The sequence below is a fragment of the Zootoca vivipara genome, chromosome 6, assembly GCF_965207765.1.
Source record: "Zootoca vivipara chromosome 6, rZooViv2.hap1.1, whole genome shotgun sequence".
NCBI classification, from domain to species: Eukaryota; Metazoa; Chordata; class Lepidosauria; order Squamata; family Lacertidae; genus Zootoca; species Zootoca vivipara.
Window position 1 is genome coordinate 48490200 of NC_142589.1, and position 135696 is coordinate 48625895.

The following is a 135696-nucleotide window of genomic DNA, read 5'->3' on the forward strand; positions in this document are numbered from 1 at the left end:
AAGCACATCAAGTTCAAGTAGATAAATAGGTACCACTCCAGCAGGAAGGTAAACGGCATTTCCGTTTGCTGCTCTGGTTCGCCAGAAGCGGCTCAGTCATGCTGGCCACATGACCTGGAAGCTGTCTGCGGACAAACGCTGGCTCCCTCGGCCTATAGAGCGAGATGAGCGCGTAACCCCAGAGTTGTCCATGACTGGACCTACCTTTTACCTAATTGACAGATATGGCAACTGTTGTTTCTCTGTAATTCTCATGGGCATATCTTTCCAGGAGAGCTTTGTCCAAATGACACAGCAAAGCTAGGCGGGAAATAGGTGCTGAAGACATCATAACACCACCCATTTTCTTGGCTTCACTTCTTCATGATATGTAATTCTTTGGGTTTTTGGTACACGTGGATCTTTGACCATTTCTCAGTTGCTGGTTTGGTAACTATTCTCTTTCTCTAATCCTAACTTTCTGTTTCTTTCTCTCTGTTTCTCTCTCTCTCCCTCTTGTTCTTTGTCTTTCTTTCTTTCTTTTCTTTTCTTCCTATATGTGCCTTGCCATAGAACCGCATGCATGAGTCTCTAATGCTCTTCGATTCCATCTGTAACAACAAATTCTTCATTGACACCTCCATCATTCTCTTCCTCAACAAGAAAGACCTGTTTGGTGAGAAGATCAAGAAATCACCTCTGACCATCTGCTTCCCTGAATATACAGGTATGTGATGGCTGCGCCTGAGGTGCTAAAGATCCCAGCTTTGGAGCAAACGAAAAACAACAGACTGGCCCATGCAGAAGAGTCTGCGGGAACCCCAAGTGTAAACCAGGAGATATTTGATCCAGTCCTGCTTGTGAGATACTGTAACTCCCCTAGAAAACAGACTACATAGTCTGGCTGATTGCCTTCCTGTTTTCTGCCCAAGGCATCAGCTGAGCTGCCATGATGTCACAGAGAGTTGGCAGATTCTCATCAGTGGGAAGGGAAGGAAGTGTCCATCTATGAGCAGAGAAAAAGCATCAGACTAATCATGTAAGGCAGCTTCTGCCAGGCTGTGCCATTTCACAGGGCAAGTGGGGGGTTGCATGTTTAAAAGCCCCCCTCCCCAACATAAAGACACTCCCAGTATTATTAATATATATTTTAAAAAACTAGCATGTCAAGAAAATGAGTGATCATTGAGCCTCAATACATACTAGGGGTGTGTGTTTCAAATATGCATTCAGATTAAGGAGAAATGGTTCAGGTCCACCTAATTTAGTGGACTCACCTCAGATTGATCTGGAAGTGGATTTGGCAAACAAAGCTGGTTTCAGGAAAATAGCTCATTATATTCTGAGCCCAATTCCCAGATTAGCATCAGATCACATTTCCAATAACTTTATTTCCCACATCCTTACGAATCCTACTTCTAGAATACCAGTGAGGAGAGTGCTCACTCACAAGTTCCCTTAGGCATCCGGTCGACCACTATGAGAACAGGAAGATCTGACCTTTTTGAGGCCGTTTCCTAAGTTCTAAGAACCGTATGCACAGAGTATGTTTGGCTTGTATTAGTCATCGTTCCCGTGAATACATTTTGCTTGCAGTTCATTGAGAAGTCCCGCTTGCAGGCTTCCCATCTGGTTGGCCCCTGCGAGAAAAGGATGCTGGACTTGATAAGCATTTGACCTGATTGGGTTGTCAGGCTCTTCTCCTGTTCTTATTTTAGAGCTTAACTTGTGCTGAGTTTTTGTATTTTTATTTTTATAACGTTTTTATTTATTTTAATTTTTTAAATAAATAAAAAATCTGTCTCCTGCCCCTCCCTCCCTCCCTCTCTATGCAGGTCCCAACACATACGAAGATGCTGCAGCCTATATCCAAGCACAATTTGAAAGCAAAAACCGCTCGCCCAACAAGGAGATTTACTGTCACATGACATGTGCGACAGACACGGGTAACATCCAGGTGGTATTCGATGCCGTCACCGACATCATCATTGCCAACAACCTCCGAGGCTGCGGCTTATACTGACCCCTCTCCCTTTTCTCCATCCCATCCTGTATAGCAAGCAACTTATTTGGAAACAATCACAGCGAGAGGAAAATAAAATAAAATATTTGAAAAAAAAGGCAAAACAAAATATGAGTCTCTCTCACACACACACATGCAAACACAAACACAGTAATAATAATAATATTAATAATGATGATGATGAATCATGCAAGTTGGTAAATAAAAAGGCATAATGAAAATTTTTATATAAAAACATTTTTCCTTTTCCTTTTATTTTTTTATTTTAGTTTGCCTCAAAAGAGTAATGGGTAGCACTGACGCCCCTGACATCACCTTAAAATCCTTCCTTTCTGCTAAAGTAACGTCGCCTGCAAGCCTATACCTGTTGACTTGGGAGTAAGCCCCCATTGAACGCAGCAGGACTTACCTCTGAGTAGACATGCATCGGATTGCACTAAGTCATGGCAGGTAATTCATTGCAAAAGATGCTTTTGGAAAACAACAAGAAAGAAAAAGACCATACTCCGAATTTTTCTAAACTCGCCGTCCACATAGCATAAGATACTACGTGAGTTTTAAAAGGAATCAACTTTCTTAAAAAAAAAGAAAAGAAAAAAGTGGTAATGTTACTTTTTTTAAGACTCCTTTGTGCATAGGGTGCTTTAGGGTATGAGCGGGGAAGGATGGCTTCCCCTGCCCAGTTCCTGTGGATTTTTAAAAAAAAAAGATGTGCCACCATCTAAGTTGCTGTTGCACTGCATCATTTGCCACAGGGGCACTGGGCTTTCAGGGGTCCTCAGTTCCGTTCAGCTATGGAGTAGTTAAAACCTATTAAAAGGGGGGAAACTGGGGGGGGGGCTTACGGGGAGAAAGAAACAGAATAGGGTTAGAATAGAGGTGACAGGCCAGCACCCTTCATTGACCATGTTTATATATATATATAATCCTTCAGGAGTATAAAGAAAGGGGCCTGCTTCTGTCTCTGCTTCTTTAAACCAGCATGGGAGACTGGCAAAGGGAATTTCTATCAGCAATTTGAAAGTTGTATAGTTGTATCCCTCCCACCCCCCGCAGGTCAGGTTGTCTCTCACAAACAGTCCGTGCTCAAGCTCTTTATGAAGGAGAGATGGTGGGGAGAACATCCCCCCACCCTTTATCACGATTTAAGTACAACTTTTATTTGGCTCTCGTTTGGAGGATGACTCCATTTCTAATATATTTGTTTCTGGGTCTCCATGCTCCCACCCACCCCATATTTATGTTCAGACCAGGCCTCCTATGGGGCCCCCCTCCCCCCAACTCTCCATATCTGATTCTCCAGTGCAGATCCTCTTCACGAGTAGCATGAACTTTGAGCCTTTGTATAAAGACACGCAGCCTTCCATATCGCCTCGGTGTCTGATGTCCTGCATTTTTGGAATGGTGGCTGTGCAGTTCTGTAGGTTTGCTGTGTAAAACCTGGTTTTAGACTAGTCTTTACATTTAGAACCTAAGACAAACAAAAAGAGAATTTTGTATTGATGATGTTGATGATCGTGATCATGAAAGGGCAAAGAAGAGAAATTAAAGATTTGACTTCCTTGCGGATTTTGTTAAGAAAGAAAATAACAGAAAGGTCTCGCCCCACCCCTGATTCCTCTTTTGCTTTATTTAAAACACACACACACAAAACACAAAGATCTATAAACACACACACACAAACACACACACTGGCATTGTGAACCCATTCTAAGAGAGACATTTTCTATTGGGCTTGGTTCCAGTTGCTTGTTGGCGCTGGTAGGGTAAAAGCTTTGAGCAAGCAGAAGTCTGATCCATACAAACTGCCATCTTAGGTCTTGGCAGATTCTAATGGCCATTAAGACGCAGAACCCAACAACCTTTCATATAGTGGGTGGCCAGCTATCGGGGATCAGCCGAGAAAGTTCAGGAGCTGCTTGCCCAGCCAACAAGACACCCTACATCTATGGGGAATGCAGCAAAATAATAAAATAAAATAAAACGGAGGAGTTATGGGCCTCCCCGTTTCCCTCTCCCATTCTACTATTACAGGTGCTGCTTTTTGCTCAGGGGGGATTGGATAACACGGAGGCAAGTCCCTTCCTTTCCCCTTGCATCTTACTCACCTTAGCCATGACCTTGTAGGTGGTAACATTTAGGTGCAAAAAGATTGTCAGCAACAGAATCCCAGTGGGAATTGTTAGTGGCTCTTTGTATTTTAATCGTTGCTGTACTAATTGTTGCCCGCTCCAGGAAAACGTTCTCTCCCCAAAAGCCTCTTGTCTACACGATGATCCGACACACCTGCCTTCAGAGTGGGCCAGGCAAGCAGAGAGGGATGTCTCTTTAACTTTCTCGTTTAATAATGATTCACTGTTCTGAATTGTCTTGTTCACTCTCTGGATTTGTATTTTTAAAAATAATAATAATAAGCACAGCTGTCTTTGGCCTCCCTAAATGCTCTTGTCTTTGACTTTTTCCCCTCTGAATGACACTGTGTTATACATTACCAATGTCCTTTCCTTTTTCTGTTTAATTTTTTTAAAAAGTGGGTTAGTTTAAATTGGGAGGGCATTATTTTTGTTGTTCCATTCTCATTTTTAATCCCCCACCATACTTCCCTGTGAATACTTTTTTTTCATGATGCTTCCTCTTCCTCCCTCGCACCCTTGCCCTTATAATCCTTCCTTTTAGTGAATGGTGTTTTCTCTCTCTTTCTCTCATGTGGGGGTGTTTGTGCTGCAAAAACAAAAGGGGGAAAAATACAAAAAACAAAGAAAAAAATAAAATAATCTCTTTAAAAAAATAAAAAAATACACCAGAAAAAAACCACCAAAAAAAGTAAAACAAAAACAAAAATCGAATGTAGTGTTTACATCATTTTAAAAGCCACCATTTTCATGACCCTTTGTCATATCTACTTTTTGGTTAGCGATCAGATGTCTTCACGGTTTCACTTTTAAGAGGTACCTTTGCTGGAAAAAGCCAACTGCACCTGTCTAAAAAACAGAATAAAATAAAGAGAAATTCATATATATATATATATATATATATATATATATATATATATATATATATATATACACACACTCACACACATGCACACACACACACATATGCATATATATATATATATATATATATATATATATATATATATATATATATTCATTCATTCTAAAAGCGCCAGGTCTTTCTAAGCCTTTCTATTACCAATCGGTGAGGTTTCTGTGATCTTATTAGACACTGCCAATTTCTTTCTCTGACTAATGGAAAAAAATTCATGTGTAGCTTAATAAAGAGAATGTTTGTCTGTACCTCTGAGGCTCTTTCTCTCTCACCTTCTGATTCTACAGTCGTTTTATTGTAAATATATATATATTATGTTCCCTCACTGGTTTTCCTTTTGAGCAAGTATATGTGTATGATAGACATATCCTGGGATCTTTTATAGAGTCCTCAAACAAACCCCCCTCACACTGGCACCCCCGAGGATACCTAGGGTGGTCAGCCACTTTTAGTGAGTACCAATTGCCCTCTTCAAGCACCCAAGGGGGTGGGGGAGGCAGCAGAGACAAGTGCAATAACTCTCCCCCCCCCCCAGTTGTTATCTTCGCCCTCCACAAGTTGGAAGGTGACTTTCTGAAGTGAGGAGCCTCCTGTCCTTGTGGACCTCACCCTGCAAGGTAGTACTGTGACTTCACATGGAGAGGCACCTTCCAGGTTATGGAGGGTGACACGGGGTTAACTTAAGGTTGCATACACAACATTCATTTAAAGCACATTGCCCCTCCGAAAAGGCAGGAGGGGGCTTGGAATCATGGGAACTAGAGTTTGTTAAGGGTGCTGGAATTGTAGTTCTTTGAAGAATAAACACGGTTCCTAGAATTCTTTTTTTGGGGGGTGCGCTTTAAATGTATGGTGTGTACATTGTCCTAGTGCACTTCTCCGAGTGTCTGTTGAGCGGAGAGAAAACTGAAAAGGAGGTGAAACAGAATGGGGTACCTAGGAACAGGGCATGGCCAGATGACACAGTTCAAGCTCTCACTTCTTGAGGCTAAAACTGACACACAATTTATATATGTAAATCCTTTGATTTCAATGGGCCTCGATATGCCTGACTCTACAGTGGATTTCAACTATAATGTAGGCATCTAGCCCAGGACCGGCCCAAGAGGTTTTGCCGTCTGACTGAGGCAAAACAGAAAATGCCGCCATCCTCCCTCCCCGTCTTGCAACCTGACAAGGATCTTGAAAACTGGATTTCTTAAGTGCGCTAAGAAACTGTAATTGTGCAGTTGGACCCTGTGCATACTCGGCAGTAACCATGCTAAATTTCATGGGGTTTGCCTCCCAAGTATGTGTGCATAGGATTGCAGTTTAGGTATCATTCCATCCCGTGCCCCTGGCAGTCCCGGGAACAGTGATTTTACTATGCATTGTGATAATGGGATGGTGCACTTGATCGGCCACTGTCCTGATCTAGCAAGCTCTTCTTTGTGTGTTCGTCACTTGAAGAGTTCTGGTGCCGGTCCACCCCCACCCCCACGCACAGCCTTTATTTGAAGAGTGCTTTCAAGTCCTATTTTAGGAAGTGTGGCTCATAGAAGCTAACAGCAGTTGCAGGAGGCTTTACTCAGAAAATACCCCAAGTCCCAGACTTATTTGTCTGTGAAATGGACACAATACCTACTCCAGCCAGGCAAAAGAACTCAAGGAGGGGAGCTAGTGAAGGGTTTGACCTGGGGAGGGGTGGCTATTGAGGCCTGGAGGGCCCTATTTGGCCCTTAGCCCTGAGGTTCCACAACCCTATAAGATATGCAATGTATTGTGAAGGTCTTTGTATGCCTTCCTGGCAAGACTGGGGACTGGGACAGCTCTCCAGAAGAGACAGAGGTGCTCACTCTCCTTTGGCGAAGGGACAGGAATCCCCCAAGGGTGATAAGACTTTAAAAGACAATGGGCTTTAGCTGCTGGGTCTCACAGCAGTGACCTCAGCACCCTTTTGGTTTTAAGTGGAGAGGAAAAGGGGAAACAGAAAGACTTGGAGAGACCAAAGGCAAAGGAAGGCAAAACTATTTAACCATTAACACCAATATAGTTGCAGATGCCACACCTCCTTCCCTCTTACTCTTCTGCAAGAATTCTTTCTCCTTTACAGCTGATGAAGCAGTTTGAACATGCATACATATGGGGCCAAAGATTGAAAGTGTCATAGGATACAGTAAAAAAAGTGAGTCCTGGGCCTAAAAAGGCTGAAGATGTGTGCAGATGTATTTACACATGCATCTACATCCCTTGATTCATCTTCACTTGTATAGCAGCCGAAGGTAGGGGCCACTTTGAAAAGTCTTTGAGGTGGTGTGAAAACTCTCTTTTGGGAATTAATTAGTTACGGTCTTACTCAGACTTGGAATTCTCTTGATGCTGCAGCTTTCAAGTGTGATTCAGGGGGGTGACAATGGACCCGTTCAGTCCTCTGAAAATGGCAGGTGCAGGCATTTCCGTTCCCTAACAGAAACACAGTAAGAACTTTTGCTCTTAACTATCAAATCTATCCATATAGAACCCTAAGAGTCTGTGAACATCCGCCCTGTGCTTTTCCTTGTCCCTGGGATGATTCACCTCCTCCGACTCGTGAAAGAGTTTGTCTTTGCAAAGAACGAAGTGTCCATAAGCCCTAGCTGGTGTTTTGTGTTGCTGCTGGAGCCTTTGTATTATTACTAGGTGTAGATAAGCTTTATTGTACCAGTCAAAGGCCATGACAAAACCATATACAGTAAACACTATCAAAGAAATAAGTAAATATAAATCTAGATATCTAGATATAAAATCTATATTAAAAACAGAAAGATTATTACTAAGCATCACTGAATTCAGAGTTTTTTAAGTGTTGGTTTTCACAGGAGCTCATGAACCAGATTTTTTATGGGAGGCTCCAGTTGGATGACAGCTGCAACAGGCAAGTAGTAGAATCCCCTTCCAGCTCTCAGGGGAATCCTCAGCATTGCTTGGCTACTCTCTCTTTATGGCTAGGCCTTGTTTTTCAGGGAGTAGAGAAGGAACAAGGCAGTTGCACAGAGTGCAACACAAGACTTATGCTTCGTTTCCCCCCCACACACTCCCCTTCTCTTTTCAGAATCCACATACAACTTCCCACACTCGTTTCAATAATTTAAGCCAGAAAAGGTCTTCTTCCAGGATATCCCCGTGCAACCACCTGACAGCTGGTGACAGAAACCGAACAGCTTACACCTAAGTGGGTTGTGTGAATAGGTTACAAACCAGACTTGAGCTTTAGCTTCCAGCATACACTGGGGCATAAATGACAGAACGAGCACACCTATGTCCCTCCTGAAAGTGCAGCCAGAAAGTAAAAAAAAAAAAAAAAATGAAGCAAAAGAGCACAATACAAACCTCACTTTGCTTCATCCAAAAGAATTGATCTAAAGTTCAGGAAAATTCCCAATCCCTTTGTTTCCCTCTCATTTTCACCCTTCTGATAACTGAAGTGGGTCAGTCGGATGGAGAATCCAAATATAAAGACTGCCACCATGTGGGTAACTGAGGTGGCATTGATGGAAGAGAGTAAGCAGAAAACAGCTTTTTTACTTTGATGTCTTCAAATATATCCAGGAAATGTACTTCGCTTTCAAAGCAATTTGAGGAAGAGCTTTCAGATCAAGTGTCCAAATAGTGAACCCATAGGAGATCTACCACACACCGGCAACTTCAACTATAACATTACTTCTGGTAGGATGATACAGCCCCTCCTCCAGGGTAAGAGAGCTTGTAGTTTGACAAACTATCTGTATGGATTCACTGAGACTTGAGAGTGATGGGGAGAGAAGATGTGCAAAGTGTTCAAAAAAGAAGTTTGTTAAATATTTCCAACACTGATCAAGAATTTTATTTCCTTTTTAAAAAACAATAAAAACAAAGAGCTGCGCTCTAAGCAAAAATGAATGACAAGAATCTTTTCTTTCTTCTTCCATAGTTTACTAACAGCATTGCAAGGTAAGGCTTCCCAAAGGGGGTTACTGAAATAAGTTATCTTCACTTAACACTTACACAATTCAGTTTTCTTATAGTCACCTTCAAATATTCTAAAAATGGGCTGTGCACAGACTGCCCTCCATCTGCCCTATAGCTCCCAGATTGAGCCAATTCATCTGCACCGCTCACTCCACCCTGGATCTGTCCCCAAAGTAATAGGGATGGGGGGGTGGCTAAAGGTTTTTTAAACCTTACTTTTTTATAAAAAAAGGTCGAGAACAGGTGGTGGCAGGATCTTAACAGCTGTTGAGCTATTAAGGAGAATCTGATCCTGCATGGTGCTGCTCCTTCAAAAGCAGCTTCCCTGCATCGAATTGGAGCCACACACAAAGGAGCAGCATTGCACAAGATAGGATCCTCCTGCCTAAAAGTCATTACGCAGGGTTATCCAATCCTACACAATGTATTTCAGGTGGCAGAATGGAGAAGAGGCAGTGGTGAGAATTAGGAACAGCCTGGCAGGAAAGACCCCCCCACTATCTACTACAAAACAGGCCTTTCCTGTTTGCCGTTTCTCAGACTTCTTCTCACACGCGCTGCCCCTTCCTTCCTGCCTGATGCCCCACCCCACCAGTCCTGGGTGGGTGTGGGTCACACAACCCAACCTGTAGTGATCCAGTGCTATTTCAACCTGGCTTGAGTGAAGCCAGGATTCCTCCAAATAGGCTTGATTTGACTCGGGATTCAGACCTTGGCCAAATCTGGTACACAGCCCTACTAAAAACCTGCTGTAAAAAGATAATTTGCAATATATTTTTTAAAATACTGGGCGCCTTCTGAAGGATAGCGATACTCACCAAACACTTCAAAATTACTTGGCTGCCATCATAAAACCCATTTACGGACCTAAGACCAGAGATCTCTAATACAGCTACCAGAGTTTTACAATACTAAAGGGGAAAAAATGAGCACACCTAGCCTAAGATCTAGTAGCCCTCAATTCTCTCAATTCTGATTAAGCTAATGGGCATATGGGCCAGATGCAAGATTACAAAAATAAAGATATTTTGCGCGCTCCCTTGCCTCTCCAATAGCAGCCAACTTCCATTCCTGAATGGAGCCTTCTCTCCAGATGGCCTCTGACACCAAACTATGAGACCACCCCCGTTTGCCTGCTTACTGAAATGCTGAATCAAGATACCGAATATAGCTGGGGGCTCACGCCCCTTTTTCCGGTGCTTCTCCCTTGGCCACATGTCTGTTACTAGCAATGAAATGCATTAAAAACCAAACCAGCCTCCTGGTAGAAAAATAATCCAGGAATGTTCACACTGTCTGGGGGCCACCGCTCTAAAATTTAGCTCAACATTTTCCACTCTTTAAGATGTCTCCTCCTGTTGGTGCACTCCACTTCCATGCTCCAACACTTAGAAATGCCAGTTTTGACCAAAAGACTGCAAAAGCATCCAAAATGTGTTTCTTTTATTTTAAGCATGTCGTTCTCGAGACATGCAATGACTTGGCAGGGATGCTTGCTTACTTAGGAGAGTGCTTTTGTCATTCCTTGTTCAGTTTCCACTTTAAAGAGCTTAAATGGGACGTACCAGCAAGCTCAGTGCACAGAAGCAGCAAATGGACCTGGTGCTTCTCAGCCACTGTCCCTCTGCAACTCACATTAACAGCACACCAGGCCCAGGGCTTTAAAGACTGCATTTTTTGTTTGCAAAGGGGGTGGGGGAAAGGAAAATGTGTGTCACTCAAAAAAAGTACCCAAGAAAGGTTAATTTGTCAGCTGTCCAAACACTTATTAGATATCACATGCTTTATACAGTGAAGATGCAGCCAGATCAGTCATCCTCAGCACATTTGCGGAGTTCTGAAAAGACCCTCCTTGTGGGCAGGGAGAGTGTAGGATGACATAAACATTGCTTGTGTGGAAAAAGAACAGGAGGAGACAGGAAGTGTTAAGAGGGATCCTGCTTCTGAAGTCTTCGCTCTGCTGCAGCGGCCAACATCCTCCGGCGCAGGGTGATAGGGTCTGAAGTCGCTCCTTCGGCCTGCAAGTAGTCATTTGTGCTAGGATCATCAGAGGTTTTGTTGAGGTAACGCCTGGAGGGAGAAAAACTAAATGGCTGAAGGGAAAGTAACATAAAGTTCACTCTGAATATAGAGGTTGCCTGGTTTGCATTCAACCTTTCCAAGCAGGAGGGGAAAGGTCTTAACACACATTTTTTTTAAATGCACCAAGAAAAGCTGGATCTTGTGGCCTGTGTGAATTTTGCAAATTGTGAATATGTGCTTATGATGTTGACCACTTTATTCTGGTTTTGCTAGTTTGATTGAGGTCAGAAGCTCTGAAGCTTCATCCTGAACAACTGGAAATGTTGATCCACACCTCTGGCATCCAATACTTCAGGAGGTGATGCTAAGACATCTGAAAATGTTTCTTCTCAGCCATAAAAAGCTCTGTACATTTTATCATTAATGAAAGCTGATATTCTGATAGAATTGAATCCCGTGCTCAATATCATGTTCAGACCACTCATGTGCGTGCACACAAGAAATGGTGGCATAACACAGCCCTACATGAGCAGCTGATAAACCTACAGAATTATTGAATCCTATCCTATAATGCTCTGTTCCTACACAAAGACAGATTTGTTTTGTTGTTCTCAGATCCCCTTCTGTTCTCCAGTCCAGTTCCCACCTTCGGCCTCACCTGCTTGCTATGCCTGGGAGAGCCACCCAGCCGGCTCCTTTTGCCTTAGCGACTTGGCTTCAGATAGCATTCAAAAGGCCCTCCAGTCCAACTCCCATTCATATGGCCAGCACCATTCAGCTAGTCAGTGGCAGACTCTGGGGTCTCAAACTTCAGCAGTGCCCTTTCCGACATTAAAATTTGACACCACCCCCCACCTCTTGCACTCTGTTCTACAGCGTTGTTGTGCTGCCCCCTGCAGCACAGCGCCCAGTGCCGCCACACTGGTTGCACCACTCCAAAACTGCCTCTGAGCCACTAAGAGAGGGTGGGAGAATCTACGGCCCTCCACATGCTGCTTGACTGTAACTCTCCTCACCTGTGACCACTAGCCATGGTGGCGGGAACTAATGGAAGCTGTTGGACTTCGGAGAGTCGGTGTAACAGGTTCACCATCCCTGCCCTTGGGCAACACAAAACGGGCTACTGCATCATGATCAAGGAGAAGTTGCACCAGTGAGAGGTAGCCAGCTAGCTAGGCAAAAGATCTCTGAATGACTTTCCCTTAAACACCTCCTCAAATCTCCTCCTGGGCTATTCCAACATTTTGTAACTAGAACCCACAAAACATGCACACCTGCGAGCTTGTTGCAAAAGGTCTTCCTTCCGCTGTAATAACATCCTCTGTCTTTCGTCAGCTGACTTGGAAAACCGGCTCCCTCTCACTTCAAAGTCTTCTGTCTCAGTGGATTCTGCTTCTGCCTCATTGAACTCTGCCACGTCTTCCAACCATGAGTTCAGTTCCAGTGAGTCTCTCTCCGTCTTTCATACAAAAGGAAATTGGGGGAAGTGGATTAATACAGATCTCCATAATTTAATTCAACATTACCAGAAGAACTGGGGAGGTCCAAACTAAGTTCATCTTATTGAAGTGATATGGAATGCAAACACTGCCAAAGTAAATAGAAAGGCTGCCTCTCTCCCAAAAATATATGCTACAGTGTTGTTGTTTGGGAGGGGGGGGGAGGAAGTTGTCTTCACATAAGCCAGGGGCAGGGAACCTTTTTCAACCTAAGGACCACCTTCCACGATGGGCAACCTTCAGGGGCCACATGCCAGTGGTGAGTGGAGGCCAGAGGCAAAAAGCAGGCAGGGCAATAGATGTGACTCTTTTTATAGTAGCTTATGTTCCAGCCAAGAAAAAGTCAGTCAAACATACAGCTCCTTCCTCCATCCAGGTAAGCAGGAAGCACTGTCACAGTCTAAGGCTCCTGGGAGGCCCGGAACACTGCTGCTGCTGCTCTGCCAGGGAGTGTTTGGGAGGACTGCTCCCCCTGAAGCCCACTTCCACCTGGGACTTGGGGCGGGTCCCCCACTCCACCACAGCTTCTAAGGCTCCTGGGAGGCCCGGAACACTGCTGCTGCTGCTCTGCCAGGGAGTGTTTGGGAGGACTGCTCCCCCTGAAGCCCACTTCCACCTGGGGCTTGGGGCGGGTCCCCCACTCCACCACAGCTTCTAAGGCTCCTGGGAGGCCTGGAACACTGCTGCTGCTGCTCTGCCAGGGAGTGTTTGGGAGGACTGCTCCCCCTGAAGCCCACTTCCACCTGGGGCTTGGGGCAGGTCCCCCACTCCACCACAGCTTTTGAGGCTCCTGGGAGGCCTGGAACATCAGTGCTGCTGTGAGTACTGGAAGGACTGCTCCCCCTGAAGCCCACTTCCACCTTGGGCTTGGGGCGGGTCCCCCACTCCACCACAGCTTTTAAGGCTCCTGGGAGGCCTGGAACATTGCTGCTGCTGCTGCTGCTCTGCCAGGGAGTGTTTGGGAGGACTGCTCCCCCTGAAGCCCACTTCCACCTGGGGCTTGGGGCAGGTCCCCCACTCCACCACAGCTTTTGAGGCTCCTGGGAGGCCTGGAACATCACTGCTGCTGTGAGTACTGGAAGGACTGTTCCCCCTGAAGCCCACTTCCACCTGGGGCTTGGGGCGGGTCCCCCACTCCACCACAGCTTTTGAGGCTCCTGGGAGGCCTGGAACATCAGTGCTGCTGTGAGTACTGGAAGGACTGCTCCCCCTGAAGCCCACTTCCACCTTGGGCCCGGGGGTGGGACCCATACTCTACCACAGCTTTAAGGCTCCTAGGAGGCCTGAAACAGTGCCGCTGCTGCTTTTCTTGTAATTCTGATGTGTTTGTAACTTTTATTGTTTTTGGTTTTTGTTTATCGTTTAGTCTGTTAGTTTGTTTTCTGTATTGGTTTTAAATTCGATTTTAAGGGGAGGGGTTAATTTTAGTTTGTAATTTTGTCTTTGTTTGTATTGTTTTATTGTATTAGTTTGTTTTCTGTATTGGTTTTAAATTTGATTTTAAGGGGAGGGGTCAATTTTAGTTTGTAATTTTCTGTCTTTGTATTGTTTTACTGTATTTTTTGATTTACATAGGTTTTAGGGAGGGATTTTTAGTCGGGTGTGGGAATCTGTTAAATTGTAGTGTATTTGTAATTTTTATTGTTTTTGGTTTTATTGTGTTTTTGGTGTTTTTCTTTTGTTCTGTTCTTTGCTGTTTTTTACAGAGGTTTTATTTTGTTTTTAAGGGGAGGGGTCAGGGCTGCCCAGGAGGGGGTCCCAGCAAGCAAAATGGCTGGGGCAGATTCCACAGGGGGTGATGCACTGGGACAACCGATCTCAGTGGTCACGGGTAGGAGGAGGAGTTACGCTAAGACCAGACCATGTCATTACCGAGGAGGCAGACTTAGTCGTTGTCTGAGGACTATCCCTGCCTCCGGGTCTGGTCCTGACCGGATGGATATTGGAATCAGCAAGGGATACCCACATGACCTGAAGGTGCTGCTGTGCAATGCCAGGTCGATGATGAATAAGACCACTGCCATTCACGACCTGATTGTGGATGGAGGATTTGACCTGGCATGTGTGACAGAGACCTGGTTGGATGAAGCCGATGGGCCCGTTCTTGGCGCTGCTTGTCCACCAGGTTTCTCTTATGCACAGCAACCCAGGCCATCTGGGCGGGGAGGGGGGGTTGCAGTGATTTTTAGGAAGTCATTAGTTTGCACCAGGCGTCCTATTGGTAAGACGGAGTTTTCTGAGTGCATGTTCTGGAAGTTGGGCAATAGGGGCAGTACAGGATTCCTTTTGGTGTACCGACCTCCCCGCTGCACCAAGGATTCCCTGCCCGAGCTGCTTCAGGTCGTGTCGGATGTGCTCCTGGAGACACCTAGCTTGGTTGTCTTAGGGGATTTTAACATCCATGCCGACACGACCTTACAAGGAGCCGCTCAGGACTTCGTGGAAAGCATGGCCACCATGGGGCTGTCCCTGAATAAGTCTGGCCCAACTCATAGCCGCGGACATGCCTTGGACTTGGTGTTTACCTCTATGGATGTTGGTGATCTGACATTAAGTAAAAGCGAAACAAAAGAAGTGCCATGGTCAGATCACTTTCTGGTGCAACTGGACTTCTCCGCAACCCTTCCCCTCTGCAGGGAGGTGGGACCGATTCGGATGGTCCGCCCCCACTACTTAATGGATCCAATTGGCTTCCAGAGAGTGGTAGGGGATGTTTTATCCCATGTCGATGGCCTTTCAGCTGATTCCCTGGTGGCCCGCTGGAATGCGGAGTTAACCAGCGCTATTGACTGTCTGGCTCCGAAGCGCCCTCTCAGATTGCATGGAGCCCGGACAGCCCCGTGGTTTTCCCCGGCGCTGAGGGCGATGAAACAGTCGTTGAGACGGCTAGAGCGCCGGTGGCGGAAAACTCATTTTGAATCAGACCGGACACGGGCTAGAGCTCAACTTCGAGCCTACCAAGTGGCAATGGCGACGGCGAAGAGGACCTTCTTCGCCGTCTCCATCGCATCTGCAGAAAACAGCAGCAGGAGACTCTTCCAGGTGGTTCACAATTTAGCGGAACCACCTGCTCCATCCGGGCCCAGTACGGGCCACATGATCTCCTGCAATGATTTTGCAAAGTTTTTTGCAGATAAAGTCGCTCAGATTCGGGAAGAGGTAGACTCCACCGTGGGAGCAGGGCCGGGGCGGGGGAGTGCTAGAGTCCTGTCTAGTCAAGTTTTGTGGGATCAATTTCAATCTGTTACCTCCGAGGATGTGGACAGGCTGCTTCGACGAGTGAAACCAACCACCTGTCTCCTTGATCCTTGCCCATCCTGGCTTATAAAAGCTAGCCAGGAAGGGCTGGGCGATGGGCTTCGCGGGTTGGTAAATGCTTCTCTCCATGAAGGAGCCTTCCCAGACCCGCTGAAAGAGGCGGTTATTAAACCGCTTCTTAAAAAACCATGTTTAGATCCGGCCAATATGGCCAACTATCGCCCAGTCTCAAATCTTCCATTCTTGGGCAAGGTGATTGAGCGAGTGGTTGCTGAACAACTTCAGGCACGCCTGGAAGAAGCGGACCATTTGGATCCCTTCCAGTCAGGATTCAGGCCTCATCATGGGACTGAAACTGCCTTGGTCGCACTGGTCGATGATCTCCGGCGGGCTAGGGACAAAGGTAAGAGCTGTTTCCTTGTTCTGCTGGATCTCTCAGCGGCTTTTGACACCATCGACCATAACATCCTTCTGGATCGTCTAGAGGGTTTGGGAGCTGGGGGCACTGTCATGCAGTGGTTCCGCTCCTTCCTCCTGGGCCGTGTTCAGAAAGTGGTGGTGGGGGATGAGTGTTCAGACCCCTGGGCTCTCACTTGTGGGGTGCCTCAGGGTTCTGTCCTCTCCCCCATGCTTTTTAACATCTATATGCAGCCGCTGGGAGAGATCATCAGGGGGTTTGGGCTGGGTGTCCATCAGTATGCTGATGATACCCAGCTCTACCTCTCTTTTAAATCAGAACCAGTGAAGGCGGTGAAGGTCCTGTGTGAGTGCTTGGAGGCGGTTGGAGGATGGATGGCGGCTAACAGATTGAGATTGAATCCTGACAAGACAGAAGTACTGTTTGTGGGGGACAGGAGGCGGGCGGGTGTGGAGGACTCCCTGGTCCTGAATGGGGTAACTGTGCCCCTGAAAGACCAGGTGCGCAGCCTGGGAGTCATCTTAGACTCACAGCTGTCCATGGAGGCACAGGTCACCTCTGTGTCCAAGACAGCTGTTTATCAGCTCCATCTGGTACGCAGGCTGAGTCCCTACCTGCCCACTGACTGTCTCTCCAGAGTGGTGCATGCTCTAGTTATCTCTCGCTTGGACTACTGCAATGCGCTCTACCTTTGAAGGTGACCCGGAAACTACAACTAATCCAGAATGCGGCCGCTAGACTGGTGACTGAGAGCGGCCGCCGAGACCACATAACACCGGTCCTGAAAGACCTACATTGGCTCCCAGTACATTTCCGAGCACAATTCAAAGTGTTGGTGTTGACCTTTAAAGCCCTAAATGGCCTCGGTCCGGTATACCTGAAGGAGCGTCTCCACCCCCATCGTTCTGCCCGGACACTGAGGTCCAGCTCCGAGGGCCTTCTGGCGGTTCCCTCACTACGAGAAGCCAAGTTACAGGGAACCAGGCAGAGGGCCTTCTCGGTAGTGGCACCCACCCTGTGGAATGCCCTCCCACTAGAGGTCAAAGAGAACAACAATTACCAGACCTTTAGAAGGCATCTCAAGGCAGCCCTGTTTAGGGAAGCTTTTAATGTTTGATGGATTTCTGTATTTTAATGTTTGATGGATTTCTGTATTTTAGAATTTCTGTTTTGTTGGAAGCCGCCCAGAGTGGCTGGGGGAACCCGGCCAGATGGGCGGGGTATAAATAATAAATTATTATTATTATATTATTATTATAGAGACATTCCAGCCAGGCAAAAGTGCTAAAGGAAGGCATGGACGAGGGCCAGAAACAGGTGTGTCAGACTTAGGAAGGGGTGTGGCACAGATGAAGTCCCAAGGGCCAGAGAGGGCTGGAGGGCCTGGGGTTTCATACCCCTGAGATAGGTAACCCAAGACTGGATGGCTAGCGCCAAGGGGATACTTCTCATGCCCATGACTCATTGTCACTCAATCCTACAATGGAGGCAGCTATTCAGTTGGCCAAAGACTAACTTCAGCAACACACAAAATATTTTCCTATTAACTCCTGTTAGACAAGAAGCATCATGTACTGACAAGCTGGAACGTGTCCAGAGTAGGGCAACCAAAATGGTCAAAGGCCTGGAAACAATGCCTTATGAGGAACGGCTTAGGGAGCTGGGTATGTTTAGCCTGGAGAAGAGAAGGTTAGGGGGTGATATGATAGCCATGTTCAAATATATAAAAGGATGTCATATAAAAAAAAGGGAGGAGGGTGAAAGGTTGTTTTCTGCTGCTCCAGAGAAGCGGACACGGAGCAATGGATTCAAACTACAAGAAAGAATATTCCACCTAAACATTAGGAAGAACTTCCTGACAGTGAGAGCTGTTCGACAGTGGAATTTGCTGCCAAGAAGTGTGCTGGAGTCTCCTTCTTTGGAGGTCTTTAAGCAGAGGCTTGACAGCCATATGTCAAGAATGCTTTGATGGTGTTTCCTGCTTGGCAGGGGGTTGGACTGGATGGCCCTTGTGGTCTCTTCCAACTCTATGATTCTATTATTCTATGTACAACATGTGGAAGGGTAAGCATGCATTTAACACAGATGAAACCAGGGAGGCCTACAACAGAGCTTTCCAAACTGTGTGTCACAACACATTAGTGTGCTGGCTGCAGTTTGCAGGTGTGTCGCCCAAACGCTCCCCACACTACTCCCGGGGCTAGAAAGGGGTTGGTTTAACCTCCAGCTTGCTAGTAAAACTGAATTGCTGTGTTGCAAAATGATGCATGTCTAAAAAGTGTGTCACCAATGTGAAAAGTTTGGAAAGCTCTAGCCTACACCCAAAGACTCCGGGTCAAAGCCAATTCTTTTCTGTGCTGGAACATGGGTTTTCCAAGGCCAGACACACGTGAACAAATTACCCACATCATTGCTACCTGGGCTGGCTCTGCTATCCCAACTTTTGCATGTCTGACAGGAAGCGTTGAAGGGAGATATCTGATGATCATGTGGAGGTTGGGTTGGGTTGGGGTGGCAGAACCAGGAGAGCAATCAAGATGGGGCCAGAAAGTGCAGTCCTGCTCTCCCTGTCCCCATTTATGAATGTGTGGAAGGAAATAAGTGAAGGCACTATTCTTTAGCACATTTGGGGTAGACATTCAGGTGACAGCCAGGCAGAGACAGTTATCCTTTCACACGTTATTTTAATAATAAACCTTTGTCACTACACCACCTGTGTGCAGTGAAATTAAACGAGCCCCCCCTCCCCCCATACACTCAGTCTTGTTCGCACTCTATGTGCTTGTCAGAAGTCAATTGCACCACTATTTTTTTCCATACAGTAGCCCAACAGCCCACAAATAAAAATTGTTCTTTAACCTGTTGGTGCGGCTGATTTGAATAATACTGTGAAGAATGTGCACGGAAAACAAAAGCATAAACTACTAAAGATAAGGAACACTTCTCCCTCCACATAGACCTTTTCTAGAAACAACTGGACTAACAGATGATAACAGGACATCTGATAATATGGTTACATTATGATGATGTGGAAGGTTTTCTGAAAAGGACTGTAAACATTGATCTGGAGTTACTCATGGCCACTACATATGTATATTGTCCTATGGGAGAAAGCAAGAGAAACCAGAAGGTCTCTGGCAAATAACACTTGGGTAAAGATCATTTTACTTTATGAGGAATTGCACTGAACTACAAACACTCACACATTTACTTACAGGTATCTGTAATGGACTGGAACAATGTGTTCCAAAACAGTCTTGTCCTTATGTCTTCCCTATGTTAAAACTAATCTACATCTTACTATTTATCTATGTAAGATACTCCGGGGAGAGAGGGAAATTCCATTTTACAAGCAGAAGGTGTTGCACAAGTGTCATGACTTTGTTAGGTATAACTTCCTTCTGTGTCCTTTTAAACTTTTGTACTAAATTATTAATATTTTTTCAAAAATAAATGGGGGGAAAGGCAAAAGCTGGAGAAGCTCAAATCCTCCTTATGGTCAGTAAACCACTACTTGAGGAACAAAGACCTACATGTATCCTCTTTAATAGCCAGTAGCTTAACTCAGGAATAGCCAATGCAGTGCCCTCCAGATATTGCTGGACTACAATTTCCATCATTTGTTAGCATTGACCATGCTGGATGGGGAGCAGGAGAATTGCAGCTCAACTACATCTGAAGGCAGCACATTGGCTATCCCTGACTTAACTGCTTGAGGCGTTTGAATTACAAAAAATACTGTTCCCTTTTCTGTAGATCTCCAGATCCCTTCCCCATCAAAACAAGAGAAATGCAAGTAAGAATCCATAGTCAGACCCAGAACAATTATGCTTACAAATGGCAACCTACTTGCACCTTTAAGACAAAAGTTCTTTGCAATGAAGTCTCCAAATGCACTAGTGACAAAGCTACAGAAGGATATGTACCAGGAGTTCTTGTGAGGACTTCGTGCCAAGGTTTGTGGATATTTAACTATCAAATTTCCCTCTTTATGATGCACCTTTTTTCCCTTTGTCAAGTTTACCTGAGTAACCTCTTCTGTGTCCTCCTGATCAGTGTTGTGTCTTTCCAGGGGACTGTTCAATGCAGGTCTGATGCTATCTGAACGCTGTAAGCATAAATAAAACTGACAAAACTGATATGAATTGAAAAGAAAACCCCCACAAACCATCTTTCTGAAGAATTTATGCTGCAGGGCAAGTTGGTGGACCCATGTTCAAAACCTAGCTGTCACATGGGCTTACTGTGCAAGCCTCTTTCAGCCATATGCTGAAATTAAAAATGCAGCATAAAGCTCAAATAGGGTGAAATAAATATGATTTAATACACACATTTATGAAACACTAATGGGACGGTGTAACCTCAACATTTGTAAGATTTGTGGTCTTGTCCATGAATTCTGTAGTGCTCTATATGTATGTTGTGTTTATCTACTTTAAATAATAAATAACAAATACCAAATGAATTAACAATTTAACTACTTATTTTTATCATTGTGTTTCATGCTTTTAATAGTATGATTATGTTGTTCTAGCCAACCCTGGGACCTTACGGTGAAGTGCAGGTAATAAATGCCATAATAAAAATAAAATAAAGACACAAAAACCTACTAGTAAGAACTACACTTCATTTAAAATCCTATCAATAAAACTAAAATAGACCAATCCATAAAATCATCTTATTTTCAATAGACTCTCCTGCAGCAATCTTGCAACTAGGCTTCACCAGTCTATGTTTGACAGCACATCACTATCTGATTCCTTAAAATAAAAAAAATCCTTCAGTAGCACCTTAAAGACCAACTAAGTTTTTATTATGGTATGAGCTTTCGTGTGCATGCACACGAAAGCTCATACCATAATAAAAACTTAGTTGGTCTTTAAGGTGCTACTGAAGGAATTTTTTTATTTTGCTTCGACTCAGACCAACACGGCTACCTACCTGTAACTGATTCCTTAAAAACTGTGATCTCATGCATGAAATGGGAACAGGCAGGGCCGGCTCTAGGTAGAGTCCCAGTGGTGCGGGCGCCAGGGTGCCGGGCCGGTAGGCAGGGCTCTGCGCGGCAAAGCTGCGCAGAAGCCATGCTGTGCCCTGCGAGGGCGGGGCCCCGGAGCGATCTCCGCCCCTCAGCATCAGGGCGCGCGAGCTGCTCGAGACTGCCCTGGGAACAGGCTACTTTTTGCAGGGCTTTTAACTTGCATATGTGTTTGAGAAGGACTTTGCATATTAAAAGTGCTACAGAAAAGCTGTGGTCGTTTAAGATGGATGAGTTCATGAAATGACGACGAGATCACAACTCGAGTACAGAAGATACAGAGGTGCATTTTTATCCATTCATCCTCAGGGACAAAATAATTACCAACATGTAAACCCCAAATGTAACCAATATGCAGAGGCTGCCATATAAATGATTTCATGGTAGACAAAAGAATAATGAGGATGTTTGGGTTTTCTTATCCATTCCTTGTTGTTACTGCCAGAAGTTTGAAAACTAGACAAAGTAAACTTAAAAACAAAACCAAGACTTTTCTGGTGGCACCTTATAAAGTTGTGACATAAGCTTGTTAGTCTTTGAAGTACCACAAGAATTTCTGGGGGCCTTTTTTGCTATGATAGACCTCTTTGTTCATTTTTACAATGCAGCAAAAGCTATATAAAATCATTTTTTTCCATTTTCATGATCATTAGGTCCTTAAACTTAAGTGACTTAAACATATCACACACATTAAAAAACCTTAAACATCAGGATAACCATTTCACAATGTTAATGTTGCAAAATAAACACAGCAAGTCTGCTGCTGATGGATTGCTACTAGAAATATGCCTCAGTAATGTTTGACCAACCTGTGTTGGGAAAGGCACTTGAATACGCCCCTCTAAAATGTTGTCTGTTGTTATTTCTACAGAACGCGTCATCTGCAGATCCTGCAGTATGAGGTGGTAAGGAACCTGAGGAAACATCTCCTGAATCTGATGTGCCTAAAAAAGAAAATGTATCCACTGTGACCATCTGGGGACCCAACCGTGACACACTAAATATCTTATAAAACTTTAAAGTAAACCAAAGTATTTAAAATCTCAAAAGGTCAGGCTTTTGCTACTAGAGCACAAAAGAATCCAGAATGGTGGTTTCATTCCATTCATGTTCACTGATTTATCTTAATCACAGTTTATTAAGATAGACAGTGTATGTTTGAAACAGTGTGTGCTTCTTTTTTCAAATCTCTCTCCAAAACTCACTTCTTCCACAATGTCTTTGACTTAACACTTTGTTCTCCATTCTCAATGAAAATGGGTCTGAAGTACATGTAACTGCATTTGCTCACTTTTGTCCCTAGTTACCTTTTTTTCATCCTTTCCTTGTCTTCACCGCCACACTGATGAAGTCTTTTACGTTCCTTGGAACTGGGACTTACAGGTGAAACTCGGAAAATGAGAATATAGTCAAAAAGTGCATTTATTTCAGTAATGCAACTTAAAAGGTGAAACCAATATATGAGATAGATGCATGACACGGAAAGCAAGATATGTCAAGCCTTTATTTGTTGTAATTGTAATAATTTGTCGTTAGGCGGGTCAATTATAAATGGAATGTAATAGCGATGTTTATTTTTGTATTATTGTAACTATTTGTTTTATTACTGTGGAATTTCCAAAAGAAAGCATTTGTAAAAATTAAAAAAATTAAAAATAATAAGTTGCATTACCAAAATAAATGCACTTTTCGACGATATTCTAATTTTCCAAGTTTCACCTGTCTTTTTGCACTTACTCTCTAAAGCAGCACATACACTGGTGGTGACATATAAATGAATAAACAGAGCAGCGTGCAAAATAGTAATAGGAATTACCATGGCATTGAGCTGAGAGTTGCTTGCTTGCGCAATACCAAGAATACTGGTGGTATGCATCACCTCCACTGAGAAGCTGGGCAGCCAGCTAGCGATGCGAGAACCTGGGAAAGAGAAAGCAGCAGTTAAGGCGTGTGAAATGTGCTTCTGAGTTATTACCACAATCGCCTATGGTTCTGTCAATATTTTTAATGATTCCTCGGTTCTTAATTATTATTACAAGGTTCAATAGATGTCATGAGCATTTTAGATGCTCTTATCAATTCTCTCCTCCCCTTTATTTTCCTCTCTTGAAAAGCAACTGTTATATATGATTAAACATAATCTGCACTTATAGTATAAAAATCAAACTTTAAAAGTACTACAGGGATAGAGTGAGTGTTCTTGGCCACATTTCAGGTGCCCAGCACACAGAGCTGGCATGTGCTTCAAGCTTGTTCATTAAATCTCTCTATCTCTCTCACACACAGAAAGAGTTTCTCACTCTTACTCCTCCTCGTCACAGTAAGGCGGATTTCAAGAAGCCTGCTACTGGAGCCAATCTAAAGCTTTTTTTAAAAAAGGTGAAGTATGAGAGTATTTCAAGCAGGGGCGACAGTGTACAGGGAAGGATTAACTCTTTCCTGCATCTGTGACACATCCTTCTCATCAATGGAAGAGAAAACAATTATCCTGAAAGAAACCAAAAAGCCTGTTCCTGCTGCACATAGGGACTGTTTCATCTAGGTTTCATCTACTCATGGGGGAAGGTGCGGCTTCTCAAAAAAAAAAAGAATCCTACATTTCCAAAGATGTTCTGGCCAAGTCAACTAGTCAAAGGCAAATAAACCAACCATCAAAGTGGAAGAAGTGATTGTGTTGGTTCAGGTGAGGTCGGCCTTCAGCTACTGCCACAGGAGCCAAATTTTCATCCAGGTTCTCCCTTTGATGATCTTCCCTGGCACGGTGATTGTCAGTGATATTCAGGGACATTCTACAGGTAGGGCAGGAAGTGTCTTGTTCAAGCCAGGAGCGCAGGCATGAGCTACCAATAAATGAGAGGTTTAATTAAATTTCCTGGGAAGAAGTTACAGAATGTTCATCTGCTCTCAGAAGAAGAAAAAGAATATGCAGTAATTTAGAATAGAGTCATAGAATTGTAGAGTTGGCAGGGACCCCAAGGGTCATCTAGTCCAACTCCCTGCAATGCAGGAATCACAGCTAAAGCATCCCTGACAGATGGCCACCTGACCTCTGCTCAAAAACCACCTTCCGAGGGAGTCTGTTCCATTGCTGAACGGCTTTTACCCTCAGAAAGTTCTTCCTGATGTTGAAACAGAATCTCCTTTCTTGTAACTTGAAGCCATTGGGTTCAGGTCCTGCCCTCTGGAGCAGGAAAAAACAAGCTTGATCCCTCTTCCATGTGTCAGCCCTTTAGATATTTGAAGGTGGTCATAATATCACCTTTCAGTCTCCTCCAGGCTAAACATGATTATAATTATAATTATTATGGTACCCCTGGAAAGCCAACAAACTTAAGGTGGTGCAACCTTTTGGGGTAGTTGTATTTGAGACTTATTGCTGCACTAGTTGTTTCCCATTAATAACATTCTTAAAATTGACTTGCCACCTACAATGCAAATAATTGTTTAATAGGTTATTCTAGACTCCTATGCACTGTGCATTGCAGTCAAGATATGCTACCTACCACATTCTCGCAAAATAGGAGTAACCAAGGCCAAAATGTGTGGGCTCCCATGGGTAAGGAAAAGGGTTAACTGGCATTTTTCTCATATTATAACCAGCATGCTGGCCCACTCTCAAGGCATATTGTGACTTATGGCAACCAAAATCACTCGTTTCATTATACTAGAGCCCAATAATTCGAAGCATAAGCTGGCTTCATAGAAAAGCAATGCCACTTTTTCAGGTATGTGGAAAAGCAGCTCTGAAGGGGTGTGGCCCAAGTTTCTCAGAGGAGTAAATGTGTCTGCTGGTAGTGGGTAATTATCTTATTAGAGGCTCCTTGAAACATTGACAAATACCACTTTTGACACGGCTTGTAATGAATGACAACAAACTGGTCCCTGGTTTCTATTCTCCTCCAGTTTGTTACTGATGACATAAGTAGAAGCAACCGCCAAAAGATGCCAACCAAAATGACACACCTATTTAGGAATACTTCATATATTGCACAAGACAAGTCCTGTTGGATAAGACTCAATGTTTACCCAGTCCAGCAACCTGCCTCCAAGAGTGGCCAGACAAAGGCTTCCACAAAGCCCAGCAGCAAGGTATGATGGCAAGAGCCTGCCGTTAAATTTGCCCCTCCAGCAAGAGGCATTCAGCAGAACATGGCCAAGAACCACTATCCTTCATGAATGTGGCTAATAAATCAGTTTTTAAAAATCTAATACTGCAGTCCTAACTACACTTACCTGGAGGTAAGACCCACCTAATGCAATAGGAATTACTCCTGAACAGACATGGTTAAGATTGCACTGTAAACCAGTAGGGTGTGTGTATGTCCTTGGTAAATAGAGTTATTCCAGTATCCAAATGTATTTGGGGGGCATGAATACCAAATCAAGCAATATGCTCTCTCCTTACATGCAGACATAGAATGATCTGATATGAGGTCAGGTAATGTTTTAATCAGGCATCCCCAAACTTCGGCCCTCCAGATGTTTTGGACTACAATTCCCATCTTCCCCGACCACTGGTCCTGTTAGCTAGGGATCATGGGAATTGTAGGCTAAAACATCTGGAGGGCTGCAGTTTGGGGATGCCTGGTTTTAATCATTAATTTGCTGGCTTTGTTATTAAGTGTGGCTGGGCTGCTACATTGGTTGACTGCTGTAAACCACCTTGTGAGGGTTACAAGGTAGGATGGACTATGTGCAGCCTTCCAGAGTCTTTAAAACTGTATCTCTGACCTGAAGTCATTGACAATGTTGAAAATCTGGGCTGCAAGTATTTAGGTGCTGGAGATGTGCCATGTTGGAGACCACTTGTACTATGTAAGATGTAGAGAAAAAATGTGCATTTTTTAAAGTACTGAGAAGACTGCACTATCAATGTTGGCTTCTGTACATTGAACTAATTTTTGCAGTCCTGGATAAGTATATAAAAATTCTGTCCCACAAATTTTGTTATAAGACTACATTCCTATGTCACAGTCTACACTGGGTACAGCCAGAGCAGGACAGGCAACTCCTCCGTGTCTTTTAACAAAGAAAACCAGTATATATGTTGTTGAATTGGTTTTCTTAAAAAAAAAAAAGATGAAAATGACAAAATGAGTGTGTAGTGAGATTCAACCACTAACTACAGACAATTAGAGCACACTACTTGTTCTACCCTGGTTTGCTCCCCAGGTGCGTACTTATGGAAAAGATGCCCACAAGGGAGTTTACGTGCAGCTTGCATGGAATCCCAGCAGATGGCACAGTCGTCATTGTTGGTTGCCAGCTCTTCAGGTGTTGCCACCGCAAACCTAGAAGAGAAGTGAAGATTATGATTATGATTGATAATAATAATAATATTTCTAAACCACTTTGTATTTTTAATAAAAAATCTCGCAGCGGTTTACAAAACATTAAAACATCAGATAAAATATTACTGAAGAAAGTCAAATAAAAAGTATACATTCAAAGCAACATACCGGTAATTAACTGGAAACTAACGTATTATCATAAAGATTTCAAAATAAAAGGGCAACTACAGAACGCACATTTAACACAGCAAAGTTAAAATAATTATCTTTGATGTTTCATAAGTAGACATTACTAAAGGAAGTTAAATATAAAATGTGCATTTAAAACAGCATAATTAACAAGAAAATAAGATATTATCATAAGCATAGAACATTGCTTCTGCTGACCATCCTGCAAATGGTGGTTCATGACAGGTGGCGGTTCGATGAACTGGGTCTGGCACTAAGAGACAGCCAAGATGGTCACGCCACCATCAGCATACGGTATCTAGCTAGACCAAAATGCCACCTGAGCAAAGATATCCAGCTGCGACTCAAAGAGGATGCCATTTCAGTGCCTATTTATGCTGGAACTGGGAGACTCAAAATAGCTGCTCAGCTAGTTCACCAAGAGCCTCTTCAGAAATAACACCAGGTCATGGTTGGTCATTACAACAGACCCCGAGGTGCTTCAGGCTCCCACTCTGCCACGACCCAATTGATTTGAAAACAATTAAGACTCGTGAAATTAATAATCCAAGGTTAAGTTCATCCGGTGACAGCCTTAAAAGAAACACTGATAAGGAATAATAATAATAAGCCTATCCTCATTATCAACTACACAACTTTCTGAAGACATCTGAAGGCAGCCCTGTATTGGGAAGATTTTTAATGCTTGACATTATGCTATTCTTTTATTATGCTGGAAGCTGCCCAGAGTGGCTGGGGCAACCCAGTCAATTGGGCATGGTATAAGTAATAAATTACCATATCATCACTGGAACTGCGAAGATCAGCAAGTTTACTCCTCGCAAACCAGTTTTGTAACAGTCAGATGGCAAGGAAATTAAGGGTTGTCTCCAACTAAGTTTTACTCAGAACAGACCTACTGAAATTAATGGCCCTAAGTTAGTCATGCCCACTAGTTTCAATGCATCTACTCTGAGCATGACTAACACTGGGTACAATCCTAAAAGAGCAGACTGTGAGACTGGACTCTCTCCTACTCTTGTGCAGTTAAGAGTAACTTGCTCACCTCGCTTCCATATTTCCAACCACACGGAGATAGTTCTTGTGGCGGCGAAGTCTGCGTTGAACCTCATGGAACAGGTAACGCAGCTGCATAAAGATCACCAGGCTGGCCATTGACAACCAGATATTGCCAAACAGCTTCCAAACAAATATTTAAAAGAGCATTAAGTAATCCAGCAGCACATAAGAGAAGGTGTGGGTGGACAGGGAGAGAAAGAAGAGAATGACATGAATGGCATGCAAACACACCAGGCAAGAAAAAGACAATGCCGGAAATTAGCCTACTGTGCATATGGCTTTGAAGTCCCAATGCAGCCACATCCTAAAAGCTGCCACAGCACTCTCTCTGAGTTTACTAGAAACAAGCTGCTCATTGAGTTCTCATTCAGAGTGCTGCTTAGTTTGGGCTTCCAAACAGCAACAAACTTCCTCCCCCCCCTTCCCCCCGAATTAAGGAAGGAGGAGAAAGACCTGACTAGAGTGACAACAGCATAGAAACACGGAATTGTAGCGCTGAAAGTGATGCAAGGGGTCATTTAGATAGAAAGTAAAAATGGGCCCCATGTTTCAGGCTGGTTTTAAAGGTAGGCCCAAACAAAGATTACGGCCACTGCAGGCCCCCAGAGTTTACAGCAGGCATCCCCAAACTGCGGCCCTCCAGATGTTTTGGCCTACAACTCCCATAATCCCTAGCTAACAGGACCAGTGGCCAGGCATGATGAGAATTGTAGTCCAAAACATCTGGAGGGCCAAAGTTTGGGGGTGCCTGGTTTACAGAGAAAATATTTTTGAGCCAGTTATTGATTGTAAAATTTGAACCCTATTTCCATCCCTGGGCTATAACATTTAGCTGCTACTAAATGTTTTATGATATCAATTGTATGTCACTTTGGGAAAACTTTTAATTTTGAAAAGCAGCATAGTTATCCATAAATAAAGCTACACTTGCTGTTTTTACCACAGCAGGTCCCACAATCAAAGAGTCCAGAAGAGAAAGTGGCTCTTCTCTTCTACAGCAGGAAATACTGCAGCAAAAATAGCAATCAAAGCTGAAGTTCTCTCCCACACAGTTCTCTCCCCACATGCTCACAATCCTTCTTTAGTATGGCTTAAGGATGCAGGACGTAACAAGCCATAAATAGTAACAATAAAGGTGTTTTTAAACACTTCTATAAAAGCCAGTTCTATATTATTCCCATTCTATATAGGCCATGATTCATCAGTTAACAATGCATACCAGCATGTGAATGTGATGCATCAGATCCAGTGACAAAAGCATTAGCTCCATGATGAAGTCTGTGTAATAAACGTACGTTCCCTTGCTTTCCCAGGTACCTTCATGGTTGAGATCCCACAGATGAATGACATACCTAAGTGAGGGAAGGAGTGAACACTGTGCTATTTGAAAAGCATTTTGCCAGTTTTAGAAATATCAACATTAATGAAAGACTCATTCTTAACACAAACTAGTACATATCTGCTCACCTAAAGCACATCTGTAAAGAAGGGTTATACATCATGTGGGCTCTATTCTCCCCTTACTTGGCCAGGCTAGGAATGACAAAGGCAGGTGGAGTCAAAGCTCAGAGACCTGAATGTCCTTATTTGAGGTAAATAATGTGATTTCAGCATATTACACCAGTCCTGGTCTGGAAGGTGGCAACAGGAGAACACGCCTTTTCTGCAGTGGCTCCCCACTTGTGGAATGCTCTCCCCAAGGAGGCTCGACAGATGCCTTCATTACATATCATTAGGCACCAAGAGAAGACGTTTCTCTATAACTAGGCCTTTGATTGATTAAGCAATCTATGGCCTTTTAGATGTGCTTGTGGAAGTGGGGTTATTGGTTTGTTTTTGTTTTTATTATGTATCTGTGTTCTAATTTTGTGTTTTTATGTTGTGATCTTTGGATGATGGGCAATATACAAATTTAATAAAATAATTGTGGCTAACAATTTAAGTAAATATTTACAGCTCACACAAGAAGATATACAAGAATCTACTGTATCATGTGTGTAATGCCAGCCCACCATTCCTGAATTAGTCTTCTACATACCGTATATATATTTTAAACTCATGTGTTTCACAGAGATTCATATTGAGATGGAAGACATTATGAATGAATAGATAACAAGTTTATATTAAACATTTTGATTCAGATTTGATTTTAAACCATGGCACTTATTGAGTTTTTAAAATATGAATCTAAATTTTAAAACTTTCATTTAAATTAAAAAAAATCCATTTGGGGAAAAAAAGCCTCCAAAACACATACTGCACCAGAGATATGATCAAAGGAACCTACTGGTATATAAATTCCATAAACCACTCTGATTTAACTGCATATTTTTTCTACAGAAATTTGAAGTCAATAAAGTTACAAAGAAAAAATAGAAAATATTGAGGCAAACAATCTAACATGTTAAAGGAGAAGGGACTTAAGTGCATTATATTTTTCAACTTTAATGCTGATAAAATCAGACATCTTCTTAAGACTGACTCATTTAACTCATTTGCTGAATAAGTAAGAATATAAGAACAGGTGCACCAGCCAGAGTGAAGCAGTCACTATACCATTAAAAGAAGAAAGTACTAAAAAAATTTAAGTTTAATACGAAAATCAGATGTGGTCTTCTATCTCATGATAGTCACTCTGGTGTGGCCTTTGGTGTTGATCAATCTGTACATCCTAGTCCTACTGCATGCCTTTTTAAGTACCATAATTTAACCCGAAGTTTCAGAATAACACCATTATATTTTAATATACTAATGTTTTATTCTATGCCTTTTACATAAAACAAATCATACCATCCTGCAATTCAGAGGTAACCCAGATATTGGCCTCCAAGTCCCATCAGTCCCGGTCAATAGGGTCAAGGATCAGGAATGCTGGGAGTTGTAGTCCAGCTACTTCTGGAGGGCCAAAGGTCGCCCAATCCCATTAAATAATTTATTGAAAATAATTGCATGGATAAATATAAAACAGAAAAGGAAGAACAGTTGGGCAACTGAAGCATGCTCCTCACAACACACATGCTTTGTGTGTGAAATCAAACACATGCCCTTTGTTACCTACCTAAACCCCAATCTTTTACTTACCGTAAAATCACATGCACAGTTCTCACAGTAACAAGTAGGGACTGTAGGGAACAAAAAGAGGAAACAATTCACTGGAATTGTTTGAAACCTGATAAGAGAACTAGAAACCTGAGGCAGAGAACTAGAAAAACAAGAAAACTGCTTTTCCAGACAGGCAGGACAAAATGTGCTTCTTAAATTTCAGTATTAAACTTTTGCTAACAAGTCTATGCTGTCTTCCTATGGGAAGGAATAAGCTCCAGGAATTAGAAGGGCTCCTTTAGAAGGAAACAGAATGGTACCATACAATAGATGGTCTGTAAGCTCTCCCCCTTGGAAGACTGATCGGGGCAGGAAGGGAGCTTCTTGCAAGCAAATAGTTCTTATTGTTCTAGGGAGAAGCTTAAGAATGGTTAGAGATGGTAGTGAAAATTGATATAATCATTTGTCATAAGACATAAGAGGATTATATTTCCTTCAGATTTCCATTTATTTTTTTAAAAGGTCAGTGCCACAAGTAGTAGCTTGTTGTATAAGGAAATAATAAGCCATGTATAAAAAGAGATGTCCTTGATGGCTGAATTTGGTACAACTCTGGTGGTGTTGTTGTTGTTAATTAATTAAATTTTCATTTTAAAAACATTGTCTGGCATCTTTTTTCAGTAATTCCTCCTCTGCTCACCAAAACTGCTACTACAGGCAGTATTGGGCAACTTGCCTCCTCACAAGTTACGGGAGGAGACCATTTGCATGTGCTACCTTATGTTCAAATAAGCATAATTCCATTGGTTATGATGGTTGAGACTGATGGGAGTTGTAGTCCAAAACACCTGAAAGTGTTTTGTAGAAGGTTGTAGAAGGTTGCTCTTGCAACCATTATTTCCTTTTCTATACAACTGGTTATTCATTTAAATTTACATTTTATTTCTCTTTCCTTTCCTTCTCTTATACTCATTTAGTTTAGGGACTCCTGGAGATCAAAGGGCTCACAAACTCAATTATGAATGAATGCTGTAAACCATCCTGAAATAAAATATATTTTAGAACCATTAAGAGTATTAGCACTTAATACAGAGGGCAATTATTTCAAACAGGCTACATTCACCAATTCATACAGTGACTTGAGTTTTCCTAAGCCCAGACAACAGAATGTTAACTGCTCACACTGCTTTCTGCAAAAAATATTAATAATCTTGAGCATAAAATGCAGTATCCTATTCACTGGATACTCTGTGAATCAAAAATAAATTCTGATGTATTCTGCCTAGAGAATTAGAGCGTACACAAGCAAGGTTGCACAAATAAAACAAGGCTAACCAGAAAATGTTGAGCACATTAATCTCACACTAACAAGAAATCTCACCTCTGCTGCCATGAAAGATAATGTGTGCATTCCATGGGTATAGCCAATAATACCACACACAACTGCTAGTCCACAGCAGGAAAGAAGCATAGCTACTAGCAGGGTCAGGACTCTGATGTGGCTGTTCATTGGTGTGGTGGGTGAAAAGGAGAGCTGAAATATACAAATGAAGGCATTAGAAAACACCAATTGCTCCTATTTACTTCCAAAACACACTGAATTCCTGCAGAGCCAAAGCATGTTAAAGAACTTGAAAAGAAGCACAGAAAACTGGCACATAGACTGAAGTGCAACTTGAACAGGAGGTGTATGCTGAAAAGCGTTCCAGCATTTATTTGTTCTTTACCATAGAGGTGATCGACAAGCTCAAGCAAAAACAAACAACTCAAACTGATTTCCATCATTTATTCTACGTATCAACTTTAGATTTCTTTGGCAAGAGAATACATACACTCCTGTATAAAAGAACCCCCATCCTCAACTTTAAACCACCAGCCAAAAACTTACATATTCAAACCTATCCTTGCAGAGCTGAACCATAAGATGCAGAAACACGAGCCCGGAGAACCAAAGGCACCACATGACCACTTCTTCCACCGTCTGAACATTTAGTACACCAAAAATAAAGATGAACTTGTAGAAGATGAAGTTCCAAAATTTATCCTTGAGATGCTGAAATAGATTTGTACATGTAGTTAAAAAGAATTCTTCAAGAATTGGAGCTACAAGCACACACATGAAAACAGCTGTTACAAGTTATTATGCTGAGGGGTTATGCCCACATTCTTAGCTAAGAATCTACCTTAGATGTGGAGCGGTGTCATTAACCCGCAAAGACACTGATTCTTTAAAATGCAAGAGGTCCTTACTAGGAAGTAAGAGATAGAAAAATATGGTGCACAGGCTATACTCTTAAGACAGGGTTAGTCAAAGTGTTGCCTTCCAGATTGTGTGGACTACAACTCCCATCAACCCCAGACAACTTGGCCAATGGTCACAGATAATGATAGTTGTAAGCTACAGATTCTGGATGACACTACAAAAATGGTGGATAGTGTACAAGGAAGTAAGGATATTTGGCAGAATTTTTTGTTATTGCTTCTTAGGGAGGGTTTTAATCTGTGGGAAATCTTTTAAGTGAATATCTGGGGACAGGTACTTTGTTCAACATGGAGTACTAAATATATAATTAAAAACATAATTAATCTTGATGTCTGGTATACTAAAGTTTGGTAAATAGCTTTATGAGGGAAACTATCACATAAACTAAAAGTAGCCAGAGGACAAAGCAGACTTGATATAATAAAACCAAATTGCAAATAAATTATTTCTTATGCACAGCACAACCATCCTGTCCCTCCAGTGTATCAAGGTATTTGAGTACAAGTAAAGGTGAAGGATTCCTGGACGGTTAAGTCCAGTCAAAGGCAACTACAGGGTGGGGTGCTCATCCTGCTATTCAGCCCTAAGGGGCTGGCGTTTGTCCACAGACAACTTTCTGGGTCATGTAGCCAGCATGGCTAAACCACTACTGGCGCACGGAGGACCGTGATGAGTGCCAGAGTGCACAGAAATGCAATTTTGAGTACAATAAGCACACAATGATTGACCAATTTGTTAGGATTTGCCATCCTCATATTTCCGCTTTGAATTGTACAATGCTTTTCTGTTATTCACCATTTGTTTTATGCTTGATTAATATTGAAAATGCAATACAAATCTAGTATATAATACCGTGTGATGGAGTGAGCCACAAGTAACTTGCATCTTTACTTGCATATAAGCAACATAGCATCTTCTTTTCATAAGTCTATTGGATGCTATAGTTAGTGAATATACATCACTTATTTGAGGTTTATTCTAAAATTACAAGTGTCCTGACAAGATACTTGGATGCCTTTGAAACATTTTTTGAGTTTATTATTACACCATTTTTCCCCATTCTAGTAGGATTGTTCTGTTATGTTGTCAAACTTATCTGTGTAACTACAAGGACTCAAATAAAATTCACTGTAAAGTAGAATTATTATTTTTTAATTAGTCAACAGCCTGGTTTACACAAACCTCACAAGGCTATGCATTACTACTCAGATTTCACATGTACTGTATATGCTGCAAGCTCAAGAATACGTATTGAGAAATTGGGTGTTTTCCTCAGTAATCAGGATGTTGTTGCTTGTTAGGCTGCTTGAAAAAATCTAATCTATGGCTTAATGAGGGTGACCAAAGTCTCTTAGGTTTCATTTTCAAACCCAGAATTAATTTTAGAGTGCATAAGCATAACTCATCTTCCTTTATTAACATTATTTTTTTTAAAAAAAAGATTTATATACCGTCCTTCATCAAAATATCTCAGCCATAGCTGTCAAGTTCTCCCTCTTTTAAGGGAAATTCCCTTATGCTGAATAGGCTTCCTCGCGAGAAAAGGGAAAACTTCGACAGCTATGATCTCAGCAGCACTTTCTAATACAAGGATGGTGAGTCTGTGGTCCTCCAGATATTCTTAGATTACAACTCCCATCAGTCCCAACCAGTATGGATAATGGTCCGGGATGATGAGAACACTAGTGCAACAACATCTGGAGAGCCACAACAGCTGGAGAGCCACAGATTCCCCATCTGTTCTCTAATCTAGTATAATCAAAGACCTCTCAACTTTGGAGCTGAGCCAGTACCTCTCTAAGCAACACAGCCTAAGTTTTAAATTACTGTACTTTCTATAATTACCCGAATTGATCTGCATACCATGGTCAGATAAAGATGTACCTGTAAGCAAGACTTTATTTTCTATATATAGTGAATAAGGAGGAAGGTTACGTACAAACATATTCCTGGAGGTTAAATTTAATCCTGAGTAACACCAAATATTCCCAGATGAAAAATGAAAATCACTAATCCACCTATCACAAAGTTCTTTGTTAAGTCTACCCACCAGCAAGACCTACAGGACTTTCTTACCTGTCTTTCACTAACACGGAGGGGACCAAACACAACACCCTGTATTAGTTTAGCAATCAGCATCAAAATACAGCAAGCCGTATTCACGAGTACCTGGAACAAAAAATAAAATATATTTGTATGTTATGCTTATCCTGTCTTGAGTCTCAACATGAATTTTCTGCCATTAAAACTCATTGGTTTGGAACCCCCTGGCCAATTTGCCCAACTGATCAAGAACCATGTTTCTCCCAACTGTGATCAGCCTTTGCCTCCTTCAAGTGTTTAGCGGTGTAAAATGGTGATTATTAGGCTCTCTCCCTCCTAAGCAGATAATATTACCGGTAAAGGCTACATTGGAAGTTCCCTGGAAAAGAGGCCATCCTAGGATACAAGAAAATACCTCCAGAAACCCATGTTATTTTGTTTCATTTATACAAATATTTGTATCCTACAACACATTTCAACAAATCACAAGGTTGTTTACAATATTAAAATATATAACACAGTAACAAACAAAAACAATACTTCCCCCAGTTTAAAATTCCATACAGTCAGACCTCATGTTGCATCCGCTTCATGTCGCGTCTTTCCGCGTTATGTCCCACGGCAACCCGGAAGTTCCAGAACGGGTTACTTCCGGGTTTCACCGCTCGCGCCTGCGCAGAAGCGCTAAATTGCGCTTTGTGCCTGCGCAGAAGTACCAAATCGTGCCACACGTCTGCGCAGACACAGCGCTTTGAGTTAAAGGCATTTCACGTTACAGACGGGCCTCTGGAACGGATCCCGTCTGTAACACGGGGTGTTGTTGTTTAGTCATGTCCGACTCTTCGTGACCCCATGGACCATAGGACACCAGGCACTCCTGTCTTCCACTGCCTCCCGCAGTTTGGTCAAACTCATGTTCGTAGCTTCGAGAACACTGTCCAACCCTCTCATCCTCTGTCGTCCCCTTCTCCTAGTGCCCTCAATCTTTCCCAACATCAGGGTCTTTTCCAGGGAGGCTTCTCTTCTCATGAGGTGGCCAAAGTATTGGAGCCTCAGCTTCAGGATCTGTCCTTCCAGTGAGCACTCAGGGCTGATTTCCTTCAGAATGGATAGGTTTGATCTTCTTGCAGTCCATGGGACTCTCAAGAGTCTCCTCCAGCACCATAATTCAAAAGCATCAATTCTTCGGCGATCCGCCCTCTTTATGGTCCAGCTCTCACTTCCATACATCACTTTAATAAGTTGAATAAGAGCATGAACCAAACAACATAAAAATGTGGCCGAGCCAGTTTGCCTCTGCCTTTTTAAATGAAAATGAATGCTACTCAAAGTTCCCAGCTGAACAGACCTCAAGCCTCAGGTTTGTGGTTTGTAGCCCAGATAGCGCAATGTGAACAACAGTACAATGCATTTCCAAAATGTCCAATTCTGAAAGCAAAGAGCTATGTTTCTTTAAAACCGTGCGACCTAATTTCTAAATTTCTAAATTACAGTCTCACTTACCAGCAAGATGTGTATATAACTAAGTTTACTGCTTCATTCATAATAGCAGAATTAAACAAGATTTTAAATCAATTGAACAAGATTTTACAACAGCCTACAGCTTTCTCAGTCAGTCTCGGGGGGGGGGGGTTCATGGGGTAATGAAGCAAGCAGAGGAAAGGCTCCAACTCTCTCATCCACCTGCAATTTGACCTTTGCTCACTGACTGCATTCGCACATCATTATAAAAAGGGTTGCCAACTAATCATGTGTGCTCATGCACAATGGCCATTTGCTTCTGGCATGAGCAAGAGAAACAAGTCAGAAAGCTGCATTTAAGTTCTGCTTCCCATGACATCTAACTAGGGATTGTGGTCTGTTGCTCCCTAACAAACCGGGGTCACTAGCTGACCTCCAACCATGGTTTGTTGTCCTGGCTTGTTTTTAAGAAATAAACCATGATCCTGGGGAGTTTGAACATCATGGGAAGCCAAGCTGAATTACAGCTTATTGATTGGCTTCGCCAGTGGAGGAGCAAATGGGAGCAATCAGGCCATCTGCAGCAGATTTCTGCCTGTGCAAAATAAACCACAAAAATCCAGCAACCCTGGTTTGTCATAATGTATAAACATTACCAATTTCTACTGCAAAGATGAAACACAAGACTCCCTTTGCAAGACATAGTAGACATTGAGATATCTTTGTCAAAGTTATCCAACTATTGTTATTAATGTCACATACTGTAGATGACTATTCATATACACTGAAAAATGTTTAGGAGTCATAGTATTTAAAGTGAATGGTGAGAAAAAGAAAAACATTTTTGCTATAACTTTTTTAAAAAAGACTCTTGATACTGTTAATACTGGGGCAGCTCTCAGTTATAAACAAGTGATGAGAAATAAATAAGTGATGAAAACCTCACTGAACACTGCAGACTTCCCCAAAGGCTGTGAGAAAGGAAAGACTTTGAATGACACAATTGTAAGGGATGTGGGTACCAGTATTCCTGGTGAGTGGTTAATGTCTTCAATTAGCAATCATTTACAGAATCACCACTGTTCAAATGTCATACAATGATCACACGTGGCTCCTGCTGCACAATACATGCCATTGTTGAAGGCTGGCCAAATGCAACTGGCATTTCGGGTGTTCATATGGTAGAACTCTGCTGAAGAATATTGAAGACTAACAAGACTAAGTCACCTCCCCAGGATAATACATCTTGCATCTGAAATACCCCCCAAAAGACTCATGTGCAGGCTTGCCTTTCCACAATGGTTAACATCCTTTTAACTTGCTTATACAGTTTTTAAAATGATTTTGCGTTTTATTGCTGTAAACCACTATTATTTTAATTACATAGCAGTATATAAATAAATAAATAAATAAATAAATAAATAAATAAATAAAGTGCAGGATATTCAAGGCTTACAAACTCTGTTTCAAAAACTGAAATAACTGAAGCGCTCTATCTCTTTATTAGTTAAGTGATATTTTGGGTCAAGTGTGTAATTTCAATTCAGCGACCATTACAGCACAAAATAATCAGATTGAGATAGCTATACAACGTGAATGGGTCTTCAGTCCTAACCAAGGCAAAGCCAGAATGTTTTGTTACTAGACAGGGGCAGTGATGAGGTTACCTGAACCTAATAGTCATAGGCCCCCTCCTCTTAGATGGTAATGTAAAGGTAAAGGTAAAGGGACCCCTGACCATTAGGTCCAGTCATGACCGACTCTGGGGTTGCGCGCTCATCTCGCATTATTGGCCGAGGGAGCCGGCGTATAGCTTCCAGGTCATGTGGCCAGCATGACAAAGCCGCTTCTGGCAAACCAGAGCAGCACACGGAAACGCCGTTTACCTTCCCGCTGTAGCGGTTCCTATTTATTTACTTGCACTTTAACGTGCTTTCGAACTGCTAGGTTGGCAGGAGCTGGGACCGAGCAACGGGAGCTCACTCCGTCACAGGGATTCGAACCGCCGACCTTCTGATCAGCAAGCCCTAGGCTCAGTGGTTTAACCACAGCACCACCTGGGTCCCACAAGATGGTAATGTATATTACTTCAAATGTGGTCAGCCAGTCTTGCTGCATATTGTGGCCCTAGATTTCTGGCCCCAGATCCTGCCCTGGCACCACAAATGAACAGAGGACCCTAAGCAAAAGCAATGGAAACAACTCTTAACTTTATACAGCAAGGTGCATGCGCGCACACACAATTATCTCTCTATCTAGACAAGGAAGTGGCATTATCACAGTTCAAGGACACATTTCAGAAAGGAAAAATCACTTGAGAATGTCCAGAGTAGGCCTGGTGAGTGTGTGGCATAGAGAAAGTCCCAAGGGCCAGGCAGAGTGGCCTTGAGGACCACATTCAGACCCCGGCATGAGTTTCTCCACCTCTGATGTACAGAATTGAACTCTAGCTGAACTGAACTCTACCTGCTGTTTTGGCATGAGTTTTTATAGGCAATTATCAAATGCATCAAGTACACTGTCTTATTTCACTTACAAAATCAGGTAAAGCAGATGAGAACTGAGGTGCACACTTTTTGAATGTTAGCTTCAGAATGCAGCCAGCAAAATCTAGGTAACCCCTGTATATTTCTCCACACACTCTGGGCAAACATGAGATACATAGCTCAAGCATAATCTTAGCCTGTAGCCATGGGACTGAGGCCACTGATCAGGTTGCATAACCATTAACAACAACCCCAAGGCAATGACCTTGCTCTACAAGTTTAAAACTGGCCAGAGAATGTTCTGGAAGGCAGATCACTTCATTGACACCAAGGAACTATAATTCTAGCCTGCTCGTACCATGCCTGTGGTGTGTGTAACAAATTGCCAACACTGAACTTGTGTAAGAGCTGTGGGAGATTATGCCGGGGAGATCTATGAAGCACCGAGTAGGACAAAACTCTATGACCTATGACTCAGGGGCCAAAGTCATTTTATGCAGCTGCTGATGCCTCCTGAAGCGCACTTTGCTGCCTCCATTGCATCCTCACTGTGCCATCTGGCAGAGCTTTTGCAGGTGTGCAAATGAGGTGGGAGAATTGACAGTAGCTTGCTGTGACTTGTTTGCAAAGCATTTGAGGAAAAAATCACTTGCATCCACTGGGATCTTGACTCTGCTGTTACAGCAGATGAATCTCAAGGAATGTCCAGGGCACTGTCTAGTCCTCTTGTGTTGGATGTGTCTTGGTTATTAAGGCTCAAGGATGTGCACAAAATGCCTGAATCAGTCAGGGCAACCACGTTTGCTCTGGACACTTGTTCATCTTGGCTGATAACAATGACCATGATATTCTTCTAGAACAGCTGTCCGATTTAAGGGCTGGGTGGCACTGTTACATTGCAGTGGTTCCGGTTCAACTTGGATTATTTCCAGAGGGTGATACTTGGCGAGGCCCTGTAAAACATTCAATTTGGGGTTCTATTTTATCCCCTATGCTGTTTAATCCCCACTCAGTGGTTTCTACATGAAAGCACTGAGTGGGGTTATCCAGAGTTTTGAAGAATGTCATCAGCAATATGCTGGTGACACACAGCATTACTTCTCCTTTAGATCTACAAGTGTGGCAATTGATGTGCTGGACTGTTGCCTTGTCTCAGTAATGAACTGGATGAGACAAACAAACTGAAACTCAATCCAGGTAACACTAAGTAACTGTTAGTGGGTGGTTCCCTAGATTGACTGGAAGAGAGGTTGCATGCTCGTGATGGGGTTACACTCCCTCTGAAGGAGTGAGTACATAGCCTGGGGATTAGGTACCCTCAGTAGTGCAGAGTGTCTTCAATCAGCTTTGGTTGGGGGCCCAACTGCATCCCTATATGAACAGGTGTCGTGATATTACAAGCATCTCTATGCCTAACCCCGCAAAGTAAGCAGGGAAAGCTGCAAAGCATTGTGGGACCCTGGTTCAGCTTTAAACAGCCTGGGCCTGGGAAGTTCACCTTTTCAACTTAAGGGAGGGAATTCCAGTTGTCTCTTCCCAGCCTTTGATTTAAGTGTTAATTCTCACAGCTTGCAGCTGCTTTATCTCACATCCTCTTGATAAGAACTAAGGACTCTCATTTGTGTCTGAGAACAGGAAGGTTGGATTGCCCTGGAGTGATTGATGTGTAAACACCGAACATCTGCATAAGCTCTTAATTGATTGACAAGACAAACGCACTGTCCTCTATTGATAGGTTGATTTGAAAGTAAAGCTAATGTGGATTGGCTTGTTATCTGAAATCCCACGTGTGCTGTGTGTACGCCCTGAGGGGGTTTGGGGGGATTTAAGTCTGTAAAGAGAAAGTGTTTTTTATTCTGCAAATAAAAATTCTGCCTGCTGTCTTGCTGTTTCAAAGAGCCTGAGAAATGCCGAGCTTGCTGGGCTCTCCGCTGCAAGTTGCCAGGATGGAGAAATGCAGCTTTGTTCTCAACACCTTCTTAAGTTTGTATTCGTAAGTTAAGTTGTTTATTGTTTTATCTTTGTAATTCCTTTCCTGAGAACTGCTATATTCTGTCTGTTTAACTATCTTTCTATAATAAATAGTTAAGAGAGATTTCTGTGGGTTTTGGTCCTTTCTGGCTTCATATTGCTAAACCAGTCCTTGCTGCTTTGCCCTCTACCAGAGAAATATTTGTCCAAACAGCTTGGCTATAGCGTTTGGTGGTGGCAGACTACCAGTAACTTCAGTAGAGCGACGGGGTATAGCTTGGTGCTCCCCGGAAAGGGGGCAGCCCAGTGGTCTTCGGAGGAAGAGCTGGTGTGCCAAGGTGGGGGAGAGACAAAAGGTACCCTGTGCTCTACCACGACAACAGGGATAGCCTCAGGTCTGTCATCTATGCTCTGCTAACCTCTGTCTTAGATTACTGCAACATGTTATATGTAAGGTTGCCTCAGAAGACAGTTGGAAAATTCAGCTGGTGCAGAATTCAGCAGCCACGTTGCTAACTGGGGCAAGATGGTTTGAGCATATACCGTAACGCCAATCCTGGCCTGACTGCACTGGCTGCCAATTAGTTTCCGGACCCTATTCAAAGTGCTGCTTCTGATCTATAAAGACTCAAATGGCTCAAGACGGCAATACCTCAAGAACCATCTATCCCCATATGATCCCCTGCAATCATCATCTTAGGCCCTTGTGTGCTTCCTCCATGAAAGGTCTGGAGGGTAGCAACACAAGAATGGGCTTTCTCTGCAGTAGCTCCTCTTTGTGGAATGTTCTCCCTAGCAAAAATCTCCTGGTGCCTTCATTACATATCTTTAGGGGCCAGGCAAAAACATTTTTCTATAACCAGGCTTCTGACTGATTAACATTCTATGGTAGCATCATCATCATCGTTGTCGTCTTGGCCCAATTCCTTCCTGTGGAACATCCTCCTTTCAGATGTCAAGAATTACACAACTTTTAGAAGACATCTGAAAGCAACCCTGTATCAGGAAGTTTTTTATGCTTTATGTTTTTATTATGTTTTTAGATATGCTGTAAGCCACCTAGAGTGGCTGGGGAAACCCAGCTAGAAGGGTGGGGTATAAATAATAATAAATAATGAACCATTTAGGACCTGCAAAGTCCTAAATGGTTCAGGACTGTATCATCTAAACTGAAGCCTGCTCTCATATGATCCTACTTGTAAATTTAAGAACTGTGTCTGAGGTCTTCCTTGTGTGTCTGAGGTTTCTCCTTGTGGTGAAATTATATTATTATTATTATTAATTTATTAGCTTCCCAGCTGACTGGGGCTGGATCTAGACACATCAAAGAAGCGTTTCAGTTTAAAGTGTTGTAAATTTAAACAGGGAAAACACGTAGAGAAAAATGAGACTCTATGTCGCCATCTGGTGGTACAATGTTATATCGCACATACAATGCATATAAATCACTTTTTCTTTTCCAGTCTAGCTGAGTCCTAGGTTGCCCCAGCCACTCTGGGCAGGAAATCAATTAGGGTGCTGAGCGCACAGCACAGCATCTTTTCAATAGTAGTTCTGCAGTTGGAGAACTGTCTTCGACTTAACATTTGCTTTGGCCCCTTAAGTTCTGACATTCAGGAAAGCCATCAACTTATATTTTTACTACTGCCTTTCCTTAAGAGCACTTTGGTAATCTACTGATAGTTCAGTTATCTCCAATACATCTATTTGTCTACATCCTCTCAATGCTTCATATTCTGCCTGAAGTTTATTGTATTTCTTTCTCTCTGTCATTTTGTGAGGACTTGGTCCTGAAAAGCAACTAACAAATAGCCAAAATAAAATTATAGTCCTGCAGTCCTGCAAATCCCCTGAACCAGACAACTATGGCATCAAGATGCTTTGGAATAAGGGATACCCCTTCAGAACAAGGCAAGAAAGAGAATACAAGGTGACCAGACAACGTTGGAACCAACATTAAATGAACTCTTCATTAGCACCATTACATACTAGTTAGTACACTGTCCCCTTATTTTTCTAGGTGCTGTCTATTATGTATCCCCAAAACTCCTAGGCCAGCTTCCAGCAACTACTTTTTTCCACTAAATATCTCCTTAGGGACAATGAGTAACCCTTAGTACTCCCTATCTGCTACTCTGTCCCCACACTTTTTGACCCTTAACAATCTTTACATTTGCCTTTCAGATGCCTTCTCATTCTGTCAGCTATATCACTCTGCCAAAAAAATGCCCCCCCCCTACTCAGATGTGCAAATACGAACAGAATGTCAGGGAGCAGTGGGTGACTAGCAACCCTCTTCCCCAAACAAGCACATGTAATTCCTGCACTGATCCTTAGGCACACATACCCTATTCCCTGTCATTATACCCACACCATGCCATGCGGAGTTACTCTCATCACCCTGATGCTACCTTGAACATCCCCTACAACACACACATCCCATAATGTGGGGGAAAGAGAAGCCTATGCAGTATCCTCGTTCCTAATATTTTCACCAGTGTGTCCCACTATGTCTCTACACCTTGCAAGATCCAACCCTCTGACCCACTCTACAAGGACCACATTTCTTTGGGCCTCTTTGAGAGGGAGGAGTATACTGTATTGGCAAGGGAATTACTGCTGTGAATGGTGTCTATGAGGAATAAGATGGGAGATACACCCTACTCCAAGGGTAAACAAACTAAGGCCTGGGGGCCGGATCTGGCCCAATCACCTTCGGATGGTCCCGGAATCAGCGGGTTTTTACATGAGTAGAATGTGTCCTTTCATTTAAAATGCATCTCTGGGTTATTTGTGGGGCATAGGAATTCGTTCGTTTCCTCCCCCCCCCCAAAAAATAGTCTGCCCCCCCCCAAGGCCTGAGGGACAGTAGACCGGCCCCCTGCTGGAAAGGTTTGCTGGCCCCTGCCCTACTCCCTCCAAACATCAGGTGCCCACTCCCCACAATACTCTCCTCCTCTCCTCCAGGCACCTTCTCTTCCCTAAAAAAACAAAACACTCACCAGCGGGGCTGAATCCAGACTCAGACATGCTTAAGTGTTAGCGATTTCAGTGGGCCTAGTCCCTCAACCTTCCATGGAGGATTAGTCCAACCGGCACCCATTAATTTCACTAGGTCTACGGTCTACTCCGAGGACAACTTCGTGGGATCTAGCCCACCGGCCTGAGTGGGGTTGTTGGCTCCCACCCCACGTTGCCTAGAGGTCTTCCTCCTTTACAGGTGGGCCACTTGTGCCCCATGACTTCTCTCATTCTCCCCCAAATCAGGCGCCCACCCCTGCCCCGTCTCCTAATTCACCCTCAGCAGCCCCGTCCTCCTCACACCTTTCTTCGAAGTAATCCCCCTCGCACACCCCACCCGGGGCCTACCGTATTCCCCAGGCCGTCTATCTCCCACTGACCCCGGGGATCACGCCTCCCCACCTCGCCTTCTCTTCCCGGGCGACTCACCCAAACGCAGAGGCTGTCGGAGAGCAAATAATAGGCGACGTCCAGGGCAGCGGGCCCGGTCCGCGGCGACAGGTCGCCCTCCTCTCCTCCTCCGGTCTCCTGCTGCAGCCGCACCCCGGGGGGCTCTTCCGTGTGCTCGGCGGCCTGGCTGAGGGCGCGGTAGGCGCTGAGGCTGCTGCCCAGCAAGGCCAGGGCGCTGAGCGCCGTGTAAGTGCGCAGGCTGGGCCAAGGGAAGCGCTCCAAGAAGAGCAGCGGCATCGCGGAGGCCTGGCGGGCTCCAGCCCGGGCTCGCTAGCGCGGTCCGCGGGGTCTCCCGGCAACGGCCCAGCGCCCGCAGGGAGAGGCCTACTCCCGCCGACTCCGGCTCACACGCACGGAACTCGGGAGCGAAAACCGCGCAGTCGCCCGCTTGCCCGCCCGCTGCTGGCCGCCCCGGGGCCTCTTCCCGAGCGAATGAGCGCCTCCCTCAGGAGCCCGCCCGCTCCGTCGCGAATCCGGCCCACTGACTCGGCGGCGGAGGCGGCGGCCTCTCCGGCCTGGGGCGGGAGAAGGCGGCCGGCGCTGACTTTGGGGTGGAGGGACGGGACAAGCTGCCCAGCTGAGCCTTCCCCTGCCTGGCAGTGACCGGCGGGCGCGGAAATATGGAAGGGGAAATACAGAAAGGGGACGGACAGAGGGAAAGGTGGGTGGATTTTGGGGGAACAGGCCGCGCGGGGCGGGTTTCTTGTCGGGATATGCTCACACATCTAACACATCACACCCCCTACATATATTTTAGACACATGCAAACACGCATGTGCTGTGTGCATATATTACCCACACAAAATATTATGTTAGACACACACACTACGGACAAAATAAAAAAATTCTTTCCAGTAGCACCTTAGAGACCAACTAAGTATGTAATTGCATGCACAGGAAAGCTCATACCAATGACAAACTTAGTTGGTCTCTAAGGTGCTACTGGAAAGAATTTTTTTAATATTGTTTCTACTATGGCAGACCAACACGGCTGTAACTAATACTACGGACAGTACAGTATACGCACTCTTTATTATTATCATCAGGCATAATCTATGCCAAAAGTTATACTTCTAATTAAAGTGTATAAATTATATATTCAATGTAATGCATGATGGGTGTATAATGCTTAGTTTGTTTAAATGTTTAAAATACAGCTTTTGATTTTAACATTGTAACCTTGGTGGTGTCTTGTAAGCATGAAGAGCAAATTTAAATAAATATATTGTGTGAGACATGGGTTTGTATGTATATGACACAAAATATTCAAACACACACACACATTTCTTACAGTTCAGAATAGTCCAAGTGTTTCTGCGCATCTTATTAAAATATAGTGCATACCTGTTGACCAATAGTTAGGTTTTTAAATATTGAGGTTTCTTTCTTTCTATTGCCAACTAATCCCCTGCCTTGTAACACAATCCTTTACATTTCCAGTCCTTTGTAAAAAAAAAAAAAAACCTCCCCTGCAGATGAAACTATGGGTTTGTTTTTTTAAGTTTTTAGCAGACACAAAACACAATAGAGAGAAGGTGGTTGTCTAATATTAATTGGGAATGAGTTCCAAAGGGCTGATGCTTCCACCTTGAAGAAGCAATTCATTGCAAGTGCAGAACAATTGTAAAAGAGCCAGTTGTGCAGATCAAAGTAGTTGAGTGGATACAGTACTTATCTCCTGGAAGATACCGGTATCACCATGCAACTCTTCCATCTGTTGACATCAGGGTTGGAGCCTTCTGCAAGCTTTATGAATAATAAAATCCCCATAGCATGGACCCATTTTTCATATTTCAGTTCCACCCCCGCCCCCTCACATTTTTCAAAACTGTCTGACAAAAGAACTTGCATCAGTATGGACTATTTATTATTACACTCCCTCAAAAAAGCATCTAAAATAAATTTAAGAACTTCTGTAACCAATTCATGGTGTCTGGATTGTCCCGCCAAAACAGAAAGGTTTTCTGACCCCTCCTTCACAAGTCTTGTGTTGTAGGTCTGTATTTGTTTATAAACAGCAAATGGCAAACACTATCATAGGACCTAATTACGTCAGCCACAGTGTCATGAGTTTGTTTGCCTGCTCATCTCCCAATGTGGAGGCCAATCTCCTTGCAAATGAAAGAGGGGTTATTGTTTTTGTTTTGTTACTATGTTATGTATTCTGGTGTTTGTGTATTGTAAAATTTCCTGTGATCCTTGGATGAAAGGTAGTAGATAAATAAATCAAATCGATAAATTAAATTAATAAAATGGACACAGGGCAGAAATGACAATACTGTATCCAGAAACTAGCAGAGCAGGTGGGGCTAAACTTTGAGATGGTTGAGACCAGCACCCAGAGCATTTGCCAGCACCCAGAGCAGGTGCACACGTGCCAGGCGGGGGGGGGCACCCCAGCCCTCACCACAGATGCTGCTGGAGCGACCCCACCAGAGCAAAGCAGGGAGGGCTGTGCTGAGCCGCCTGCCCACATAGTGGGGAGCCCAGCCAGTCGATGCAGGTCTTAGTGGGTGGAGAGAAGCGCCAGGCTGTGCCAGGGTCGCCTGCATGGGGGCACCTGGTTCATGCCACCTCAAAAATTGTGCGCCTGGGGCCCTGGCACCCCTCACTACGCCCGTTTGAGACAACCGGCCTGTCAATCAGCTATTCTCAGTACAACCTCACATGACTGACTAGTGCAGAGCTTTCCAAAACAGAAGTTATTCCAAGAGTAGCAATCAAACAAAAACTGGGAGCCTTTATGTGGCAAGGCAGCATCACCTGAAACACTGTGTCCTTTTATTGTTCAGACACTTCCTTGCTAGCCTAGCTTAGTTCCCTCCTTCAGGCTGCGCTGAGTGATAGAACAAAAGTTATCAATTCCCCCCATCTGTTTCAAGACCTGCTGCCAGCCTGAGTCCCAACACCCTGCTATGTTTCCTGTGCACAAAAGACCTTGCTTTTAGTTAGTTAACAAGTAGCCTACATTTCCAAAGGTATATTTAGATGGATGCAGACAGTACTCTTTCATCCTCATTCTCATATGCAATGCTGTGGTATCAATCCCTGAGCAGAAATCTCTCATCAAGTCCCATTTGAAAAAGGAACACACAAAAACAGAAAGGAGATCATTTTGTTTTAATGTTATTTTTAAAAAAAGTCAAGTCAAGTGACTATTACAACATAGGTGATTAAAATGCAAATACACTCATCATTCCACTATCTAAACAGTCAAGATTCACTTTCCTATTCAGATGGTAGAGAGTTTGGGGAAGGGGGACACATAAAAAAACAAATCTTTGTGTCAGGTTCTCTCTTCTACATTTTAAAGCTGTTCTCACAGAGACGGCTTCTACCACGTACTTCAGGAAATTCAGTTGTAAATAAAATTGAACCTGGCAGAGGGGGAAAATAAGTAATGATTACTCACACTGAAGATCATGAACTACACACAGATATTCTTAATTGGCTGGATAACAGATCTGCTATTATGAATTGCAAAAGATGCACCAGTAGGTTATAGGTACATACTTGGATCACTAGCCAGAGGTCCTCCTGCAACGGTAGGCAACCTCTGGCCTATGGAATTTACTAGGCTTGCCAGGACTCCCCATTTGGACCCTGAGGTCATTTTGGTCAAATGACATCCACCTGTCCATCATGTGACATCAATCCCAGTTAACTTGGCAAATTCAGAGCAATTGGCTGGTATGCAAGCCACTGCTTGGGAATTGCTCTCTGACATGAGGCAGGCATTTTATTAAATAAAATGCTGACCTACTTTTGAATTTGCTATGATCTAGGAAGGAGGAAGCTGCTGTTGTGGTGTTGCATACGTTGGCCTGTTCCAGGAAGCAACAAGGAGTTGCTGCTTCTAAGAATGTTGCCAATAACCTGAAATTCCACCCACCTTTGACTCACAGCATGCAGAAGCTGTGCACCTGCTTCCAGCTCCTCCTTCACCTGGCTGAACAATCTCAAGGGGTGCAGAAAGGAACAGGAAGCCCACCTCCACACACCCTGCCACATCCGGTGGGGAACATGGTTTTCTGTTTGATCATAGCTTTGTTGAGGTGCTGGTGGCTGTGTGTGTGCTTTGCTTCCCCCCCCAAACCTTTTCCCACTGTGTTGATTTCCAATATGTTTAAAGCAGGAATGGATGACTAGGGGACAAGTGGTTTTGCTTTATTTGGGTTTTTGCCCCACCTACCATTGGAATGTGCACCCTGGAAGTTTGACTAGTTTTAATCCAACCCATGGGCTAATGGTTTTTTCCTTTTTCTACCCTACTGAGCCTAGCATTGCCCTACATAAGGGTAGCCAATGTGGTGCTCTCCAGACCACAAATCCCAGCCTCAGCTAACATGACTCCCATCAGGGATGAGAGGAATTATAGTCCAAAATCTGGGGACCATATTGACTACCCCTGCTCTATATGCACCCAGACAGTGCTTGCTAGAACTTTAGGTTTCTAAGAACACAGCTTGAAAAAACCAGACAGCCAGCACATAATACATCAATTGGAAGCCCAGCAAGCAAGCAAGGTTCAAGAAAGTACATCAAGGCTTAATCTCCTGAGGTAATGTACTCATACGGTAAGGCAGGCAATGACTATAGCAACAGAAGGCACTTTTTGTAGGGTGCCTTCTGTTGGCTTTTGATACGCAAGGAAAAGTGAAAGGGGACATACAAGGAATGTGAAGTACTGTTTGTAATTCAAAACTAATTTAATTTAAAGTACCGTACTGTACTCTGCTGAATGATATGAAGTAAATACAGTGGCTTGGATCCTAAGATAAATTAAGGAAGTTTGTAGAATTTCTAACCCCTCTTCCTCCTGGCACCCCAACATACATTTTCAGGAGGCCCAACCCATCAGGGGCTGTAGGGAGGGTAGAAACCTTCCTTTTGTGGTTTTCCTTAAGTCAATTTATCCTATGATCCAAGCCAATGTGGATACATAAGCACCACAATCCTCAGAGCACTCAAGTCAGCTACTCCCTACACAAGCAAGTGAAAGAGCTAAAGAAAGCTTTTCTGTAGCAGCTGCAGCAGTATGAAACCACAGCATGGAAACCCACAGCATACTCTACCTGCTCAAAAGCTGGGGGAGGCTTGAAATGATAGGCCCATAACCTGGTGCATTGTCATAGAGCTCAAACAATGGAGCAGCTACCAGCTTGTAATTTTTGGGGACGGCAAACAAAGCTAGAACAAATCAAGAGAGATCTAATCAAATAAAAATCTACTTCAAGCAAGGACAAGACAAATATTGAGCGAAGTTTAGTTTTCTTAATTCCTAGGTTGCATCATATGCAGAATAGTAATATTTAGAACTTTGGTTTGTACAGTCTGAATATACAGATAGCATGCCTGGCATGAGGACTCCTCAGGCTATTCTAAGTTATCCAGGCAAACCACGCAAATTGAAAGCAACTTGGAATGAGTCATAAAAACCTAAGGCAACATCCATCCAAACTTAAGCAATTTTAAGTGAAACTGTGTACAGAAAAGATGTGAAGAAATGCTACCTCCCACAATAAAATCCATCATACTGTAATGCAATAATAATAATAATAATAATAATAATAATAATAATAATAACAACTTTATTATTTATACCCTGCCCATCTGGGCTGGGTTTTTCCCCAGCCACTCTGGGCGGCTCACAGCATATATCAGAACATACTAAAACATCAAACATTTAAAAATTCCCCGATACAGGGCTGCCTTCAGATGTCTTCTAAAAGTCAGATAGTTGTTTATTCCATTGACATCTGATGGGAGCGCGTTCCACAGGGAGGGTGCCACTACCAAGAAGGCCCTCTGCCTGGTTCCCGGTAACCTCGCTTCTCACAACAACTCTAGCTTGTTTCATCCATGGCACAGGAGTGGGGGAGGAGCACCACTGGAGCTTTTGAGCAGCATATAAACCACTACAGTAGAAACAAGTTTTCAGAATTCTCTTTAAGTTTAGATAGTATAAACCACCTTGCCCAGGATTTTGTTGCCATCTCTCAATAAAACCTATATGGAAACCTATATGGAAAATAAAGATGTGACAGAATGCCTACCCTTTTCTTGAAGCTGAACCAAAAAGAGCTTCTTGTGCTCTTTTGGTTTCGTAATGTGAGCTGGAATATACGGATACTGTGGGAAACAATAAAAAATAATGATTAGTTCATGTCTGTATACAGCTTTCCTGAAATCGAAGTACTTAACATGTTATGAGAGTTCATGGGGCTGAAGCAGGACAGTTAGAATCTAGTTGCTTTGAATCATATCCACAGCCAGAGCACTTTAGGTATTTTCCAAATATATTTCAAATGCAAAATATACGGTAGGTACTGTAGATTCTAACACAGGCCAAGGGTCAAACTAGACATGATGCCAATCATGTCACTGGATCATGCACAATTGCTTTTTTAAAAAGTCAGATTCAAAACACTTGCTTTCAAATTCTAGGTTGCAAATTCTAAAAAATGTGCTTGTTTCTATACCACCTGTATATAAAACTAAATCATTTACAGCTAAAGAAAAATATATTACAAAAATATACACTAATAATACCAGTTACTAAAGACTGAAATAAACAGTACTGGTGCAATAAAGCATTACAATGTGCAAAACAACAGGCTCCATCTTTAACAAATTAGGTAAAGTCTAGGGGGGGGTTTGAGGTATTCAAAAGATTTCTAAAGCTAGTAAGCAGTGATGCTTCCTGTATGGCAGGGTGAAGACTGTTCTAGAGAACTGAGGTGACAGCAGAAAATGCACCTTTGTGGGTCCCCACCATGGTCTGCAATATGAGGTGCCACCGATATAAGTTCCCCAGATGATCTGCCAGGTCTCCATGGGGGCTAGCAGTCTTTCACAGGTTCAAAGCTGTTCAGGGTTTGGCATAGAAATTTCACATAGCTACAGTCTGATGTTTAAAAAAAGTCAAGCCTCTGTGGTAAAATAAGGGCCAGGACTAAAAGGCTGTAAGCGTGAACACGCACACAGCAGGTCATTTTCAGTCCATGTTCTGCAATAGAATCAGTTCATGTTCTGCAGAAAAAAGGAAGCATACAACATTGGCTGTTTGACTATCAATACCCTGAGGAGAGAACATCTGAGGCAGCCTCTTCTCCCACATTCCCTGGGGCTGCTTAAGAAAGGCCTGCATACCCTGAGGGAAGGCAAAAGAGAGGAAATTCAAGAGCAAATGCCATCTGCTTCTGAAAAGGCCATCAGTTGTTCTGGGAGGAGAATGCCATTGCTCCTTATTTAATGCACTTTTTATTTTCCAAAACCTTTCATCCTATTCAAAGAAACTATGCTGCTCTCCTCAGTGACTTAATTCTATTTCTCTGACTTACAGAGGCCTGAGCCTGCCAGTCTTCTACCAGCAATAGAGTCATGCAGTAGGATGGTTAATTAGTTCTTGGGAGGGGTTTTGTTGTAAGTCCAAAGAATAAATCAAATGAAAATGCTAGTGGCAACTTCAATTCTCACCTGTGGGGGCTCGAAATTTGGTCGCCACCAGTTACCAATGCAGTCATCAATGACCCAGTCTTGCTGCACTCCATCCTGGCGACCCAGGATCTGCCAAAATAGAAATGCAAGGAAAATCCTGATATGCGCTATGCCAGTGCTTCACAATAGCAGAATGTCATATATTAAGAATGCTAGCCCAAAATTATAGTCTAAATTCTTAAATTTCTTTAATCAATATAGAAGTGCAAACAAATACTGTCAATTGAATGACCTGATTCATATATAACACAAAGCCATGGCTTATTAAACTATGATTTAAGTCATAGTTTGTTTGATCATCCAAACCCTGCCCAACAGTTTAACTACTATTTGTTTTTTGTCAAATTGCTGTTTGCTTATGAACTTTGGTTTGTTTTAGCATTATGTGAGAACCCAGCCCCCTTCCTGAGCCATGGCTTCTTTGACCACCCCCACCCCAGACACTCATCAAGCTACAAAGGAACAAGGGTGGAAAACAAAACAAGCTTGGAGGAACAAGCTCTTAAAAAAAAATAGTCTGTGGGACAACTCAAGGTTAATCTATGGTTTCATTAAACAAACCATGATTTAGCATTACATGCAAACCAGGCCATTAATTTACAGTGTATCATTTACAGTATGACACTAAGAAAACACTGTTTATAAAGTGGTCTTTTTTAAAAAAAGTAATACGTTTTTATTAACTTTTTCACTAGTTCACAAAAGAGTACAGAAATATAAGCAATGGTGCTGCTACTTAAAAGATTGTTGGACTAAGGAAAAGTCTAATAAACCAAAAAAATAGATGTATTCTTTAGTGCTAGCCATACTTTGTTTACAGAACATTAAGCAAAAAAATTTCTCCCCAACAACTGGTATTCAAAGGTATAGTCCCTCTTTAAGTGGATATTCTCAAGAATTGTAGCTAAGAACAACCTTGCTCAGGCAGATTGCTCATATGGTAGAGTAGCCTGTTCGTAACAATGGCCAAGTATTGCTTTTGAGAAGCTCACTAGCTTAGCTTGACCTGTGTCCCTGCAACACTTGGCATTCCATCTACTTCTCTTTGTGTAATAGAATATGACATAGCTGCCAAGTTTTCCCTTTTCTTGTGAGGAAGCCTATTCAGCATAAGGGGAAATCCCTTTAAAAAAGGGATAACTTGGCAGCTATGGAATATGTGTGTATTACCCCATCAGAAATGACTTTTGGACCAGGGAGTGAGATGGGGAGAGAAGAGAAGGAAGTTAAGAAAGACAATGTGGCATTAAAGGAGCAAAGCTGCAGCTGCTGCCACGTTTTCCTGCATGCACCTTCCCAGCATTGGTCAATGCCAAGTACATGAGCTCCTGTCTCCTAACCCTCCCTCTCCCTTCCCAGTAGCAATTGATGCTGCTGAGTATGCAGATCTCCATCAAAGCAAATCTTCACTGTCCAATGCCACCCCTGCCCCATGAGAATATCAAGACAGTTTATTTGCTGTCTTTCCACTTCCAAAAAACAGATAATTTGCTTGCATAACTAAAATAATAAACAAGCTGAGCACCAGCTGTGCAGGAAAGGTGCAGGAGGCAGATGAAGCTCACACACAGTGAAGGGAAGAGAAAGCGGGAGCTGAATGAAAAGAATCCAAAACAAAATATAGCTAAGGAAAATGCAACTAGCGCACAACATTCCAAGGAGAAAGACAGTGAGTTGAGAGGAATGGAGCTGTCTTGACTCTCTTTTTCAGGAGGTGAAACTGATGACTTTTGAGTCAGAAGCGGAATTGCATGGAAGGTCAGACCCAGGAACAACTAGTGAGCACATTAGACTGAAGAATATTCCATTGTCATCCTCTGACTCAGAAGTCTCTATTACAGAAGCCCCAGAGCCTTCCATGCTTCACTTATGGAGAAGAGGCACTTTTCAGTAAACATTGAGTTTACAACTAAGATAGAATTAGCACTCCTATGTAAGGGTCAGTCAAAAGCAGCAACAGATGTTTGCACCTTACCCAAAGCCTAAACCCCACACAAGCCTCAGATGAGGCCAGCACCAAATACTGGGAAAGAGAGGCACCGGGGGCCAATTAGCTGGGTGCCTTACAAGCTTGCTGAAAAGAACAGAAATCGAAGTATTAATATGGCATGATGTTGTGCTTGGCAAGGTACCTGACAGGTGAGCAGCTCTGACTACCTGTCAAATTTGGCTCTCCATGGGTGAGGAGAGAAGGATCTTGCCAGCTAGCTAGGAAAGATTCGCCACAGCTGCCTTAGAGTGAGGGTTTGTTAGCTTTCATATGGAAAACCAGAAAAACTCAGAACTCAAATACAGTACATACTCACTGGACTTTTTCATGGATTGGCAAAACTTCAAACATACTTCCGCACCTAAGAGTTTATTAAAAATTAAGGTGTTTTAATTCCTGAATTTACCTTACAGGTGTGTTGAATGCTATTCACCTTGTTCATGTGAATGCAACCATAAAAGGCTTATTGTTATCCATCCTAAAGCCTCAGGATAAAAATGCAAATAATTGTGACATCTACCTCTGTCATTAAACGTTTGAGACCTTCTACCTCATCTTCTCCTGGATTAAGTTCACCACCTGGCCTGTGGAAAATAAAGTCATGATAAAGGATATGTTTTAGGTGCAGTCATAATTAAAATATTTTTTAAAGTAACACTGCAGTAAATGTCAAAAAAGCTGTTTTGAGAATGTTTTACTACCTCAGCCAAATGTTTTCCCCTGGTGCCTGAATATATGTAATGAAAGTGCCAGGCAAGCCTCCCTGGGGGGAGCATTCCACAAAAGAGGAGCCACTGCAGAAAAGGCCTGTTCTCGTGTTGCCACTATCCAGACCTCTTGTAGAAGAGCCATAGCTCTGCTCCGTTGCAGGGTCGGGGTCAGCTAATATGAGAGACAGTCTTTGAGGTACAATACTGCAGTTTACTGCTGTGCGGGTGACAATATCCTAGAAGAACTATGTTGTTGCTTTACTCCTGTGCAAATTCTGCAATCAAAAAATGGACCCAGGGATTTTGTTCCAGAATTAGTTGGCTGCGGGCATTAGAAATGGCTTATCTATTAACTTCAGAAACTTGTGAAACTATTCCCAAGAATTTAGACTAGCTAATGCTGCAAAGAGATTAGAAGAGTCATGTGTGGTGCAGTCAGATCACCATCACCTTTTAGTTTTCTAAGAGAAGCAGGAGGAAGGTGATGAGCAATATTCAGAAAGGATAGATGAAAAAACGCAGCATTTTTTTTATTTCAACCATTTATATACTGCTTTACATTGTAATTTGTAGAGGGAATAAAGCTGAAGTAACCCAAATTACCTGAGAGAAAGCCCCACTGGAGTTGACTATTGGACCAACAACAATCTATTTAAAATGGAAGGCCATGGTCTGTATCTAAGTATTACTCAGGCAGACCCACTGAAATCAATGGACCTCAGTTAGGTAGGATTTATCCTCTTCAGATTTCCCCAGTAGCCTGCAGTCTAAAGCTACTATTGTGGCCAGCTAAAAACACAGTTAGTTGCCTAAACTGTGTTTGAACTCACCAGAACTGGAACTAGAAGCCGCATGCTACAGCAAATACATAGGAATATTGGCTATGGTACATCCTTATATCAGGTTGGACTGTATTTGGCCATCCAGGCTAGTACTGTCTACTCTGACTGGCAGCTCTCCAGAGGGAGAGTGGCGCTTCCCTCCCCAGGCCCAGCTGCTTCTCCACTCCAAATTCCCCCTCCACAGTGATGGACCAGGGCTCTCAAATTGCAGTGGTGCTCTGCGCAATGCTACCCCCCCCCGTCTCTCACTCCGTTCTACAGCATTGTTATGGCGCTCGCTGCAGTGCAGCCACACTGGTTGAGCTACCCTAAAACCGCCTTTGCCCTCCATCCACAAGCCATTTACTTTCTCTGTGGAGCTTCAAACATGTATCATTATGCATTGCTAGGTTTGTTAAAGCTCACTTACAGTTTGAAGAAAGTTGTGCCCAACTGCAAAAGCAACACATGAGGCAGCCTGTGTTCATGCACAATAAGGACCCCCTCGACAGTCCGCCTCATTCCAATCTTGTCAAATTCCTCCCTCATGCGCTGGAACCGGGCAGCCACTGAACTGTCCTTTTCATATAGGGGTTCCTTGGTCCCAAAAGTGTAATTTGTGAGTGGATACCTAAAAGGAATTACACCTTAAATACAGTATTTCATGCATATTGACAATCTAGTTCAAAAATTGAACACAGAGCAGGGTATAGCCAGTGACTCTGAGCTGTGTTACACGATCCATTTTCACTGTACGCTTTGGAGCTGCAGTCCCACATGCACAAAGCAACAACGTGCAGAAAATATAGACAGTTGCCCTACACTAAACCAAGACAGTTGCTGCATCTAGCTCAGTCTAGTCTACAAAATGACCAGCAGCACCTCTTCAGGGTTTCAGACAGGGGATCTACTCCGGCTGGCAGTGGTTCTCCAGGGTTTCAGAGAAGAGTATTTCACAGCCCTACCTGGAGCCATACATTTAATATATTGCTGTTCCCCACACCTTTCTTATCGGCTGGGGGTCAAGACCTTTTTCCACCTGTCCTGCACTTGCTGAAATATATACAGTATTTAAATGACAATGCCACATATAGACTCGGTGTCAAAGGAAATCATTGGATCTGTTTTCTTACTCAGTTGCTTATATTTGTAATTTTGTGTTGCTAGAAGGGGATCCAGACTGCCCTTCCCCGCCCCATACGATTTTTCTACTGAAAATCCCCCAAGTGATACATGCAGAAAAGAAGTGCATCAGTAAACAGGTACACATCCTTTAAAAGGGGGGGGGATGTGGTCTGCAAGCTGCAAAACCCTTTGGGTGGAGGCAGATTAAGGTGCCCCCGAGAGCGGAAGTGTGGGCGACTGAGGAACCTAGGGAACCTTAAAGCAAAGTGAGACCCCCCATCTAGTTCACGGTCGCCTATATTGTTTGGCAGCGACTCTCCAGGGTTTCAGGCAGCAAGTATTCCCAGCCCGACATGCAACGGCAGGAAGCTACTCTACCGTTGAGCTACGACACATGCACAAAAGAACCAGGCGCCGATAATAATCAAGTGCAGGGAAGCCGCGCGAAATCATGCACGTGTGAATAGGACCTCGACTTTTTTATCGCGCGTGGAGGGGTGCAAGACAAAAGTGCTGGGACGTCGGCGGAAGGGAGAGGATGTTTGGGGGGGGGGAATCCTAGTACAGTATAGTAAAGACGCGGGAGAAAGAGGCGGAGGAGGCGTGGCGCTGTGGCTCTCCGCTGCTCATGGGAGGGGAAGGAGGAGGGGGGCACCGAGCGCCACTCACAGGTTGATGGTCCGCTCGAGCGTGAGGGGTTTGCTTTGCTGGATGTATTTGTTACCGAACTGGTTGACCCCACGGGGCCAGCCGGTCTGGGAGCGGTTGGGCGGCACGACGGACATGGCGAAAGCGGAAAGCGGCTCAGAAGGCCACAAGCATTCCCCGGCCGCGCTGAACCTCCGCTCCGTCCCGCACACCACTCGCCTCACACCCGCCGAATCCTACACCGGAACCAGTAGGCCACACTTCCGGGAACCATAGAGACGAAGGTTGAATGAAGCCGAGTCCGCCCATCTGTGTCAAACTATCCTGAGCAAACCGTACCATAGAGAAAGCACACATGACTCGAGAGGAAATGAGAAACGCCACAGCCAATGAAAGCAGCCCGCGGCAGCCCCGCCTCTCAACTAACCATCCTAGCAGTTGGTCGTTAGAAGACTCTAGGGTGCGTAAGAGTACGTATCCTATCTCTTTGTGGTTTCCTTCACCCTCTCTCGCTCGTTCGCGCTCATTCCCGCTCTCGCCTCGCGCCCACCGCTGCGATTGGCTAGATCAGGAATAAGGCCCGCCTTAAAGCGTGAAGTATGACGGGAGCCGTAGTTTCTTGCCTAGTGTGCACATGCGTGCGGGAAAGATGAGTGGAAAGCGCAGCAGGAGCCGCTCGGCTCGTGTGGAAAACTCTCGTTCGCCCGTCAACGGAGAAGCGGTCAAGAAGCGGGTCAAGCAAGAGGTTCGCGCGGAGTTTTCTGCAGCCCTGAGAGAGCCGGCCCTGAAGGAGAAGGTGACCGCGGCTTGGGCCTCCCAGAAAGCGCTCGACCACGGTAGGCTGTTACAAGGCTTTGCCGCGGAGGCGAGGGAGGCAAGCAGCGAGGGAGGCGGGACCGGGGCGGGGCCCTCCGTCTTAGGGCTCCTTTCCCATGGGCGACTCCAAGACTCTAGTCCTCACGGAAGTACAGTATGAAGCCAGTGTCTGCGTTGTACTGCCCCAGACTGGAAGTGCGGGAGCTGGGCGCGGCGACAGAACCGGTTTCGCGAGATGGTGTGGTGGGTTGGGGCAGAAAGTTGCGCTTGGACCCGAGTTCACACACCCCGCTCGGCCGTAGACCTCGCTAGGTGGATGTTGGGCTGGTACCTGTCTCAGCATAACATACCTTAAAGGGCTGTTGTGAGGATAAAATATCGGAGAACGGTCGAGAACTCTAAATTTGTAAAAGAACAGCCCTTTGTCTATCAGAAGCCAAATTATTGTGTTTATGCCTCGCTGTCGGTTGCCTAATAATAGCCAAATTGGGTTTAATAACTTTTTGTACGTTCTACATCAAGGGTCTCGAGCAGCTTCTTATGGGAAAGGCTGCAACACGTGGGATTTGTTAGTTTAGAAAAGGGGTGGGTAATGTGTACAGTATTTATAAAATTACACATGTGGAGCAAGGGAGACAGCAGGCTTTCTCCCTTCCTTATAATGCTAGAACTCAGGGCCAAGCTGAGATTCAGGACAGTCTATATACCTGTTCACGCAGCCCAGATTTAACTATGGATTTCACCACTACAAAATGTGATGGTGGCTGCCAACTTGGATGGCTTTAAAAGTGGATTGGATGGCTTTAAAAGTGGATTGGCTATCAATTGCTAGTGGTTGTGATGCCTGCATACTACTTTTTGGATCAGAGGTAGTGTGCAGTTGCTGGGAGTCATGACTGGGGGTGTTCTATGGGCGCATGGTTTTTTGTGGGCTTCCCATAGTTTGGCAGGTGTGGGAATAGAATGCAAAACTAGATGGGTCTTTGGCTTGATCCAGCAGGGACTTCCATATGTTCACAGATTGATATGGGAAGAGTCATCTGATGGTAGAGTGTTCAAAAACTGCTTGAGACTGCAGGGACAAATGCTGTCCTTGAAAGCAAGTTCTGGGACTCAGCCAGACTCTCATTAATCCCCTGAAGTTGTCAGTGTGAAAATAGTTGAGAAAACCCTACAAATTGACCCAAGGTCACCCAGTGATATTTATTTGCAAGCTAACTATAATCTAAATATGCTGTCCATAATTTGGTTTAAGTATCAGAATTGAAGATGAAAAGGCCAACTTTGTCAGGATTAAGAGTTGCATGTCTGCAGCTAGATAGCACAGTAAAATGTATACAGGACTGTGTTATATGCTTCAGGAAGCTGTTGTCTGTTTTGTTTTCTCCAGAGGCCATTGTCTTAGATCCTGTTCCTTTCCATCACTGTGTCATCCCAAACTTCTTCCAAAATGAGGACTTTTCAGAAGGTCTGCAAAAGGAACTTTTGAGCCTGGATTTCCATGAAAAGTGCAATGACTTGTACAAATTCAAGCAGGTGCTTTATTTGGCATATTTAGTTATTTGTTTGTTTTTTACTCTGCTCTAACTAAAGAAGGCTGCTAAAGTAGCTTAGAATGATCAACAATCCTTACCCTCCAAGCTTATGGTCTAGAATACATGACACAAAAAGAAAAGGGATTGGGAGAATGGAAGAAAAAGCAAACTCTGGCACTAGTTCTTTAGTTACAAAATTCACTACTTTGGATGGATTCTGATGGTGTTTTTCCTATAGGGTAGGGCATGACTATCGGATTCATTTTTCATTCACTGAACACAGAACATGATTCCCAGAAGAAACATATCTGCAAATAAAGCCAAGATAATCAATTTTGCTGATACAGGTGCAGTAAAGAAAAGCTAACACCACTGCTTCTCAACATAATTCTAACAACTTAAAGATAGTTTTTAATAAGCCTGTAGATGTGCATTTACCCTTTGCGAGGACAGGTACACATGAGCCCTATTGTGTTTGCTTCACACACAGTATTAAACCTTGAACATGCAGGGATTTAACACAGGTAAAGCTAGCTCCGCACTAGCTTCAGCTCAGTTGTTTGAAGTGCTGCAGGGTTATGCCATTTGGAATGTGACAGGGTGGGATCAAGAGTGCCCCGTTTCTGCCCACACAACTGGAATGATTACTGAACAGGACAACCTTTTGCAGCCTTGTCTTCCAGATGTTTTGGACTACACCTCTCACCAGCTCGTCTGGTTGTGTGGGGTAGTGATAGTTGCAGTGAATAGGGCCATGTTTTGCAGCAGAAGTCACTGGTGGAAAGGTTATTTGACAGCAAGACTGCAAAGACCCATTGAGCCTTTGGAATGGGACTGCCCTGGGTTCATTGGGATGAAAGGCAGAATATAAATAGAATAAATAATGATACTGAACGTCATGGGCTGACGTTCAGTATCCACAATGTACAGAAAATGGGGAAGGAGAAAACGTCTGGTAGTCCTATTTGGATTGTGAAGGAAGCAGCAGCTGTGTAAAGTCAGAAATGGTTGCCTTGCCACCAAAGAAATGAGTAGAAAAGAGTGCAGAGGTGTCTGTCATATTGTGGGGGCAGGAACTTAGCACAAATCCTGTCTCTCACTGAACCTTTGTTTTATATGAGGTAGAGTGTGGGGAAGACAACAGAGCTTTTAGTCTCACATCAGTGTCCCTCCTTCATACTGTTTATTGCTTATTATTTGTGTTTGAATGCCTCTGTTTTGCTTTTAATCATGTAAACTGTATGTATACAAAAGGCTATACAGGACAATCACAAAAACGGAATCATTGTGACACTTGCCTTGTAAAAATATCCTCCAGGCTTGTATCCAGCCCTTTCATCTACTTGTATGATGCTGCTCATTTGTGACCAAAAAGAAGGGAAGGGACATTTATATAGCATTTTCATTTTTGTTTAGAGGCAGTTTTTGTTTGCCATAGTAGACCTTGTGAGTGGCTGTTTCCAAGCCAGATCCAAGGGCAAACAAAGTGCATTGCTGGGAGTTTTGCTTTTTTTAAATGTGATAGTGATTTTCATGAAGGGAAAATGAAGGCTGATCAGGGTCAGTTGATGACAGGACATTGGATAGGGTGTACCTGTAAACTTCAAGCAGTTGCTTATGGTTCTTTGTCAAAAACAAAGTCTTGGGGTGTATCTAGAAGAATTGCACATTTTTTTCCTCATCAGTCTACCTCTGCTTCACATATCTTTGCATGATACCCAGTATTGCTCAATAGATTTGATAAAAGTGCAACACCTATTTTTCAGAAGTACCATCAGTGGTGGTAATGATCGAGAGCTCAGATCACTTTTATGCACAACCTGTCAGGCTGGTAGAACTTTCTTTACAGCAGCTGCAGCCACTGCCCAACCTCTCCACTAAGAATGTTGCTGGGAGACCAGGATGGCCTCAAGTTCTGTTCATGTGTTTGGGTTCTCCTTTCCATACTTTTCTGGGGAAAATCAGAAGGAAATATTACTAGCTATTGTATAGTTGTGGGGTTTTTTTGGAGTGACCATACTGAGGAGGGGAAAGCTTACTTGGTCAGCTCCCTCTTCACAGGGGACTCTTCACTCTCCTTGCACACCTTTTAGATGACATGCGGTGGGAGGTGGGGGTACCTGGGACTGGATTTGACCAGCTCTTTTAGGGAGATCATCCAGATATAAATGAGATTTGCTGTTACCATAAAAGCCATTTGGAGTGTAGGGTAAAAGTTGTAACTCTTGTTGCTTCTTGTTGCATATGCATAGTCTGATGACCTGAAGAACAGTGGAGGGCCTTACATCGCTGCTTTAAGGTAAAAATTGCTGCTTTGTAATGTGCCAAAGGCTACTGTGGATTATGATGGCCAAGGCAAAGATGCAGGGGTGTTCTTGTGTATGTTGAGAACAACAGCAACTGCTGCAACCTAATTTTCCAAGATACTTAAAGATACAGTAGTGGCAATTTGGCCTGCTTGCTTGTGTTATGCTAGTTATATCCCCTCAGTTGTAAAGCAATGCATACTTACTTGGAAGTAAGCCCATCTGATTTCTTTGGGACTTATTTCTGGGTCAGCGAGCATAAGCCACGCTTCAGTGTTGGATTTTGAGCACTAGGCATGTCCATCTTAATTGTTTTTCCTTTTAAATGTGAAGATAACTCCAGTATTGGAGGCAGTATGTCTCTGAATACCCATTGCTAAAGAGCACAAGAGAGGAGGGTTCTGTTGCTCTCATGTCCTGTTTATGAGCTTTATAGAGGCATCTGGTTGGCCACTGTGAGAGCAGAGTGCTGGATCAAATGGACCTTTGGTCTGATCTAACAGGTCTCTGTCCTTAAGACAAGATTTGGGGTGGGGGTGGACTGAAGAATGTGTGGGTTGACTGTGATATGTGCTGACTGGACTTCTACTGTATCTTTAATCATTGGCCCCCACACCCTACTCAACCTTTGCTTGCTTTTTAACATGGTGTCCTTTCAGGTGGATCGTGGTCTTTTTATCAGTAAAGATAGGTGCCAAGAGGTCAGGTTTTATTCCACATGCAACATACATGGTTGAGGTTTAGCAGCCTCACGTTCCATGTTGTTCCTCCTTTTAGAAAAGTTCTCTTTGAAGAGTTCCAGTCTTGGCTTTCTGATGTAACCCAAGTGGAGCTGGAGCCAACCATTGATCTGTCCTGTGCCAAATATGAATATACAGGTAAGCAACCCACCTGCAGGACCTGTTGCAGAGATGAGTTCGCTGTGCTGGTAGGAGGGTCTGGGAAAGTATCTCTGATGGATGTTGTTGAGCTAGGGTTGGGGCAAAAGACTGAAGCCTGGTAGTTTATCTGGCACATCCAGTACACTCCGCATTGATCTTGCTCAACTAAATCATGCTGTTGCAGATGCCTTGCTCTGCCACGATGACGAGTTGGAGGGACGGCGAATTGCTTTCATCCTTTACCTTGTACCACCGTGGGATAAAAGTGATGGAGGTACCCTGGATCTGTTCAGCACAGATGGTAGGTGCAATACAGTAATCCAGTTCCTCCTGCAGTATTTACTGTTGTAGATTTTAAGCAAGCAAGCAAGCTATAAAAGTAAAATCTCCATGCTACTTTTAGCTGGTTCTTTTGAATAGCAGTATTGCTATCTTAACTCTACATTAGAGTGCTGCCAAAATAGTGCTTGTAAGGTTTTCCTTTTCTGTGACAAACCATATTTTCTGTGAGAAACATCATTTTAATGCTCCTCACCTCTCCAGCGTTTTCCTGTAACCCCCTCCCCCATGTTTGGTATCCTGAGAACCACCTACCACTTCTCATGAATACCACACAATCCCGGTTAGCCTTAAGCACTCTGTGATTCCCCCCTCACTGCCACTCTAACTCAAGGGATCTGATTCCATCATAGCAGTTGCACCGATTCCCAACCCTGGTTGATCACAAATTAGAGTGTATGTATATTGCAGCATCTGGATAGCCAGCAGACTGCTCAAGGGACAAGCAGCCACAAGCAGCCATCTAGGCATTTTTAAAGCCTTGTAGTATTATTATTATTATTATTATTATTATTTCATTAGTATTATGTACTACTTGATTGCAGACAAAACCTCAAAGCGGTTTACAAAAAAAGATAAAATAATAAAATTATCACTAAAAATTCACAACCATAATTTAAAACATACAGAAAGTAAAAAACCACAATAGACTAAAACAAATTAACCCATACAAACCTTCTAAACATCTGGGTAGGCTTGTCTAAATAAGAATGTCTTCAGCAGGTGCCAAAAAGGATACAGTGAAGGCACCTGCCTGATATCAATAGGGAGTTGGTGCTGCCACACTAAACAATTGAGTCCTTAACAGATGTGGTGCGAATATTATGTGGTGCCTTTAAAAATACTGCAGTATCTCCTCGCCTGCTAAATACTGCCAGGCGAAACAGCCACCATGCTCTGGCCCTCTTACTGGTCCTGGCGATGTTTCGATACATCGCCCAGGCATAGTTGCTAATAGGTCATGGTATGTACCTTCAGGGCAACACTTGAGTCTTGTAAGCCTGATCATTCCATCTCTTTCAATACTTTGGATTGGATGCCATCTACCTCAGTGGGTCATGAATGCTGTCCATAGTGAGAGTCTGCACAAACGCAGGTGGTGGTTAATGGACTGTAGGAGCAGGAGGTAAAATATTGGTTCAAAACCGGCAATTTCTCCCTGGCTTTGTGGTTGATCTGGAGATGTCATGGTAGAAATGTGACTGCACTATGGTGCTAGAACTGCATACTCAATGGTGTACGTTGTATGATACTTTCCCCCCTGGCAGATAACTTCCAACCGTTGGAGATTGTCAAGTCTGTGGTCCCTTCATGGAACTCGCTCACTTTCTTTGAAGTATCACCAGTCTCTTTCCATCAGGCAAGGAACTTCTCTCTTTGTTCTTTACATCCTCTGTGTATGTGCCCATAATACTCCTCCACATTCTTCTCCTAGCCTCTGATATACCCTATGTTCCAGGAAACTCGGTCTTCCAGTTTACTTGAGGCCCGCCCTCTTCCTGTGATTTGTTAGCCTGGAGGTAGACCTTAAAGCCAAACTCATTGTGGGCCCAGCTTTTAGACTTCTCCAAACCTAAATTTTCAGCTCCTCATTCTGCTTTTGGCCTCGTTCTGCCTTTGGCCTAAGCCTTAGGTAACCTTCCCCCTGTGCTTTGGGGTAGGTTTGCCTTTCATCTAGAGCACCTGGGAGCAGGAAACAAATAGGAATACCAGACAGACTCAGTGCCCTAGCCAGATCCCCTAGTGCTAGGGGTCCTTAAGATCTCCACGGCCTCAGTTGCATATAATAGTTTGGCCACCCCACAGACATGTTTTATTTATTTGGTTCGGAACTTGAGTTAATCTGGCTTGGTGCAGCTTTAATCTGTGACATTTCATTTAGCTGATGCTTCATAATTGATACTAGATTTATTTTCAAATCCTGCTATGGCCCAGTCTTCAGGATGGTGTAAGACACAATTCTAAATCAGTAGAAGCCCCTTTGTGATTTCTGTTTGGTCCTTGTACCAAAGACAAAAGTGCTAATAGCATGTCCTTTTGATTTCTCCCATTCCAGGTGGCTGAAGTTGTTTCCAAAGGGAAGTGCCGCTTGTCTGTGAGCGGCTGGTTTCATGGTCCCTCGGTGGCAAGGCCAGTGCGCTATGTGGAACCGCTTTTGCCACGGAGCCCCCACCTCCCTCGTGATGTAGATAAATGTTGCTCTTTCTATGACCTAATTCAACAGTATATTCACCACTCAGTTGCTGTATGGGACGGAGGAGCACAAACACCTACTTTTCAGATTCCACACTGGTCTCTGCTTCTCTTCTGCCACTAGGCTGCCACACAAGAGAGAATCCTTTGGGGCTGAAGTTTAATTCCACTCAAGTGGGGGCAGGAAATTCTGTGCCTGTAACAGGCCAAATGAGGGGACACCAGTGTTATATGTTTCCTGGCATCCATGCCAAAACTTTCATCAAATTTTAGCTCAGAGTAAAAGGGAGGGCAAGTTTTTCAGATATAGAGTCCACACATTAAAATTACTCCAGATTCTTGACCTAAAGGGGATTCCTGGCGAGGGAGGTTTCTTCATAATGGATATTTTGTTGGATTTTTCTTTCTTAGTCTTTCCTTGTTTCATTTTTCCCTAGCATGAAATTTTATATGATTGGATCAATCCAGTTTATCTAGACATGGATTCTCAGGCCCAGATCCAAGAGGAGTTTGAAGATCGGTCTGAGACCCTGCTAAAGGATTTTCTCAAGGTGGGTTTTGGAAAGTCATTTCCCACCTTACAATGTTGAGTCCTTTGTAGATAATGGGGTGGGCAAAAGGACGGTTTAATAATGTGTCGGAGTTCCCAAAAGGAGGTGCTGCCACCCTGAAGGATCGATTCTTGCAAATGAGATACAAATACTGTGTTTCTCATATTATAAGACACGTCTTATATTTATTTTTTCCTCAAAAAAAACACACTATGGCTTATTTTCAAGGGATGTCTTATTTTTTTCCTCCTCCTCCTGCCACGGCCGGCATTGCTGCTGCGCCTATCACTATGTCTTATTTTCGGGGTATGGCTTATATTCCTTGAATGCTTAAAAATCCTGCTATGGCTTATTTTATGGGTATGTCTTAAAATATGAGAAACAGGGTATTACATGACACTTGTCAAAGTGCTAGTTCTGCAGATTGACATGGTCAAGTTGGGATATATAGAATAAGATCCTAATCTGTTAAGGGTGTGATATACTAATAGTAATGCCTTGAATTTGGCTTGGTGACAAATCACAGCCAGTGCACATCTGAGCAGAGATATACTCTGACAGGGTCTCACTCCTGTCAGTTATCATATTGCAGCACCTGTGTGTAAAAACCTTTGACTTTTGTGTGGCTGGAATGTAGCCTGTGGTATAAAGGTAGTGCAGGTCAATTTCTGTCCCCAATTTTGCTTCTTGCCCCACTACCACTAAGGCATGGTCCAGAAGGTTGCCCATAAGATGGTGCAGTCCTTGGGCTGAGTAAGGATCCTCACTGCTGGGAATGCCATTACTTTGGTGCAATTAATCAGATGGAGGCCTAAGGATCAGCTGCGTGAGGCATTCCCCTGCAAGAAAACGAAAAACCACGTGTGATTTAACTAAATCCAATTTGGACCAACTTGCTTTCTCTAGTTTTCTAAAGAAAGCCTGGTATGCAGCACTCAAATTAAAGCAGAAAGCTAGTACTACTTAGGCAGAAATGTGGGACTTGCTTCAAAAGCAGTTTGAATGTGCCTTGGTTCCTAGAGAGAGAAATTTCAGCTCGTCTGTGAGGCTCTGAAGAAGGAAGGACTCAAATGGAGCAGCAGGGGGCCCCCTAACAAAAGGTAGGGCCATTTCAGGCTGCTTCTGTCTCTTGCATCTTGCTTCTTATGGTCAACTGTGTTCATGCCAGCTCACCCATGCTGTGTGTTTTGAGCTCATTTTGTTCTGCGATTGTAATTTGGGTGTATCTCGTGGAATTTGATTTGCTGAGAACTTCAGTAAATCTATTTGGTAATCTTTACGTTTACAAGAGAGTGCCTTCTATGTTTAACGCTGCTTGAAATCCCTGAAGACAGATTGGGCTGAGCAGGGCTCCTTTAGATTTGATCTAGGGCTTCAGCATCCTGCCTTGTTTCATGTCCCTCACAACTGGTAATGTTGGAGGCAGGCACAGGACATAAAAGTGCACTCCAGTTGAACCGTTCTCCCACTCCTTCTCCCCCACCCCTTTATATATAATTCATGAAGGATGATGCTGTCAACAGCTACTAGCCACAATGACTGTGCTTTGCCTCCATTGTTGGAGGCAGTAATGCTTGTGGTTGCTGGTTGCTGGAAACCACAGGAAGGGAGACTGTTTTGTGCTCAGGTCGTGCGTGCAGGTTTCCCACAGGCTAGCCACTGAGAACAGGATGCTGGACTAGATGGGCCTTTGGCAACAGGCTCTTCATCTGTTCTTATCTGATGCTAGCTCCTCTCCAGTAAGGCTGCTTGTTTTGGTTTGGTTTGAGGGCATATAATTCTTGGTGAACCTTTTTATATATATATAAAAAGTTATTAGACATTCTGAGGACTCCAGTCAAAAAGTGGGATGGACATCTACAGATACAATAGTTTTGCTTTTCCCAGTGGGAGGATTACTGGGCTGGGGGGCAGAACTGAATGTTAAGTGCAGGCTGCTGCAAAAAAAGTCTTCCTGGACCCCACTCACTCTTTCCTGTGTTGTGATGTCATTGTGCAGGGAAAACTCACCCATGGCAGCCAGTGATGTGGAGCAGAGACAGGGGAAGCATACAAAGCAAAGATGTCCTGGCATAGGTAGCTTTGCCTACAGGTTACGGGCAGAGTCCCAAGAACACTGGTCTTTGTGGCAGATCCATGCCACACATAATGCATTATTCAGTTCTTTTGACCAGGAAGTTCTGCATTCAAATCCCTTCTGAGCCATGAAACATTCTGGGTGACCTTGAGCCAGTCACCTTTTCTGAGCACTAACAGACTTTCATAGGGTTACCAAGAGGATAAGTAGAACAGAAGCCCACATACTCCACCCTGAGCTTCTCAGAAATAGGGCAGGATACAAGTATGAAAGTCTCCTCTCCCCATGATCTGTGCTTTGAAAACCTGCATCTTAAATTGGAATCAACCTCACAAATGAGCCACCATGTGCTTTATTTGCATAATGTAATCTCTTTGTATAACTGGGGTTGCCTTTAGTTCAGAATTTGAACAGGCTATCTTTGAGGTGTGCAGAGTGATGTTGCCCCTCTTAAGAATGCTTGTTGTCATTTTTAGGTATTATGACAAAGCTGAAGAGGACAGCCTGCCAGACATCCTGAAAAATTGCATGGAGCTATTCCGCTCAGAAGCCTTCTTCCTGCTCCTTTCCAACTTCACAGGCTTGAAGCTGCACTTTCTAGCTCCTGGGGAAGAAGACGATGAAAAGGAAACGGAAGGAGAAATTGCTGCAGGCGGGGATTCTTCCAGATGCACACAAGGAGAAAGCAGCCAAGAGGAAACTGGCAGTCGGGAGTACACAGGGGCACATGGGAGCATCTCTGACAACAAGGTCAACAGAGAGTGTGGTGTGTAAATCATTGCTATCTAGTTGCAATGACACCTTATTTTTCAACATAGCCACTGCATGAAGTGCTCAGCAGAGCCGGCTCTAGGGGTAGGCTGGGTGGCGCAGGGCACTGGGGTCGGCAGGGAGGGGCGCTGCATGGAAAAGCCGCACGGAAACCACGCTGCGCCCGCCCACCCACCAGCCACGGGAAGAAACGGGGCGAGGGCGCCGGAGCGATCCGCGCGCCAGGGCGCCCGACCCGCTTAAGACGGCCCTGGTGCTCAGGGCCCAGTTCCTAGACGACTCAAACCACAGTTGTTACATTCTACTTTGGCTGGATTAATATTCTTGGGTTCATTTTTTGTCACAAGACTAGCATCTGCTGATCAGATATCATTTGACCTAAAATAAATCAATATTCTGAAAGTTGTGAGTTCCGAAGAGGAAACTTGGCCAAAAACTATCAAGTCCTGCATTTCTATATTAGAGGGTCTTTGTGGGAGTTGTTAAATATGTTACTATTAAGAGTAGACAAGCATATATGATTCATTGGAGTACAGGAGTACCTCAGTTTAAGTACACAATTTGTTCCGGAAGTCTGTACTTAACCTGAAGCGTACTTAACCTGAATTGAACTTTCCCATTGAAAGTAATGGAAAGTGGATTAATCCGTTCCAGACAGGTCCGCAGAGTACTTAAACTGAAAATACTCAAACCGAGGCTTACTTAAACTCAGGTATGACTGTACACAGATTTAATATTTATAACCTAGTTTGTATCCCTTAAAGTTGCCTGGGTATGTTTGAAGCTGCCTAGGCAACAGCTGCTGGAATCTCCAAAGACAGAAGTGTGACTGGATGCTGCAGATAACTTCCTGCCCCTCCTGGTGATTTGACTAGAAAAATCAGAAGGAACTGTGCAAAATAGGGAAGCTGTATAGATTGAGGAAATTTTGCACTTCATTGTGGAATTGAGCTTTCCTTGGTACCACAATTGAATTGCCTGGGCAAAAATAGTAGTTTGTGTTATTTTGGAGTATGTTGAAAGGGCCTCTCCAGAGCTTGCATCCATTTCTTTGTTGCCTTTGTGCATGTGGGGAGCAAAAGTGCACATAACTGCAGAGGTTTTTCCCCCAAAACCTCTTACTGTTCTTACTAGATCTGGAGAGGGTTAGAGAGTGTTTTGCCTCTCATTTAGCGTGGAGGTAAACTGGGGTCCACAGTTGAATGGGGCATCCTTGGGATCTGAAGCTATGCTAGGCTCTATATAGGAGACTTGTGGGGTCTTTCACCTGCTCACCAGTCATCTGTCCTATTGGCCATCTTCCTCCTCAGACTCAAGTGTCCCTCTGTGTACTGGAGAGCTGAGGCATTGGACCAAAGGTTGCTACACTCTAGTCCATGATGCTGAAACAACAGAGTTCTCCCTAGATCTGCTGCTCTTCTGTGGGTGTGAAGGTTAGTTTGGTTTTAAGCTGACAAAAGAAAAGCGGAAATATATCTCAAAGATGCCAATTTTTATTGTTCAATACGCCCAATGCATTTTGGCAAGAATGTCTTAAGGGCTTATGTGTAAAGATAATGCTGTAAAGATTCTAAGCTACATAGAATTAAACTTTTATAACTACTTTAAAATGTGACATTAGATAATACAAACTTCTATACAAGTCAAATGGCCAATAAGTTATAGCCCATATATAAACACATTCACTTGTATTTCTTAGTGAACCCAATCACAGAACCGTCTGTTATAACTTGGGCAAAATCTTTTGGGAAGCCCACCTCAGATTGCACAATTAAATAGGTGTCTTGGCTTCATGAAAAAAGAAAAGGGATCACCACTAAACTCTTTGGTATTTGATGCATTCAGGGAATGTTTCTAGAAGGCCACCTTTTTTCAGCTTCAAGATCCATGTATTTTCTAAGTAATTTTTTCCCCCTGCCTGATGAATTTTTTTCACTGTCCACTGTTCTGTAGTTATATCATTAAATTTAAGATAAGCCCTTCTTAAAGGCATTCTTCCTCAAATGCATTGGTGTGTTTTCCTTTGGTTTTAAGCTGCCTTGAGCATTTATGTGTGGCTGGGTAGAAACCCATAAATAGCACAAGATGGGTCTGTTCCAGACTTTCATCTCCCAGAGTGTTTCTTGACATATGCCCAGAGGAAGCAATCCAAGATGTCATAGCACACAACCTTCAGCACAACCCAGGTAGGGACAGGTGTCCTTTTCCTGTGGGTGCATCTGTGCTGAGCACAAAAGGTCAGCCAGCAAACAGCTAAGCTGAGCTAGTCTCATTCAGCCAACGTGTATCAGCAAGAGCATGGCAAAGGTTAGAGATCACTGCACATCTATGTTGTGGGTACTGGAAGCACGAATCGTCTATTGGCATTTCTCAGAACTCTGGTCCTCTTGCTTTGTCTCTTAGTAAACAGGGTTTTTTATATTAAAAGGAAGACAACGGATAAAAAATACTTGCTCAGCTGCCTGAGACAGAGTAATGAAACTTCCTTCAGACATCTAGGAAGCACCACCCCCTAAAGCAACCTTTGCCAACCAGATGTTCTCCAGATGTTTTGGACTACAACTATCAGCCAGAGCCAGGCTGTAGTCCAATACATTGGAAGGGCACATGGTTGGCAAGGCTGCCCTAAACATAATGAAAAGTTAAAGGCAAGCTGTAAAACCTTTGTTCCATCATTTTAATGCTAAGACTTGGGTTTGGGCTTTTTATATTGTTGCTTGCTTTATGTAGCCCATGAATATGAGTATTTGTGTTAAAAACCATAAGCTGCCCCTAGAAGGTTCTTTTGAGGTAAATTTGACAAAATCTACATCTAAAACAAGTCAATTGCTTGGCATAACTTTTCCTAAAAGTTCAGTGGGGGTGAGCAGTGATGTTGAAAAACTTTACAAAACAAATGACACTGCTCTTTTCTTTTCTTTTCAAGATTGGGACGCGGAGTGTGGTGGCTTTACTTCCTACCTTGCAAAAGATGAAGATGAAGAGGTAAGCAGTTGTCTATACACCTCTTGTGCTTCTTTCTTGAAGCAGCTTTATCAGACCATTTTGAAAGCAGTTTAGTCCCTGTGCTCCCCACGCCCCATACAGAAGTTTGGGGCTTGCACAGGGCAACTGAGTACTTTTTCCTGAAGTGTCAGCAATTCACATTGCCCGTTTCTTTTTTTTCTTATGGCAAAACATAGGTTGGCTTAAGCTTGGGGGGACAGTGCAGTGGTGTGGGGAGGGGAGGGGAGATCTTCTTGCACAGACATCCCATTTGGAGGGCTGTGTAATGTTGCAAGGAATCTGCATTGAAACCTTTCCCAATTTAACTGGAGCAGGAGTTTGATTCACTTATTCTACACATGTACAGAATAGGAAGTTCTTTAACCCTGACCCTGATGGAATGTCTCCTCTTTCTGTCTTCTGCAGAAGTAAGTTGTATCAGCTTGTTTCCTTAACACTTACTTTGTGTGTTTTTTTCCAAGCTGCTGCTGATCACTCCAGAGATGAACTGTTTGGCCTTGGTTTATAGAGACCCAGAGTCGCTGAAATTTGTGAAGTATATCAACCACCGTTGTTTGAAGCAAACAGCCAGAGAGACAGAGCAAACTGGATTCTGGGACATTTGCTTTGTTTACTATGAATGACAGTTGCCACATGGTCTCAAAGAGTTGTATAGTTGGGTCCTGAGGGTCATCTAGTCCAATCCCCTGCAATGCAGGAATCTCAACTTGATCTTATATGACAGATGGCCATCCAACCTCTGCTTAAAAGCCTCTAAGGAAGGAGGGTCCACCACCTCTCATGGGAGTCTGTTCCACTGTCAAACAGCTCTTTGAGTCAGAAAGATCTTCCTGAAGTTGCGTCGGAATCTCCTTTGAAGACATTGCTTCAGGTCCTAGCCTTTGGAGGAGAAAACAAGCTTGCTCCATGTGACAGCTCTTTAGATATGGCTATTGTATCATACCCACCTCCCTCAGCTGTTCCTCAGAAGGCCTGGCTTCATCACCCCTCCCTGTCTGCACATGTTCCAGCTTGTCAATATCCTTTGTAAATTGTGGCACCCAGAACTGGACACAGTACTCCTGGTGTATTTGTGCAGCTGGTTCTTCCTGCCCTAATGGACCAGAGACAGGTTGGGAATGCTGCTGGTCTACTTGCACTCTGTGAACAAATGTTGTGTTGGAGGAACCTAGCACAGTACCCTGAGCAACTTCAGCATTTACATTGAGGCTGCATCAAGTTCTCACCAGTCCAGTACATAGGATAGGGAGCAAAACCTGCAAGTGGAGAAGGTGGTCTGAGTGAGCTCTACTGTCAGAAATCAAATTTGCAAGCCGAAACCGTATAGGGAAGCCAATATTATGAAAAGAGAGCCTCATTTTCATCTAATAAGTGGCGATTTGGAATGTGTATTTTATTCCCTGTACAGTGGTGCCTCGCTAGACGAATTTAATTCGTTCCACGGGTCTTTTCTTAAACGAAAAATTCGTCTAGCGAATCCCATAGGAATGCATTTAATTTTTTTAGAATATATTTTTTTGCCCATAGGAACACATTAATTGAATTTCAATGAATTCCTATGGGAAACCGCAATTCGCTAGACAAATTTTTCATAAAACGAATTCGTCTAGCGAGGCACCACTGTACCATTATTTCATCCTATGAAAGGGCTGCAAAAACATTCTTCTCAGTGGTGGGCGTGGCAACGTGGTCCTCCTGTCATTGCTTACCACTATGTCATCCTTTTTCACAAGTTTGGTTACTGTTGTATGGAAGACACACTTTTTTCTGGGAAGAGGGTCAGCCATCATTGTGGGTTGTTGCATGGAAGGGCAATGCACAATTGTCACATCAGGCATGATAAGAGTGATTTTTAAAATAGAACCTAAGGACACATGTGACAAGAGGGTCACAATAAAAAGCTGTAATTTTAGGATTTTATTATATATAACCCACCGTTTGATTGAATGTGGGCCTCAAGGTAACTTTCAAAGGGATATTTGATTTTATACATGAAAATCAAATATACTTCCCTTTTTTGCTATTTACAAGGGTGGATTAGGGCTCAAGTATCATATCAACTAATGATATATTTAGTCATCACAAATTTCTCAACAGCACAGAGAAGAGGGAGCTTGAGGTCTGTTTGTTTTATTAAAATATTACCGATCTTAAGTGCTGCAACATATGATTGCTTTCATCAATAAAAATACTATACATGGCTATACAGTATAAGATTCATAAATAACCAACATTCCCTTTGGTCCTCTCTGACAGTATAGAGCAATCAGTTTTTCTCTGTTCTCTTCCCACTACTATAGACTTCAGCTCCTGCTAACAGTTTCATAGTAGTAGTTCTATACAGCAGCACTATATGCATCCTATTCTGCTGGACTTCCTTTACCCATCAGGCTCCAGGCTGTGTGGTACGTCAGCTGCTACACCACTTTGCCCATCTCACTGAGCTGACTGCCTTTTAAAACGATCATCCCACCGCAGTCTCTGTCAGTCTTTTCTTTAATAAAGAGGAAGTGACTCCCACACGCATTATCTTGATGAGTGCATTAACGTCGTTATGCTTAATAGCCTCACGGCATGCAGCAATCACCTGTGTCTTGGGCCTACCAACTGCAGGATGGAAAGAAAAATAATAATTAAAGACTGTTCTAAGCACTTGGTAGTACAGTACATAAGGAACTCTGCAACCTTAAGAATAATGTGAATAGGTTGAATGCGCATAATAGTTTCGATGCATCAGTCACCATTTCCTCAAAGCTCTGTTCTGCAGTATGGCCTAGTAATAGTCAAAGTCCTTTGATCAAAAGTGACGAAGGGAAACAATCATCACACTGCCATTTTGGCCTAACTCCTGATAAAATCAGATATTTTCTTTAGCACCTGAAAAAACTCAGTTCTTTCTCAAATTGCAAAGTGACTGCAACAAGTTCCAGAATCTCATTAACCAATTTCTACAGTACCACTAAAATGTGTCCAAGAACAGAGTCCATCCACTGACATTTTCCCATAAAGAACAGGGACAGCTTATTCAGAAAGATACCTGCTCTCATCCATCTTGCTACTTCATGATTTTTCTATAAATTCTAACTGCCCTCTTTGACCAATTCTATCTGGGAAGAATGCTGAACCAGCACTTGTTTGCCAGTATCCCCCCCCCCCCACACACACACAGAGGAGGAATCCAGGATGCTAGGAAAGGGCCACTGGTAATGCAGAAGAAAAGAGGTCAAGGATTAGGGGGTTTACATCATGCAACAGAAAACCAAAGCCCTGTCTAACAGCAAGGGAAACGACCCTCATGACTCCATAAAAAATAAATGTAGTAAAGGAGCATCTCGGTGTCATAGCATTTGCAACTCTAACAAATGTATCTCAGAACTAGACTAATATACTGTGCCAGTAACAATTTTTGTACCAGCTATATTCTATGTCCCTCCCACACATACACAATGGTTTAACCCCTGCAGAAAGCATACCCCCTTCAGCTGCCCAGGAGGAGGGGATAGCCCAACATTTGCCTCATAGTGCTATGTACAGGAATGCCAATCATTCTTGCACCAAGAGGGAAGATATAGAAGACACTGCGATCGGTAGCATGGTATGGGGAGCAAAATCAGATCGTCCCCTAACCTTTGCAACAGAAGGAGCCAGTAGGAAGGAAATGCCAGTATGCCCTTCCCTCAAGCAGCCCGGTGAGTAGCTGCTCTCCCTTTTTCCTTCCCACATCCTTTCAAGATACAGTGGTACCTCCGGTTACAAACTTAATTCATTCCGGAGGTCCGTTCTTAACCCAAAACCGTTCTTAACATGAGGCGTGCTTTCACTAATGAGGCCTCCCGCTGCCGCCGCACCCCAGCGCGCAACTTCCGCTCGCATTCCAGGGCAAAGTTCGCAACCAGGAGCATCTACTTCCAGGTTAGCGGCGCTCATTACCCAAAGCGTTTGTAAGGAAGGCGGTACATAACACGAGGTTCCCCTGTATTTCAAACTGCCATCCCATACTTTCTAATCCTCCTTTTTCACATTCATTTTGCATAATTTGGGAAACATCTCTGTGTTGGAAGAAGTGTGAGAAGTCTGTTTGAACTACAAATAAATATCTCTCTGGAAAAGAAGGCATGCAGTGGGGCAAGATGGTGGAACTTTGGCTATTTTCCCAACTGAGTATCCACTTCCAAAACCTGTGGCTTGCCAAACTCAGATTAAAAGTAGCCATTGCCTGAAAACACCCTCATTTTTTCATCTTTCCAGCAAGCAGGGCATGAGCACAAGGAAAGGGCTAGTTCACCCCACCCCTTCTCAAGCACATACCGCGCAAGCGTCCTGCTCTTTGGATAGCCTGGTTTACTGCCTTGAGGTTATTTAGAAGTTCTGCATGATTGCTGCAGCGAATACTGTATTGGGACTGCAAATCCCTGTTGAGATAATACAGGTCTTTGTATCGCTTCTTCATATTTCTCCTGTGGAAATAAACACAAAGCGTGTAACTTACAGGTCTTGGAAATCAATCTCTGCCCAGAACCAGTCCCATTCAGTTGTTACAGGGGATGTGACTAAGATGGCAAATATATGATGAAACAATAAAAAATGGGTTCCCAAATGCATGTTTGGGTTAAAAGTGGGTCCTGGCTCTGAGATGCGTGTGTTACAGTAACCATTTATTCACACTGGCCAGGATGCTCTTCAAGAGCAGCTTCTGCTGACCTAGGAATTACAGTACCAAAAACCTTGGCAGATTTCTAGGCTCCTCAATCTTCCCACCCACTTGATCTGTATCCACCTTCAGTCTTCCTGGAGGTAATAGGTTAGAGCTACGTCATCACCCTAGCCCTTGCATAGGTGTAGATGCCTGGCATACATAAAGGGTCTGCTAAGGAACAGAACAAGCAAACGAGCCAAGGCTGCATGAGGAGGAAATTCTTGTGTTTGTGTTTTCTGAAAAAGCTAAACAAGCAGGTGGGACAGCCAATAGCACTGGAAAATGCTTGGTACTCAAAGCACACTTGTTTCTTACGTTTATTAAGATTGTTGTTTTAAATTTTGCACCCTGCTTTAGTAAATTTTGTGCATTAGGTAAGTGAATTGTTTGCATAGTATTATTAATAATAAACAATAATGTGATTTATTACCTGCCCTTCACCAGAAAATCCCAGGGTGGCTCGCAACAATACAGTATTTAAAACAGTTTAAACAAGTTACAGTCACAAAAATAGGCTGTGTACCCTGGAGCCAGAAAAACAATAGCTAGTCAGAAATACTAATGCAGGGGAAATGACACAAAGCCAACTTACATGTCTCCCATGAGGCGTGAATCTTCTGCTCGAACCAACATGCTGCGAATGAGATTGGAGTGCTCTGCCATGTCAGCTGTGAGCTTCTGAGAGAATGTGTGAGAATTATCCACCTACGAAGGAGCATCAGTCACATGTTAGGGCAACTAAGGTACACATCAGGTAGACTCAAAAGATTCAAATGATTTTTGCAATAACAGGCAAAAATTGTCTTAGGCTGCAGGGATACTCTACTAGGACATTGGTCAAGACTTAGAAGCCAAACAGATTCTCAGTACCCATTATGTTGGAGCTCTCAGACATTTGGCCAGAGGGCTAGTTCTCTCCTCAGGACATGTAAGAGGACAGGGGCCCTCCCTGAGATTTCAGAGGGCCGCAGTACTTCTGCCCCATTGTCTCGCTTATCTGGCACCCAAGGTCATTAAGCTCCCAGTCCAGCCCAAGTTACCATAATGACAGAAAAAGGCTTTCACACTCTTGTGTAATGTGGGAATGGGTTGGGGGGGAAATGGTCTCATGAGCCAACAGGCCAGAGGTTCCTCAACCATGTTAGAAATTTGTTCTCTTGTTAAAAGTGGGTCTCAAATTAGACAGAAACTCTCCAAACAGAAGGCATGGATCTGAATAGCCTGGCTACTGTGAGAGAAGCAGTCAATTCCAAAACAGTGGGGAAAACTAGAGCATAGTGCTGTTTCAGCTACTATCTAGATCAGGCATCCCCAAACTGCGGCCCTCCAGATGTTTTGGCCTACAACTCCCATGATCTCTAGCTAACAGGATTAGTGGTCAGGGAAGATGGGAATTGTAGTCCAAAACATCTGAAGGGCCGAAGTCTGGGGATGCCTGATCTAGATAGACCAGTTCCCCATTTCAGATCACCCAGTTTTAGGCAAAAGGATAAACGGCATATTCTGCATGCAATTCCTCAAAAACATCCCTTGCACAAGGCCCACGGAAACCAAGGATGTGCTTATCCATTCCAACTCATGTAAGCTTATTTCCAGCGTATTTTATCCCTCAGCAGCATTTGAAAACTTTCTCACTTACAACAACTAGGGCCTTTCTCATCTCTTCAAAATATGCTGGGAAATCTGCTTCAACCTGCAAATCTTCAATTGCCCAAAAGGAGGCCATCGACTGAATAATGTCACCAGCCAAGTCAATGTTGTCGGTGTTAATGGAGATCTAACAGACCAGAAAAAGAACAAGAGACATGTCAGATTTGAACCACTCTCCAGCACTTCAAAGCATAGTATGCAAATAAATAATTCCGCTAGCACAAGAGTTACTGTTAGTACAAAAGGACTTCCACCACTACCCCCTGCTGCAAGCCCTATACTGGCCCATAATTTGCTCTGGAGATTTTGGGGGGAGGGGCAGAAGAGGGGGAGAACATTCTGTTGCACAAGGAAAAATTCTCACACCGACGGAGCCTTAGCACCATGCTGAATGCAACCCAAACACTTCACAACACTAGGGATAAGTGAATTCTCTTGATCCTGAGACTTCATCATTGCTGAGAGCTGGTATAGCGCTAAGAATTCAGTTGGATGGGAGTGTATTGACAGACCCATGTAACAGCAGCAGAGTTTAAAGGGAAGGAGGGAGTAAGGCAGTGGTTAAAGACCTTTTCATTCAGAAAGCACCATCCTTGTTTGGGACAAACCTCTTTGTCCACTTCAACCCTTATGTCTCTTAGTGTCTAGTTGTCCACTGTAAGGCTTCCAACACATTACTTAAGAATCAACACCAAATAGATGAAGAGGCAGCAGAAAGCCACTGCCTGGTCCATTTCAGCAGTTCTCCCCATCACTCTCTGTTGCCAACGCACCTGGGAATCTTGCCACATAGTTCCAATAATGCAGTATGGCAGAAAATCTTTTGGGGGAGGGCAGAATTTCCCTTACTCTGCAAGTAAGTCCACCAAACTAATCAACCAAAAATGTTTTTACTAGCCTACTTGTCATTTGTGGTACACAAAAGAAAAAAGAAAAGAGCTATATTTGCTTTAACTAACATTTCCCTGCTTGGGCACCTAAGGTGAGATTTTGCATTGCCCCAAGAGACTAAGCCAGTGCCTATTTACAAGACTAATTGCGACACCACAAAGCAAAATGTTACCTCCCCACTTGGCTTCATTTTGATGCACAGCTGCCCCGCATCACGCAGGGAGGTAAAGCAAACTTCAAAGGACTCATTGTGGATCACCATGTCCTCTGGTAACAGGAAATTTTGTTTCAGCCACATGATGACCTTGGAAACATAAATTCACAACATGAGTAATCTACAAAGGCTTCAAAGCTCTTTTGATGTGGTACGTATACACCACGCCTGGCACAAGGAGCCAGGATGTGCAGCTTTCCATGTCCTGCAAACTGTGAATGCCAGCCTAAGGCAGAGCATGCAGCTGCATTCATTCTAAACAGAGAGCATATCAGGAAACTCAAGCATTTTACCTACCAGGGCATCATTAGGGATCCAGGCTGTATTGCCCCTACCAACACCATCAATGCCTGGCCTTTTCTCAGATTACGCTGTGCTCTGGATACAGTGGGAGTGAGCCTTAGCTCCCAATGAGGGCCATAGCTGCCAAGTTTTCCCTTTTCTCACGAGGAAGCCTATTCAACATAAGGGAAAATCCCTTAAAATAAGGGATAACTTGGCAGCTATGATGAGGGCTCATGGAGTGGGTGGGGCTGCTGGAAAAGGGAGAGGAACAAGAGGAACAACGGCTCCTTTTATGTTGATGAGGAGCATCGGTGGCAGATGTGGCACCAGGATCAATGGATCCAGGACCAGCTCCTTGCACTCTCTCACCCCTGGCTACCAAGTGCCACACTCAGACTAAATATTTTATGTTTATCTAATAACCTGCTCTGAGTCTTGCAGGTCAATGACAGGAAGCTCCCAATGAAAATTTTGCAATTTAGGCAGCATTGCTGCAATGGTGGCAATGATCACCTGCTCCTCCAGACTGCCTTATACCTCGGGGGGCGGAGGATGCTAGGAATGAGCTTATGATACCAGGTTTCAGCTCTCAGTCTGACCTACCTAGATTGCTTTGTATTCCTGCTCCCAAAAGCTGCACCTGGTCACCCTGATACATCTCCAACCAGGTTTGCGTTACAAGGTGTGCACCTGACCTACACCAGTGTCCTGGGCACTCCCGTCTCTCTTTTAAATTATCCTCAATGGGCAAGAGTGCTGCTATCTGCTGCCACCCCTTTTTGCCTCTTTTATAAAAAAGGCTATGACCTCTCCTCAAGCAGGAGAAAGATAAACGGTAGAGCAGGAATGCCCTTGCCCAGAATGAAATCTTCCATTTGGTCCAGTGAAGGAGACTTCCCCATTCTCCCAATGTTTTCTCTTCCCCTGCAGCAAAGTATCAGCATCTACCAATCAGGTCCTTTTCCAGTACCACAAAGCAGGAGGCAAAATTAACAGGAAGACATTTAAAGAACCAGAGAAACAGTTACATTCATAACATTTGAATATCGCACTGAGTGAACAGATATGAACATATGAAGCTGCCTAACACTACTGGACTATTGTCTACTTGAGCTCGGTACTGTATCTTTTCCAGCCCTGCTACCCAAGAACTAAATGTAGCTTGAGATGCCAGGAACACCACATTCACACCATGCATTTAAAGCGCTATGATACCACATCAAACCAAAGAATTCTGGAAGCTGTAAGGGTGCTGAGAATTGTTAAAATAATCCTTTTTCCTCTCACAGAGCTAAAATTCTCAGAGTTCAACTGGGAATTGTAGCTCTGTGATGAGAACAGGGATCTAAATAAGATATTTATTCTTAAAAAAATAATAACCTAGCCTTGGATTGGAACTGATTTTATGTATGTGCTGTTGTTGTTTGAAAGTGTTCTAATATTTATAATTCTTTTTTAAACTGACTATATATGCAACTGTTTTAACTTTCCACATATGAAACTATATATATATATATATATGTATGTTATTGTAAATCACTTTGGGATGCTTGATGGGAAGTGATTCATAAAAGAAGTAAAATAATTAATACACATTTAAAGTTATAACTACATCGAGGTTGGAAAAAGAATTAAAGACTTACTGTTTGCACCCTCTCACTGATTGTGAATCGTACAAAGCTTAAAGGACCAGGAGCAGAGTCTGGACTACTCAGAATATACATTGAGAAGCGAGGGAGTTGCCTTGACAGCTCAAAGACATGGAATTGCATGCTGGAAAGACACCAAACAGAACAATCAAGAGGACGCAACTGGTATAACATGGTTTCTAGCATAAAAAGGCACCTAAATAATTCATGATCCCTGCTACAGAATTCTCCAAAGCCCCAGTCCCTACACTGGCTAACATCACAAAAAGTTGACCTGGAAATGAAAGCAACGAGCTCCAGCTTATTTTTCTTTTATTCTAAGTTATACAGCAGCAACTTGGCTTATATTACCCTCGGGTAACGTAAACTTCGGGTTGCGAACGCGACAAACCCGGAAGTGTTTCACCGCGAGCACATGCGCAGAAGCCCTCTACCGCGCCGCACACATGCACAGAAGCATCCAGAACAGATCCCATCCACAACCGGAGGTACCAATGTATTCATTTTCATGCTAGTATCCACTTTCATGTTAGTCTCCACAACAGTTTGCCCAATCATGCACTCTACAACAGAAGTATACAGAACTACTTAACAAAGCTGACCAGGGAGAATACAGAGTAATGATTTAATAGAAACTATTGCTAAAGTCTCTAATGTCCATCGAAGTCCTGGAAACCTGAGCTTCTGGTTTTGTTTTGTTTTTAAAGAGCAAGTTTCTAGACCTCAATGATACACAGATATATTTTAAGGGGTGATGGGAGTATGTGCTCAAGATTCTGAGGCAAGCAGGGGCTCCTATTGGTCAAAGAGAGAAATTTGTTTTGCTCTTTGCAACTCATTATCTCTTCCTTTTCCCCATGTGCCCCCAAACCGATCCCAACTTCTATAATCCTTACTGCTTCCTAATGTGTCATCATGTCCATTTGCTCCCTGTACTGCCACACCCAGGCAATGCAAAGCAGCAGCAGAACAGAGTGCTTTATTCCTCACAGATCTGACCTCTGTATCAAAGAAGGTAGGATTAAAGCCAATTTCCGTCAGTGTTAAAGATGCTGATATGTCAGTATCTCATATGAGATTGTTATGGTAGAGCATCCAAATGAGGGGGGGAGGGGTGCTGCAATTTATTGATGCACACATTATTTCCAAAACTTGTCATTTGGATTTGTACCAAATTTAGAATATTTTGGAAAAGACAAGGCAGACCAAGGGGCAAGGGAGAGATATGACACGAGGATGTTCAGGAGAGAAGCCTTCTAAGACTACTGTAGGCCATGACCAAAGCTTCCTTTGAATCCTAATTGTCAAACAAATAGATTCCACAAGATCATGAGCATGACTTTGCAGCAGGGGGAAGGGTTGCTTTGATTTCTTTCAACACCAAAAGAATGAACAGATCCAATATACATAATCCAGTTCTGTACTGATACAGGTATTTATTTAAAACCTCCTCCTGTAAAATATGCAGATAAACTGAAAATGCTGAAGCTGGTATTTGTGGGCTCACAGGACTAAGCAAAGACTATTAACCCACATGATTTAGACTGCACTGTTCCCCAAGCAGAGAGCACAAGTGAAGATGCACTCCATCCAAGTGATAGTGAACAGGCAGGTCAAGGAAATGTGTCAAACACACAGCTTAGATAAAGCCTCTTTTGTATCTACCTACCAGCATCACCCTTACCTATTCTTGTAGCCGACAAAGGCCTTGATGTTCAGCTCCACTGGAACATCTTTGGGAGGGGTGAGGGGAATTTTAATGCGGCTCGAGAGGTTCTGAAGACTAGGGTGGATCACATGACTCTCACCTTCAAATATTCCTTCAGCAAAGATCAGCACTGCTCGAATGATTGTGTCTTAAAGGGGAGAAAAGACCTGAGCAATTAGTGGCTTTTCTTTGGCATGGCTTTCAAAACTATGCAAGGGGGGAGGAAGGTACTATAATGTAGATTTAATGGTGCACCATATTGTGCCAAACTCTGCTGCATAGTTAAAGACAATGAAAGCAATGCAGAAACTGACAACTATGAAGGAATCCTATAAAAGTACAATAGGAGCCACTGTTATTGGAATCCTTCATAATTACAAATTATTTTCCCTTCTTTCTCCAATACCTTCCAATCTTTGGGCCTGCAATAAATAAATATACTAGTGCTTAGGTGATGAGGGTGTGTACGACCCAGATATTATCAACCTTCATAAAACAGACACCGTATGAACACACACCCCTTCAGGGTGCAATTCACAACATCTAAGATTCATTGAAACTCTCAAGTGAGTACCAGAAAGACAGCAATAGCTATTTATTTAGAATGCTGAGTGATTTTAAACATTCCTCTCCCAAGGCCCAAAGAGCTTCTCTAGGACAGGGCAAACAATTAAAGGGAACCAAGAGAAGCAGGGTCACCTTCTGCCTTTTTAGAGGGCTGCTGTCCAAACATTTGCAGAGAAAAGAAAAAAGCAGGGCTATTCCAAGCCTTATGCCATTTATGTCTTTTGCCTTATGGCATATATGACTTATGCCTTTTATGCCATATATGCCCCTTATGCCGCCTAGTGCTAACCATATATCTTTGCAGCGTGAGATGCCTCCCAAACAATCTTGTTTCTTGCCAAAGAGTCATTCAGTGTAATAATGTTTCAGAACCCTGTATCTTCAAACACAAAAGGATGCTAAAAGCTTAAAATAGTGAGCATTCTTCAGACCAAGTAGCCCAAATATATGTATATTCCATGCATGGATAGCTGAGAAAGCTTAATGGCTGAAAAGCTGCTCTTCCATGTATCATGGAGGCCTCCTGCATGCCAATCTGAGAAATGATCCAAACAAAAGGAAATATGCATCTCAGGACTGGAAAGAGCTGAAACAGGAGCTAGAAAGCATAGGTTAACCTATGGAAATAAGCTTTTGGACTAAGCCTTTCTCACCATTGGATGTGGAAATGCATAATTCAACATGAGCGGATTCACTATCTGAGCCCAGATTGACCGAGAGTGCTGTTTGGAGCTGGGTGTTTGCAGGAATCACACCCCTTTGTCCATCCATCTCATTCACTTGGGTGTTTAGTTCCACTTGCTGTAAAACATGATTCCAAATTCAACCATTTCAAAAACTGGATTATTTGCGAGTGTAATTTCAGAAGTGATTAAACAAAACTGGATTAGATGTCTTGAAAAGGCATTGAATTGCAACAGCTTTCTTTAGTATTCACAGAATATTTTAGCTATGCTTCTATTTCTTTTACTGAGGCATATAGCTCTGACATCAGGGCTGGATGGGGATTAAAGCTGCCTTCTGAAGTTCCCCAAAGGAAATGTGAACCCAGGAAATGTAAAGCCAGTCAATACTACCAAAAGTTGCTGCTTCTGATCTGCTGTTCTGCATCAACAACCCTTGTTTAGATGGCCAGAAATTCCACATTTCTTTTTGGTGTTGGTATACTGGTCAATTGACCACCTGTTTATCTGACTGCAGACAAATATTCCATGAAGTCACAAATTCCATGAAGTCACCCCCAACTCTCCATTGGGAGAGAGCACTCCTATTCTGCAACTGTCAGCAGAGAGCTTCTCCTGTCATCTCCTCTCCCCATTAAGCCATACAAACCAACTTCTTCTTCTGACCTGACTATATCTCTGAATAGAGACAAGACCAAAGAAAAGTTCAGGAGAAAGAAAGGACTACTATCATAGAGTTCACTGCATTTGAAGTGGAGAGGAAGGGCCTCCATGTGACCTGTAATAATGCTCTGTAATATTTATGGGAGCCACTGAGCAATGCCATTTTCTAGAAGATGCAATCATCAGATTATTTTTTTTAACTTTCTAAGAAAATAGTGCTAACATTCTATTATTTGACAACAGCCCTGTTCACATGTAGTGGTAAGCTACAGTTAAAAACAAACAATAGGTTACCCAGAACAACATGTACTGCTCAAATTGTGCCCATCCTGCTCCACTTTGTGGGGAGGAAACAAACCACAGCACTGACTTAACGTTATGTGCAAATGAGGGTTTGTGATTATTTGTTTCTGTCCACACATATGACCATGTGTTACTTTGCATTGAAATGCTAAGTCAAGTTTAAACTGCTTATAAACCCGTTTAGCACTGGACTTGGGAGGTCTTAATTCACCTCCCTGATCAGTTAAATTTATTCAGTTGTTCTCGACGTTTTATCACTCATTCTCCATTCCCTCGCTACAAAACGGGAAGAACATCTAAATAAAGGCAGAGTCGTCTCTAATGTTGGAATAGATGATTAGTTGGTTCTCTTTTAAGTCTTAAGTTGTATCCAACTGCTTGTGCTAAAGACATTCAGGTTTTACTCTGACTGAGATCAGAATCAGACTCTCCCACTCACTCAGTAATACCTTTGTGTTTTCTTCATAATTTCGTAACTCAAGCAGGAGATTTTGTTTCTTTTGACTAAGCTCTCGAATCAGGTCCTGGTCCACACTGGTGTCCATCACTTTCCCTTTCATCTCTTGACTAGCTGGGAGGTAGCCTCGCACTGCACAAAAGCAAAGCAAAAATATTTGCCGGGCCACCTAGAGGGGCTCTTGACAGAGAAAAGTTGTCACTACACAATAACAACTCATTAGAAAAAGAGGAAAACTAAAACAACTCCTTTTGAAGCACAGACTTCATGGAAAACAATGTATCAGTCCAAAGAACATCATCATAAAGCAAACCCCTTTTCCAAAAAGGTAGCAGGCTGCAGACTTCATTTCCAACCCATTATCTTCCTGCCCACTGCCACAATCACTCTGCAGTATGACAAGTCCTAGTCCAAGGCCTCCCTCCCACACATGCAGAAAGTGAGAGACTCCAGTTAAAGAGCAGAATCAAAGTAAATGACATACTTTGGTCATTTACATGCATGGTATCTCCGAGTATCTTATGTAAAATGTTTGCCTGCATAAACACAACTAGACTGTTAGCTGAATTTAGGTCCCAGAGGAACCAATGGGGAAAGTTAATGATGAGTTAATCCAGGCATCCCCAAACTGTGGCCCTCCAGATGTTTTGCCCTACAACTCCCATGATCCCTAGTTAACAGGACGAGTGGTCGGGGAAGATGGGAATTGTAGTCCAAAACATCTGGAGGGCCACAGTTTGGGGATGCCTAAGTTAATCTGTCCCATTGATTTCAATGGGAGCTAAGTGCAAGTGCATCCAACTTTTTTGGGGGGGTTCTCAACATGCTAAAGCATACAACTTGCAGCTCCGCTGCATGCTGCAAGATCCAGTGTAAATTCTATCCAATTTCATCCCAAGTCCTCTGTATTCCCTAAGACTAAGAAAGCCGGTTTTGGCAGGCTAGACAACATATCTGGTTGCTCTGGGAGCAACAAAACATTTCTAATTTAATACAAACAGTCACACAGTTCAACTCATATTAGACAAAAGGCCTTAAACCTGCATAGGGGATTGATGCTCTTACCTTCACCATCAACAGAACAGCAGATTAACTGTGTATTGCCATCCTTTCGATAATCACCCTGCACAATTCCTGCAATTGAGGAAGCAAAATTATCCTTGAAGATGACCTCTCCAGTTCTGTCACTACGTGCATCAACCTGTAACACAAAGCATTCCCCAAGTCAGCATTAATAGAAAATGAGGGGGTGAATTAACCATGTTAATTCTATCCAGAAGTAAGTCCTACCAGGTATAAATGAGGCTTACTTCCAGGGAGATGCTCATAAGGCTTAGGACTGGAGCCAAAACCCTTAATATCAAGGCTGCATGACTGCCACAAAACATTGCCTGTAACAAAGAGCCTGAGAATCCCAAGTTTTAATGTATTTTTTAAAAACCTCTCATTCACATTGTTATAGAGGAAAGGGTTTTTTTTAATGGGAAATTTCTATTTAAAACTACATGTTTTACAGGGTTTCTAGGTGTACTAAATTTCGATCAGTTCACATGAAAACCACTCCCAAGGGTCATTTGCCCTTCTGCATATCTATTTCAACAACTTTCCTTTTCATAATTTTTAACAAAAAATAGTCACTTTTTTGTAGGGGGGAAGCAGCCAAAAGAAAAAAATCCCTTTAAAAATTCTATGAAGATTTGCCTACTACATATTCTAACTGCAGGAGATGATTTATCTAGCTGCAAAATTCCAAAGAATGCCAGCAGTATCTTGTAGTGGTCTCTGGATAAGGCCTGGTGACATCTAGCTGGAAGGAAGTATCACACTCATAAAAGGGAGGGAGAATTGCATAAATGATAACTGTTGCATAAGCTCACCTTCCCACTGGACCAGCCAGTGATCAGCTCACACACGCCGTCAGAGTTGATATCGTATGCATGTATACTCATTGCCTGATTTTTAGACTGGAGGGAGGGGAAAATAAAACTGTAAGTCGGGCAATTTCCTGAAACTAACTTTAAGCTGTTCACACAACTAATGGTGGGGAGATGCTAATGTAGCATAGCAGCCAAGGCCAAGAGAAATCCCAGGTTCAAATTTCACCAACTACCACAAGCTCACTGGGTAGCTCCAGACAAGCAGCACACATGCACTCTCCTCCCCAACAACCAGACAGAGTGCTACTAACCTGCTCTTGAACATTCAGAAAGGACTATACAAATCCACTGATAAATTATACAGCACTTTTTAAGTGTTCAAGTGCTCCATATGCATCATTTCAGTCATCCCCGCTGCAACCCTGTGGGGTAGGTCAGAACTGCTGTCGTTACACTAACAGATATGCAAAGCTAAACTATTAATGTGTACAAGTTAGATGGTTTGTTTATTTACTTACTTCACAAGATTCATATACCACTTGATTGTAATAAAAATGTTATAATCCAACATAACATTTTCATGATGAACTTGACAAGCAGACCTCAATAGCATTCATTCAGAGCAACTGGATGCCCCTAAATGCCCCCCCCACACACACACACTTCTGACTTTACCCCTTCTTGTTTTCAGTTTGATCATACTAACTTTAATTCTCCAGTAGCGGGATGTCCGATTATAAATGCCAACTGTTCCATTAGAAAGGGCATAGCCAAAATGACTGCTGCACATCGGGGTTAGCGCAGTAACAGTCTGGAAAAGGAAGGGAACAGTTTAGCAACACCTGCTCCAGCAAAACAGTAAATAGTTGGAAAAGCCAAGCCACTTCTATCAAGCAGATACCCTTCAGCTAAATTTGTTGGATATTGGCGCTATTCACATTCATTAACTATACTGTTTTGACAAGCCTATCACAGAAAGATTCAGTTTACAAATGCCAACAGTACATTCAAAATGCATTCTGCTATGGCTAATTCTTCCAGGGGTGGGCAACCTTTTCTCTTCCTGTCAAGAGCCACAGGCCCTCAGAGGTAGGAAAATATACTGAGTCAAACCCCTGGGTCCACCTAGCTCAGCATTGTCTACACCAGGCATCCCCAAACTTCGGCCCTCCAGATGTTTTGGACTACGATTCCCATCTTCCCCGACCACTGGTCTTGTTAGCTAGGGATCATGGGAATTGTAGGCCAAAACATCTGGAGGGCTGCAGTTTGGGGATGCCTGGTCTACACTGACTGACAGAAGCTCTGCAGGATTTCAGGCAGGGAACATTCCCATCCTTACCTGGAGATGCCAGGAATCAAACCTGGGACCTTCTATTTGCAAAGCAGTTGCTCTACCACAGATCCACAGCCTCTCCCCATGTAATCTGTTGGGGGCCACATGCCAACTGTATGCAGGGCCCAAGCCAAAAGTGGACAGGAACATTCCGTTCCTCACCCGCTCTCCCCTCCTCCTCCCTTTCTCTCAATCTTCCCTCCATCTTTCTCCCTGCCTAGTTGGCTGCTGGGGAAGAGACAGACTGCTCTTGCCATAAGTCTGATGGCGTGCAGCTCTTGAAACTAGACCAGGGCTTGCAAGTGGCCCACCCCTTTTGTACTCTGCTGAGTTTGTTGTTGGTTTTTTCAATCCCCATTTTAAATTGTCCAAAAGCAATTGTATCAGAATCCTCTGATTCAGACTCCAAGGTGAGGGCCAACCCACTTGGGCTGCTTCTGAAAGAAAAGGCATATTGAATAAGGATCAGCTGCCAGTGGTTCCTGGGTCAAATCCAGCCCCTCGCTCCATCCTGATTACCAACTGAGATGCAAGGACAAGATTGTACCAAGGACAAGATTGTACCAAGCCACTTTGTAGTGCAATGTCTTCCTAGGATGAAAACTACATATCTAAACTCTCAAAGTAATACCTGCTCAGATCAGGCAAGTTTCCCACTTTGGTTCCCTCTCCCAAGGCTGGTAACAATCGAAGTAATGATGGGAATTTCCACCACAAATCCCTTATTACTTTCCTCAAATAAGACCTCAGGCAAAGCAACTACCTGAAGGAGCTAGCATCAAAGGAGCCTGTTGAGGCAGGAATGATTACCATGGAATAAATAAATAATACAGTATAAGAAATCATGAAACACTTCTCATCTGTTTGAAGAAACTGTTCTAGAGAGTCAAAAATTGTGTGGCCATCTTGTAGTACCACATGCACATATTTCTCTTATCTTCCTATTCATATTAAATCCTTTGGCACATTTTTTTTCCAATTTACTATTTCCCTTTACCTCAGTCTCTGACATTTCTGCCACAATCTCATCTTCTTTAAAAACCCTAATGTCAAAATCCTCAGATCCAACGAGCAGCTAAACAAAAAAAGAACAACAAACATTAATACATGGTATCACATGCCCACAAGAACCAGTCTCCCTGGCAAACCAACCCAGTCTTAGAAACCCAAGTCCAGAAATCTGAGCCCACTTTCTCTGCAACTTTAAGAGCCTGTGTGTGCTACTTCATTTTACTCACATTTTTACTCATATTTTACTCAAAAGGACTGTCTACTCACAGGGCTAATGTAATATGTGAGCTGGTATCTTCTCTAGATCATAGCTTCAGCAACTTCTTAAAACACTTAGGCTCTGAAATATATCCCTGATCTTGGTTGCAGCAACTTCTGGAAGTGGTCAGCTCAACATGAGGTTCATTGCATCCATGAATGAAAGTGCAGTGCAAAGTAACTCATGACCAGACCCTAAGGTATTTAGGGAACCAATTTCTGGACAGAGTTCTTCACTGACCCTGAACCTTAAGTATTACAACCAATTATTAAAATACATGTCAGATCAGGAATGTCAGTTCTAACTACCAAACTGCACAGCACAGGAATAAGTATAACTTAGTGCATGAAAAATGTGGCTTTAGATTACAAGGATACACTCCCTTTGCCTAAGGAGAGATCAGTGGGGTGCTCTGCCCTCACACGCATGGCTCTTCCAGCAAGTCTGCTTGCATTCCTGCCCTGGGAAGGGGATAGGGCTGGGAAAGTTGTTGAGACATACAGTTCAAGACATTTCCACTGGGGCGCCTCAGCAGGTCACATAAAGCAAGGGCCATAGATGCAAAATCTGCTACTTCAAGAAAAAGATATAAGCAAGTATCTGCAAAACACACACACACACACACCACTTACCTCTTTCTTTCCATCACCATCGAAGTCACACAATGCCAGTGATCGGACATTGTCACCAGTGACCTACAATCAAAAATTGTAAAATAGCAGTGTCTCTACTTACTTAGCCTCACACTAATTCTTGTATTAACAGCACATTTTAAATGCTGCTAGCTAGTATCTTGGACTGAGTAAGGGTTGAACATCCAGCAACAGTGTCTCTGCCCAGTGACTTCTTGTACAAGTATAGGGAAAGTCTTCCTCCCCAAAAGGGCTATAGGCAGAGCTTCCCTTTATTATACACAGCTACACACTCCAAGATACAGACAAAAGAGGTATTTTATCTCCACAAACCCTTTCTTTTTTCCGCTCTCTCTCTCTCTCTCTCTCACACACACACACACATTAACAGCCACAGAGACTCTGTGAAGGTTCCCCTCTTCAACATTTCAGCCAGCTAATTTTCATGAGCACGAAAATGCATGGTGAAGTTTCCAGAAGTCTCTAGTAGCTATTCTTGGAAGGAGGTGGAGAGAGTATAAAGAGCCCACTGTCAGTGTCTCTTCTACTTTATGGGTAAGCAAACTAAGGCCCGGGGGCCAGATCCAGCCCAATCACCTTCTAAATCCGGCCCATGGATGGTCCGGGAATCAGCGTGTTTTTACATGAGTAGAATGTGTCCTTTTATTTAAAATGAAAAAGTTTGCTGACCCCTGCTCTACATGGCCAGGTGAAAGTAGCTAAGATGCATAATAAGGGAGAGTGGGCCACTTGGGGGGAAAGGCTGGTGAAAAGCCCCAATGGGCTGGAAAAGCAGCCGCTAATGGAAAGGAGCTGCCATCTCCGTTCACAGATTCTCTTATTGACTGGGCTGAGATGGACTAAGGCCAGTCCCCCTCAAAGAGGCCTTCGGTTCCACCAGAGGCGGTTTTAGGGTAGTGTGAGTGGTTTGGCCACACTGGATGCTGTGCTGCATTAAGTGAAATATAAATATTGTCCAATATCAAAAACATAAAACTGCCCTCACCGTCCAGAAAAGGTCTTTTCCTTCATGATTAAAGCCTTGCAACGAACAGTTCCCACCAATAATAGCAAGAGGTGAGGAAATATCTCCTAAAGTTCCAAGCACTATTGTGTTTGCTCCATCAGGTACCTTCAAAGAAAAAAATATAGAAATATAGTAACTCTGCCCCCTCTGCAGACAATGCACAGAGAAGCATATTATGTAAACAAGAATGTTCAGAACCAGGCAATTTCAGGTTTCAAAACTAAACAGTAAAATCTATGTTATATTAAACTATACATGGTAAAAGGGGATTTTTTAGGTACCACAGCCTATGTCATGCCCATGTTCTTGGGCTTAAACTCTCTGACTCCAGAGGGCCAGCACAGCAATCCCAATTAAACTGTGTTTCAGAGGATTCCTGGGATTCCTTTGAAGTTTTTAGAGGGTTCCTAAGACAGACCATCAGTAAAAGCAGACATGCTTCCCTGAAAACCTTATGCCCATAATGGCTAATATTATTCTTCAATGTACAACTACAGGGAGTGTGCTGAATGTGTTGGGTGTGTGCTCAGTTCACACAGAGCAGCAGTGAGGCCCAAAAGGCCTGACTAGTGTTTTATTTGAATGTATGCCTTAGATCAATGGTAGGGGGACATTTCTGGAGACCACATAGTAGTGGTGGGCAGAGCAAAAGGCAAGAAGCAGGCAGAGGAAGAGGTACAACTCTTTCCTTTGTACTGTAGGCAACATCCCAGCCACACAAGAGGCTTCTACACACACCTTCCTCCATCCAGGCAAGCAAGAGGCATTGTAAAGGTTCAATAACACATTCCAGCCAAAAATACTCAAAGACGAAGCTCAGGACTGGTTAAGAGTGTGACCTTGAGAGAGTCTTGAGGGCTGGAGGGTCACAACTGACCCCTGGGCCTGAAATTCCTTACTCCTGCTTTAAACAATGTCCCTACAGTCTGTGCAACAAGTTGGAGTTTCTCAGCATACAAGTCAATGTGCAAAGTGTAGCCCAAAGACTGATTAAGTTTGAAAAACACTGGTCCAGTCCCACTGCATTCTATGAATAAATTCAAGTATTCAAACTGCTTAAACACTAAGGGAGGGAGGGCAGGGGGAGAAATGACAAACAAGAGGAATTAACTTACCCCTGCATAAAACAAGTCAGCATTGTTGTGCACATCATATGCCAGCAAACTGGTCCGTGTGCCAATGAGAAGGGAATCACAGCCAAGGTCGGGGTTCAGAGGTCCTGCAGTTAAACAGCTGACTGCCTCATTAATGTTCAGAAGAGAAATATCAGCATCCTGGGCACTGGGCACTAAACGGTTTGCACTAATACGCTGGCCACGTGCATGAGGATTATGAATAAAAACCTGGGGGTGGGGAGACAGAAATTTGAATAGTGTTACTTTTTCATGATGCAAGAAGAGCCCCTCTGGATCAGAACAAAGTCCAACATTCTGTTTTCCCACAAATGCCAAGCAGATACACTAATGGGAAGCCCACATGCTGGGAAATGAGGTAATAGCAATCTCCAGCTGTCACTCCCCAGCAAGTGGCTTTCAGAGACTTACCTGGAAACCACTTACAGACATCATTAGTTAATGGCAAAAATAAGGCTCTCTAAATGTGCTCAGTACCCACACCTTATAGAATCACTTCATTGGTGACAGAAATAACCCCAATAGAAAGTTCCTTCTTCAAAACTGAACTCCCTTCCTAGCATCTCTGGGGTAGGGATAGGGAACACGTGGTCCTCCAGATGCTGTTAAGACTCCATCAGTCTCAAGCAGCATGGTCAATGGTTTGGGATGGAAACTGTAGTTCAGCAATATCTGAAAGATCACAGCCTCTAGCATACATCTCTGTAAATGAATGTACATGAACACCAAGGCATAGTAGTACATAGCCTTAACACATTTGGCAAATTACAGCTGCTAAGGTGCATTTTGAAGTGCTTGGCAATTATGCTTTGGGGATGCATCTTTAACCTAAACAACATAAGATCTCATTGGTTTTTAAATCAGGGCCACACAGGTGATTGCTGAGTAAATAAAAACAGCAGCACCAGGGAGACTTTGACAATACAGTATGTAGCAGTTAAAAAGAGATGGCATTCCTAAGTTATCTATGGGGTGATGTCAAGGCACTGTAGAGTAGTGGTTATACAGTGCTGGTCTAAGACTGCGGAGAAGCAGTTTAAATTGGATTTTGTTCAGAAAGGGTAAACCCAAAATAATTTGAGGGTTGCGGGGGTGGGGGAATGACACAGATGTTTTGGGAAGGAACATAATTCAGTGGTAACACATCTATCTGACTTGCATGCAGAAAAGCCCAGATTCAACCCCAGGCATCTATAGGTAGGGAAAGGAACACTTTTGCCCGAAACCAAGAGTGACTGCCACTCAGCAGAGACAAGACTGAGTTAGATGGACACAAAAGGTCTGACTCACATAAGACTGCGTCCCACGTTTCTTTGTGGAAACTATAAAATAAATATAGAGAGGTATGCTTAAGGAGCACCGATCCCTTAATAAACACTTGCCTGAAGCCCAGGGACTCTAAATTCCATGACCTTAAAGCTACCCCACACTTGAAAACGGATAAGCCAGCCCTGCTGCATTTGGGACTCTCTTGCTCATCCTGCTGAGTGAGGCTCGTGACTTCTGCCTCTGGCCCAAGTCCTGCCCATGGCCACCTCACAGGGTTGTTGCAAGAGGAAAATGGAAGGGAGGAATAAGGGGTTAGAACCACCACCACCCCGCACGCTGCCTTGCATTCCTCGAAACGGCACACACAGGATGCACCATATATCACGTACACACTTTGCATTTTCTTCTGTGAAACAGACGTAAGGCGGGGGGGGGGCGTTTTTTGCAAAATATGCGCCCACTTCACAGGCTTTCCAAAGGAAAGGGGCCATCCGAAACGGAGGAGCAGGCAGAGGAGCCTCGGCCGGGGGAAGTTAAGCCCCGCAGCCCGCACCACCCACCAGGCGGGGCGGGGGCGCCGGTCCTCGCGTTACCTTGCCGGCCTGCGTGGCCGCCGTCAGACATGGGTGGGTGCCGTCGTACTTGCCCACCGCCACCATGCGCGGCAGGATCTTGTGGTTCAGCTTGAGCGTGAAGACGGGCACCAGCATGGCGGCAGCGAAGGCAGCCCGAGCCGACCCAGATATAGAAGAGGGACCGCCGCTAACGCCGCCGCTGACAGGCCCGGTCGCGCTTGGCCGTAGCGTCACGACGTCGACGTGGCGGCCATTTTGGGCTGTTGCTATGGAGACGGCGGCCGCGAGCGAGAAAGGTGTGGGCGAGGCCCAGCTTGCTCGTGGGTGGGGAGGGGGCGCGCCTGGGCAGAAGGGCGAGGAGGTGGGGCTCCTCCTGCCGAGATCACAAAACCCGTATACCGGTACTAATCCATGGCGTCATCGCATGTGGAATACCGTTTGCGGCCTCGAAAAGGATATTGTTCACAAGTGACGCTGGCACAAAACCCCACACATACACTAAATAGAAAAATAGATACAGGTAGGTATCCGTGTTGGTCTGATGCAGTCAAAACAAAATTAAAAAAATCCTTCCAGTAGCACCTTGGAGACCAACTAAGTTTGTCATAGGTATGAGCTTTCGTGTGCATGCACACTTCTTCAGATACGAAGAATAAAGTGGGTTCATAAAAGTCTTTCTCCATCTCTCCTAACAGTAGAGATCCTAGACATCCAATGAGGAGGAAGCCTAGGAAATTCAAGACAGAGGATAAAGTAGTTTTTCACACAGCACATAGTTAAAACTATCGAAATCTCTCCCACAGGCGGAAGTGCAGGCCACCAACTTAGTGGGCTTTGGAAGAGGATTATAGTTTACCCCTCGCAGAATGGCCTTTCTCAGCACCCTGGGAAACTACAGTTCCCAAAATTATTGTGGCATGGTAGTGGCAATGTGCAGGGCCGGATTTAGGTTTGATTAGGCCCTAAGCTACTGAAGTTAATAGGGCCCTTTATATGTCACATTCAACCTTTTCAACAGGCAATCTTCCTCATACTGTCTGCATTTGCTTAACTCAGTACATGCATAAGGTATTATCTTTATTTTTAATAGCGATTTCTCAGGAGACAAACAGGTAGCAACCTGAGTTTCCTCAGACTGGCAATAGCAGGTCTTCCTGTTCCTCTTGTCTGCAACAACTATTGCACTACAGTACTAATAACATCAGTTGTAGCTTCAAGGATTTATTCCACCTGCTCATTCTCCTCCCAGCGTGGTATGCTACCACCTGCCAACAGTGTCTGTCTGCTGTCTACGTAGGAAAAGACACTTCAGATTAAATGGGCATGAATCTGATATGAAAAATGGCACCATCCAAACACCCGTGGGAGAACATTTCAGTCTCCTAGGATACTTCAGCAGCTGAAAGTCAAAGTAACAATACTTCAACAAAAGGACTTTGAAAGGAAACTTATTCCAACAGAACTAACATTAGCAATTTTTCTTCTATTCAGTTCGGACTTAATCAGAACTCTGGGTTTCTTTTCCACGGTGTATTAAATTAATATAGCATAGCTAGAAATATAACTCCCGTTGGGGAATTACTCTTATATACATTTGAAGCCTGCACCGAAATGGCATTGACCTTCTATTGCCCCCTACATATCATATCTCTGGGATTCCCCCCCCCCAATGATGACCATGGGCGCCACTACACCCTCAGACACCCCCTTGACATTCACCAAAATTCCCTGCCCTCCTCAATTGTTTTTAATTGAGGTTTTTTTTCTTAACCTTGGGTAGGGGTTGTTTAATGAGAGTGACGCCTGAGGTTTGTTTCTTTATTGGCTTTTGTGGGTTGTTGCCAACTGTTTTGTCTCTGTTTTATTTGTTTTGGGGTGGGTAGAGTTGTTTTGCCCTTTTACGGTGGGGTTCCTCTGTGCACCACCAGTTTTTCTTTGATGAAATGGGTATTTTGTGGTGCTCACAGTTCCAAATATATCCTCAAGCCCAGAAAGGTTGGTGGGGCTGTCATAACCTTTTCTTTCTAGTTTTTATACACACACAACTTTCTGTATCATGTCCATGTGTCATGTTGAGGGCCACACTCCATGGATGAGAAACGACACCTTCAGGGACAAACAGAAGCCAGAAGTGTGGCAGGCAATTTTTGGCAGGAAACTGCCATAAGACGTGCTTTGGATTGGCATTATTTACCCCATTGCCAAGTAAATAAATAAACTAAAAGTGGCCAGTTTAATCAGGCTTTCATAAAAGCATGAACAGACCTACCCATAGCTCCATAATGTCCATAACCTGTCATTCCACAGGACTCATGAAGTACACACTTCCCCAGGCCAAGTACAATGCAGCAGAATAGCCACATCTCGTATTGCAGCAAAGCCCTTGTAAGCTCTATAAAGTTACAAAAGTGAGGCTACCGTACCTACATTTGTGTGAGCATGACAAGTAAACTGGCACTGAGATTCAATAACATACTGGCAAATTCAGGTTGCACAGTTAAAATGGATTTCACACTCTTGGGCAACAAACCCACTTTCAAATATCAAGCTTTTGTGGTAAGGAAAGGGACATAAGATTGTACTTGAAAAGGTGGTGTAACTTGACCCACCAACATACAAACAAATCAGAACAAATGCTTAATACACAGTAGATACCATATAAATTTCCTGCAAATTCTTACCCAAAACAAAACAGGATGAATTGTCCACTGGTGGGCGTTTCAGGATTCTAGGTGGGCGGTAGGGGGTTCTACGGCACAAGCTGAATCCTTCTTCCATCAAGCACTGGTGGGCGGTGAGGAAATTTTTATCATCAGGAAAGATGCACTAGTGGGCAGTAGGTATAAAAAGGTTGCCTACCCCTGCTGTAGACTCTGTAGCAGTGTGTGGTCAGACAAAGTTGCCCTCCTGACACCACTGTTGGTGCTGCTTACCTAGATGGGGCTGCAATGGGACACTGGCAAGGTCAGAGGCCACACAGTTACACCAGCGAGACCCCCCTCTGCCAATCCAGCGCTGGTGTCAGTGCAACCATGTGACTCCCAACCCCAGCAGCCTGCCACACCCATCTAAGCAGCAGTCATGGTAATGTCAGGAGTTCAGCTCTGTCCCACCACATGCACCAATACTGGTTGCAATCCAGCAACGTTAGCACAGATTAGCAACCTCTGAAATAAATGAAGGGTAGTGCAATTTTTTACAGTTAACTCAGGCAAAGGACTGATAGCCCTCCATACGCTTCAGGGCACCCTGGCAAGATTAAGACACAATATCTTAAACAAGTAATCATATCTTACCTACTTCCGTAGAATGAATTTTACTGATGTTATTCACATTTTTACTAGCATTCTGTTTCCCTTACTAAATAGATTTTCAAACGAAGCTAAAGAACCTATAAAAACAAATAACATATTTTAAAACCACTCAGTCTTGGGGAAAAGCAACTTCAAAGCTGTTTTTACGTACATGCAGCTTTTTGTGATGAACCTATTTGGTCAGTTTTTACAGAACTATTATTTCCCCCCAGATGTCAAGGGATGTGTTGCAACTCCATATGCATATCATATGAAGTAACACTGTTGAATGCTCCTACTGTGCATACTTGATTGAACCTGCCATCCGTCTACTGCAGCATTCATGTTCCATTCTTGCCAATGCCAGATGGTGCAGGGAACAGTTCTGTAAGAGAGCACTGCAGAATGGTTGTATTCTGCAGCATGCCATTTACACAAAAGCAGCACATTCGTAGTGGATCTATATTGCACCGCCCACCCGTCATTCTATCTTATTAGTTGTTCTGTGATGCTTCTGCAGTGTTAATGCATTGTTGCTATCTGAAGCGGTGCTCTTGTAGCCATAGTGCAACAGAAGCAGAAACATTTGTGCTGTGAAAAGTTACAGGGTTTTAGCAGGCAGGCAGTTATGTGCTTATCGCAAATGAAACAATATGACCACCTTGAAATGTTTGAAGGCAGAAATAGAATTGAAAGCATGATCACGCATAACAGCCCCAATAACATCATGGGTACTCATTGGACAGGAGTAGGAGGGTATAATCATAATCAATTATATCAGAGGTTGTCTTTCACATGCCTTCATTGGCACCCCCAGCAGGGGCCTCAGACTCTTAACCTTTCATTATTATTATTTTAAAAAGTAAGTCTCTAGTCTTCCTAGGAAAGAAGTTACAAAGCAAAATGTGCAGGCACCCTTCCAAGCAATCTATGTGACATTAGACAGCCCAGCTGCTCCCACCTATCAATATTTTCAGAAAATGTCAACCTATAGACTTATTTTTCATTTTCCTATATAGTTAACAAATGCTATATTATTACTGTATTTTCCAAAGTTTCATTATCTGCCAACAGAGATCTGCTGCATCCTAAGTTGCTCATCCTGGTGGATTTTTACATAGGTGTACCCCCAAAGCCAATTATTTGTACCATGCCACCAACCATAGCATCACAGAATTGTAGAGCTGGAAGGGACTCTGGGGATCATCTAGTTCTGCAATGCAGGAATATGCAGTTGTCTCTTATGGGGATCAAACCTGCAACCTTGGTGTTATCAAAACCATGCTCTAGCCAATTAATCTATCCAGGCCTCTATGTAGGGCATATTACAGAGTTTAACAGAAAGAGACAGGTGTCTGCCATCAAGAAGCTTACAGTCTGAAAGACAAATCAGACAAGGGGAATGGACATGTGTTATTGCTTTCAGAAGAAAGATTATATCATTATGTCTTCATATATTTAGTAATTAGATATGTTCCTTAGTTTAATTATCAGTAACTTCAACTCTGGTACAGTTTAGAAAAGTGGGTGAGAACAGTACAACCCTGTCAAAGGTTGAAGGCAGTTTTGAACAGAAAGTGTAAATGAATTCTAACATAATTTAAAGTAAAGACCATAAACACAGGGAATAATGTCCCTATGGGAAATGTGATTATCTTGAAAGAAAGTGCAGAAGCAGCCACTGAAGTTCAGTTGTAACTTGGCAACTTCATTTTTGTCGAATTTGAGACTGGGAAACATAAAAATTTGTTGGCCAGGTGATGCAATATTTTATTCATTAGTATGAAATCATTTTTTTAAAAAAAGCAGGAGTTCTGTGACATTTGTCTAACCTGCAAATGAAAAATCATTAGGGTGTTGCCAAAGTTAAGTAAAAAATCCCATGAGCATTGCAACAATCTGCAGGGACTTAATGTCAACCTGCAACTTATGACTGCATAGTAAAGTGTAATATGCTCAGGACCTTGCTTTGGAGGCATTTATTTGTGCATGTCTGTCAACGAATTGACACATATTACAATTATCATGTTAGATTGGTCACAGCTCATTTGCCAGAAAACCTTTCCCCCCAGTTTCTAATAAACATTACCATAAGTTTGACAGTTACTCATGAAACACAAGCTCCTTATATATATGGCCACAGGTGGGGGAAATGATTTATACTTTTAGAGAAAACATTTATTCAACTTACAAATTCTTGAAGTTGCAAAACTGTTACATTATACATGTATTTTGAAACACACTGCAGGGAGGAAGTATTCCAACTTACTGTGGTATATTTCTTGATTGATTTTGTAGGGAAGATCAATCCAGTTAACAAACAAATTGTTCAGTGTTAAATGGAGTTCAAATAATACTAACTAAAAGACAAAATATGTAAAGAAACTTACAAATGTTGCATTGGACACTATGGAATTATCCTGAAGTCAGAGCTGTAACTGTTAAGTGAGGTGTTTGGGCACTAGGCAGTAGGAATCCAATTCTCTCAAATCCAAGAATGCTTTAAGGTCTGAGAAATGGTGGGTGGGTGGGATGGAATCAAAGATTGATTGAACACAACCCTGCAAAGAGTTATCCCTGTTAGATAATGCACCATGTGTCATCCCATTAACTTCAGCACATGTTCTCCACAAGCAGAAAAACTTGTAGCTAGAGCTTTGTTGGGCCAGTCTGCAAACTCTACACCTACAAACTCAGTTAGATCAACTGCTGAGTAAGCATGCATAGGATTCAATTGTTTGTTATTTGGAGAACTGGAAAGACATAACAGTTATAAGCCTAATAAGATGAAGTGGCTTTCAGAAAAAGAAAAAGAAACTCATTCAGAAACAGTTATGAGGGGAGAGCTGTGTTTTGCTTAACACATGACAAGAATAATAAAATCTGTGCAGCATTGTACTGCAAGATTTGAATCAACAGAACCTTCACTGTTCAGAATTTCAATTATATGGTCTCAAAGGAAGTATTCAGAGAGAAGTTGGGGAGATGGGGTGAGCGGAAACAGAATAACAGGTTCAGTTTCAGTCCCCTGGCCTAATTAAGAATATCAGGATGCCAATGTTGACATAAAGGTGGATGGGAATTTTAAAAAATATAAATAATCACAAACTACCTTGATTTTGGCACCTCTTATATCTTTTAATAATGCTGTTTGGTGGTGGTGTTTTGTTGTGGGTAGATGCAAGTTTGGTCTGACAAGCCGTAACTGGGACTTCTCTTCACGTGGTTGAGGGAAGTCTTATGTAACAGAGTGCCTGGGCACAATGCCAGTCCACACATAAAAACATTGGCAAGTGGTTTCTAGAGTCAAGAAACTACTACAGGCTTCTCAGACATCAGCATAGCAAAATGATGAGCCCAAGACGTAGCAACTGGGAGTTCTGTTTTTCAGATTTGAAGCACACAGTGTGAGAGAAATGAAATCTATGGAAATGTGACACTCATAAAATTGTAAAACAGTGCCAAAGCTCACAGAAACAGAAAAATAATTATCTTCCTGAGACTCTGCTACCAATGTACCTCACTCATGTCTCCCACTTGCATGAGGTGGCCTCTTCTCAGATCACAACATTGCTTTTTCATCTCCTTTGCACCCAACACAAGCTCTTTGTCTTTGCCTTTGAAGTAAAGCTGTGTATAAATGACCTCTTGAAAATCTCCATTCTAGGGATAGCTAACCTCCAGTTTGGGGGCCTGATCTGGCTCACCCCCAAAATATTTTTTCTGCCCCTCTCCTGGCAATTTGCATGGTGCTGCGGTTGTCCAAATAAGTTAGCCGTGCTGTTCTTCCCCGTTTGTGGGCAGAGAATCGGTGTGGTGGGTGGGGACCATTTCACTGAACTTCTCTTGGGAGCAGGATAATCTCCAACAGTTTCTCAAGATGGGACTCACCATTAGCAGTGACAAGAGTTTATGGGTTTGGGGATTGCTGGGTTTGTTTGTTTGTTTGTTTACTACAGCAGCAACTTTTTTAGCAGCAGGGCTACCATTTTGCATCCTTTGCAATTCCCCAGATCTAGCACTGTGGGGGGAGAGGCAGGGAATAATGGCCACTGCAGGGATGGACGGATGGATGGTGGCAAAGAATATTATGATGCACACAGAAAATAGCAAGCATTCAATGGAAACGACAAAAAGAGAACCAATCTCAAGAAGCTTAAAAAAGATTAATGCATTTTAAAAAAATCAAATCATGCTCATTATATAGAAGAAAATGATGGTGGCATGCCCCTGAACACCAGTTGCTGAGAAACACAGGTAAGCAGAAGGTTTTTGCTGCAGGCATCAAGGAGCTTGAGAGTTTCCAACTGTGAGAAGAGGGGGGTGGACTAGATGGGCCATTGACCCAATGCAGTAGAGCTCTTCTTATGTTCTTAAAATGGTTCAAGGTGGCCTTCTTTTTCTAGCCTGTGTGAAAAAGAAGACTTCTCAGAAAATGTCTGAGAAATTCCAGCTCCCCCACCTCCCCAACCCAAAGGAAAACCATGAACGTCTTACAGTAAGGAATGTCATAGGAACAGTGCATAGCTAAACTATGGAACTTGTTCCTGCAGGAGGCAGTGATGGCCACCAACTTGGCCAAGAGGATTGGACAAATGGAGGACATGGCTATGCTCTGCTTCCACAGAGGCTGAAATAGTTCTGGATACTAGTTGGGGGAAGCCACAGGAGGGGAGAATGCACCTTTCTAATTTCCCACAGGCATCTGGTTGGACACTGTGAGTAACACCATGCTGGACTATACGAACCATTGGTCTGATCCAGCAGACTCTTATGTTCTTAGGAAAATGCACTGGACAATGCAGAACAATTGCTTGGCACAGCAATGCCTCCCCATAAACAAATGGGGATTGTTGCTCAATAAATAGGTTGTCTAGACGTTACCTAGGTGGCTTTCGTCAAACTGATCTCTCAAAGTTTAACATTCCTCAGAGGGTTGATGACTTGACACACCCAGAGCCGTTTAAAGGGAAAAGTGAGGCAAAAACAGATATATTAAACAGCTATCCCTAGGTAAATGTTTTGTGACAATTCCATTCCTTTTTTAAAATCTTTACCTAGCTTTTCTCATGATCAGTGCATTAAGAGATTACTGCAGATCTTGTAAATCGGGTGCCAATATATACGAAACACCAAAGTAGTTGGATGTTACAAGTCCAGACAAGCATCTCCTTAGCATCACGAAGTTTTATTTCACGGGCTTTCTTGAAAGCTTCCCTTTAATTCTGAAAATTAGTAAGCAACAAAAACTTAAATACCTTTCTCCAAGGCTTGACGATGCTTAGGGCCAATGTCAGCCAAGAGGAAGGTTTAATGGGTTTCTTTTTACTCGCCCTACTACGGTAGTAATGGAGTGAAAACTTGACAGCAAGGTCTCTAAGGAAATGATTTGAAAAATCACGAGACTGCTGAAGCTAGCAGGAGTGGTCAGCAGGCTAGCTTAAGGAGTGTAGGAGAGAGAAAGTGACACACATAGCCCTGTCCTCCAACATGTCACTGCCGCACCTCAGCATCTCCTGGCTGAGGGAGTGGCTTCACTTTGCCCAGTGGTAGTGCCAGGCTACCAAAGAATAGCAATACTGTTGCATGCCACTCCAATCTCCAAACCATGCAAGATTCAGGGCCTCCAGGTGCTTGCCCAGGGTTCAGTTTCCTTGGAATGAGGGACAGCGGAGACTGTGGCATCTTTAGGACATATGGTTTATTTACACCTGAGCCTACAATGGAGGGGCTCATAGCAGTAACACCCCAAGAGGGTCTGGCTTCTCTCATAGCCACAGTCTTGGATTCCAACAGAAATCAGGCATGGCTCTGTCTCCTAGCCTACAGCCCACCCATTTGTTATCTAGCACAGAGCCACTTCCTTTGTTACCTTAATGGCCTGTACTTAGAAGACCATTACCTAGCCAGAAAGCTAGCCTGACTATTCCAGGAATTGAATCCCTGCTGGATACATGAATTAGAAGGGGGCTCAGGCACACAGCCTGCCCCTCCAACTCATATCAACACCATTTTTTACTCAAAAGCACTTGTTGGTATTCATTTTGCATTTCCCAGCCTGAACTGAGAAGTCAGGGGAAGGGCACTTTCCCCATGTTGTTGGATATTAACCTGTTCTTATATGGAGGCTGATGGTTGTCCCGTCAGAATCCGTGCCTGCCAAGAACAGAAGTGCCAGGGGATTAGTGGGAACATGGTATACTTTGTCATCTCAAGCCCTTCCTAGCTCTGAGGTTCCTCCTTCCCAGATTACTCAGAGAAGCTGGGAGGGAGACAACGGTTGGCTCCCCCCCCCCCAATGTCTTATGATCATGTTGTACCTTCTATTAACATTTATAGAAGTTACTGATGTACATCAAAGGGAAACAAACTCCTTTCATCTTTCAGACAGGCCCAAACACACATCGGCACATTCAAAGACATACCAATTCCTACTAGGATTACAGCCAGAGGGCATCGCCCCACCAAATCCATCTTCGTGTGAGCTCAATAAAGGGCGAGCTAGCCCAGTTTGTTGGCCTTATGAGACGATAGGAGACCTATAGGCACCTAAAGTTTTGGGGTGGGGCAAGTTGTTTGTTTAAGTGAAACTGCATGTTCGAGTGCCAAATATCCAATTTCATAGTTCTTCAAAATGCCTAATTTCAAGGGTGGAGGCACTTAGGCTCTCACATATGTCAGTCTCTGACATGATGTGCCTGGACCACTCACTCCTGTCTCCTCTGAGCAATACTGGGTGCTTGCAGGCGCCTCTATGCTGGCATTTTAGGTTCCTGACACAATAACCATCCATCGATGGAAGATTCATTCTGCTTCCCGATTGCGAATGTATTATTACTGTCCAGGCAGGCTCTAGCACTAAAAAGCAGGGGGGGAAGGGGGGGAAACTATTGAAATTATCGAATAATTAAGAAATTATGGAATCATTAAGAAATTATGGCATGTCAGCAGGAAGCTACAGGGCATTACGCACTGACTGTAAGTGCAATAGTATGACTGCTCCAAAACTGTCGCAGGCACAAAAAATAATGAAAGAGCATCGCATATAACTGCCCCAAGAGCATCATGACCAAGAATCACCATGAATGTTTAATAATAATAATAAAATGAGACCGAAAGGTGCGCTGAATCTAGCTGCCATTTTAATTTCCCACAATCCTCTACAGTAGAGGTGGGGAACCTCAGGCCCTGAGGCCAAAAGGTGCCCTCCAGGCCTTTGTATCTGATGGCCCTTGGGATTTTCCTCAGGCCACACCCTTAACTAGTCGTACTCCTCCCACCTCAGTGTGTTTTTTGACATTAATATAATCAACAGTTGTGATCTGTTCGTGCTGGCTATTGTGTCGAAGGCACACACAGACATGCATACACACCACCTTGGGGCATAATGACACCTCTGGAGCAAGCTCAAATATTTCTGCTTTTACAGATGTAAACAGCACTAAGCAGGAAGTAATAATTTGGTCAGGGGGCTACTTGCTGGTGTTGCTTTGGATCTTATTTGAAGAAGATGGGTTATAAAAGGGGTGGTCTTGAGCTCCAGGGCAGGGAATTTCAAAATGTCTATGTAAGGGCAGGCACACCTTTGTTCTGGGTCTTCCTCCTTTCTCCTGCCTGTGAGGGGAGCACCCTGTTGCAACAGTTCAATAAAGATCAGGCTTACTAGCTGCTTTGCTTCTCAATATTCTCTGGTTGGCCTCTGTTATTTTCTCCTACCGATGGAGAACCTACAAAGGATTCTATAAGGGCTCTTGTGTACCCCATAAGGGAATGATTTTGTTTACAACACCAGGAAGGGCTGTCTGTCCAATCCCGTGGAGCTAGAAGCAAGCTGTCATGAAATCCCAATGTTAGCTCCCCAAAGTGGCTACCAAGCATCAGGAGGCCTAGAATAAAAAGAGAATATTTGATGTTTGTGATTTCAAATGTTCAAAGCAATGCGCACATACATAATCTGGTCATAAATTGGGGTGGGAAATGCAGTCTTCAGCCAAATTCATGCAGCGGGGAGCCTGGAGGGAGAGAAGGAAGGCATGGGAAAATGGGGAAAAGCCAAAACAGATTGGCTGAAGCAGAAAAAGAAAGGAAGCACCCTCCAAGCAATCAGGCCTGGCAAGAGGTATCTGTCCCTCTTCTGGCAATTCATAGAGTGGAAAGGATGAGGGAGAGAGGGAGGTGTGTTAGAAAGAGAGTGAGAAGGGGTGTGAGAAAGAAGGGATGGGAGAATAGGAGAAAAAGAAATGGGGGAGAAAGGGAAGCCAGTTTGCATCCCCCAAAAATGTATATAAAAGTGTATACATCAGGGAGAAGTGTGCATATATATGCATATAGTAGTGGAAATAACACAAAAATGTATTAGAAGAAGAATTCCTCACATAAATTTGTCCCGTAGTCAAAATTGCATACAAAAATGTTCATATCAAGAGCAATGTGTACTAAGATGCTGGTTTATTTTCATGAAGAGTTTTAACAAATGCAAACTGATGCAGAAATGCGGAGAACAGAACTTAAGGCTAGGAAAGTGAGAAACTTAAGAGAAGCCCAGATTTACAGATTCACCCATCCCTGCTAAAAAAAACCCCTGAATTATCACCAGCTAATTGCCCAGGTGGCGCTGTGGTTAAACCACTGAGCCTAGGGCTTGCTGATCAGAAGGTCAGTGGTTCGAATCCCTGTGACGGGGTGAGCTCCCGTTGCTTGGTTCCAGCTCCTGCCAACCTAGCAGTTCGAAAGCACATCAAAATGCAAGTAGATAAATAGGAACCGCTACAGCGGGAAGGTAAACGGCGTTTCCGTGCGCTGCTCTGGTTTGCCAGAAGCGGCTTTGTCATGCTGGCCACATGACCCGGAAGCTATACGCCGGCTCCCTCGGCCAATAATGCGAGATGAGCGCGCAACCCCAGAGTCGGTCACGACTGGACCTAATGGTCAGGGGTCCCTTTACCCTTTACCTTTAATTGCCCTACATACCGTAACAGTGTTGCCTTTTCTGGCAGTACCCAGGGTAGATGAGTCAGCAACTGGGATTGGTAATATAAATCTGAACATCAATCAGAAAATAATTTATTGGTGATATTGGAGTGAGGATGTGCCAACGATGCCTGCTTGTTGTTTATTAGTTTGTAGAGATAATATATACAGGTAGGCATGAGATCAGATGAATTCATGGAAATTGGCTATTCATAGTATGAGAAATACCTCACAGAAAATTTCCCTGTATGCAGTGTTCTGCAGAAATAGTAAATCTGGATTAAATCATGGTGGGGTGATACAGGATGTCATTTGAGGATAGTGCCTTGTGTGGATGTGGCACCAAACTTTCACACATGCACAGCACTAAGCCCACAATAGCCTGCTGTGCAGAAGCAACCAGCATCTAAGCATGAATTGTCTCACATTCATCTTCTACATGGTTGTGCAGCATTGGCCAAGCTGGCACCCTTCAGATGTTACTAGACTGAAATTCCCATTAGCCCCAGCCAGCACTCTATGACGGCTGGGGCTGATGGGAACTGTAGTCCTGAAACTTCTGGAGGGCACAGGAATGGAACACAGCCCCACCCATAGACTATTGTTTTCACTATCTAATCTGCTAGTTTCCAGAGCACACTGATGAAGTCAACAATATCTAATCTTCTGGGGCACCCAACCTAGGAATCAGGAGGATGTATTCCCATTGGGTGGAGGTGTTGTATGTTTTTTTTGTGAGGCACCCTCCCTAGCAGATAAGAAACTGGGAACTCAGCTACCGTAAAGCCTTGCCTCAGCCTTGCTCAGCATGGACTACAATGCTCATTAGCCTCAGCAGGGGGGACCTGCAGCCTGCAACTCCCATCACCCCCAACCATTTGTCATGTTGACTAGGCCTGATAAGAGTTGTAGTGCAAAACATCTGGAAGGTGCCAGGTCGGGGAGGGATGCTCAAGTAACAGAACTGGGAAGCATTTCCCGCCTACTCCCCGAGACTCCTGCTAAGCCATTTTGAGTCTGTCTATGGGGGACCCAGGTGGCGCTGTGGGTTAAACCACAGAGTCGGGGGCTTGCTGATCAGAAGGTCGGCGGTTCGAATCCCTGCAACGGGGTGAGCTCCCGTTGCTCGGTCCTAGCTCCTGCCCACCTAGCAGTTCGAAAGCACATCAAAGTGCAAGTAAATAGATAGGGACCGCTCCGGCGGGAAGGTAAACGGCGTTTCCGTGCGCTGCTCCGGTTCGTCAGAAGCAGCTTTGTCATGCTGGCCACATGACCCGGAAGCTGTCTGCGGACAAACGCCAGCTCCCTCGGCCTATAGAGCGAGATGAGCGCCACAACCCCAGAGTCGGACACGACTGGACCTGATGGTCAGGGGCCCCTTTACCTTTACCTATGTCATAAGGCAGCTTTGAACCCATAGTTTCTGTGAAGGAATTTCTCCCATCTTCATTTTTCTTCTCGTTTGGTGGCAGGCATGGGTAAGGAAAACAAAAGCACTTTCATCATTCTTCCAGCTTGCAAGAGAGTTACACATCTCCTTGCCCACTAGGTGCTAAATTATACGGCGTGCAAGTGCTAATGTGCAATTTTCAGGGATTGGCAATGAATGCAGGTGTCTTACCCACAGCCTGCCAGCTGAGCCACCACAAAGTGAAAGGTGTGCACTCTGCCTAATTTAGGTTTTACAAGGCACAGTGGTCTGGAAGCAACAGCTAGGGAAACAGAAAATACACATCACAGGTGCAGGTTTGACCACTCATTTGCTCTGTGGTTTGGGAAGACAAGTTGTTTAAATCACTACTTCCAAATTAGAGCAAGTGGTAAAGGCTAGGCTTCTACTTCTATACTTAGCTCTCTCTCTCTCTGACCTAATTTTAAAGTATGTTGAACACAAAGGCTTTACTTTAAATTGAAAAATTGCAAGCACTAACAGGCCTAGGCATGAAATCACTACGTTGCCTCTCCTTGCCTTGAGGTCTGCATCTGTAAAATGGGCATAGGGACAACTCCATTGGTTCTTTACGATTCATTAAAAATAAGATGTTGGGTAAATTTCAATTATTAGATTATGATTTAACAGATTTTTATCCTGACTTTCTTCCAAAAAGCTTAGGTTGGGATACAAGGTTCCTTCCACTCCTAGTGTTATCCTTACAACAACCCTGTGAGGTGAGTTAGGATGAGAGATAATTGCCCAGTGAATTTCATGGCTGAGCAAAGAATAAATTTTATATTTAAACTTTCATATGCAAGAATCCTCCAGGAGTTCATTCGACAGTTTAACCTTAATTTGTGGGCTTGTGAACATTTGTTGTTGTTTAGTCATTTAGTCATGTCCGACCCTTTGTGACCCCATGGACCATAGCACGCCAGGCACTCCTGTCTTCCACTGCCTCCCGCAGTTTGGTCAAACTCATGTTCGTAGCTTCGAGAACACTGTCCAACCATCTCGTCCTCTGTCGTCCCCTTCTCCTAGTGCCCTCAATCTTTCCCAACATCAGGGTCTTTTCCAGGGAGTCTTCTCTTCTCATGAGGTGGCCAAAGTATTGGAGCCTCAGCTTCACGATCTGTCCTTCCAGTGAGCACTCAGGGCTGATTTCCTTCAGAATGGATAGGTTTGATCTTCTTGCAGTCCATGGGACTCTCAAGAGTCTCCTCCAGCACCATAATTCAAAAGCATCAATTCTTCGGCGATCAGCCTTCTTTATGGTCCAGCTCTCACTTCCATACATCACTACTGGGAAAACCATAGCTTTAATTATATGGACCTTTGTCGGCAAGGTGATGTCTCTGCTTGGGAGAAAAGCAATGACAAACCTAGACAGCATCTTAAAAAGCAGAGACATCACCTTGCCGACAAAGGTCCGAACATTTGTTAGAGAGGGATAATTCAGGAAACCATTCCACCAGCACCCCTCACCCAAAGGGTTATAGGCACCACGCTGTGGGAATGAAGTAGAACTAAGTTGTCTGAAGGATGTTCAATATGCAAAGTTCTTGGCAGCCACACAATGCTCTGGACAAGCTAGCAAGCACTTTGACACTGTGGTGGTCCAGCATGGTACAGTTTGTACCACAAGTTGATAAGTGGCTCAGGAAAGAGGAAAAAAATGCTTCTCTGCATCTAGGCTGCTTTCAGACAGAGCTATTTCCAGGTGGGATTCAATAAAGTACAGTCAAATTCAGGGTGTGCAATTAAAGATGACCTGGCACTCTTGCAAAACCTACCTGCTCCCCCTTACATGCCAAAAGAACAATTTGAGGATGAAAAGGAGAGTGCAAAATAACAATTGCTTGGCATAACATCAGGGGCTCCCTTGCCTGTTTATTGAGCATTAATTATTATTTCTTTCCAGAGTGTTTAGACGACGTTGCATCAAGCAAACGTTGTTCCCCACTTTCCTGCGCACTTTGCCAACAGTCGGCGGGGCTGGGAAGGGGAGTGTGTCTGTTGCGCAAGATTGTCCAATTGCGCACTTTGCATTCGCTGACAATCTGGAAGCACTGGATGTCCTCCAAACTTTGGGTAAACAAATCACGATGGATGCTCAATTAAAAGGTCTTCTGGAAGACATATCACGGTGACAACAGCTTTTTAACACACACACCCCCTCCAGTAAATCCAAATTATATGCGGGGAGAGCCATTTTGATGCCTGGATACTTTTGCACGCATCATCAAGACACCCCCCCCCAAGCCGCTCTCTGCAAGCCTCCCACCGCTTTGGAGGATGGCCGCACCCCTCCCACCTGGGCTGCACACGGCCGTGAGAACCCGCCGGTGCGCAAAGGGAGGCGTGTCCGCGCCCGCCAGCCCACTGATCATCCCGCATCGGTCCGCTGCGCAGGCGAGCGCCCGACCAGCTGGTTTGTTGGCGGGGGGCGGAGCCGCAGGGAGAGCGCCGTGCGCACGGGACGCGGACAGAGGCGGAGCCCGGCCGCTTTGCACGCGGGGCCAGCGGGAAATAAAAAGCGGGTCGGATGGCACTGCGGAGCGCAGCTGCTAACCGATCACCCGAACGTCCTTTTAGCTGCTGTAGAGATCGAGCCCAGGAGAAATGGATTCTCAGGACTGTCCCTGTTGTAGTGGTGAGGAAACCTTCCTTCCTTCCTTCCTCTTTCTATTCATTCCGCTTGTTCATCCTTCTCTCCTTACATCTGGATCCCACCCGCTTTCCCTTCCGATCTGCCTCTCTCCCTCGGTGACTTTCTCCTGCTTCTGCTGCTTGGCAAGGCGCTAGTTCGGACCACGTGGAGCGCTGTTTTGACTTGGATTCTCTGCGTCCCTATCAACGAGGGACGCTCTTTCCTCTTTCTGACTGGAGGGCGAATCAGGCCGGTTGTGTTACAGGCGAGGGGACGAGACGGACCTCAGATGATGTCCGCTGTTGCCAGGATGAGTTTGGGTCAGCCTTGTTGTCCACCACCCTCACACACATGGCTTGGACTACAACTCCTATCAGGCGCCGATGGGGGTTGTAAGTCCAAAGCATCTGGAAGGGCATTAGAGAGAGGGTACCAACGTGGCGGCGGGAGGAGTATGTATTTTCCCTGCCTCCTCCTCCTCCTCTTATTATTTCTTATCTATTGAATTTATATACCGCCCTATACCGGAGGTCTTTTGTTGCTTCCTTTCTGCTATATCTCCACTCTGTGCTACAATAAAATCGTTGTCAAGTGTTTCAAGTTCCTGGAGGAATATTAAAGTCCTATAAAATGCTATATTGCCCCTTTTCGAGGTGTTTATTGGGGGGAAGGAGAAAGTAAATTGCTTCCTAAATTCTTCTAGGCTTCTGAAGGCTTCTTTGCTAAGTGTCAATGTAGATGTGTGCAGGAGAGGCTAAGTTTGTAATTGTAATGGGATTCCCCCCCCTTCCTCTTTTAGGTGGTGCATGCACCTGTGGCAACAACTGTCAGTGCAAAAACTGCAAGTGCAAGTCATGCAGAAAGAGTGAGTATGAACAGTTCCTTCCTTTCCTATGTATTTTGTTCCTGTCATCGTGCTGGGAGCAGCCCTTTTTTTAAGCACTGAAATGGTAAAAACCACAATCGGATGCAGCACATGGAAAAATTACCGTACAGTGGTGCCTCGCAAGACGAATTTAATTCGTTCTGTGAGTCAATTCGTTTTGCGAAAAATTCGTCTTGCGAATGCATTGATTTTTTTTTTGCCCATAGGAACGCATTAATTGAATTTCAATGCATTCCTATGGGAAACCGCAATTCGCTAGATGAATTTTTCACAAAATGAATTCGTCTTGCGAGGCAACCTCCGATCGCAAAACCCATTAGTCTAGCGAAAAATTCATTTAGCAGGACATTCGTCTAGTGAGGTACCACTGTATTTACTTGAATCCAATGGTCAGCTTTTTTGGCCAAATTACATTGCAAAAAATAAGGTGTGCATTAGATTTGATGGCACATTTACATTCACCAGCAAATACTTTTTTTGGTTTCAAGGTTCTGAAAACTGAAGTGTGCATTAGATTTGATGGAGCATTAGACTCGAGTAGATACTTGGGACAAGAGTAGGTAGGATGGGACTGGCCCTAACTTGCATGCTGTATTAGAGTAAATTTTGTGGGCATAACCCTGCATGTCTGACATTCAGCAAGTTGTTACTACCTGTGCATGAAGCACTGGTTGGCTAGTGTAACTGTGACTCCATGTATGGTAGCCATGGGTCAGTTTGCAGGTTTTATTTTTATTTATTGAGCAATAATTATAGTGCTTAATAAGAACTCAAGTGGTTTACATAAAATAGCACGAATCTATTTAAAAGCAGCAATTAAAAACAGAAGATTCAAGGTAAAGTTATCTAACTAAAAATATAGATAATATATTTTTTTTAATGTACATAATAAAAGCTCATGTTATTATTTGTGCTTGTAAGTCCACCTGGACTGAAGGGTTCCAGGGCAGGGTAGAGAAATATCACAGCTGAAAATGGGTGCAAAAGTATCAATAAAACCAGAGTTGAATTTTAGTGACTTGGAGTAGAATTTCCACCAGAAGAAAGAGCCAGATGTAGCAGCTAAGAATATGCAATAGCCCTGGGAGCAAATGTGAAGGATGCTCGCTTCAAAAAGGGCACCTTTAGCTCTTTGCATCCGGCCCTGATCTATTTCCATCGCCATTTCCAGGGCTCCTTAGAATGACCTTCTTTTTCAGTAACAGACTCTCATTACGGCTACAAATCTGAAAATTCTAGCATCCTTTCCCTGCTTGTATTCTAGCATCCTTTCCCATGCAAGAGCATATCTTTTCCATGGAACATAAAGTTACTCCCTTTTGAAATGGCATTGCAAGCTGTTTGGAGTGAAATGGTTTGCTGCTGATACCAATGTGGTAAAAGCATGTGCATAATTGCTGTCCTCCTCGGTCTCTCATATTCTGATCCCAGCAGCATTGTTGTCTGCTGGGTCCACTCCCCAGCTCTGCTAAGAGATCCTCATTGGCTGAAACCACAAAGGTAAATTTTCATTTCCGTTTCTAGGTTGCTGTTCCTGTTGTCCGGTGGGCTGCAGCAAGTGTGCCCAGGGATGTATCTGCAAAGGTCCCCCTTCCACCAAATGCAGCTGCTGCAAGTGAATCTTCTCTGGCTCTCCAAGCACTGATCTGTATATTTGATTGCCAGCAGGAATGTAACCTTATTGTCCATTTATATATTTGCCTGTGCATTTTTGTAGCCTTTAGATGTGAAAATAAGCTATGTGGGAAGTAACACTAGCTATGTGGAAAATAATAAAAGCTGTATGTATATAAGAAACATTTGGAGGATGTTTTGTTGGTAGTGGTTCTTTCCTTCTTAGAGGACAGAGGCAGTGAGCCCTGAAACTCAGACTGTGTACTGTGTACATAATACCTTTAAAGCACATTTCCCTTCCAAAGAACCTTGGGAACTGTAGTTTGTTATGGGTGCTGGCAATCATTCTGTGAAAGTAAATGATTGTTCCCAGGTTTCATTTGCTGTTGGAGGGGTGTGTGTGCTTTAAACATTGGCTGCATGCACGGCTTCTGAGCTCTTCTTTGTGGAGCCTTAATCATGAATCTGTTCCTGGTGAACTCCAAGTTGCTGGTGGTGTGGGGAGGAGGCTGCCCAGAGGAGGCAGGTCTGGGGAAGAATGTTTAGAAGATGCTTCTCTGAACAGCTTTTCATGCTTTCCTGGCAAAGCACAAAGTAGGCTTGTTATGCACAACACAAATCATGCACAACACACATTTCTTCTGTCTCCCATCTAGAGTCCATTACTGTGCAACACATCCATCCCATAAGAGAGGGAAGGAGTTCACTTTAGCATCAGTAAAAAAGGACAGAAGACAGATTTACATAATGTTTATGTATGCTAATGTGGGCGGAAATGTTACAAGTAATTGCTATGATTTAAATCAGGGGTGGCTAACTCCCAAGAGATTGCGATCTACTTTCAGAATTAAAATCTGGCAGTGATCTACCCCTGTTTTTTTAAGGAGTTCAGCTCAAAGTTGTTGAGCTTTTCTTGGGGAGGAGGAAAGCTCCGTTTTTTGGGTTAAGGTGCAGGCTTTTGGAGGGGGGAATGCAAGGGAAGTTGACGTTAAGTCACTCACAAAAACATCGCTATGGATGGAAACAGCCACACAGAGGGAGCTCCATCTTACCTTCCTCAGTTCAAACAACAATGGAGGAGGAAAGGGAGCCAGAGATCGACCGCAATCTACCAAAACATTGCGGGGATCTACCAGTAGATCACAATCGACCTGTTGGACATCCCTGATTTAAATGGAAATGCAACACATATATCTACATAACTGAGAAGAGGTTGCCCAGCTGACCTGTGTGCCTGCTTGGTCTGCTGCCCAAGCTCTAACTGTTGATGCACATCTTGAAAATATGAACCTCTTCTCAGTTCTTTCTCCTTAACCCAAGCTTAAGTCATATCCACACACCATACATTTAACACACTGTAGCTGACCTAGGGTTCAGTGGGGGGGGGGGAGCCATGTGCTTTAAATGCAGAGTGTGAGCTGGCTGCCCTCTTCAAATATGGCAACTCCCATCAGCCCCAAGTGCCATAGCCAATGTTCAGGGCTCGTGGGATTTGTACTTCAACAAGCATCTGGATGGGCACATTCTCCCACTACTGAAGTTTTGCACTGTTGCAGGCTACTGTCCATAATGATTCCATATTGGGGGGGGGGGTTAAACAAGATGCTATGATAAACCCATGACCTCATTCACAGCCATGTCTGTAGTGCTAGTGCTTGCTAGATCTTCTACAACCCCAAAGTTCACCAACCACAGCCAGATGCAAACAGCATTCACTTAGAATTCAAGGTTCCTGAGCCCAGGAATTTGTTCTGAATACTAAAACTGAACTGAACTCTTAGTCCTTCCACACAAAAATCTACTCATCTATGCTCCACCCGCAGCAGCTTTCTTCATTTCAGATATATAATTTAGAGGAGGAATCATTTTGCTATTAAACAACTGGGCATTAGAAATCCTTGCCAATGTACATCTTCTCACAAGGTGAATTGATTAGGTCTTAAAAGACGTTTTTGGGCCAGTGGGTGCAGTTGGAATTTTGATAAACTGCTGTGGGTACCAGTCAGAAAATGGCTGCCACGATGGCATGGCATAGCACAAAATGGCTGCCACATCCAAAAGGAAAGAAACAGAGAGAGGGCCACAAAATGGTGTGGGTGCATAACCCATCAGCCACCCACTCACTGGGGAAAAGGTATCATCACCTACTGCCATACTGAGTCATAGTTTGGTGGGGGTTTTTAAAGGTGCTCTCTGCACCTCCCCAAGTTCAAAACAGACAAGAGGGTGGGTGTGCAATCCTGCCATACAATGTAATGTAGGCATTTGGGTGGATGGGGGTGAATAATGTAGGACACGGGTGTCAAACACAAGGCCCGGGGGCCAAATCCGGCCCGCCAGACCTTGTCATGTGGCCCGCCGAGCGCCCCAGCCAGCGGGACCCAGCAGCGGGACCCAGCAGCGGGACCTTGCTGCTGAAGCGCCGCACCGACAAAGCGCCGACAAACAGCTGGGGCCTGGGGGGGGGGTAGAAAGGCGCTGCGTGGAGCACCCCGAGCCACAGCAGGAGAAGGAGGAGGCAGCTTGCCGGGTCAGTGCCCAGCAGCGCCGCACGGAGAGTCCTGAGCCTCTGCGACGCAGCAGTGCTCTGTAGCACTTTGAATCCTCCTCCTCCTGCCATGGCTCGGCGGCTGGAAACGGCTGCTGCTGCTGCTGAAGCACAGACAAAGCACCCAGCAGCGCCGCGTGGAGGAGGATTCAAAGTGCTACAGAGCACTGCTGCGTCCCAGAGGCTCGGCACCGGCCCGGCAAGCCGCCTCCTCCTCCTCTTGCCTCAGCTCCTCCTCCTCCTGCCGTGGCTCAGCCTCATAAACGTGAGCTCAGCAGCGGCTCAGCCTCATGAACGTGCAACCCTGAGGCTTTACGCACGTCTCCTAAAACAGACACCCGCTGCCTCACGCTGCACAGGAAATGCTTTTTGCCCCTGGGTCCCTTCGCACTCTTTTCTGGCGCTGAATCAAGGCGGCGACCCCCCCCCCTTCCCTTTCTTTCTTCCTCTCTCTCATTCTTATTCTTTCTTTCCCTCTCCTTCCTTCCTTCTTTATCTCTGTCTTCTCTCCATCTTTCTTTTTCTTTCCTTCTTTATTCCCTTCTTTCTTTCCTACTCTTCTTTCTCTCCCCTCTTTCCTTCCTCTCTCCCTCCTGCTCCCTCTTTTCTTCCTTCCTTCCTTCCTTCCTTCCTTCCTTCCTTCCTTCCTTCCTTCCTTCCTTCCTTCCTTCCTTCTGTCCTTCCCATCTTTCTTCCTCTCCCTCATTCTTATTCTTTCTTTCCCTCTCTACTTCCTTCCTTCTTTCTCCCTTTCCGTCTTCTCTCCCTCTTTCTTTTTCTTTCCTTCTTTATTCCCTTCCTTCTTTCCTACTCTTCTTTCTCTCCCCTCTTTCCTTCCTTCCTCTCTCCCTCCCACTCCTTCTTTTCTTCCTCCCTCCCTCCCCTCCCCTCCCTCTCCCTCTCCTCAGAAACATAGGATGCTGCTTTATACTTCTGGCCCTTAAACCCTGGAACCAGGAGAGCAGCTCCAGTGAGTCAACCTCAGCCAGTCCCTTTGGTGAAGGGTGGTGGCTCACTGGCAGAACATCTGTCCTGCATGCAGAAGGACCCCAGCATCTCCAGGTACCAGTAGCTCTGCAAAGCTCCTGCATGAAACCCTAGCGAGCCTCCACCACCCAGTGCAGTTACCAAAAATCATTTTTCAATAAATTGTACAATAATTGTACATTTGAATATCTACTTGCCATTATTCTGACTATGTTTCTGCTTTCAGAGCTAGTTATTACTGACATTATTACAAAAAAACAGTAATAATTGAATGCAGTGACAATAATTTATGATAATAAAGAGTGGACACATAGTCCTACAGATACAACCGGCCCTTTCAGGGTGACCAAACTGCTGATGCGGCCCCTGATGAATTTGAGTTTGACACCCCTGATGTAGGAGATGCTAAGCCACTGCAAACAGGAACTGAGCAGGGAGATCATTGTGCATTATTATTTTTAAAAATATTTTTATTAAAGATTTTATTTTGAGGGGATATTTACTGTGATCTTTTGTGAGCACCATATTAGTTTCTGGCAGGCACACACTGGGAATCCTTGTATTAAGCAGATTCCAACTGAACTACCTAATCCAGCTCTCCTGGCACAGAAGCCAATCCACACAGTTCCACTGTGTGTATGAACACTGAAGCCACACAAGGAACACCAGTTACACAGGTCTTTCTAATCTAGTCATTGCTGGAGGGATGTATAAATGGAGCAATTGTTAGCACCGAATCTGGGAGGTTACCTGTCTAATTTCCATATTCTATCTCATGGTCACATTTCAGTGTCATAGTTTCACATGAATAAAACAATGCACTGAGGGATCGTAGCTACATCAGTAAAGAGGTTGGAGGTAGGAAGGATTCAAGTTGTCTTCAATGGCAGCCTCATGTAGTGTGCACTGCAACAATCCAATCTGGAAGTTACCAGAGCAGGCATAGGCAAACTCGGCCCTCCAGATGTATTGGGACTACAATTCCCATCATCCCTGACCACTGGTCCTGTTAGCTAGGGATCATGAGAGTTGTAGTCCCCAAAAATATGGAGGGCTGAGTTTGCCTATGCCTGTAACCAGAGCATGGAGTAAAGTGGCCTGATCCACTCTCCAAAAGGGGTTTCTGCTGGCAAATCAGAGAAAAGGCACTCCTAGCCATCAAGGCCACCTGCGTCTCCAAGAACACCCCCAAAATGCCTCTCCACCTCCTGGACTGAGAACTCTGTTTTGTTTGTTTTTTCAGAATTCAGTGTTCAATGAATGCCCCATGTTTGTATGTCCTGCAGCATTGATTCTGAATGTCCCTCTATACACCCTCCTTGCAGTTCAGTTCCTCTCCTTACTCCATGTCTCTCTTTCCTGCTTACCAAAAGATAACCTGTACAGAATCTAAACTGGGTGGCTGGTTTCTTGCCATTGGTGAGTCAGCAACATCACTTTGAGAGGAAGGGGTTTGGTTCCCTAGTCACAGCCATCACCAAAAACATTTGGAAATTAATGAACTACTTCCAGGAACACCATGTCTTTTCTGGAGCAGTGGGGACATAAATTCAGCTGCCAGTTGTGCAATCAAATACACACACAGTACAAACCTTGCCAGCATCCGAGCAAAATAAAAGCATTTGTGAGTAAACATTCACAAAATGAATGAACAGTACTGGCAGAGTTCTCATTTGATGGGGTCTGAGAGCAAGCACCTTGGAAAAAAACAAGTGCCAACATTTGCTGGAATGTTTGTGTCAATATTTAAGGTCGCATTTCTCTGCCAGAAAGTGTTGCTACAACTGGGGCAAAAATACAGCTAGAAAAGGATATTGCAGAGATAGACAAGGCTAAGAAAAAGGCAACCAACACGATCAAGGGACTGGAGAAACTCCCCTCTGGGGGAAAAAAAGATTGCCTCATTTGGGACTTTTGAATTTAGCAAGAGAAAGAAAGGTACCTGATAAGAGTAAATAAGATTATGGAGAAAGCAGACCCCCGCATTGCAAAAATGCATTTAAAAAGAAGCAACAAATAAAAGGCAAGCTGAGAACCTAAAACTAAGGATTAAAAATAGTTCTGACTACAAATGGTATCTAAAATGCCTGGGAGAAATGGGGAAGTGTTAACCCAGGGGTCTCCAAACTAAGGCCTGGGGGCCGGATGCGGCCCAATCACCTTCTAAATCTGGCCCCCGGAAGGTCCGGGAATCACCATGTTTTTACATGAGTAGAATGTGTCCTATTATTTAAAAGCATCTCTGGGATATTTGTGGGGCCTGTCTGGTGTTTTTACATGAGTAGAATGTGTCCTTTTATTTAAAATGCGTCTCTGGGTTATTTGTGGGGCATAGGAATTAGTTCATTCCCCCCCCCCAAAAAAATATAGCCCGGCCCCCCCACAAGGTCTGAGGGATAGTGGACCGGCCCCCTGCTGAAAAAGTTTGCTGACCCCTGTGTTAACCAGCTGATGCCAGATGTGTCTCCTTAGGGACAACATCCCAAAATCAGGGATCACCACAGAAAAGTAATGAAAAGGGGTGGGTATTTGGAGATTCACCCTCGCAAATGTTACACAATGTACCGTAGTGGAGACTGGTGATCATTGTGGGTGGTAGGGCAGAAGGCAGGGAAGCCAATGGCGGTTGGAGATGCTGTGTACACAACCAGACATTTGTACTTTGCTTCCCCCAGTGGATCTTGGGAACTGTAGCTTGTAAGGAGGGGGGGGGATATGTGTTTGTATGGTGTGTACACAACCATGGTGCGTACACAACCATTGACAAGCAGAGCTAACCAGTTCTAGCTTTCTCCTCATCTTCCTCCTTGCTACGTTTCACTCAGACACAACTGAGGCTAAGAAGGAGGAAGCAGAGAGACAAGAGGACCACCCCTTGGCCTGGTTGTAAGATGGCAGGCAGGTGGGCTTGAGGCTGCAGGGGCAGATCAGTTTCCACTTCAGCCTTCTTCAGATGTTTTGCCCTCCAGATGTTTTGGACTGCAACCCCCACCAGGCCCAACCAGCCATTGCTGGTGGAACAATGTAGTCTGGAGGGCACCAGGTAGAGGAAGACTCTTCTAAAGGTTCCACAACTTCAAGATGGGGAATAACCCCCCTCCGCCCCACACATACACAAACAAACAAACAGACAGACAGACAATTTCATTCCTCAGGCTGGAGCAACTCCTTTCAAGCAGCTTGACTGTATCCTCTTGGTTCTATCATGGCAATGGTGCTCTCTCTCCCAAGACATGGGACAAATTGACAACACCAGTGTTGAAAGTGTGACTTGCAATAGTGTATCATCATTATGACATAATGATAATTCTCTCTCTCTCTCTCTCTCTCTCTCTCTCTCTCTCTCTCTCTCTCTCTCTCTCCACTCATCAGAAACCGCTTGTGATGCAACATGACCCCTTCAGGGCAGATAGGACAGTTTAACTTCATTGTCTGCTCCCTCCTCCCACATTCCACCTTAAGATGATGACTAAATGCAGACTCTCGGCATCACTATGAGTGAGTGTGCTTTTTTTCAGCCCTGCTGCATTTAACATCTAGCCTCATGAATTGTTCTAGAGAATACAGAAGCTTGCTCACTGTTACTGTTTTGTGCTACTTTGCAGGCCCAGCTCTAGGTGGAGTCCCGGTGGCGTGGGGCGCCAGGGCGCCGGACTTGCGGGGGGGCGCTGCATGGCAAAGCTGCATGGAAGCCATGCTGCGTGCTGCGAGGGCGGGGGCGCTAGAGTGATGATCTCCGTGCCTCAGCGCCCGACCTGCTTGAGGCGGCCCTGGTACTTTGGTTGGTGTCATAAGCCCTACGATCCCTGTTCGGCCGTGAAGCTCACTGGGTGACCCTAAGCCAGTCACCATCTCTAAGGCTAACCTTACCTACCCCACTAGCTTCCACAGTTGTTGTGAGAATAACACTGGGAGATGGCAGTGAACAATAACATCATTAAAGTATAAAATAATAAAATACAGAACAAATGGCTCACACTGAATCAAATTGTCCAAGAATGGCAAAAAAAGAAATATTTTCATCAGGAGATGGAATGTCAAAACTGTCTGATTTAAATGCAGTTCATTAATAATAAAAAAGGGAAGAAAGAAAAATTAATAAAAATGTGGATTTTGGAAATCACTTTTGCTATGTAAGTTTTTGCTTGATCCCATCAGCATGAACCTTTGCAACACAATCATATTTCTCAGGAACTGCCCCCCTCACTTTTACTCCTCTTTCCCTTTGGTCACACAATGGCTGACTCACCCTTGAGTCAGCATTAAACATGTTCCCAGAAAAAACTGCTGCACTGCACCCAGAAAGAGTTTGCACATGGCACTAGATATGTTTGTATTGCCATGTGTTGGGGCCGAGGGCAATGCGTTTGCACACAGCACAGGAGACTGTGCAAGAGGAGCAGTGACTGCTTTGAATGGGGTGCAGAGGAAGATGCAAATAAAAGGCATACCGTGTGTACAGGACTCAGTGTGCTTTGATCAAAAAGTTCAGTGACAGAAGTCTGCTTCTCCTCCAAAATAGAAACCTCAGTCATTTCCAGTTCTTGTTCTCTGTGTGGGTGGGTATGCATACACAGTGCTCTAACATTATTACTAGATTCACCCCACACAACAGCAAGCAACCCTAAAGATATCAGATTTATTACTGCGACCTGTAGCGCTGTCAAAGCAGGAGTTTGGGGCAGTAGTCCACCCCCCCTTCAGAAGAACGAGTCCCCAAATGCAGCAGGGCTGTATTTGGAAGCAAATGAAATAATGCACAGTACCTTTTAGAAAGTTGTGCCCCGAGGCCATTATGCCTTCCAAAGTCAGAAACTGCTGTTGTAGGGCAGGAGAAAGCCTAATGTTAAATGCTCCTGTAAAAAAACAAAAAAAACCTGCATTTTACAACACAGATGTATAAGAACATAAGTTCAGATCAGTGGCATATCTAATTCACCATCCTGATCTCACAGTGGCCAATTATATGCCTCTCTGGGAAGCCCGCAAACAGGACCTCCAACAGTGGAGGGAGAACACAGCCACTGTGTCACTAGCAGCCACACACAGCCTTACCCTCCATGAATTTGGCCAACCCTTCTTCAAAGCTAAATGGGTGGGTGTCACTACATCTTGCTGGAGGCAAACTGCCCGTTTTTGAAACTTTTAAAGCTCTACAATGTCCTTCTAGAATCATAGACCTGTAGCGTTGGAAGGAACACCAAAGGTCATCTAGTCCAACCCTGTATAATGCAGGAATCTCAACCTTTTTGAGGTCAGATGTTAGTCTTAAAGGTGGCAGAGGACTCTGGTTTTGGCGTAACAGAGACACCAACCTGGAACTGTAATCCCCTGGCGTCATTATGCCTGTTTTACAAATGGACAACTGAGGCTAAAGATTCCTTCCTCGACAAGGTTCATGGATGAACAGCTTAAGAAAATGAAAAGTGGGATTCAAACGACCTTTTCTCTTTGCTCCCCAGAATGTGTAGCTAAATAATGAGGTGGAAACTACTCTTTACGGTGTTCTGAAGCCATTACCTGTCATTACTTCAGCTGTCGCAGCACTGAGTCCCACAATTGTAAACAGCTTTGATGGTGTTTCCTGCTTGGCAGGGGGTAGGACTGGATGGCCCTTGTGGTCTCCTCCAACTCCTCCAACTTCTAGGTCTCAGGATCCAGCCCTCCTGAGTTCAGATTAATCCCCTGCACAGGGTTACGAAGAAATAGAGCTTACTCCCCCCCCCATCACTTTTTTCATTTTGCGCGGCGTCTTTTAATAGTGAAAGCATCAGAACTGGGACCGTTTTCTCACTTGCACTTATCTGGGCGCCTTTTTGCGTTGATGATGACCACGATCTCTTTTTAATGCTTTAAATAACGAAATCCATTTCAGATACACACAAGTAAACATGGGCTTCGCACGCCTGAGGCGCTCCAGCGGGGGGAGAAAATGACCCGTCACTGAATTTCCCTCTCACAGCTAGTTTCCCCCTCCTTGCAAAATCTTCCATGCCACGCCCCCGCCTGAAAGCGATCGATATTTGCACGCGGAGCCGACGGCTCGATCGTGCAATGCTTCAGGGAAAGAGAGAGTAATTTTTGCACGCAGCTCCATAAGCGGAGGGGAGGAGAGGCTGGATCATTGGCAAGGGCGCCGATTGCGAAAGGTGCGCACGGTGGCCGCTTTCCTTTGCACGCGGCGCTGCGTGGGTTTCGCTTTTGCACCCCTCGCCGCCTCTGCCCGCTGCCCAGAGCCGGCCCGTGCGCAGGAAAGGGGCGGACGCTTTGCACTCGTCGCGCCTGCCTTCCGGCTGCTTATAAATATGCCGGCAGAGGCTGCCCTCAGGCCACACATCTCCTCTTGCCTCGATTAATCCTCCGACCTGCGATCACTGCTGCAACTGCGATGGATCCTCAGGACTGCGCCTGCGCCACTGGTGAGTCTTCATTCCACTTGCTCGACTGCTTTAGAAAGAGCCAGGGATCGGTGGCTCAAAGGGCGCGCTCTGCACCCAGACGGTCCCAGGTTCCACCCGTGGTTTCAGACTTTTGTCTGAACCCCTGCAGAGCTGCTGCTGGGCCTGGTAGGCGAGTTAGAGCAGGTTCCCCCCCCCAGCCTTCTGTCTTCCAGGTGTGTTGGGACAACAACACCCACAATCCCCGACGGATGGGCTGGCCGGGATTGATGGGAGTCAGTCCCAACAGCATCTGGAGGGTACGGGGTGGCAGAAGGCTGAAGCAGAAGGACAAGCTGCCCGGCTAGGGAAAATGGGCATTTGTGGGGGCAGTTCTGCAGAATGAGCACAAAGGATCCCAAATGCTGCAGTGCCCCGGGCTTAGCACACATTGCCATCTAAAGAGAGCAGTGGGCGGGTGGGGGGCGGAGTCTGCAATAAGGGTTACTTCCTAGACTCTTCTATAGCTTGTATGGAAGGGACGACCACAAGGGATGTTTTTAAAGGGTGCGATCCTCAAGCAGCTTTACTACACAAATATTTATTTCTAAGTAATTAGGCCTAGGATTGTGGTGTAGCACCCATTTTTATTGGGAGTCCTGCTTTCAACAGCCCTTTTAAGATACAGTAATCAGTTTTAGCCACCAACATCCACAGGCCTACAATTGTCATGCTTACTGATGCCAGATGTGATTATGTATTTGAGCAGACGCGTCCTTCCTCTGTTCAGCCTCCTTACAGCATCCTCAAAATCATATTGAGCAAAAATGTGATTTCCTTGCTCTTCAGATGCCTGCTTTGGCAGTGCTGTTATCCTCAAAAGTATTCTGATGCCCCAAAGCTAGTCACTTCTGCACATGAATGTTACTACGTACTACGAACAAAAAAGTACAGTATTGCAGCACTCTGTGGGAATCTGTGACCCTGGAGATTCTTGCTTACTGTTGTCCCAATTGGGTAAATAGTGGGGTGCTTAGTAACTTACTTGTTTAAGAACCTGTGATCTCTGTTCAGATTCTCAAAACATCAGTCTTTCTACACTTTAGAACCGACTCTAGTGCTTGATCCAAGCTAGTGGTACCTTAGGTTTATTCCCTGTCACAAAGCAGTCCCACTTAAGAAAGATGCCCACAGTATAAACTCTGGGAACTTATCCTTTTTGGCTTCTGGGTCTGGAACCCTCCCAAAGCATTCTCATTAAACTTAGAAGCGTTACCTCCAATTTACTTCTGAATTTTATTCTTCCTTCCTATAGCCATAGATGGCAATTTGGCAAACTTGTATTGCTTCTATTTTTATTAACAAGAAGGAGTGATCTGTATGCAGCCCTATAGCCATTGGTTAAAGTGGCTTCAGTGCCACTTTCTGTTATATTTCTGTTGAAAGGGACAAAGGGTGGAGTTTTATTTTAATTTAACTCAGTGGCATGTACTATATTTCTCCCCTTTCCAGGTGGCTCTTGTTCCTGTGCCGGCTCCTGCAAATGCAAAAATTGCAAATGCACTTCATGCAAAAAAAGTGAGTATCTCTTTGTGAACGCAATAAAAGTTCCATGCATCAGAAGGAGCTGGTTAAAACCTAGAAGGTAAATTCACACTATGTTTAAAGCATATGGCTTCTCCCTCCTCCCCAAGAGTCTTGGGAATGGTAGTTAGTTAAGGGTGCTGGGAACCATAGTGCTGAAGGGAAATCTTCAGTTTCCAGGATACTGGGGAGCAGCCATGTGCTTTAAATTAATGGTGTTGGCGGCTGATCTCACACAGGAACTTGCAATGCAGTCCTAGGCATGTGTACTTGAGAGTGATTCTCATTGAACTATTTGGGACTTGATTCTGACAAAATATGCATAGGATTGGACTTAATGTTCTCCCTTATAAGCCTCCTTTCCAAGGCTTGTCCTTTCACAAGGTTAAGATCTTTCTATTCTTGAACAAATTCATTAGAAGTTAACATCTCTTGGTATTCATTTTGAATTTAGGGAAACCTCCATAACTTGAACTTCTGTATTTCTCTCACCCATACCCAGTGCAAATCATGCCAGGCTTATTAAATGCCCAGCATCAGGGGGGGGGGATAGAGAAAGTTCCCCTTGTTGGCTAACATTCAAAATGTGGGGTGAAAACTACTTGACACAAGGAGGCATGAAAGCTTTTGTAAACTGGAAGAATTGGTTTTCCCCTCAATTTTTTTTGAGGCTGTTGATCTGCCAAAAGTGAGTTCATATTTTGGGCTAGTTACGTTTGCATCTGTATTTGCTGTGTAGTCATTGTACCCCTTATACGAGCTGATAGCACCATAACCACTTTTCCTTCTTCCTTATTGTGCTTGAGACATTTCACTATCCCTCTTAATTTGTTATAATGCCAGCCAATTAAATTATTAAAGGTCATTAATCTCTTTGGCATGCTAAACATCCAATGTCATTTTTTGCTCATCTCTTTCAGGCTGCTGCTCCTGTTGCCCAGCTGGATGCAACAAATGTGCCAAGAGTTGTGTCTGCAAAGAGCCACTGTCGGATAAATGCAGCTGCTGCACCTAAAAATGCAGTTTGAAAAAAGGAGACAACTTTCCTATTTTGTAATTGCTCTTTCATACAGATAAAAGGAAGAAAAATGTTTTCAGAAAAATAAAAGTATTTTAAACTTGACAACTTTGATCTGTGTTGGGTGGGTGGGGTCTGTAGAGCCTTTTTAAAGGCTAATGGGAGCCTGTAATGCAAGTCTGCAGACTTTCCAATCGTTTGAAACCAGATGACAAACATGAAAATGACTGAAACGAACCTTTTGTAGTAAACCACCACAAACATGCTCCAAATTGGGTGCATTTTATCCATGGTACCCCCAAATCCCTATATCTGATCAAGCTAGTATTATGGAGCTTTTCCCAACTGTAATGGGAGATGCCAACAAAGCAGGAACAGAAGACTCCAGAAGGTCCAAAGAAGTTTTATATATATAAAAGCATAGCAAATATGCCTTTCTCCCATTTACTCAATAGTTTTTCCTGGTGAAATACTACTTTCTTTTGAAACTAGCTAGGTCTGCCGGACCACTGTCTGCTTTTTGGGCCTTTGGGCTACTTCAAGTCTGGCACAGTTGCAATATGCCCATCAAGCAGGTGAAATTCCCAACACTAGGAATAAATAGCTTGGAGGATCCCATCATAAGAAAATCTGCTCTTGCAGGGCAGAGCATGCATGTATGTGTATATCCCCCCCCCCGCCACCCATGTGTTCCCTAAACACCTAGCAGGATAATGCTATTTAGCCACCCTCTCTCACTGGAACAGTAAAGGTGCTCCTCCCTCATCGTGGTTGAGACATTTCATTATCCAAGTAGGAGAAACATGGACAAGTTTGCCCTTTGGGAAAGAAGTTCCTTGCTGGATACAGCATTTGTATAAAGGCCTCTGCTTGCTTGCTTGCTTGCTTTTAGTATCTTAGCAGACCCCTATCAACAGAGCGCTGCTTAGTTCGGTGCTAGTTTCCAGAACACAAAAGTTAAGTAAGCTGAGTAAGCAGCTGAACAGAGGAACATAGTAGGCTGTCTTATGCCACAGCTGCTGGAACAGGATTTGGCCTTAGATGTCTTCTGGTCTACCTATACCGATTGGTAGCTCTGAAGGGAATAGGTGCCTTCTAGCTACGGTACTCTCAGCATCCTTAGCAACGACAGTTTTCAGAAGTCTCTGGGGGAAGGAAAGACTGTAAAGTGTGTGTTGGAAGTTTGGGTGCAACTCAGCTTGCTGAGAAAGGTTTGCTTGGAGCTTAGACAGTAAGGGGCCACCAGATTCCCAGACAAGCCTTGTTCTTTTTATCTGCTTTCCTCTATCCTTTGAGGTTTAGACTGATGCATCTTAGTTTGTATCCTATTTGCCCCCCCTTCTTCTTCTTCTTCTTCTTCTTCTTCTTCTTCTTCTTCTTCTTCTTCTTCTTCTTCTTCTTCTTCTTCTTCTTCTTCCTCTTCCTCCTCTTCCTCCTCTTCCTCCTCTTCCTCCTCTTCCTCCTCTTCCTCCTCTTCCTCCTCTTCCTCCTCTTCCTCCTCTTCCTCCTCTTCCTCCTCCTCACACTTTCTCTGGACCTTGAGGCCTGAGGTCATCTTGAATCTTGCCTTCTGAGAACAAAGGTGTGAGCAAGTGTGTTGCAGCCAAGGATTCATTGAACTGTATATGCTAACAAAATAGATGGGGCAGATGTGACCTTATATAGAGATACACCTGAGAATCCTTTCTGCACCAAATGAGTTTCATCTCACCCTGAGAAGGGGAAGTCGGCACCTGTTCTCAGGAGAACAGGTGGAAACCGGACCATATGAACGTGGGATGGGTCTGTGTTTGTGCCAAATGCTCCACAGGCTAGGAAACCTGTTTCAGAAAGAGGATTGAAAACTGAGCTAGAGGCCCTCAGGAGAACCCTGAGGGGACTAGGAAGCGAGCTAGTAGACAGTTTGGCTGGAGAAAAAAGGAGACAGTCAGACAGAGAGACAGCTTACCTTAGGAAAAGGTGAGTCCTCAGCAAACTAACCAGCCTTGTGTAGATTTAAAGATTAGATCATCAGCTTGCAGGTTAGAGCCTGTTCATTTCACTCCCTTGTGGTGCGTAGTATATTTTAGCGCTTTCTAGAATAATGGATAACAGTGATAGAAGCACCTGCTGCAGGTGTGTGACCCAGGAGGCCCAAAACTGAACTCACAAACACTGCATGGGGGCAAACGCTGAAACTGAGATCTTCTCCATATTGTGATGGAGTGGGAGAAGGTAACCTTTCCCTGTTGTTCCCCATCTGTGTCCCCCCTTCCTCCAAGGCAGCCAGGGAGGTGGTTTATAACCCAATCCGGTAGGTGAGAGAAACTCATTGTTGGGTTAGGTTTGTTTGGAAGACTTGCTGCTTGTTTCAATGGGGCTTACTCCTAAGTGTCTGCATCACTACTTTGTTTTCAGTGCTTATGAAATCCCTTTTTTAAAAGCCTTTTCTGTGGAGATTTTTTTTAATCCCAGTTTGAATCTGTATCGGACTTTTGAAATGGTTTTACTTTGTATGTTTTTATTGTTAAATCACTTCAGGATGTTTCACGGGAAGCGGTTAATGAATGAAAAGAATAAAACACGGGCAGAATGTCAGAACTTATATACAGCCATTGATCAATCAAACAACGAATCACATTTCAGCAGTGTAGGCAACCCATCCAAAAGAGACAAAAAGCAGAGTCACAAGACAGATGACTTGCAGACACGATTTGCTCTCTGCAACAACAGCAACAATGCTTGATACAGAGGCACTAGCACAAAGTAACTCATACTAACTGGCTTGAACTAAAAGAAAATCGGAGAAGCAGGGAGGAAGGGAAAAGCAAAAGTAGTTGCTAAAAGAGAAAGAATCAATGAGGAGGAGGAGGAACAGGTTGCCTTTCTATCGCCACCCACTGGCTCAAGGAGCTTATTGCAGCAGGAGCTGTTGTTTTCCTCCCAACGGTTGTGAGAATAAAAATGGAGAGAGAGAGAGAGAGAGAGAGAGAGAGAGAGAGAGAGAGAGAGAGAGAGAGAGAGAGAGAACCGTTGTCTGTCTCCCTCCTTGAGCTCCTTGGAGGAAAGGTGGAGTAGAAATGTAATGGCAACAGCAACTACTTAAGGTGCATCATCAGAGCACTGTGGGGAGGAGGCTTCCTTCGGATGGAAGTGGACGTGAAAATAGCACCATCTTGCCACTGGGGATGCTGCGACAAGCAGTCCCAGCTCCTTTCCATGACAACAAAGGATAATCCACCAAGGAGATGAAATGCTCACAGGCCTGGCCCTACCAATAGGCAGAGTGAGGCAGCAGACGCTGGGTGGGGGCAAGGGAGAGGGGGCAGGTTGATGGGGAACAGCATTGTGTATGTCACACAACCTGTCCTGTGGCTCCCAAGCTTGCCCACTGCCCTCAAGTACAATGATGTTGGGGTGCCTTTTTACCCTTTGCCATAGGTGTCCATCATGCCCAGAGGGAGAGAAAGAAAGCAGAGGTGGCAGCTGACCCCAGCATCTGCAAGATAAGCAGGGCTCTGCTTTTACAGGAGAACAGCCTGCTGGATCCAGCCAATGGCCCACCCAGTCCAGCATCATGTTCTCATGCCTGTGGGAAACCCTCAAGCAGGACTTGAGCAAAAGAGCACTCTCCTCTCCTGTGGTTTCCAGTAAATGGTATGAGAGGCGTTACTGACTCCAGTCATGGAGGCAGAGCATAGCCATTGTGGGTACTAGTCACAGCTGTCAACTTTTGGATTTGAAAATAAGGGATCAGCAGCCTCACCTGTCCCGGGGACAGTCTATGGCAGGCATAAGCAACCTTGGCTCTCCAGATGTTTTGGAACTGCAACTCCCATGATCCCTGATCACTGGCCCGGTTAGCTAGGGATCATGGGAGTTGTAGTTCCAAAACATCTGGAGAGCCAAGGTTGCCTATGCCTGGGCTACGGTATATCTAACAATCCAGGATAGCAGCGGGAAACGGCGCTGGAATAAGAGAGTTTCCTGCAAAAAAAAGGGAGGGTTGACAGCTATGGTACTAGTAACCATTGATAGCCTTTTCCTCCATGAATGGGTCTGATCCTCTTTTTAAGGCATCTAAGTTGATTGCCATCACTGCCTCCTGTGGGAATAAGTTCCACAGTTTAACTATGCCCTGCATGAAAAAGTACTTCATTCATCCTGAATCTTCCAACCTTCAGCTTCACTGAATGTCCGCAAGTTCCAGCATTATGAGGGAGAAAAACTTTTATCCAGACACTTTTACTCTGTCATACGTAATGTTATAAACATTTATCATGTTGCCTTTCCTTGCAAAATGTGCAGAGGTTCAAACACGTGAACTCACCTGTTGGAGAAGCAGCCATTTTTGGATGCTCTCAACATCCCTGGAGCACAAATGAAAGAAGGGCCTTGGTTTATGAAGAACACCCGGTTTATTTCGACTACGAAACGTGCTGATCTCAGCATGCTGAAAGGTAATCAGAATATTGCCTCAGGCCTGAGTTGTTAGAACTTCTCTTCTTCTGCTGCTGCTGCTGTCAGCAACTTATGGAATGTGGAAGGGCAAAAACCCATCTAGGCTTCGAGAAAGACAAGACCCAAAAGCAAAAGGGAGAGAGCTGATTATTCACATGGGTGCTTGTGTCCAAACTCGTTCAGTAGTTCTAGGAAACCACAATAAAAGTTGTTCTTTTTCCCCCCTTTATGCACATAGAAAACTTTCAAGAAGCCACCTTCAGCTTCACAACTCCCTTCTTCACTTACTGTTGGCCTTGGTGGATGTTGGGGCTACTGGGAGTTGGTCAGCTGGGTGGCAGAGGAAGTGCCCACCCCACACCCCTGGTCAAGTGAAGGAGTGGGCGCCTGCCTGAGGGGCTGCTGCTGCCGCTGCCGCGCTTACTCAAGGGCCATAGCGTCTCCTTGCAGGTCACGCTTTCTCAGGCAGGGCGCCCACCTTGCTCCCATTGCTACATGCACAACAACAATGTCTCTGCCCCTCAGTGCCCCTTCTCCAACTGGGAGCTCACAAGGCTGGCCAAGGGACTGCGACTGGGACCTCACAACAGCCCGGCGAGGTAGTACAGGCCACAATACAGTTTGTTGTACACATCTCTTGTTACTCAGACCACCCACTGACAATAAGGGACATAATCATAATTTAAGTGGGTCTGCTCAGGGTATGCTTAGCATTGGATGCTATGCAATGCAAGGGCTGGATCAAGGAGCTGTAGCATGGCTGAAGGAGGGGGGAGGGACCTTGGTCTGCCAGGTCCTAGTCCAAAGACTGTTTTTTTACATCAGACTAAATAATCAAGATCCATTAACTTTACAAATACTTTTATTTTCCATATACAGTGTCTGATTAAGTCACTCTGGGAGCCTTTTTGGCTGATGGTAAAGGTAAAGGGACCCCTGACCATTAGGTCCAGTCGTGACCGACTCTGGGGTTGCGCGCTCAACTCGCATTATTGGCCGAGGGAGCCGGCGTATAGCTTCCAGGTCATGTGGCCAGCATGACAAAGCCGCTTCTGGCAAACCAGAGCAGCACATGGAAACGCCGTTTACCTTCCCGCTGTAGCGGTTGCTATTTATCTACTTGCATTTTGATGTGCTTTCGAACTGCTAGGTTGGCAGGATCCCCTCCTTTGGCTGATGAGTGGGGCACAAATATGCTAAATAAATAAATAAATAAATAAAGGCACAAGGTAATAAATTACTGAGGTTAACTAGCATTAATATTTAATGCTGTATTGTTTTTAACACTCGATTGGGAGCCGCCCAGAGTGGCTGGGGTGGGGAAACTCAGCCAGATGGGCAGGGTATGTTAGGGCAAAATTCTGGGTGCAAGAATGCTCAGCCACCCAGCTCATCAGGCAAGGGCCTGTGGTCGTTGTGGAGTATAAAAGGAAGGAGTCCAGCCACGATCCGGAGTAAACAGCAAGGTTTATTACTGCGCAGCAGGTTCAATGCCAGACTGAACACCGTGAACAGGGCTGCAAGAACTTTTAAAAGTTCCCACCCCCATCCCACAATGCACATCGAAAGCATCATACATACATCGCTTGTGACAGGGTAAAACGTCAGAAAAGGGGAAGGTGCAAGGGGCATTAGCATACAGGTAAACAGCGGGAAGGTAAACGGCGTTTCCATGTGCTGCTCTGGTTCGCCAGAAGCGGCTTTGTCATGCTGGCCACATGACCTGGAAACTATGCACCAGCTCCCTCGACCAATAATGTGAGATGAGCGCGCAACCCCAGAGTCGGTCACGACTGGACCTAATGGTCAGGGGTCCCTTTACCTTTACCAAAGAGGAGGTAAACAGGATTAACATAAGGTAACAATGCACGATGTCCCAGGACATTGATAAGCAAGTACCAGTAAGTATCTGGGAGGGGATCCTTGAGTACCTGGCGGGGAAAAACAATGGGTACAGGTGTGTGTATTGCCTCTGGCTTCGGAGGCTCGGAGGCTCGGGAGTGGCAGGAGATAGAACCTGAATGGATTATGGATATGCAGAGGAGCACCACCCTGGCTACGTGATCTCTCGCTTAAAGGATTATGGCTGTTCCCTGCATCCCTGAGAGCCCTTGGCCAGAGTCGCAAAAGGGGGTTTCATTTAGAAATACAGATACACGGTATTCATTCATAAAGAAATATGGTTACATAGAGTCTCAGGCAACAGAGAAAGGGTAGGAAAGGGAGCCTTTATTACACAAGGCTTGATCTTGAGGGGTTCGGTGCGATACTAGAGTGCTGTTGTAGGATCAGACGGGGTCCCCTTGAGGGCATTTGTGCCAATCTTGATTCCCAAATGAAGCCTCATTTGGGTGCCCCACCTATAAAATTCCCTAACAGGGTATAAATAATAAATTATTAATTATTGTTGTTGTTGTTGTTGTTGTTGTTGTTGTTGTTGTTGTTGTTGTTGTTAGAGCCTCCTACCACCCCACTGCACCCCCAGTTGCAACAGGAGCTAATGTGTGTCTGTTGCACCCTCTAGTGGCTGCTTGGTATTTAAACTCACCCAGTTTCACTGGAAGCCATTCCTCCGCAAGGGTGTGCTTGTTTCATCATTAAAAGCTGCAACAGCTCCTCACTCATTGGGGCTGTTTGGTCATGGCGAAGAGAGTTGGCTTGGGTCATCTCTACCACCCATGGAACTCATGGGCACTGAAGGAGGCAAGACTAGGAAACGTCCTGGGCAGCAGCTCCCTGTCTGAAAAAGCCTGGTGGCATCTCAAAGGCAGCCTCTTTTTATACAGAGGGTTCCCTGTCTCTCAACAGAGATGGAGTGGCCAAGCGTAGACCATCATGGACCTCATGGGGCAGATCTCAAGGAATCTCAAGAGGCTGAAGGTGAGGAGTCTTTTGGTGTGAGAGGGTGTCCTGGCAGGCCAAATAAATAAGGGTGGGGACAGAACCTTGGTATTCCAGTCCCAGTCCCTCTTCTGAAAGCTCTCAGCCCGAAGAAGTTTCCCATGTGGGCATGTGGCCCTTGGGGTGGAATAGAACCCCCTGCCACTCCAAAGCGTCTGATTTAGAACCAGGAAGCCTTCTCAGCTGGGTGAAGGGGATGGACATCCCCCCTTGTGGCGGCTGCCCTCCTTCTTAGGGTCACTAACTCCCCCCCCCCCCGGGCTACCCCTTTTGCAGGAGATAGACAAGGAGCAGTGGGAGCATTACACGGGAGAGTCCATCACAACCTCTCCCCAATCATTTGAGATCAGCAACGCCCTGTGAATTGCTGCAGAAGAGGAATATCCAGCAGTGGTGGAGCATTCCCTGCCTGTGCCTGCCTGGGGTGGATGAACCATGGGGGCAAGGGCGTGAGGATGGGGCGTGCTGCCAGAGTGACCCCTGCCCATTGCTGCAAAGCTGGGCACACTCATGGTGCCCCACAAGCCCAGCATCGCTTTGTGAGCAGGACCACAAGTACAAGTGCTGCTTTTGCAAGCTGCTCAGGATGGCTTGTTATAGCTTTCTTTTGAAATAAAAAGGTTTTATTCAAAATTTACAGGTTTTTTTGCATTCAAAAAAGAGTTTATAGGCCTTAATTAGTAACATTATTAATTATGTTAGTTATGGGTTATTGGTTTGTTACTTTTTTGTTCTTGTCATGTATTTTGTGCATATGTATTTGTACATTTTCCAGATATTTTTAGTATATACATGATACATTTTCCATTATAGGTCACTTCTCTTAGGACTTCCCAGTCCATCACTAGTCTATGGCATTCTATTTAAACTTCATATTGCTGCATATCCTTTTATTCCACCCCATTTGTTCCCATATGTTTCCCTCATTGTTGTTAACTGCTGCTCATACAATTATTCCTACTTGTAAGTTAATTTGAGTGTTATATCTCTTTAAATATTCTCCAAAGTTTTTCCACTCGTCTCTTACCTGTGTCTCGTCCTGGTTTCTTATTTTCACTGTCATATTTGCTAACTCAGTTTGTTCTGCCGTATTTTGTGCTTTTATGTTGCATTTTTTATGTTGCGAACGCCCTAAAGTCTGTGGATTAATTTAGTAAACAATTCTAATAAATAATAAAAATAATAACTTCTAACAAGGTGTCTCTGCCTTGCCCTCTGCTGCTTGATGGGTGAGATGTTGGCAAGCTATTCTGCAGAGGTTTTGAGAGACGCCCCCCCCTCCCCCAAACCCCAGTATCGACTCCTAAACTATTGCCACACTCTGTCTGAGGGTCTTTGCCTGGCTGGACCACTTCCCTGAGCTGGGATAAGAAACCACCTGGGGGGAGGAGGGGAGGTGATTTTCGGCCTGGCTGGAATGTACCTGACAGGGTAAAGGTGGGAGCTGCATCTATGGTAGCCTCACCTTTGGACCACTGCCAGCAAGCGCGCGCACACACACACACACACACACCGAGGTTTCCCACGGGGAAATGGAGACCGACTTGATTTGTCTGCTGCATTTGGTGTAACCGCTTTTGTTTGGCTCCAAGCAAAATCCTTTTCTGATGGCAGCAGGGCCTGCCATGTATGAAGTGGTGCATCTCACACTCCAGAGGCAGGAAGAATAGAAGAAGAAAAAATCATTGGTGCCTCCGAACATTTCCCACAACCCTTGGCTCACACAAGGCACCTCCCCTCCTTCCTAAACTGAGTGAGCAATTTCTCACAGGAGAGGGAGTGGGGGAAAGGTGCTTGTCTGCTTATTCCAGAGGTGTGTGGGCTGGCAGTGATTCTCCCTGACACAGGGCACACTTTGCATATGTTCAGAGGCACTCATCTTTGTTATTAGTTCAAGTAGACCAGAGTTGTGATGTGGCATGGGAGGAATCCTTGGCAGAGAGTTGGTTCCAGGGCAGGGAGTAGTCCCACTGAGCCTCACAGGCCTTGCTCCCAAGTAAGTGCGAAGCCTGAGTGATTTGTGGAGGAAGAGCCTGGGTACCAGAAGAGCTTGTCGTGCACTGGGGATACAAACTGTCCCCTGCAAACACTCCAGGCGGTGGAGCTGCTGATGCGATTCCCTCCTTTACTCTGGGTGGGAGGAGAGGGAGAGGGAAAAGCCAAACCTTGCTGTTTGGAAAATCGGAGCCCACAAGTTGATGATGAGGTCAGGCTGCTCCTGAGGAGTGTTTAAGCCCCCAGCCACACCCACCCAAGGCAGTGCTGAGGTCCCATACCAGCCACCGCACCTCTAACATGACAGTCAGTAT

General features: G+C 44.2%; 7 protein-coding genes and 2 long non-coding RNA genes across 13 annotated transcripts; 5 read left to right on the top strand and 4 right to left on the bottom strand.

Moving 5' to 3' along the window:
- Positions 1-417: 417 nt before the first annotated feature.
- On the top strand, positions 418-4416 carry LOC148685331 (guanine nucleotide-binding protein G(o) subunit alpha-like). The gene is made up of 2 exons (XM_088672063.1): positions 418-706; positions 1815-4416. The coding sequence occupies exons 1-2, from the start codon at positions 559-561 to the stop codon at positions 2000-2002; spliced, it is 336 nt and encodes a 111-aa protein (XP_088528189.1). The 5' UTR covers positions 418-558; the 3' UTR covers positions 2003-4416.
- Positions 4417-8871: 4455 nt separating this feature from the next.
- On the bottom strand, positions 8872-45131 carry AMFR (autocrine motility factor receptor). Its single transcript, XM_035118147.3, has 14 exons — positions 44510-45131; positions 35175-35267; positions 32724-32888; positions 32217-32369; positions 30875-30915; positions 29013-29145; positions 27780-27913; positions 26435-26545; positions 23904-24094; positions 23071-23174; positions 22064-22198; positions 20241-20324; positions 12316-12500; positions 8872-11089 (listed from the first exon to the last, which is right to left on the bottom strand). The coding sequence occupies exons 1-14, from the start codon at positions 44765-44767 to the stop codon at positions 10945-10947; spliced, it is 1932 nt and encodes a 643-aa protein (XP_034974038.2). The 5' UTR covers positions 44768-45131; the 3' UTR covers positions 8872-10944.
- Positions 45132-47635: 2504 nt separating this feature from the next.
- On the bottom strand, positions 47636-57564 carry NUDT21 (nudix hydrolase 21). Its single transcript, XM_035120667.3, has 7 exons — positions 57346-57564; positions 55982-56182; positions 54541-54604; positions 52010-52099; positions 50587-50662; positions 49606-49720; positions 47636-47907 (listed from the first exon to the last, which is right to left on the bottom strand). Exons 1-7 carry the CDS (start codon positions 57459-57461, stop codon positions 47886-47888), a joined length of 684 nt encoding a protein of 227 aa, XP_034976558.1. The 5' UTR covers positions 57462-57564; the 3' UTR covers positions 47636-47885.
- A 308-nt stretch (positions 57565-57872) lies between these two features.
- Positions 57873-74001, top strand: OGFOD1 (2-oxoglutarate and iron dependent oxygenase domain containing 1). Of its 3 annotated transcripts, none has more exons than XM_035117210.3 (13): positions 57873-58160; positions 59531-59676; positions 61928-61974; positions 62759-62859; positions 63047-63163; positions 64470-64561; positions 65258-65386; positions 65832-65945; positions 66966-67045; positions 68499-68788; positions 70104-70226; positions 71720-71778; positions 72261-74001. In XM_035117210.3, the coding sequence occupies exons 1-13, from the start codon at positions 57959-57961 to the stop codon at positions 72420-72422; spliced, it is 1662 nt and encodes a 553-aa protein (XP_034973101.3). In that variant the 5' UTR covers positions 57873-57958; the 3' UTR covers positions 72423-74001. The 3 variants fall into 3 exon arrangements, 2 of the variants coding, with proteins under 2 accessions (XP_034973101.3, XP_034973102.3); XR_004692712.3 differs by having other exon boundaries at positions 57886-58160; positions 68499-68772; XM_035117211.3 differs by lacking the exon at positions 57873-58160 and adding an exon at positions 58227-58383.
- BBS2 (Bardet-Biedl syndrome 2) lies at positions 73914-95189 on the bottom strand. Its single transcript, XM_035117207.3, has 17 exons — positions 94703-95189; positions 92823-93050; positions 91687-91812; positions 90681-90743; positions 89776-89853; positions 88149-88253; positions 87443-87529; positions 86631-86766; positions 85558-85697; positions 84113-84260; positions 82869-83040; positions 81179-81308; positions 79209-79340; positions 78135-78272; positions 77088-77200; positions 76108-76256; positions 73914-74406 (listed from the first exon to the last, which is right to left on the bottom strand). Exons 1-17 carry the CDS (start codon positions 94817-94819, stop codon positions 74264-74266), a joined length of 2205 nt encoding a protein of 734 aa, XP_034973098.1. The 5' UTR covers positions 94820-95189; the 3' UTR covers positions 73914-74263.
- Positions 95190-110955: 15766 nt separating this feature from the next.
- On the top strand, positions 110956-113715 carry LOC118086006 (metallothionein-1). Of its 3 annotated transcripts, none has more exons than XM_088672065.1 (3): positions 110956-111352; positions 111832-111897; positions 113443-113715. In XM_088672065.1, the coding sequence occupies exons 1-3, from the start codon at positions 111322-111324 to the stop codon at positions 113535-113537; spliced, it is 192 nt and encodes a 63-aa protein (XP_088528191.1). In that variant the 5' UTR covers positions 110956-111321; the 3' UTR covers positions 113538-113715. The 3 variants fall into 3 exon arrangements, with proteins under 3 accessions (XP_088528191.1, XP_034973100.1, XP_088528190.1); XM_035117209.3 differs by having other exon boundaries at positions 110956-111035; XM_088672064.1 differs by having other exon boundaries at positions 111270-111484.
- Positions 113716-113975: 260 nt separating this feature from the next.
- On the bottom strand, positions 113976-122721 carry LOC148685332 (uncharacterized). The gene is made up of 3 exons (XR_015950549.1): positions 122588-122721; positions 121834-121923; positions 113976-114111 (listed from the first exon to the last, which is right to left on the bottom strand). It is a non-coding gene; the product is annotated as an uncharacterized LOC148685332 (long non-coding RNA).
- Positions 120438-121187, top strand: LOC118086007 (uncharacterized). Its single transcript, XR_004692711.3, has 2 exons — positions 120438-120565; positions 120673-121187. It is a non-coding gene; the product is annotated as an uncharacterized LOC118086007 (long non-coding RNA).
- Positions 122722-123412: 691 nt separating the features above from the next.
- Positions 123413-126151, top strand: LOC118086005 (metallothionein). Its single transcript, XM_035117208.3, has 3 exons — positions 123413-123486; positions 124957-125022; positions 125949-126151. The coding sequence occupies exons 1-3, from the start codon at positions 123456-123458 to the stop codon at positions 126041-126043; spliced, it is 192 nt and encodes a 63-aa protein (XP_034973099.1). The 5' UTR covers positions 123413-123455; the 3' UTR covers positions 126044-126151.
- Positions 126152-135696: the final 9545 nt, after the last annotated feature.

What these genes read in the sequence shown, in the direction of transcription:
- LOC148685331 (XM_088672063.1), top strand. Translation starts at nt 559, where the DNA reads ATGCATGAGTCTCTAATGCTCTTCGATTCCATCTGTAACAACAAATTC. An exon ending in CTGCTTCCCTGAATATACAG is followed by an intron (nt 707 to 1,814) that starts GTATGTGATGGC and finishes CTCTCTATGCAG; the next exon opens with GTCCCAACACATACGAAGAT.
- AMFR (XM_035118147.3), bottom strand. Translation starts at nt 44,767, where the DNA reads ATGCCGCTGCTCTTCTTGGAGCGCTTCCCTTGGCCCAGCCTGCGCACT. An exon ending in TGCATCACATTCACATGCTG is followed by an intron (nt 27,914 to 29,012) that starts GTATGCATTGTT and finishes TTTGTTTGGAAG; the next exon opens with CTGTTTGGCAATATCTGGTT. An exon ending in TCACTTCTTCCACTTTGATG is followed by an intron (nt 23,175 to 23,903) that starts GTTGGTTTATTT and finishes TCTCTTTCCCAG; the next exon opens with GTTCTCGCATCGCTAGCTGG.
- NUDT21 (XM_035120667.3), bottom strand. Translation starts at nt 57,461, where the DNA reads ATGTCCGTCGTGCCGCCCAACCGCTCCCAGACCGGCTGGCCCCGTGGG. An exon ending in GGCACAACTTTCTTCAAACT is followed by an intron (nt 54,605 to 55,981) that starts GTAAGTGAGCTT and finishes TATTTTCCACAG; the next exon opens with GCCAGGTGGTGAACTTAATC. An exon ending in GGTTCAGCTTCAAGAAAAGG is followed by an intron (nt 49,721 to 50,586) that starts GTAGGCATTCTG and finishes GATTTGTTCTAG; the next exon opens with CTTTGTTTGCCGTCCCCAAA.
- OGFOD1 (XM_035117210.3), top strand. Translation starts at nt 57,959, where the DNA reads ATGCGTGCGGGAAAGATGAGTGGAAAGCGCAGCAGGAGCCGCTCGGCT. An exon ending in CACCAGTCTCTTTCCATCAG is followed by an intron (nt 64,562 to 65,257) that starts GCAAGGAACTTC and finishes CTCCCATTCCAG; the next exon opens with GTGGCTGAAGTTGTTTCCAA. An exon ending in AGGGGGCCCCCTAACAAAAG is followed by an intron (nt 67,046 to 68,498) that starts GTAGGGCCATTT and finishes TGTCATTTTTAG; the next exon opens with GTATTATGACAAAGCTGAAG.
- BBS2 (XM_035117207.3), bottom strand. Translation starts at nt 94,819, where the DNA reads ATGCTGGTGCCCGTCTTCACGCTCAAGCTGAACCACAAGATCCTGCCG. An exon ending in CGGCCACGCAGGCCGGCAAG is followed by an intron (nt 93,051 to 94,702) that starts GTAACGCGAGGA and finishes CCCCACCCCCAG; the next exon opens with GTTTTTATTCATAATCCTCA. An exon ending in CTGACTTGTTTTATGCAGGG is followed by an intron (nt 91,813 to 92,822) that starts GTAAGTTAATTC and finishes TTTTCTTTGAAG; the next exon opens with GTACCTGATGGAGCAAACAC.
- LOC118086006 (XM_088672064.1), top strand. Translation starts at nt 111,322, where the DNA reads ATGATGTCCGCTGTTGCCAGGATGAGTTTGGGTCAGCCTTGTTGTCCA. An exon ending in CCAACGTGGCGGCGGGAGGA is followed by an intron (nt 111,485 to 111,831) that starts GTATGTATTTTC and finishes TTCCTCTTTTAG; the next exon opens with GTGGTGCATGCACCTGTGGC. An exon ending in GTGCAAGTCATGCAGAAAGA is followed by an intron (nt 111,898 to 113,442) that starts GTGAGTATGAAC and finishes TTCCGTTTCTAG; the next exon opens with GTTGCTGTTCCTGTTGTCCG.
- LOC118086005 (XM_035117208.3), top strand. Translation starts at nt 123,456, where the DNA reads ATGGATCCTCAGGACTGCGCCTGCGCCACTG. An exon ending in GGACTGCGCCTGCGCCACTG is followed by an intron (nt 123,487 to 124,956) that starts GTGAGTCTTCAT and finishes TCCCCTTTCCAG; the next exon opens with GTGGCTCTTGTTCCTGTGCC. An exon ending in ATGCACTTCATGCAAAAAAA is followed by an intron (nt 125,023 to 125,948) that starts GTGAGTATCTCT and finishes CATCTCTTTCAG; the next exon opens with GCTGCTGCTCCTGTTGCCCA.